Source organism: Anastrepha ludens, chromosome 6 (assembly GCF_028408465.1).
Source record: "Anastrepha ludens isolate Willacy chromosome 6, idAnaLude1.1, whole genome shotgun sequence".
NCBI lineage: Eukaryota > Metazoa > Arthropoda > Insecta > Diptera > Tephritidae > Anastrepha > Anastrepha ludens.
In genome coordinates, this window is record NC_071502.1 from 29,473,404 (window position 1) to 29,583,279 (window position 109,876).

Consider the following 109,876-nt stretch of genomic DNA (forward strand, 5'->3'; position numbering starts at 1 on the left):
TGACCAATATAAACACCAATCGGACACTGCATAAACTATCAAAATTGTACGATTTCATACTGGCGAACCCTCTGCGCCGCTATATTCCATCTGATAGGAAATACAACAATCAAACGTATGCGGATTATGAAGCCGAATTTTCCATGTATTACCGCATGGCAACCGTTGGTGCATCAATCAAATAATGTGCTTGTATTGTAATGTGATTTGTATTAAAAAAAAAAAAAGTGTTATTGTTTACTTGTAAGTTGAAACATTAAAAAAAATTGTAGAACCAAATTTTATGAAATCTTTTTTGATGGTAGCAACTACTTATTCGATAATAATATTTTTTATTTTTTTTTATAAAGGTTTACATAACAATAAAATTATTATACAAACTGAAAGTAGTGCAACGCTAGCATCGGAGGCTTTCGGCTGCCGATAATAATATGTTTTTACAGTTAGTTTGTTTTTTAGAGTTCAAGGGTAAACGTGTACATCTGCAGCTGAAACTAACGGGGTTTTCAATAAGAGGTGTTATCCCCGTAAAATATCAATGGTTTCGTTGCTTGTGTGGCACGTAGCGCAGTCTTGTTGAAAATAAACGTTTTCCAGATAAAAAATCGTTAATCATCTTTCGATAGCGGAATCCATTCACCGCAACTGTTGCTCCAGCTTCATTTTCGAAAAAGTAAGGTCCAATGACTTCGCCGGACCATAAACCGCACCAAACAATCACCCGTTGGGGATAAAGAGGCTTTTCAACAATAACTCTTGGATTTTCTGAGCCCCAGATCCGACAACTTTGCTTGTTGACGAAGCCTCTGAGGTGGAAAGGGGCCTTATCACTCAAGATGATTTTTCAATGGAATTCCGGATCATTTGCATGCATTTCGACGACTCAATCAGCAAAGACACGACGTTGTTGCTGATCGGCCGGCTTGAGTTCTTTTGTTAACTGGACTTTATAAGCCTTAAGACCCAAATCTTTGTGCAAAATACGGTGTAATGACGTTTGTGGAATGCCTAATTCCAAAGAACGACGAGGAGTGGACAAACCTGAATTTTCTTTCAGCTTTCACTTTCAGCTACAACAGCAATATTTTCGGCTGTTCGGCTGTTCTAGAGCGACGTGCACGGGTTTTATTCTTCACATCACTAACTTGTCCCAACAACTCGAATTTTTTCACCAATTTCTGTATTGCGGTCCGTCAAGGTGCTTCACGATGACCCAAAAATGTTCGAGTTTTACGAACCGTCTCTGCCAAATTTTCACAATTTTTATAGTGAATTTTAATAATTTCAATGCGTTGTTTAAGCGTGTATCGTTCCATTTTTGTTAATGACGTAGTTTCTACTTGTCAAATATCAAATATCAAATGACAGCTTCAAAAGTGACTGCTTCCAAAATAGCGGGCTATTCAAAATAACACCTGTTATTGGCAAAAACCTTTATATACAGCCCAGGGTTCCTACGACAATCGGTTCTACGTAACCGGAACGACCCGCATTTATATCTAGCCAAGGACTGTAATTTCTGTAACATTTCCCGTATTTGTATGGTGAATGTTTATGCCGCTACAGTAACAAGAACAACATACAGTCCGCGACAAACGAAAGCACATGGACATTTTGAGCAGTTTTGACAATTTTTAAAAATGTTAAAATTTTTTTTGGCAAGTTTAACAAAAAACATATATGTAAATTCAAGTTTCGAACATGGAAAATTGAGTTCGAATTTAGAAAATTGGCGGCCGCCGTAGCCGAATGGCTTGGTACGCGACTACCATCCTTGAGTGGTTGGGTTCGAACCCCCGCGCATGACACAGCAAAGTGATAGAAAGTTTTTCCTAATAACGGTTGCCCCTCGGTAGGCAATGGTAAGCCTCTGAGTGTAAGCCATGAAAAACTTCTCATGAATCCGGTCCAGGTAAAAGGAAAATTCTGAAGATTTCTGAGTTGTCAAAATGGAAAAACATTGTTCAACTGGTTTGCGGATCAAAGGGTCGAAAACTTACCAATTACAAGTGAGATGCTAAAAAAGAAAAGCCAAGTTGTTACATGCCAAAATTCAGGAAAAGCCTGGAGGCTTCCAGGCCAGCAAAGGTTGGGTTGTAAACTTCAAAAAGAGGCATGGAATACGATGGCTAGAAAATCAAATAAGAGTGACTCCTCCAACACATTTTTGGACAAATTTTACAAAACAATTACGGATTTAAGTTTGACAAAAAAGGAGATATACAATGCCGATGAGTCGATCTTATTTTGGAAGCTTTTACCCCACCAAACTTTTATGCGCTCTAAAGAAACATCGGCTCAAGGGCAAAAGATCTGTAAGGAGAGCATAACGTTCATGCTTGTACAAATGCTGCTGGAAATCATAAAGTAAAAGTAATGGTTACTGGGAAATCGGCGAATCCGCGTTCATTCTAATTTTTTACTGATATGCCTCTTCTCTACAAAGGAAGTAAAAGTGCTTAGATGGCCTTAGTTGAAGACTGGCTTCTCAGAACATTTTTTCCAGAGATATGTTTATTTTTTGCCAAAACAAAGAATCCTTTATCAATCAAAAATTGCCTAAATAAACAGGTAAAATAGTTCGCTTGGGAGCAAAATCTACCGTAAAAAGCACTTATTATTGATAATGCGCCATGCTATACCAAAGAAGGCGAGTTAAAGAGCTATGACGGCCAAATATCGGTAATGTATTTTCCTCCTTTAATGTAGCCCACGGACCAAAACGTTGTAAGACTTACTAAACTGAAGTAAAAAAGTCCCTCTTAAGTCGCATTATGGCTCGTGGAGAAACTATCGATAAATCACTGCGAAATATCGACCTGAAAAATGCAATATTCTTCTTAGCTACGGCATGGCATGCTCTTACTGCGACTTCAATCCAGCCATCGTTTCAGAAATTGTTTGGAAAAGCATCTGAATAGAATCTTTCGGAGTTACGATTACAGATAGCTGATGATGCATCCAATATTCAAATCATTGCAACTTTGCTTCGGGATGTAGATCCATTGCAGCAAGTCTCCCAATTTCGAATCGAGCAATGGATTGTTGAACCTCATTGAGAATCCACAGCTTAAAATGAAAAATACTATAATGCAGACAACGAAACAGTCGGTGAAGTAACTAACGACGTGATGCGAAATACGAATAAAATTACATCGGAGGAGCATTCAAAATATTCTTGAATTGGGCGGCGCAAAGCAATGCTATGACGCTGCAGAGGCTCAGAAGCACTGTGGTACTGAACAAGCGAGTGCGTAGAAAGCAAATCAAAATCGTAAATTTCTTAATTTCAAACTAAACTTATAGGTATGAAGAGTATTTAGTTAATATAATAATAACAAATAAACTTGGATTGCTATCGGTAAAAAAAAAAAGTATTTTTATTTGTATGGGAAAAAACCTCAGTACTTGCGACAACCTCGAAATTTGCACCGAGCCCGGGTTTCAATACGTGCACGAATCGAGTTTCTACTGTAAAAACTAATAAAATGATTTTGAGTGATGGAAGTTTTTATTTTGAGTTTTACGCGCTCCTTTGCTCATCTGTTTGTATACTGCAGCTGTTTCGTTCACCAGTGCCTACGATGGAGAGAATAATCTTTCTATCATTCTTGACCAGTGCCAAATATGATTGACGTGCGACGCCATTTACAGAAACTATAACTCATTGGCTGAAAAGTTCAGGTCCTAACAACGAAAACACGTTTTTTTGTTAGTGTAAAATTAGCTTTATTCATCAACGTAATTTCCATCAGGAACAACGCAGCGCCGTTACGCCGTTACTACAAAAGTTGTACGAGTATTTATCATTTGCCTAAAAATAGGCCTCAGTATCAGCGATGACCTCTTCATTCGGGCAAAATTTCTTACCGGCGACCATTTTTTTAGGTCTGCGAATTTGGTAGATGTGGGAGCAGTTCGAAGTTCAATTCATATAGTTTTTCCATTCTTTTGATTGATTTGTGATGCGGTGAGTTGTCTTGTTTTTGGTCAACAGTGAGCAAACGCGGCACCCACTTTGAACAAAGCTTTCTTACAGTCAAATTCTCATGCAATATAAAGCCAACACGCCTTTCGATATCTTTACGAGGTCAGCTAACTCACGCAACTTCACTTTTCGATTATTCAAAGCGATTTTGAGGATTTTGTTGATGTTTTTATGGTGTTGCCGCCTTATTTAAACGTCCACTGCGTTTTGCATCACCGGTGTCTCTACGACCACCTTCGAAGTTAGCAAACCATCGTTTTATTGTTGTTTCTGATGGAGCGGAGTCCTCATAACACTTTTCAAGCCATTGCTTTGCTTGAACGAAATTCCTTTTGATCCATTGTTTTGAGAATAACAAAAGTAGCGTCACCCTTAGCACAATAACTCACGAACTACTGAATAGAATATCATGAAATTTTAACAGCTGTCTTTATAAGATTGGTGCTAACTGAAAAAGAGCTGAATGCAATAAAAATAGTGCCATCGACGGTTAACGCTCGGGATTTTTCAGCCCATGTGTTATGTACAGGGTCCCGCACTCGGAGTGTAAGCAACTTCAGACCGCTCGCGCAGCTGATGACCGTGCAGTGCGTCCCGTGTAGTTGGCTAAATAACAGTCCAGAGCATTGTTTACAAGCGCGCGGAAGCATTTTGACGAGAATAAAGGCGAAAAAAGAAAATCAGTAATGGATTTCAAGCGTAATGGTGTGATTGCATTATATTTGGCTGGAAAATCACAACCAGCGATTGTTCGTCAGCTCGAGCACCTTAAAGTAAATAAAGTTTTTTTATCGTAACATTACTCGTTCCAATGAAACTGGTAGCATCGCGAAACGTCATGGAGGTGGTCATCAAAAGACTGCAATGTGACGTGAAATGTTTCAAAAAGTGAAAAAACGGCTTGAGCGAAATCCCCGAAAGAACGGAAAATATCTGATCGCAGCATCCGCCGCATAAAGAAAAATTATCTCAAAGTCAAGTCTTACAAGATCCAAAAGGCGCATGATCTCACACCAAAGCAACAACAAGTCTGGCTTGAAAGTTGAAAGAGCGAAGAAGTTGCTTCGCTTGGCCGAAAGCGGTCAATTCCGAACTCTGTGTTTTCTGACGAGAAAATTTTTCAAATTGAGCAATTCGTAAACTCCCAAAACGATTGGGTTTATTTGACTTACCGTTCATACGAGAATTTGAGTCATCGATTGGCCACCAGGAGGCAGCACCCGCCACAGGTAATGGTTTGAGCCAATGACACCGCAGATGAGCGATCTCTAATACTTTTCATCGAGCCCGGCGTCACGGTAAATGCGAAGCATTATCGGGAAAATATTTTCGAGGTTGTTTTGAAGCCGTGGGCATACAAACATTTTGGTGGCAGACCATGGACGTTTCAACAGCACTCGGCAACGTCTCACAAAGCTCGAGTGAACCACGAATGGCGAAAAAACCACTTTCCGAACTTCATGAAGTCCACAAAATTGCTCTCAAATTCACCAAACGCGAACACGATGGATTATTCTCTTTAGGTCATTTTGGAAAGCAAAGTCCGAACTAAAAGATTCACCGCTCTCGAGGACCACTACCTCTGAAAAAGGCCATTGTCCGCGAGTGGGCCAAAATACCTGAAAGTCACATTCGGGCAGCTTGCGATTCGTTTCTGATCATATCGAGCAAAAGCAAAATGATCCTTAATTTTGTATTATTTTCACACATTTTTCACTTCGAATTGAATAAAAGTAATTTTCTAAACTAAATGTATGGCCTTTTTAATTGGTCACACTTCGAGTGCCGGACCCGGTAAATCTTCACGTAGGGTGACGAATATTGCGCCACCTTGTCGAAACGCTGCCGTGGCAAATAAAGAAACGCTTGTAGTTTTAATTAATTCTGTTTTATTCTATTGGTTTGTCACACATTATTATTACATTTCTTTAACATTTATATTTGATGCTGATAATCGTATTAAAGTAAGTTCGTTACTTTTTATTTACACCCGATAAGAAGTGGGTTCGTAGTCACATAAATGTTACATTCACAAATGTAGTTATTATAAAAAATTATTCGTTTTACTTATAAAAAAACTTATGATTTACATACAGAGCGGTATACTGATATAGATTAGATTATACAAAAATGTATAGAATTTTCACTTAACATTTTCTTCGTTTATATTCGTATAAATACAAGTTGAAAAATTTTCTTCTATAGCGAATATTTGCTTGTTTTTTATTTTGTCTTTTATTCAATTTTTAATTTACGATAATGCTTTTGTCGAATAGAAAAATAGAAATTAAGTATTTCAAGGAAATTTATAACACAAATACAGATGAATGTATGTATGTATGTGTGTGTGTAATTGTTGTGATTTTATTACACAAAAGCAAATCATCGGCCCAAGTGTGATGCTAATTGGTAGTTGTGAGTGCCAAAGATTGTGGTGTGATGTTCGAGAGAGTTTCTAAATATTCGAGGCCCTTAAGGAATAATAACTGAAAACGTACATATGTATTTAATTACGGACGAGGTTAATTGATTGGAAAATATCCACAAGGTTCTACATGCATATGCAAAATACATCTATTCGACGTAAATATGTATAGACATCTGATGTGAGTAGACGCATATGCAGATTTAAGTGATTATATCCCTTTGACATTGATACCCGCACACATACCACCGCCAATGCTCGCAAGTCTAACAAGCAAGCAAGCATGTGTGAGTGTATGTATGTGCGAATGTGTGTATGCTTGGAAGGTGTTTGCGGTGCGCTTAACTAAAATGGACGTTTGTTTTTGCAACTTTACAACAAATAACTTACATATATCGACAAATAAAAAAACAAATTTTGCGACTTTAATTATGTATGTATGTATGTAGCTGTAATTGCCATGCAATGCGCTTTAATGACTGCTGGAATGCTTTATTTCTTGTTTGCATCTTCTTTTTTGCTTGCGTGTGTATGTGTGTGTTGTTTCGTTTTTATTTTGGTTTTAAATGCGCTTCTTTTACTTAATTTATCATATCGTCTATTCGAGTTGCTTTTTAACTTTTTAACTTGTATGTATGTATGTTTATATTCCGATAGTCAGTAAAATTTCATTCGTTTTATTTATCTCAAAAAACATCTAAGCTTCAGCATTGCCAGCTTGCATCTAATAACTTTCTTTTCTTATCGTTTTTTGTTTTTCTTTAACTTCTTTCAAACTTTCCCCATACATGCACATACATAGGTGTGTATGTATGTACGCATGTTGCATGTCTCAAACAGCTTCATTGTCCTTGCGCTTATCTTGCAAATACCGCCGCACCCATTATAGCCAATAACACAAAGGTGGTAGCTGTCAAGTGCTCGGCACCGCCATAATATGCCTGCCCGCAAGCAGGTGGGCACACCGGAATCACCGTCTCGAAGAGATTAACACGCGCTTCGGCTTGTCCCAGCTTGTTGACGGCCTTGCAAACATAGTCGCCGTATTGACGCTTCTCGATGGTGATTACGCGCAATGTGGAGTCGGAGTATTCATCGGCGGTGGCGAAGTGTGAGATGCTGTAGTGCTGGTTGTTCGAGAGTTGAATGTCGTCCTTTAGCCAGACAATCGCCGGCGGTGGATAAGCTTCGATGTGGCATTCCAGATCCATGTCGTATTGCAGAGCCTGTCCCAAGCGCGGGCGTGGTACAGTGATTACAGGCGCAAATTCGACTTCCACATTGATGTTGCGACGATCACCTTTGCTCACACCATTGTCGGCGACGCAATAGTAAGTGCCGCGATCCTCCTTCTTTACCGATTTGATTTTCAGAATGTTGCCAACATAGGTAGCGCTATCTGGAAATAGAAAGAGGAAAATGCCGAGAGGGAATTAGTATTTTTATATTGAGTCTATGCATAGATATGTAATTAATTACTTATATTTAATATAAATGGAAATAGTGTAGTAGAAGTAGGTGGGGGTAGGTTAGATGGCAAGAGTACTACAGGCACACTTCAAGTAGCACTTACGTGCCGTTTTGATACCATAAAGTGGACCACTACCTGCGAAAAATTTTAGGGAAGAGAAAACCAACTACAGCCATCCAGTGCTGTTGATGTAGTGGAGGAGAGAAAAGGGATCTAGGCAGGAGAATTTCTTCAAGGCATCCCCAAAGGGCACGCTAAGGAATCTCAAGCGCCTAGCCGCCAGAGCCGAACATTTGCAGAGAAAGTGCTCAACAATCTCCTTCTCTGTAGAATCCCCACAGCTTCTGCAGTAGGGGTTGTACGTAATTCCAAGCGTCTCCGCGATCACCCAGTGACCAGTGAACACCGCAATGAGTTTGGAAATTGATAGGCAGGGAGTTCCCATCACCTTAGTAGTAAAATTAAACTTTCTTAAAGAAATCAACAATACAGCAGTCGACTTGGGTATGCGTGATTAACCATTAAGTTGTATGCTGTTTGAAAAATCAGATAGAAATTTTTTGTCACCCAAAGTTTGTATATAAATAATTGGCGCGTACACCTTTTTTGGGTGTTTGGCCGAGCTCCTCCTCGTATTTGTGGTGTGCGTCTTGATGTTGTTCCTTAAATGGAGGGACCTACAGTTTCAAGCCGACTCCGAACGGCAGATATTTTTGTGAGGAGCTTTTTCATGGCAGAAATACACTCGGAGGTTTGCCATTGCCTGCCAAGGGATGACCGCTATTAGAAAAATGTTTTTCTTCATTTTAGTGTTTTCACCGAGTTTCGAACCGACGTTCTCTCTGTGAACTCCGAATGGTAGTCGCGCACCAACCCATTCGGCTACGGCGGCCGCCGATGATTTCTTTACCAATTGCTTTGGAAAAATTGCATTTCTCACTGAATTCCTTTATTCTTTTCTGTAGGCCATCGAATTCCCACCGGGCTCGCAAGAGCTTAGAAACATTGTAACTCCGTGAATTACTGTGCAAGTTGCTCCCAGAGAAAGATTGAATCGGTTAGCTAAATACATATTTGTAGCAGCATTCTTCATGGCCTGCAAACTACAGAAACACCAGCAAGCTTATCGGAAAATATTTTGCTATTTTTTAAGTTTTTATAATAAACCGAGGGAGAGAACTTTCGACTTAAACTTTCTAAAAAAAAAAAACAACAGAATTTTAAATTCGGAAACAGTGCAAAACTCTTTCTCACAATAAGTCAGTACTGTTTCTCTATATAATGTACTCGTATTACATAATTAACACGATTTTTTCGTGGAAAAATAGAGGTATGTATGTTGCTTGATTTTATTTTGTCCACAATAATTTGTTCCATTGGATTGTTCATTTGGATAAAGAGCATTCCATTTGAAATTATTCTTGAGGCAATCACAGCTTTCTTCATATTTTCCCTGTTTCCGTCTATGCATGTATGTATGTTAATAATCAAGAAGTACAAGCATAAAACACAAAATATACCTCCAATGTTTTCGATTTGTATTTCGGAAACTGACTCAATTCGCAAATTTGAATTCGTATTTATTTATACTTTACGTTCAGCTGTTTTTGTTACTCGCAAATTCTTACAAGTAAAAATCCATCCAGCAAAAACTAACAATTTGCCCTCAAGATGAATGTCATTTTGCTCTCTCACTCTCCCTTACCTTGCAAACTTCATCATTTGTAACAATTCTTAGATTCGTGGAAATTATGCTTAATAAATTCCATTTTCAAGTCTGGTAAGACGGGTAATAATGAGTTTTCATGCGTTTTCATGGGTTATCCAGCTCAGTAAATTAGCTGCGATAACTGCCAAAAACGTATAGAACAACACCAAAATATATGAAATGAGAAGAAAATGAACCATATCGCATTTTTTGTTTCCAATTCTTTTGCAATAATTGGCTTTATGAGACGTAACTCCAGAGACCTCAGACGAGCTGTGACATTGAAGCCACTCTATACATCTTTAGTAAGAAGGCAGCTCGAATATTGTATAATAATATTATATAAGTACGAGTATTATAATCTATGCTATGAGGTGCACTCACACAAATTTGAGAGAGCTCAAAAAATATTTACGAAAATCCGCGATGTACAGAATACAGAGATGTGATCAACATTAGACCGTTAACCGCCTCTCATCGATTTTGAAGGAATCAGTTGATTTGCTAATATCAGCTTGGGATGTGACGGCGGTTTGTTTAGGAGAAAACTGAGATTGTGTGGGTGATGTAAGAGAAAATTAACGCAATCTCCGTCTATGCTACTGCGTTCCTATCAGAACTAGGACTGATTGGGGGAGCGCACGATGCACAAAATGCAGAGGTGTGATCAACATCAGAGCGTTAACTGGCTCTCAGCGATTTTAAGCGAATCAGTTGATTTTTTAACATAACTGGAGTCATGATAGCGGTTCGTTTACGAAAAAACTGAGATTGTGTTGGCGATATATGAAAAAAATCGATGCAATCTACGCTAATGTTGTAGCCGATGACATGGCAGCCGAAGTTACTCTCAGAAATTCCGCTTTGGATGCCAGAGCCATGACCTTGATTTAAATCAAATGAGAGAGACGTGATAGAGCAAGGTTTCATAGTCTAGCAAAGATCTCATTCGGGTCACATTGGACAAAACTTAACATTCACATACTTTGCAAGAGTAGATCGAGTGGGGTATTTTAACCGTTACATGTAGTTATTGTGTTATCATTAAATATTTTCTATATATTTTTGGATTAATTTGCAAGAATTTTTTTTAATTTTCTCGAATTATGTGAGATCGCACGAGAAAATTTTTTTTATTTTCACCACTGTGTAAAAGGTGGTTAAGTTTCAAGGGCCGGTGTTGATTTTGAATAAAATACCATTTTTTTGGGAAATTATTGTCATTTCTCTTTATTATGATAATATTGGTATAGAACAATTACGTATGGAACAAAATATCGGCCAAAATTGACCATTAATGTGCCGAATTATCTCATCTTTTAGCTCTTGAATTGTTGCTGGCTTATCGACGTATACCTTTTCTTTCAAATTATCTCGAAGAAAGAAGTCCAACGGTGTCGTTGACGTTTAGGTGTGGTTCACATTCAACATCGACCCTTGAAATTTAACCACCCTTTATATGCTGCTGGCGCTATGCAACGTACATACGAGTACACTCATACATGAAGCTGACAAGAAGCTGCGAATTTTCACGGTCTAAATCCGTTTGCTTGTTGATAACACACAAAAATAGCAAAATGTTCTGATTAAGGTTATGGAGATAGATTTTTTATTTTTGGTGGGAGTGTCAGCTAGCGCTTAGGCTCAATATATGAATTGTGAACCTGATCAATTATTTATGTAAATACGTGAAAGTGTTAGAAAATAATAAATAAATATTAAGTTTTCATTAACTGTAATTTAAAGTTTACTGGATCATAAAACTCCTTTTAGATTGCCTAGCACATAAATAAATCTGTTTCTATTTGTACTTACAAAGCAAGGTATGCAAGGTTACTCAAGTAAAGGTAAGGCATTTTTATTGCAATGGTAAATCATAAATTCAAACTTTTATTTCTAAGCGATTCAAAAATGTACATACATTTGTACATTAGTTTGTATAGGATTTATATTTCTTAAGCAAATCCTGCTACCTGCGCGCATTTTACGAAAGGGTCAATGTCCAATGTCCAAAGTTCGACATTCACTTTGCTAGACGCTGATGCTAGAGTTCAGGTGTGTTACAAAGATTTCTATATGAATTGCGAGCTGCGGGATAGTACAGCACTTTTCTATTGTAAATGGGAGAAACCAGCCATGAAATTGATAGCCGTTTGAGTGAGGTCACCAAGAAAAGGGTCAATGTAAGGTGCAACGAACTGATTCCTACTGATTGCATAGCAGCAGAGAGGCGGGGAAGAATGCGTTGGTGTTGTGAAGGAAATAATATAAAATGATTGTACACAATGGCGAAGTGAAAACTTAGATTTTTCTTATAATGTGTTTCTCTTTTCTTCATCATTTTCTCGGCTTTATTTTGAAGAGATAGGAAAATTAAAAATTGGAAAGCGTTACAAATTTCATAAATTGCAGTGAAATGCTTTAATTGGATAGTCTACTTGTTAAGAACCAGTTAGAGCATATATTACACACATACATACATACAGTGGCGAGCATAAATCAGTGCGTGCTGATCTTTTTGTTTACTATTTACGATGTTTTTCGAGTTGGAATTTTTTCGTTTTTTTTTAATATTGTTTAGTCTTTCATTGTTCACTGCTAGAGATGAGTAGTGTCTAAGAGTATTCGAGCAAAAAGTGCTGAGGTATTTAGACCGCTACAACTGCAAGATGGTATTTAATGGATCCGCTATAATGAAGAATTGCTGCAGCTATGTAATGTGGCGAGGGCATTGCGAAATACGCAAATCCCAAAAACTGCGATGGTTGGGTCATATTACGCGCATGAGAGATGAGCGCCCCCAGAAAGCAATCGTCTCAAACAACTTTGTAGCGCCTAAAACACGAGGATGTCCAAGACTAACACGATTTGAAAAAATTCGAATGGACCTGAGGTCACTGGGTGCTAGAAACTGGAGAACTGTTGCCGAGGATAGAGATACATGGAAACGAATCGTTAACGAAGCTAAAACTCAAACCGAGCTGTAAAGCTGCCCGATGATGATGATGATTAATCATTCTTTAAATGAAACTTTCTTATGAATCAAACTTTTAAAAGTTGGACAAAATATTCATCGAAGTTTTGAACTTTTTAATCTGAATTTTCGGAAAATTTTGGGGCTCACGCAAGTTTAGTAAAATAATTGCAAATTTTAAACGGCTGAAAAATCGCTTAAATTTTAAATATATTTTTTTTCTGACGATGTTTTGCACTTTATTCCATATAAAAATAGTTTTTTTGTAAAGGAAAATGCGCAAGACCATTAGCAAAAAAAAAAAAAATTAAAAGAATCAGAATTCTTATTTGAAAAAAAAACTGTAAGGGCCGTAACTAATTTTTTTTTAGATAAGCGATTTTTTAGCCACTCATTCGCTTGACCCGAGACCGAGCAACGGGTATCTGCTAATATCCGTTGAGTAAGATAAGATACTGGGTAGCACGAGAACGTAGAGGCATTGCGATCTAAAAAATGTCTGGTAATCGAGCCCCTAGCACCCAAAACACTTTCAGACTCCCAATTAAAGTAAAAAAGGCCCCTGATAGCTGAACAGTAATAGGATCAGCTATACAAATCTTAAAGAAAAATTAGTCAAGATCCCATCTGGATTGAATGTGTGTTAAGATATATCGTGGGGTTCACCCAGTATGTGTTAAGATACATCGTCGACCTCTATACATAAGCTGCATTTTGTATTAGTAGTCAGATCCATCTGGTGCAAATGCGAACAGGGTTGATTATGGTGACGAACAAACTACCTTAAGTCGATCTTACCCGGTCGGGGTGAGGTCATTCGACTACATTAGGAAAATGTTCCACCATTCCACCTACTACAGATTTTTGTAACGCAGTTGGACTTCATTTTAGTAAACTCTTTACCCTTCAAAAGAAGACTGATGAAAATAGAATTAGTATATTTACTGATGAATCCAAGTTCGATGAACAGGTAGGAGTTTACTCTGAAAAGCTAAGCTTCAGTGCATCCTTTTGCTTGCCTAATCATTGTAGTGTCTTTCACGCAGAAGTTATCGCCATACAATGGGGCTTATTGCTCTTAAAGAAGATACTGATAACTACGAAGAAAGTATATACATAGGTATATCTACTCTGATAGTCAGGCAGCTCTGAAATTGTTAGAGCCAGTAAAACACTTCTCAAAAACGGTAGTTCAATGGCACAAATTACTACGCGAAGTACAGCAATATTTTAAAATAAAGCTGATCTGGGAGCCAAGCCATAGAAATATGCACCTTGTGATTATCACCTTTTCCGTGGACTTCAATCCCATATGAGTAACAAGAACTACTCCTCAAAAGAAGCTATAAAAAGGGATATCGAAGCGTATTTTGGCTCCAAGGACAAACAATTTTTTGAGCCGGGAATTAAAAATTTGCCTAAACGTTGGGAAGACATGGTAAATAATGAAGGAAAATATATTATTGATTAATAAATACTTTAAACATCTTTTTTATGAATTTTAAAACCACCTTTAAAAAACGCACTAACGAACGAAAAGGTACAACACTAAATATTCACCTAGATAATGTACTAATGCCGATTCCCTTAGTTACGTGCAAATTATTAATAGATAGACACTCTAGCAATGCTGCCAGAGTAGCTGGCCGTTGGAGGCAGGCATTCTTTTGCCAAATAAGCAAGCAAACTTGGCCACAATGGAACTGCGGCTGTACAAAATCGCTACTGAATCTTAGGAGAGAGGATATGAGAAATGCGATAGACTAGGTGAAAAGATTTTTAGGGGTGTATGTACTACCTAGCATTCGTTATTCGGCTCTAATCGAATTTGACAGATATGCCGACTTCATTGGTTTTGTGTTCCACTAAGCTAAAGCTAAATTTTGTGAATCCCAAAGTGAATGACGTAGAATCCAAAGTTCCCCACAACATTTTTTTTCACCATACCTAACAAGCAAACCTGGTATCTATCATCCATGCATGATTGAGGTGCTAACAGGATGACATGCAAATAGAATGGGAGTACCACATATTGACTTTCGTCGTAGCTGTCAAGATATTGAAGATGAGGAAACCGTGGAACACCTCCAGTGTACATGCATTGCTCTATACAGAAAAAGGCTTTCCACGCACAGATTCGCCATTCTTGACAGCATTAAAGAGGTCTCGCAAATAGGGTTGTCGAAATTAATAAAATTCGTTCAATCCACAGGCTGGTTCAGAGGAGACACAGGAGTGTAAAGGATGGGTTCCAGTGATATCCCAAAATAACTACCGAAATTAACAAAAAATCGTTAAATGCACAGGCTGGTTCAGAGAAAACTCAGGAGTGTAAAGGATGGGTTCCAGTGATATCCCAAATGGAACTACCGAAATTAACAAAATTCGTTAAATCCACGGGCTGGTTCAGAGAAGACACAGGAGTGTAAAGGATGAGATCCAGTGGTATCTCAATGGAACTATTCAGGCCAAAGTGTGTCGGATGACAGGCACTCCACCTGACCTAACTTAACCTACCCAAGCGGGTTACTTCCCATCAAAGAGGTTTTCAAAGCAATAGCCATTATAAAAATATATACTAACACCTTCGATCGCATAGTAAAGTTGTACTTTTTGTTTTCAAAGTATGCACGTAGTACCTATTTTTCAAATTAGCTCGACTTTCTGCAGAATTACAAAACTCAATGCCAGTCAAGTTTAAAGTAATAAATCTGTCCACCACCTTTTTGTTAGTGTTTGTGAGAGTATTATAATCCGCAGTTCGTGGCAATTATTCTTGTGTCAGCTATGTGTGAAATCAACTGGTCGTGTTTAATGGCTGATCACAAAGAGCAATATTTTGTTATTTTTGTTAACACACCAGAAACTTCGATTCCTCGCTAAAATAGAAATGCTCAAATAAATATATGCGACTGTATTGAGCAACACCGGAATTGGGTCAATGGCGTTGCCGGGTCTTTTGTCCACTGTACTGCTGATCGGTTAACTTAATGGAATTTTAATGCGTCCAGTTCCGCTAGCTGCCAATCACGGCTGAGCGGTATATGTAAAAGCACAGCATAGCGACTAATACCCAACAAATACTCGTACTAGCAAAGGGAAAAGATGAAATGGATCTGGAGTGAAGGCATAAAAGAGCATACACACACACATACACACGAGTATAAACAAACTTACAAACATATAAAAGAATAATTGAATTGTTGACTGTACGTAGGCTGCCATTGGATTGTTGATGCCATTTGAAGTTTCCAATTGAACGACTCTTCAAGGGAAATCATAATCGCCCAGAGAATTGGTGATGTAGTGCTGGCTCAGTGGCGCAGTCGCATGGCATTTCCTGGTGCTGTGCTAGAGTGGATAGCAGTATCATGCCAATTCCCACCCCCTTTCCCCAGTTTGTTGCCTGCTAAGTGATCCCTATTCTAGTTTTAATGAATTACAATACATTTTCGGTCACTTTTATTTGTTTTGTGTAGTGAAAACAAACTGGTAACTACGGCGTTAATGACCTTATGCCAAAGTGGTACCCGTGCATAATGCAACAATGCAAAAACAAAAACAAAATGGCACAAAAGGGATAGTATAACAAAGGGAAACATATGAAACAAAAAAAAACAACAGTTGAAACCAACCCAAGCAGATTTAATAAATAAAAACAGTAAACAGATTTTTGCAATTCCATTCACCCCCTCTCCACATACTCACTTACGTTGTTTCCGCAATATGCGAGCGTGCAGCTGCAGCTGCAAATTGGTTTGCAATTCTGAAGCCCAGCAACCCAAACAACAACAAAACACACCTTGTAATATGCAGAACAGTTGTGGCCAGTGTTGCCACTCAAATAGTTCAGCCCTACTAGAAGCCAAGCCCTACTAAGCCAAGAATCGCTTATTATACCTACTAATAGATTTTAGCATTTTTGAAACCCATAAAATAAAATCGCAGAATATACATATATAATGTAGATTTGCACAGATTTTTTTGTGTGTTAGAAGTTATTAGTGCCTAGAAGGTTTTTCATGACGAAAAAACGCGTCCATAGGCCAAAATGTGTTAAAAAATCATGCAATTAATTTTGAAAAATGATAATTACCATTTCGAGTACTGTTTTTTAGCTATAAAGTATTTGATATTTTTATTATGACTCTGTATTATTAAAATTTATTAATCACTTCCTATTACTACACAAATTTTGAAAAGAAAAGGAACATTAAGGGGTTAGGGGTAGTCAGAATTTTCGAAAAATTTGATTTTTTTGTTTTTGCATTTTCTTAAAGTATAATATCTTAAAAATATTGTGTGAAAATGTGAAGTGAATCCGACAAATACTTTTCGAGTTATTCAACAATGAACAAAGGGCGCTGAAAAATGGATGCTGCACGTATCAAACAGGCAGATAATTGCGCTAATGATAACACTCGAGCAAGCAGAATGCTACATAGGTAACAGCAAATCGATATTTTGGAAGTTGCTAGACGCCTGAAGAACTATGGCCCAGGAATAGATGACACAGTGTAAGTAATTAAATATCAGGTAAGTCCATAAGTTTGTGCGTATTTCATTTTATTTTTTAAATTCACTTTTGTACGATTTTTGCATACAAAAAATTATTCGCGGAATACAGCGGAACTATTTATATTTTCTTTGATATATTGTGCATTTAACAAGCGATTTTATCCGCACATAGAAGCACGTGTTGTTAGAAAATAAAATGGAATTTTCGAATGCGTTTAAGAGGCATTTTTTGTATTCTTTTTATAAAAGTGGTAAAAATGCAACAACTGCTGCTGCAGAAATAAACACTGTTCACGGAGAGGATACCGTGAATGTAATTACTGCGCAAAAGTGGTTTTCAAAATTTCGAAGGGATAACTGCGACGTGGAGGATGCCCCGTGCGCTGGTCGTCCTGAAGTCTTTAACTCCGACGTCTTGCTCGAACTCGTGGAAGCTGAGCCAAAATGTGACAGTCGATATGATAGGCACCTGGTTCAGTTGGGAAAGGTTTCAAAGCTGGTAAAATGGGTCCCGCGTAGACTTTCCGTCGCCAACTTTCAGGAGAGAGTGAATGTGTGCTCTCAGCTGCTGCAACGGCTTGAAAATGAAAGTTTTTTGAATCGTATCGTTATTGGTGATGAAAAATGGGTCCTTTACAAAAATCCTGTTCGCAAACGCCAATGGTTAGATAAAGATGAAACACCAGAACCGACCCCTAGAGATGGCCTTCAGCCCAAGAAGATTCTCCTGTCTACTTGGTGGGATATCAGACGATAACTGCTGATTATTATTCCCATCATCTATCAAACCTGAATGAGGCACTTAACAAAAATCGACCGTCTTTAGTGAATAGACGCAAAGTTTTATTTCACCACGACAACGCAAGACCTCATACCGCAAGGCAAACATTAAGCAAGCTGAACGAGCTCGGATGGGAGCTAATGTCGCATCCACCATACTCTCCGGATATTGCAACTTGTGATTATCACCTTTTCCGTGGACTTCAATGCCATATGAGTAACAGGAACTACTCCGCAAAAGAAGCTATAAAAAGGGATATCGAAGCGTATTTTGACTCCAAGAACAAACAATTTTTTGAGCAGGGAATTAAAAATTTGCCTAAACGTTGGGAAGACATTGTAAATAATGAAGGAAAATATATTATTAATTAATAAATACTTTAAACATCTTTTTGATTAATTTTAAAACCATCTTAAAAAACGCACGAACTTATAGACTGGCCTGATAATTCGTATAACTCTACATAAATCGATAGCAAAACTTTAAGTGTTTGAACGGGTGGTCACTGTAACTTAAAAACCGCTTGGTAGATTACAATAAAATTTATACTTCTTTTGAAAAACATAAGAAACTCGTACTCGTTCCTGATCGAAGGATTTCTTTTAAACAATTTCGATTTTTTTTAAACAATTAATTGTCGGTTTTTTTCTCGAAAATCTGGAAAATAGTTCCTGAGGCCGCCATATTGTTAATTTTGAAAAAAAATCTGCGACCAGGCACAAGATTAAAACTAATTTCACTTGTTCGATGGATTTTAGATGAATCTCCGTGATGATCACCGCAAGGGACTTTTGGAGAAACGGACTCCACACAAACAGCGAAAACTTTTACAATTATTAATTTTTTTTGTTGAAATTTTGCTAAATTCAAGTCGAAACATGATGAATAACTGCTATGTTTTTATTTTTGTAAAATAAAGCAACTGACTAGCAAATGATTGAAAATCATCTTTTTTTCGGGCCTCTGACTAGCCCTAACCCCTTAAATTAATTTTATGAATTGCAGTTTTAAGTATTATGCCTAAACATTCGTAATAATAAATAAATAAATAATCGATGAATTGCAACTACGAAATATCTCTTTAATTGGGACTAGCTTTGGGGTCAAGTTCAGTCAGGCTTATGTGACAAAGTCTCACAAAGAGGGACTTTCCGATTGCCTGCTGCCAAGCATAGCCGCATCAAACATTTGCAGGACGTAGTATTTCGCACTTAATGCCATAAAATAGCATTTTAAATACAAAAATTAAGTGAATATTTCAAACAAAACTTATTTTATTTATCTTAAAATCGTGAATTCTTATTAAATAACCTCTAACTCGCATATGTAAAAATGCATGGGTAGCAAAGAATTTGTTTAATTAAAGTCAAAATGTGAGAGTTTTTATTTATTAATACGAGTATTGCAAAAACCTATCGAAATTCTCTTTGAGCTGTCACCCAACCAAGAGGAAAAACTCTTACCAAAAAGCTAAAAATGGCAGCACTGGTCGTAGAAGGTAAAGTTCAAGGGGTAGGAGTGCAGATTACATACATTTGCCTACTGACATATGCACACATCAAGATGAGCTTGTATATGTATGTGTATGAATATATGAATGAAGTTTAGCGGAAAGGTGGAGTTTATGGTTATACACATTACAATTTGCTAATTTAGACAAGAACAACCACACACATGCTCATATTTACAAGCTCATAAACACATACACGTCCATATCCATATGCCTGTGGACTATATCAAAATTTGAATGTCCGTTTATGTGCTCGCCTTGATGAGTGCAACAATAATCGCATGAGAAGTGCCAGTAACTCCCCTGAGAAGCCGAGGCAGCACAACAAGTAAGGAAGTAAGAAACGATAGGGATGGGAAAGGGTGTGAACGTATGCATTATATGCGAGTACATACATAAGTGCATACATACATAAATACATACAAATTGGGCTACCCTGCAGGAAAACTGAACTAGTGAAACAAGAAATTGCTAACAATTAGATAATCTATATACTTTGGGTATCAACAACCTTTTACGATTTGTCAAAAGCTCAGGATGGTTCAATATGGAAAGGGAAATGTAGTCCAGCCCCTGCGGCTCGCAACAGACCCGGTTTCGTGGTTTAAGTGGCATCGCTGTCTCTATGTGCGATGCGGCTGCCAAACCTAACCTAACCTAACCTAACCTTGCCAGGAAGGGAACTGAATTGGTTTGAGAGACCTCCTACCTGGTCAACGGCGTCCCCCTGACTGTTGTTTAAGGAGAATTGCAAAATTTATTTCTCAGGAAAGCGCAGAAGAGATGGAGCTGCTTTTTTTAATGTGCTATTTCGAAAACCCTGTGACTCCAGCACACAACATACGCAGGACTCAGAAATCTTGGGGAGTCCACGCCATTCAATTTTCAAACTCGAAGCTGTGTGTACCGGTCATTGGACGATCGGCACACGCGCGTTCTCACGATTCAGTTGAGAATGTCGAGCTATCGACGCTACATCAGTAATACTATCAACAGAACGTCCAGTTTTCGGTCCGCCAGTTATTTTTCTATCCTCGAAAGAACTAGTTTCCTCAAATTTTTTCAACAACCTTTGATTTGTCGACTTATTCGGATGATTATTTCCACAAAAAAAAAAAATATATCACGAATTTTGCTTTATGTTGCGCTTAAAGGGCGACCATTTTCACAATAGGTTTCAATAATTTTAACGCGCTGTTCTTTCTTATAAGTATCCATGGGTAAAATCGTACATCTGTCAACTTGACAAATGTTAAAGATGACAAACAAAATGGCACCGTCTAGGATTTATTCATTACTGACATCTAGGCATCGTTTTTGAAAGGCCCTTTATAAGTTATTATGACGATTCTCTATGTCCTGAACTATCGAAAACGTGTATACTGGTGGAGAATTTACATTTGGTACGACATTGCCGTGTAAAATTCATCAGTGGGTTATATGCAAGGATAATAGATACCAGGTTTGCTCGTAAAGTATGGTGAAAAAAATGTTGAGGGGAACTTTGAATTCTACGTCATTCGTTTTGTGTTTCTCAAAATTTAGCTTTAGGGTAGTGAAACGTAAAACGAATGACTCGGCATATCTGCTAAATTCGCTCAGAGCCGAAAAACGTTCTGCTACGTAGTACACCTCTAAAAATCTTTTCACCATATATGCCAAAGAAGCGAATTTAATCGAAACGCAATCCCTACAGGGTGGGGTTGTATGCCCATGCTATGCATGTGCAGAAGAACATAACAATCTTCATATGTACATACATAAATGCATTGTAATGTTGCAAGTGCAACCAAGCGTAAGCGCAATGAACAGAGCCGGCAACTACAACATCGACAATAGGTGACAGTAGCAGCAGCAGCAGCAGCAGCAGTAGCGTTGGTGCAAAGGTAATGAACGCACTTTAATGCATCGGTTATGCACTCGAAGTTGAGAAGTTGACGTTACGCAGATTCGCCCTGGTTGGCTACTGCCATTGCACGGACCTGATAGTGGTTTTGTTAACGAGAAAAATGCAGTCAAATATGATGAGCTGGATATGGGTATGAACAAAATGAGATATGTGTAAATTGTTATAAAAAATATGTGATTGAATAGAATATGCGCTTTCATAAAAAAAATAATGAACATTCAAAAAAAAAGAAAAAAGTCAAAACTGAAATAATAAAAATTAAATGCAGTAAACTGAATTTTTGCATATTAAATTGTGAGTAATTCGAGACTTTGTTAAAACAATGTGGAAATGTGCGCTTCATACTTTATTTTACTTAAAATTAGGTTCTCCTGGGTGACGCCAAATTAAAAGAGTGTATTTTTTAAGGTTCATTTAAGAGCTCAGTTAAGAAAGTAGCCAATAAAGCAGAAAAAGAGTTTCGACTCTCATTTAAAGAGATGACTAAAATTTTTCACAGCAATAACCAGCATTCTAATTATTTTTAGATATTTCCCCATTTATACTGTACAACACAAAAATGATTACAAGGTTCTGGACAACGAATTCTGGTAGAAGAGAGTAGACAAAAAAATATACATATAACGGCAATTTGCAATGTGTGAATTCCAATTTAGAGAGTCACAAAGTTTTCACCTGATATATGATGTGTTTAGTAGTTCTATAAAGTATAAAAAATAATTGGGAATATTTTTGTTGAACATTTTAACCCTCCTCAAAATATGGGTAGTTTTTGGCTGTTTTACGAAAAAGAGGCAAAAATACTCACAAAGAAGGGATTTGGATGGTTAAAATGTACTAGAAAAGTATTTGCCATAAAATTCTACTGCCGCTGGATTCTACGTAGCATTAGTAGAATCCAGCGGGACAAAACTGCACTAGGAATGCATGCATCTCTGTTTCAAAGCGGAGGTGTATGCTGTTCAAGAAGCAATGAACTTTGAAAACAGATGGAGAGCCAGATCTATATGTACCTGCAGCGACAGCCAAGTTGCGCTCATGGCCTTAGACAGCCTCCCAACCACTTCAAGGGTAGACGAGTCCTGCAAATCCAGACTGAACTATGTCGGTAGACATAATAGCCTGATGCCAACATGGGTCCTGGGACACGTGGTTATCGCGGGAAACGATATCTCTGATTCTTTAGCCAGACTGGGCTCTGAGGCCAACTTTTCTGCGCCAGAGCCCGTTCTGCCACACCCTTCTGCAGCCATCAAAGCCACGGCTAGCAAACGGTTTAATCTAACCCACAAGCGAGCTTGGCAGGCTGAGAGAGGCTGCAGATGGACAAAACTGATGTAACCTGTCATGTCCGACCCAGTGTCGCAGTTCCTCCTGTCACTAAGCAGAGGGGACTCTAGGAGGCTGGTTGGACTTATGACGGGCAGTGCGCTTTGCCCAGCATGTGGAGAAGAGGATGAGACGGCGGACAACGTTCTGTGCGTGTGCCCCACCTTCGCTGGAATCAGGCTTGAGTTCTTTGGCACTGATGCGTTAAGAAGCGACCACCTTGGCTCCTTGGCACAAAGGGAACCCGAGTACAATGCAATGGATTTAATTGTGTCTGCGTGCTGCACCTGCTAGTCTGTTCCGAGATAAAAAAAAATAAGTCTCTTAGCTCAAAACTTAGCTTAAGCGTCAGAAGTTAGACAACGGAAATTATCCCTTAACCCTTTGGCATCAGTGAAAAAAATGTGCGACTTAAACAGATGGAAGACAAAAAGTTATTTTTATCGGCTAGTGGCATTGCGGCTGTGGTTCCCTGTACGTATTTGAATATAACTCAAAGAGTTATGGGAATCAAATTGTCAGAGATTACTGAGCAGAGTCTTAGTTATTAATGAAACAAATTGAGAAAAATAACAAGTTTTTTTAAAAAGTAAAAAAAAAAACTTCTCAAAATTGTTTAACAAAAAAAGGTTTATTTTTATAAAATTGTCCTAAGAAATTCGGCCACCGTAGCCGAATGGGTTGGTGCGTGACTACCATTCAGAGTTCACAGAGAGAACGTCGATTCGAGTCTTGGTGAAACACCAAAATTAACAAAAACATTTTTCTAATAGCGGTCGCCCCTCGGTAGGAAATGGCAAACCTCCGAGTGTATTTCTGCCATGAAAAAGCTCCTCATAAAAATATCTGCCGTTCGGAGTCGGCTTAAAGCTGTAGGTCCCTCCATTTGTGGAACAACATCAAGACGCACACCACAAATAGGAGGAGGAGCTCGGCCAAACACCTAAAAAGGGTGTAAGCGCCAATTATATATACATATATTGTATATATATTTAATTAGGGAAACAGATTGAAGTCTTTAATGACAGTCAGGCTGCACTAAATGCTCTGCAGAACGCAAAGCAAACGTCAAAGATTGATAAGAATATAAGAAAAAGCTGAACTCTGTTGCATGAGAGAATAAGCTCGTACTTATATGGGTTCCAGGACACTCCGGTGTTCATGGAAACGAAATTGCCGATGAAATGGCCAACTGTGGATCAGCGGTTACCCCACAAGGACGAGAGCCAATAATCGGAATCAATTTTGCAGGAATCACGAATTGGATCAGGGATTATGTATGTAAATTACATAAACAGCGATGGTCCGATCTAGAACGCTGCAGAACTTCAAAGTGTTTTGTGACAAGCCCGAAGAGAAAACTGTCGAACTTTCTTTTAAAACTTGGAAAAAAAACTGTGACTCGGTTCGGATGGTTGGTATTATTACAGGACTCTATCCATGGGGTCAGCATATGACCACGAGTGGACTCATTGAGGACCAGATTTGCCTGTATCGCTTAGAGAAGGCGGATAGCACTGAGCATTTTCGTTCACTCAAACTGGTGGATATTTTAAGATTTACCAAGGAATCTGGAAAATTCTCACAGGCCTAGCAGCTACCTCTATGGCGCTATTCTATCCTATCTTTTTTCTTCTGTTGATTCTCTCCTTTCCTCCTTGACTAGCTGCCTTTTCACTTTTCAGAGCTTTATATGTTTAAATATTTTACAATAGGCTTTTTACTCTGAGTGTTTCAGGAATTACCAAATCTCTCGCTGCTTCATGGCTCAACTTTTCAAATTTCATTGCATCCTAAGAATTGAGAAACAAATTATAAAAATGTTACAAAAACCAAAAATATTTCACTTTAAAAAACTATGCCAAAATTTTCAACATTGGATAAATTTCAAAATTATTCAATTTTTTTCAAATGTTTCAGTTTACTTCTTATTATATCAAGGCGAATCTATTAAAGGTGGTACTTGTAAATCAGCTGAGTTGTTTTTTCTTTCGCAGTGTCCATGTGGCTGTCAGCTCAGAATGAAACAAGGCGAATTCATTATTTTTTTCTAGTTTCTCAATTTGACAATCAAACGTACAGAACAGTGTTGTTGGTCTTGTGCCACCACCTGTAATGAATGCGCATTGACAATATCCAAAATACTTGGATCACTTGACATGGAATCACTCTGCAACAGTTTCTCCAAATTTAAAGTTTTATATCCGCAGTGGGTGTCGACGCATGCGGCTCCTGTCAGTACAAGTACGCATATCATGGAAGAGCACACACAGTTTGAGTGAATTTTTATTATTATTTTAAATTATATTAAATTATTAAATTTTTTATTAATTATTTTTATTTATTATTGCTTTATCTTTAAGAATATCCTTTTATATTGTATTTTTAAAAATAAATGAAAGTATGTATATCGAAAGGAAATCAGCTTTTATAAAAATGCAGGTTCACTTAGTGACAATGTGACGAATGAAGCGTAAAAATGTGTGCAATAAAATAAGTCAGTTCGACTACTTTAGTCCAGCAACAGAGCCTACACATATGCGCTTAAAAGTGTGTGCCATTCAAGATTTTTCCCTCTTATCGAGTAAATAAAACCACAGTGCACACAGTCAAGGAAACGTTCAATTCGAAGCCTTTCGCGTCAGCTGAGTTCTTCGAGTTCAAGTGCATTGCTGAACACCTAAGGTGCATACAAAGGGGAAGACGGGCGGTAAGGTAGTCGTCGGAGGTCGCTCATTTGGCTTGATTTGTGACTTTGCCCAAGTCGGAAGCGCGGCGTGGGAGCCACGATGTCAATGGCACCGACAACTCCAACGTCTGCGCTGGCGTCGATACCACAAATGCTTCCAACTACTGCTACTGTTGCTGCCTTTTTAGTTGCAGTTGTTGTTGTGCATGTACTTTGCATGCTGCAGCCGTCACCATTGAAGCGCGCAATTATAATTGAAGCAGAAACAATTGCAAAATACGCCGCTGAGATCGTTGACGTGCTGTGCACATACACACAAGCACAGAAACCTATAGAACGCCGTAGTAGCATAGCAAAAACAAAAAAAAAAAAAATTCAATGGAAATAATAAGAGCAGCTGCGGCTTAGTGCAGCATAGTGCATTCGGATCGCTCGCCCCCGCATTTGCAATGTATCGATTGTTAGAACATGGATGCGAGATTGCATGTGGCATGCATACAAACGTGTATACGTATGTATGTGCATTGCATACGCTGCTCCAGCAACTAAATTCCAATTCTGCACTTACAGCTGCATTTGAAATAGGCAGTCGGCATAACAGACAAGCAGATTTTACCATTCGAACTCCTAAATTAAATTGGAATTTGAAATTTCATGCACCCAAATTGCAGGAAACATATTTACAAACACTCACACACACATACATATGCATGTAAGTACGAGTGCATTGCACACGTGTGGAATGCAATCAGAAAAGAGTACACTTGCTGGATGTGTTGGTGGCATTCATTAAATGTTTATTGTAACTGCTCATATGCATTAGATGCTTTGTTGTTGCAGCAATGCGGCCAGCTTGTATTTGAAATTTGATTTCCGAACAACTGTACCCTTCCCGCGCGGATTTTACTGGATTATTGCTTGTTTGAATTATCAGCTTTCCCATTTTTCATTTTAATTTTCTCATTTTTAATTTGGGAAAATAATCGTAAATGGAAATAATTGTTGCAACTCGCTTGCGCTAACCCAAATATGCAACGCGCGGACTTGTTGATGATTTATGCCATATTTACTCGGTAACGTGGCGCGAGGCGGCAGCTGACATCAGACAAAAAGTAAATTAAGCATTGACACATTGAAGTTCCCCAACCAGCGCTCTTTCTCCCGTTCGTCCAGCTATGCAAATGTAAAAGGCCAACAACATTGGTAGGGGAACCTCTGTGTTTTGCTGCCTATTAGATGTTGCGCTACATTAGGCGGGCAGCCAGACCATACATACAGGCGCATTTGACATATTAAATGTGTTGTTGGCGCTCAAGTCCGAAAGCGATTTCAATACAAACACAATCACGTACGCAATTAATGGGAATTCATAAATTTTTTCTATGCTGATACCATCATAGTGCATAGTCCATATTAATATTGTTAGTGTTGTTGTAGTTGTTGCTGCTGTTTTCCAAAAGTGAGTCATGAAAGTGCATTGGAAATTGTAAACAAACAAGCATACATACACGTATGCTTCCTAACTTATACTATACATATGTATGTATGTATGTATGTCATGGAATACCCGCTGTAATTGAATATTCCAAACATGCGCGTCTCTGACTTTGCAGCCCCTCAATCATATGCATGCGTTTAATAAACGGAAAAACAATAAATTCAAAATATTTTCGATTAATTAGCCACCTTCATACACACACACACACACACACATATGTACATATATCGGAATTATCGACATAAATCTAAATATTTGGCTTAAAATACAGGTTTTAGGGTCTTTGGATGGAGAAAGAAGCAACAAAAAAAAGAAAAAAATTGATGCACCGAAAATTTTCCACGCGATGCATAAATAGTCAATGCAGCGATGCATCAATGTTTGTTGAAATCTGACATCTCTAGCACATTAAACAGCCATTTCGGTTTTTTAATTAGGCAAAAAAGAGAAGTGAGTCTGCCCGAAAAATTTAAGTAACATCAAACAAGACGTCTCTGTAGAAGGCAAGGCGCATTCATTAAAGGTGGTGGCACTAGACCAACAACACTGTTCTGTACGTTTGATTGTCAAAGCAAAGTATTGGCAAAGCAGAAAACAAATAATGAATTCGCCTTGTTTCATTCTGGGCTGACAGCTACATGGATACGGCAAAGAAAAAAAAAAACAATTCAGCTGATTTACTAATACCACCTTTTTAATAGATTCGCCTTGATAGAAGGTGCTACCAGTAGAACAGCTGATTAATTCGCCTTGGCTCCAAAAAATTGGGCCTACATTTGTTTTTTTAGAAACGCAGTGAAAACAACGCGAATTGTAATTTGCGCAAAAAAACTATAAAGAATGCCGAAAATACGTCAAACTTAATGGCACACAAAATAAATGTAGAAGTCTAAAAATAAAAAAAAAAAAATTGTGATTACGTAAAAATTTTAGTTTTCGTTTTTAATTCTATGATTTTACGAAAAAGTTTTTGAGCTAATTTACACAAAAGAAACGTAGAAACCTAAAAATTAAAAAAAAAAAATATTTGATTACTTAAAAATTTTATTTTTTTTTAATCTATGGCTTTACGAAAAAGTGTTTGACCTAGTAGTTCAGCGAAAAAAAATTGCATTTGTATCTTCTTTTTCTTAGCTTCACAGTCCGTAGTGGACCGTAGCTTTATAAACAATTTTCCTCCCCTTTATTAAATCCATGGCTTCATTTCTCCAATTGTATACGTTCATTTCCTTAAGATCTGAGTCAACGTCATCTAAGCATTCTTAATTTTATATTAGTTTTATTTATTCGGAGAACATTTGTACATTTTTTCATCATAGAAAAATTCAACAATTCTCAGTTTCTCCCATTTTTCGGTGTACACACAAAATTGGCGAATTCTGGGTAATTTCATGCTATTAAATGTGCTCTAATTTTGACAGCGGTTACCCGGCAGTCCTGCCAATACGACACACCAAAAAAACCACAACTGATAAGCCGCCGAAGTTAAATTAAAAAATTATTAAACTTTGAAATACAAATACATACAAAGTTAATTTACTTATTTTTCAGCATTCATTGGAAAATGTACAAGCACTAATGAACACTCCATCGATAACACAGTAAATGTTTTTAATCAGCCATAAAGTGCTCAAAATCAAAATTTAAAATCAATTATTTGCCAAGGCAGATCAGCAGCATTGAAAAGTCCTGTTAAAGCATGAAATTGCAATCACAGCTGATGAAAAGTTATAAAAAAATGTAAAACTACCCAAGCGACAGTGTAAAATTTTGGAAATGCAACAACATAAAGTTGTAGACATAAAGAATAGCAGAATACATAAACGAGAAAAAAATTAAAATAAGAAACTGCAAATAAACATTAGAACAAATAACACAGCAGCGATGATGATTCACAAGGTATGACAAAGTTAACAGAATTAAAAGTAAAGGAATGACAAACAACAGCACGGCCAGCACAAATACAAAAGTACTGTAAACGGCGGATATGGTGAACTATTTTTTTTTTTTACATTGTAATTAGCAGAGCAGTTAAGAAACTTAATTTCTGAAACCAGTACTTCAAGATACACGATTTTTATTGACCGCACATTCATTAGCAGTGAACTGATTTAAACCTAATTTGCAAAAGCATATCTTAATACACGTATATAAATACATATGTATGTATGTGTGTGTAAATATTTATGTAGTGTACTTTTGTAAGTTTTTTAATAACTTTCGAAGAGAAAATTCTGTGAGTTATATTTTTGGTTCAGATCCAATTTGAAATTGTTCCGCAAGGAGGCACTGCGGCCGGTGCATTGTATGCTTCTCATAAACTACCAATCAACTATAACACTACCGATTTTGATCAATATTAAAGACAATATGGGCGTGTAGAAGAGGTAGGAGAGAGATTTAATATCACGGGATTCAAGGTACTAATTAATATTTCTACAAATTGGTATATTTGTAAGCTTGAGAAAAAAAAACTTTCAAAAATAATTTGTAATTTGGAGATTTATTCAACGTTGAAAATCTTGTTATAGAATTTTCAATATTTAAAATTGTTTTTTAACTTTATAGAATAAAATATGCTTTATTATGTTTCTTTTTTAAATTTATAGAATAAAATATACTTTTTCAATTTCTAGTATAAAATCTACTCTTTTGTCTTTTTTTAAAATCTACCCACCTTACATATTTTTATACTTTTTTCATTAATAGTTGTGACTATTCTCAGCATTCTGTGAAAGTTTCCGAGAGTTATATCTATACCTTGGAGTAATTTTGGATAGTAAACTATTATGGAAGTACAACACATATATTAGAGAGGAAGAAAAAGGCCAGCAACGAACTATACGCACGTAAAAAGATGCTGGGAGTTACATGGGGTCTATCTCCTGCTATAATGTATTGGTGCTACTCAGCTATAGTAAACCCGATTTTACTATACGGTGCTCTGGTGTAGTGGACTGCGCTAAGAAAACCGACATATAAAAAGCCTATGGAAAATATTCTACGTCTTGGTGCACACTGCACAACAGGTGCATTGAAAACTACTCCAACGACAGCGCTTGAAAGAATACTCAACTTGTCACCGATTGATATTGCGGCGGAATGCCGAGCAGCTAAATCCGCCGTTAGACTCAGCGCGGCAGGCGAATTAACCTGTAAAACATTCGGACATAGCTCAATAGGCATTAGTTATATGGTCCAAACGGACTATATGACTGGCAATTGGGTGAAGAAATTCCGAAGAACAATAGAAGAAGAGGGGTGGAAAAAAGGAATGAAACATAACCCAAATACTCTTAATATATTTACTGATAGCTCGAAAATGTTAGACGGACTAGGTGCAGCGATTTATTGCGCAGAGCTAGGCATCAGGCAGCCATTTAAGCTTTCTGACCACTGTAGTATCTTTCAAGCAGAAGTCTTTGCTGTAGGTAAGGCTGCGGAAATAGCATTCGCAAAGACATCAAGCAACTCCAAAATAAATATTATATATACATTGACAGCCAAGCTGCGATAAAAGCAATAAACTCATATGAAATTTCATCTAAAAATGTTCTGAAAAGCAGGGAGGCCATAGAGAGATTAGCCGCAGACAGACGGTTGCATATCTATTGGGTACCCGGACAAAAGCGCTGTTTATAGACAATTCGTACAAGAAACGACATACCTACTGAATCCTTTAAATACGATATACAAAGACCTCGCTGCGGACACGAAAATACGGATAGATAGGAGGTGGAATAATCTAATCATGTGTACACAGAGTGCAGATAAATACGTCCGATTCGTACTAGCTCTGTCTAGAAAAGAAAGCAGAACTACCGTAGGTATACTGACAGGCCACAATTTGCTAGCGGCGTACGCATACAAGATAGGAATTACAAACAACGATAGCTGCAGATTTTGCAATGAACTAGAAGAGAGGGAAACGCTAGAACACCTTCAATGTTCCTGTCCTGCATTAGCTAGAACCAGATTAAAATGCTTAGCAGCTTTACAATATGAGAAGTTTGAATACCTCTCGGGGATAGAGCTCCAAAGCTTACTTAGATTCGCAGAAGACGTAGACGTAGATGTCTACTACAAAGAAACGTAAGGGTCTAGCTCCATCTGGTAACACTAAGGACCAATAAGTCTATGTTATGGCTTTCAGCCAGCCAGGTCAACCTAACCTAATCTACATATATCTAGGCGAGCCAGTGAAAAATCAGCGAAAAATACTGCTTTAACGAATCGGTATCATACGTATGCTGAATTAACTGTAAAAAATCATTTTGCTTCTTTCGTAAAGCAAAACAAATTCTGGACATTGCAGAAGAAATTCAACAAAATATTAATATTCCTCAAGTCCTTCCCCGTGAACTTCTTTAGATAACACATCATTGCGTTTGCAGGCAAAACTCTGGCAAACATTTCCCAAGAAAAATTCCTCGTACACAAAGTAAAAAAAGCATCAACGCAGATGTCAGGCATGCACGAAATAGAATAGACGCAGTGAAACTGTATGGGAATGTAAGAAAAGTCTTGTTGCACTGTACATTCCTTATTATTTTAAAATATATCACACTGTACAAAATTATAATAAAATTCTTTGCAGTATAGCATTATTAATTTTATGCATTTGTTAAACACACTCGACTAAAAGTTTTCATAGAAATTATTCTAAGCAAGAGCTCGTTATAAATTTCTTTAGTCGACACAGTCAACGGCTTTGGAAATGAATTTCTAGCGCAAGAGGTCAAAATAAAAAATATAAAAGTTGTTTTTCCAAGAATGCTGAAAAAAATAAACAATTTTTCCAAAAAATAATGTTAAAAAGTAATGTTATAAGAAACCCTATACCAGCAACATTGATTAAATATTTACATGTTCAAAATACTTGGACTGGAATCACTCAGGTTGAGCGCTTAAGGAGGTGTGGCACTTATGTTATAGTACTGCCCCCAGTTGTACCTTTTTTAAATGAATTTTAGCACTCAAATCAAAGGGAACAATTTTATTAGATTTTGATGAGCGCTAAAGTACGATTTCAATTCAAGGCAATCCTAGAAGTTTTCTAGCGGTGAGAAATTTTTTCGCCAGCTATGCCTCTTATTAGGAATTCACTGTAGTTTAGGAAATGAGATGTAAGAAAGAGTTGAAAATAAGTCAGCGTGAAATTAAACTGAGCTTTAGAACCAAGGCTGGGCTTGAAATGGGGCTGAGCTGTGAAATGACTAATGACGGTGCTGAAATACATAATTGGACGAACAGTTAAAAATAACAAAAAAACACGGAGAGTGATGAATGACGCATTAATTTACCGTTACTTAGGTAATAACTAAAAAAAGTCAATTGTATATATGGATAGAAGTGTAAGTCTGTTTCTTATTAGTAAATTTAATAATAAAAAAAACTTGCTAGTAAATAGACTATGACCAACTAACAAAACTATGTAACAAAAACAAAAGCTAATCTTGGTAGAATGAAAAGCAAAAGCCACAACTGCAGAAGGCATCTTGACTGTGAATATATTTATGAATGTATGTATGTGTGTATGAATGTATGTATGTATGAATGTGTGTATGTATGTACGTATGTATGTATGTACGTATGTATGTATGTATGTACGTATGTATGCAAAGAAATAGAACAACCAGCCACTGTGTCGGCTTGAAAACAAATGACAGCCAAACAAGTTGCCGCGAAACAGTGAGAAAACGAAGTAAAATGAATAGTAAAATTAACAAACAGGAAAAGAGTTTAAAAATAAGGGCAAACAACTACCATTACAGCCGTCAAATACCCTCAACGTGGTGTTAGAAAGGCATCTGAACTTTAAAGTACTGAAGCGTGACTTTGGATGTTATCAGAAGAGGTGCCATGTATGGGAAGTTTTTGTGTGGGCTTGTTTATACGAGTCTAAGCCATAAACAAAATAATGCATTTGAATCGTGGTGGAAATTGCTTTTATTGCTTGTTGGGCAACGAGTTGTTTGCGAGTGGTGTAACATTACGAAGCCCGCAATTTTAGCAACAACAAAGTGCTGAGAAAATGTTAAGAAGTTACTGCAACAGCAGCGGCGGCACTGGGTACGAAGTGTAGGCGAAAATAAAGGAGTGAACTATCAATTGCAGATCAAACTCAGCATAAACTTATCAAAGTTGTACTTGGGTGTCAGTTTGCCCAAAATCCAAGCATTTAGTATTCGCTGGTATAAAAAGTTGCATATGCTGAGATAATTTTTATTTTCACGCATTATTCGTGCTAGATAAGGCGCTCACTGAACTTAGGGGTAATTTGTTATTGTATGATGATAATTTTTTACTCTGCATGCTAAAGATGACTTCAGATTCGCTAGAAGTCAGAGCAGTCATTAGGTCAGTTCGGTTATCTTATAAATTATAATAAATGAGTAATTCCCGAGAATTATCAGGAGATTAAGGAGAGCTGAAAGATTTGCGAACCAGAAAAACAACAGATTATAATTTGTGAAACATTGTGAAAAATTGTGAAGTGTGGAATAATAAAAATAAGCAAATAAATGATGTAGGAAGTAAGTAAATATCGCCACCGCCCTGGAAAAAGCTGCTAACTCCTTTTAGTAAAATTTCACAAATTTTATGAAATTTCATTTCATAGAGCGTAAATAATAATTACGAGCAATTTTCAAAATTTAAAAAAAACTTTTTGTAATCCTTTGTATTCTAAATTTTTTGACGTCCAACGTCTTCAAAACAAAATTCTGCCGAGCATAGCACGCGCCATACTATATAGAGAATAGCGATCTTCATCGTGATCTTGGCATACCAACTGTGACTGAAGTAACAAAACAGTTTGACATAGCTCCTAACAGCGACTGAAAAATCATGTCAACGAGGCAGTATCCAGCTTACTTCGACTAAATTCTTCTCGAAGAAGTTTAAAGGGGTATTCTAGTCTAGAAATTTGAAAAAAATCGAAAAATTTTTTTTTCAAAATTTGATAGTTTAACTATTCAAAAATATCTCCCTAAAAGGATTTTTCAAAATTCGAATTATTTTCGAAGCTACAACTGTTCTAGTGACGTGGCAGCTAGACTGGTTTGAGCGGACAGCAAACTTTAATCGTGTTTTTCTCGAAACTACTTCTTTCGATACGGTCGGCACGATATCTCAAGTTCTAATCAACCGATTTGCTTGAAATTTGTCATGAATATTCCTTAAATATATCTCTATCGTATGAAGCTCGTAAAACTGGAAATTTCAATTTTTTAATATGTGTAAACAATTCGAGAAAGCTTAAAAACAAGAGAAAAATCGACCTCACTTTTTTTAGTAGCCGCCATTTTTTGGAAAATTTTTTTTTTTTCTTTTTTTTCTGGTTCATACGATAATGACATTCATATTAATTAAGAATTTGTATTTTTTTTTTTTCAGATGACCACAAGGGTAGAAATCGTGACGACGGGGACACTGCCTTTTTTCCCCCCTTCCACTTCAAGGACGCATAACTCCATGAAAATTCATTTTTTTGTTTTTTCAAATTTATTTTGTGTGCTCCTAATATATGAATAAATAAATGATAAAAAAAATGTATCGTAAAAATATCAATAGCTTTTTTTTTATTCATCGTCAAAAATGCTCGAAATTCGGGCCTCTAGAGTAGAATACCCCCTTAAAACGCACAATGGCAGCAGAGCTTATGTAGAGGGAGTAGCGTTAACCCTTTACCATACTGCGTGAATTAATAAAGCAGTGCAAAAAACAAAAATTGTTGCACACTAGAAAGGAAAATGAATGAAAAGGTTTTTATACATTTTTGTGTTTTACGGAACCATATATAAAACCTAGTTGTAAAATATAGAAAACAGCTGAAAAGCGGAAAAATTATTATGCGAGGAGAAAGATGAGTATATCGACTCCATGAAAATATGTTTTTTCTTTGTCACAAACAGTTGAAATGCGGAAAATTTATTATCCGAGGAATGATGGGTATATCGACTCCATACAAATATTTTTTCCCCCCCAAAAAATATTTTTTTTTGTTTTGTCAAAAAGTGAAATGAAAATGAAATTTTTTTGTTTTTTAAGAGTTGTAATACAGAAAATTTATTATCCCTCGATAAGGATGCGTACTCGTATGTCGACTCCATGAAAATATTTTTTTTTCCCCGAAAAATATTTTTTTGTTTTGTCAAACAGTTAATTAATTTTTTTTTTAAACAGTTGAAATGCAGAAAAATTATTATCCGTCGTCGATAAAGATGCGTATATAGACTCCATGAAAATATTTTTTTTTTGCCAAAAAGACTGTTATCGTTTTTTGAAAATGAATCACTCGCACTTCAATTCTGCTTTTTCACCTCCTTGCCAAAAAGTGAGGTTATTTCGATACTGATGGACTTAATTTGGAAATAAAATTGAATCAAAACAGCAGTACCATATATGGGCTCATATGCGGTTCAGGGTTAATGAAAAATAAAAAATTATGGCTGTCATAAAAATATGTTTCTTTTTCTTTTAAGTTATAATATATGTAGATTAAAAAAAACAGTAAGTTTGTTATTTTGACCGTAAATGAGAGTTAGCGGCAAACTGACGATATATATTTTTGTAAACATTTTTTCGAAAAGTTTTTGCACACCTTGCATTTGTCTCTTGTTTTATGGTATTGCATTGCGGCCGCCGTAGCCGAATGGGTTGGTGCGTGACTACCATTCGCAATTCACAGAGAGAACGTCGGTGCGAATCTCGGTGAAACACCAAAATTAAGAAACAAAAAAACATTTTTCTAATAGCGGTGGCCTCTCGGCAGGCAATGACAAACCTCCGAGTGTATTTCTGCCACGGAAAAGCTCCTCATAAAAATATCTGCCGTTCGGAGTCGGCTTGAAACTGTAGGTCCCTCCATTTGTGGAACAATATCAAGGCACACGCCACAAATCGGAGGAGGAGCTCGGCCAAACACCCAAAAAGGGTGTACGCGCCAATTATATACTTATATATATAATGCAGTTTGTTTTATTTAAATTTTTTCTTTTTTATTTTTTTTTGTATTTACGTTTTTTGCTTGGTTTATTATATTAAATTTAATTTAATTGTTTACTTTTTTATTTCATTTTATTTTATTTTACTTTCCATTTGATGTTGTCTATTTTTGTTTTATTTTTTACATTTATTTTATATTAATTAAATGAAGTTTTTGACTTTTTCATTTTATTTTTATTTCTATTTTACTTGATATAATAAATTTAATTAAATTGTTTTACGTTTTATTTTATTTTATTCATTTAATTTGATTTGATTAAATTTAATCTAATTTGAATAATTTTAATATTATTTATTTATTTTTATATATTTATGTAAATTTAATCTGTAAATTTTTCGTTCTTTCTTACGTTTTTTATTTTTTTTTATAATAATTTGTACAATGGATATTTATAAACAATATGTAATTAAAAATTATTTAATTTAATTAAACTTATTTAACTTAATTTTTATTTTTATTTTATTTATTATATTTAAGTTTTTACGCTTTTATTTTATTTTACTTTACTTTCCGTTTGAACTAATTTTATTTTGTATATTTTTGTTTTATTTTTTTAGTCATTTCCTATCATAATTTAATTTAAAAAAATTGTCCTTCTCTTATTCTATTTTATTTTTATATTGTTTATTATATCAAATTGTCTTTTATTGATTTTATTTTGTATCCTTTTGTTTTATTTATTACATTTCCCATAGTTCCTAGATGAAACATAGGGCCTCAAAATTTATTATATTTAATTCAGTTCAGTTAAGTTGATTAAATTTTATTTATTTTTTTTTATACATTTATGTAAACTTAATTTTGTAAGAATAGTTTTATGTTTTTTTATATTTTTTATACAAATTTATAAAGAAAAAACATTTATAAAAAAATGTGTGGATAAAAACGCAGGCACTTCTTCAGCCGTATTTACATTTTTTTAATTTTATTTATTATTGCGCCAACCTAAATCCCATCAATCTTCTCCATTACATCACCAGCTCTGGCTGGCTGTAGATATGTATCTGCCTGTTGGAGGTCTCATAATGGTATCAAAATGGCGCTTCAGTGCTAGTTGAAGAGTGCCAGACTGGCACTTCAGCCATTCCACCTACCTACCATTTATTATTGTCTATATAATTTTTTACTTTATTTCACTTTACTTTCCATTTTCCATTGAATTTATTTCAATTTATCTAATATTTAACATTTTTTTATTTCTAATTTTTAATTAAAATGCAATAATTTTTACTTATTTTATTTTATTCATTCAATTTATTCTGATTTATTGAATAGAATTTATTTTTATTTTACTTTTCAGTTTATTGTATTTTGTCTATTTCTTTTTATTTTTATTTTTGTCTATTATTGGTGACAACTTTAAATTGAATATTTTATTTTTAAAGATGTAAATTTGAATATGTACATATGTATGTATGTACATACATACATGTATGTGTGTACCACCTTATTTTTTAGTAGCATTATAATGCTTCCTGAGTCAAGCAGTTCTTAATTACACGGCTAATTAAACCATCAACTCACAAAAAAATTGATCGCTTATTGCAAAGGGATTATTGTACAAGATTTATTTGCATGAAATATGTGACTCCAAAATTGTGCTTATGATATGCACGTATGTAGGTATTTGCTGGATATTGACATTTTTTCAGCTGTTTGATAAATAAATGCATGTATGAATGTGTGTATGTGTATACATAGTCAAATTATAGAACGTGCATTAATTGCTAATTGATCGATTGCAACGTATTTCATAGCAATCTAACTAACACACATACATACATATGGTACACTCACGAGCATGTACGTGCACAAATGCTTATTTTATTTGACTATTTAACAATGCATTGTATTTGCCAATCATGAGACATAACAGTGAGTAAGGGAGCGCCAGCACTCTCATCGTTTTCCTTCTTCTTGGTTGGTGCTCCCATAAATATGCTTATATTTGTGTATATCTGCATACGTAGCTAAGCGAGTGTATTATACATATGTATGTACATGCGTGTATTCAGCTTAGGCGAAGAGAGTAGAAATGAATATGCTTGACTGTTGCAAGTAACATAAGTACTACTACACTGTGGCACAATTAGGTTGGGCTCATGCAAAGAAAAGTTAAATAACGATTAATTAAGCATTCAATGCACAGTGCCACCAGCGCCAGCACCATCTCAGCTTTTGCTTCAAAGCACTTATAAACATATCTAACTGTGTGTATATGTATGTATGCATGTATGTAGCCCGACATGAGTCGCTTTGAAAAGTCGATTCTTCATAAATGCTAATGAAAAGCTACTCTTAAGGATTGGTGGCACCACTTTCCAATTCTAGTAATACACAAACTAATGTTTACATGCAAATGTGTGTGTGTGTGTGTGTGTGTATGTATGCATGCTTAAGAGACATATGAGCGTATGAGCATAAGTCAGCTTGCAAATACGAAAATAAGGTTGGGCCTACTGGGCACTTGTTTACAAATTATGGCTGCCTCTAAAGACAAAAGTACGAATGTACGTATGTATGTATGTATGTACGACGGTCAAGCAGACTTATGACGATAGTAATAAGAAGGAAGAAACTATGCAGGCGTTATGTATGCACGATTTGGCAATAAAGAGAAATAAAATGTAATAAAAGTGGCATCAAGTGTGACTTTTGGGTTCAAATTTATTAAGAAGGCAAATGAAATTTTTAATATATCTTTGTAGGTCAAGTATGGTCAATGATGTACATATGGAGCCTATATTTGGAGTTATTAATGCGAATTAAAAAATATGAATAATGTTATGACGCGTTTTTCTCTACTAATTTTTCATGACACAATTTTACTTAAATGCCAATGATAACTTTATGATTACCTACATTTTTAATGATGTATTTATTATAATAAAAAGACGATGAAGGACAGCTTTATTTATATATTTTCATAAAATAATTCATCGGAATAAACACAAATTATTGGCTTATTTGCGCTCAAAATGGGAGTGCGGTCAAAGTTGTAGTTATATAAGCAGAGGCTGAGGCGTGCGCGCTACCAAGGAGGGGGGTTTGGGCTTCGAGTGCAAGTTTAGCTTTGCTTTCCACCTAAACTAAACTTGATTTTCTAAATTTTCTAAACTAATTTTGCCGGTTGAAACTCAGTTTGAAAAATTCACCACAGCTAAACTAGCACTGCTAAGGTGGACCTAGGAGCCATTCGCTTAAACAATAGAGAAATTTGATTATGGAATATTTAGCGAATACAAGCTTTGCCAGTTTAATTTAAGTTAAAAAACGGATGAAGGCACGTAAAACAAAATTATCATATTTTAATAATTTTATTTTTCTATGCACGTGATGTTATGCAAGAGACAAAGAAGCTACAACATGTGATTTAAAATACTTTTAATAAGCATTTTCTTGAATCACACGTATCAAAATATTTACAATACAAACAAAGTGTATACATGCCCTTATTACTCAGCTAATTCAAAGGAATTAATTTAAATTAATCGCATACCATAAATGAGTTTCCTTTTATTTAATGAGCTATCAAGAAATAATTGTGCTTAATGTCAAACTGACTCATGCCCTTTTCTCTAATTATGAGTACTTAGAAATGCATACAAATATATGTAAGTGTACATGCACCTAAATGTATATATGTAGTATATGCACCAAGAAAATAAATCTGTAGGACGATGATGCGCAATAAATCGGTATTTAATAAATTTTTTAGCTTATGTTATAATTTTAGTCCATTTCCCACATGAAATGCGTTTAGGTGCACACTTCATCAATAACGCGCTAATGATCTACCCAAAGAAAAGTGGAAAAAGTGAAAGAGTAACTTCCGGTAATAGCTAAAAAGCAACTAAATGCCAAATATGGATACTCATACGAGTACTCGTACTCATTACAGCAACTCTACAGCGAAATCTGCTAGTACTGAAATTACTTATTAATAGTTGGCTTTACAGCGCAACTAATTCCCTATTGATTACTGCCGATCTGTTCCGTCTGAATCCTCGTTGCTCTTCTGCAATGCCAGTTTCCGCAATATAGTCAGATAATATTTTAGTAAAAAATTTTAGCACGGAGCTAAGCAAGGTAGAGCCCCTGTAGTTGTCTAACAGTTTCTTATCGCCTTCTTTGAAAATAGGAATCGTATACCTATGCCTGGAAGGCCAAAGGGATTGTGCGATTTTGCACAATGAGGTTAAAAAAAAACAGCAAGACCCAAAAAGAGACTTCCTCCACCGTACTTTAGCATTTGGTTTGTAATTTGATTAAGAGATCAACATCTGATTGTTTGAAATCCAATGAAAACCAATTAGCGGGCCGAAAATACGCGAACTTCCATACTTTCTCAACAACTCCTTAAACATTTCTGCGGACTTTTGGCAAAACAACTTTTTTTTTGTCGGGACAACTAGCAAGTGCAGCACTCAGACATTAATTAATTCCATTGTACTACACTTGGATACCCTTTTAATTTTCTTAAAAATCTACCCGATCTCCGATCTGAGTAGATCTTGTGGTGCCAAGGAGCCAAGATGGTCGCTTCTTAACACATCAGTGCCAAAGACCTCAAACCTGATTCGAGCGAAAGCGGGGCAGACGCACAGGAAGTGGTACGTCGTCTCATCCTCCTCTTCACAAGCTGGGCAGAGTACACTGTCTGAGATGCCCAACCTTTCCATGTGCTTCGCTCACAAAAAGTGGCCCGTCATCAGTCCAACCAGCCGTCTGCACTCCCTTCTGCTTAATGACAAGAGGGTTTGCGACAGTCGATCGGACATAACAGGTAACATCAGTTTAGTCCATCTACAGCCTGTCTCAGCCTGCCAAGCTCGCTTGTGGGCTGGAGTTACCCATTTGCTAACCGTGGCTTTGATGACCGCAGAAGGGAGTGGCAAAACGGGCTCTGGGCCAAAGAAGGTGGTCTCAGAGCCCATCTTAGCTAAGGAGTCAGAGGTCTCGATACCCACGATATCTACGTGTCCCGGGGCCCATGTTAGCATCAGGTTATTATGTCTACCGACATACTTCAGCCTTGATTTACAGCACTCGTGGTTGGGGGGCTGTCTAAGGCCATGAGTGCAGCTTGACTGTCGCTGCAGACACATATAGATCTGCCTCTCCATCGGTTTTCCACAACAACTTACGTGACTGTAACAGGTTTGGCTTTAAGTTCAATAAATTTTGATATATCATAGAGGAATTTAGAATTTTACTAAAATTGCATTAAAGTGGTTCAATATTTGTAGAAAAGCAAGTAATTTAGTGCCTTACAAAAAGGTGCTTAGTTTTTCAAAGACGCATAGAACTGTTCATATATTCGTTAAATTCTCACTGCGTGCATACCCAACGTCAGAAGCATTCATTTTTAATAAAAGAATACAACTTTAATTGGCCATTTACAACAGGCGAAATTCCAGTCACTGTCGAAATAGCACCAGTCGGTTTGTTGGTTGCCTAGTTTGGCTTTCCACTGCAGGGAAAGTCCGGTGCAACTTCCACGTACTTGGGCACTGATGCAACGGCAGGTATGGCATCAAGTTTGCAGTCGATAAAGCAAATGTCATGCTAAGTGTGGAAGCGAATTAATAATATTCGAAAAACATGCAGCAACGGCATTTCCATTACTATGCATTATTGCTTGTAATGAAAAGAATAAGGCACACCTTGCGCCGAGAGCTCATCGCTCGTTAGAAGAATAAGAAAATGGAAATTAAAAAAAAAGAAACATATGCATGTGTGTACGAGTGCATGTTTATAAGGGAGAATTACTATTGCACATATGAAAATGATTTAGCAAAAATCACTTGTAGAAGCCAAACAGTTGATCAATGAGTCCGTATATTGAATCCGATAGAGTGAAAAATGTGAGGGCACCAACAACAGGTGAAGCGGCAATTTTTCCAGCACAAGTGCTGCTCCTACTCAAGATAGCGCAGGTAAGCGTTGGTAAGCAGTTTGAAAAATATAAGCGGTTTGCTGGCTAGAGTGATGTTTTTTCTTCTTCTGCAGTTTGGTGCTGATGCGTCTTCAAATTTTTTCCAAACCATGTTTTATTGTTGTTGGTACAATGCAGACGTAACTTTCTTGGTGCAGTCAATGACGTTACGTTGCATCTTCTTATGCAGCTGAATGTCTGCCGCCTGCCTGATGTCTTTCAAATTCGTTTTTTGTATTTTTGTTGTTTTGTGTTTTTGTTGTGCGAAGAAAGCAGATAAACATGCATTGTCTATGGCTGAGAAGCAGAGTGCGGTGCGCACCCGAAGAGGTGCCAGTAAGCAGCAAGTAAAAATAACTTTGCTATCTGTATGCTTAAGCATTGAAAACTGAACAAACAACAAGCCATAGACAACGCCGTATGTGTGCGTACGCTTGTCTACCTGACAGTGCCGGTTAACCTGCCACATGCCACAATCCTGCATTCACTGTGCATCTTCGGCCGCCACTTTACCTGACGCGTTGATGAACATTTGCTTAATGATAAAAGGATGGGCAAAGGATGTGGAGCTGTTCGTTACCCTTAGAGCCGCCAGAGCCTTAGAGGCGCAGGGAAACGAGCATAAAAACTGTTGAGAAATAAAGAACGATTTTTTTTGTATTTTTGTGTTTATCATCATCTCCTTTTGCTGTGAGTAAAAATAAAATCTGGAATTGAAATGAGAAAAAAATGCATGAAAAATTGAGGTGAGGTAAGAAAAGTCGGCATAAGGTATGCTGAGAAAATGCATTCGTTTTGAAATCAGCGCTTTATCGTTGCTTGAGGGGGTATGCAGGGTGGCAGGGTGCCTACGAAAATGCGCATACAGATGAACATGTAGACGTAAATACCTGCATATGTATGTGTGTAGGTGTGTAAAGTCCAGTAGGCATGCAGCGCCAAAAGAAGTTGCATGCCTGTATGTGTGCATGTATGTATGTATGTATGTATGTATGTGGGTATACGATTGGATACTCGTATTTCTTTTCTGTGGCCGTTGATTCTTTTTTGATGGGCACACGATGGCTTGAATGCTTGACTGAATTTCAGTTATAAGGCGTTGAAATGTTGTTGGTTCTCCGTTTTCGCTACGTTTTTTGTTTTTGTTTTCGGGTGGGGTTAACGAATAATAAATGAGTTTACAATGCCGCACCGCCTGCAGCATCGTTGCTGTGCTTCGTTTTTTTTTTATTTTTATTTTTTTATTTTGTTTTTTGTTTTTTTTTTGCAGTTGTTGTTGACGCTTGCATTCACAACACCATCACATCGTCGCACAGTAGCAGGTTGGCTTAAATTTTCAATTTTAGTGTAACACCAACATTTCGATAGCTACGCCACTTAACTGGCTAACGCATCCCTAAAGAGCATTGGCATCGCCCAGTCGCTAAGTACGTTTTTATGTGCATTTCTTTAAAGGTGATAAATGAAGTGGCATTTTTCATTGATTTAATTTCTAACATTTCCTGAAATGCCTTTTGGTTGCCTTCGCTGGATTAAATATCACTGAAGTTTGGTGACACTTTTTAGTTGGTGACAGCGCATTTTTCCATGAACATTTTTCAGTTTGTTATAAAAGTATTAATGGACTTTCAGGTGACACTTGGTATGTTGACAAGACAGTTAACACGCATAGCATACACATGCAGGTATGCATTTGCGCTGTTATTGTAGTTGCCTCGCACCGTTGAAATGTTGGATTTTGAAGTGAGTGGAGGGAACGATTAGGTTATTTAAACCGGTTGGCCCTTTATAATAAAAAATAAAACATCAAACAATTTTTTTCATTTTAAAATAAGTGTGAAGAAAGTTTTAGCCTTATTCTTTGTTGTGACATATTTCCATTTGTTAGGTTAGGTTAGTATAGCTGGCTGTGCCAGAAAAGAGATACCCGTTGAGCGAGAGAGAGAGAGAGACAGAGAGAGTCTGTTGTGGAAGCAAAGCTAAAGACATTGTGAACGTAAAATACACTGGGTACCTACAAAGGATGATAAACTACCAGGTTTGCTATTTAGCTAAGGTGAAAAAGGAAATTGTGAGGGGAACTTCGGCTGCTACGTTACTTGGTGATTCGGCAGCCGAATTCTGCACTATTATTTCACATGTATTATCATACACTTGTTCAATCAGTCTGTGTTAAGATGGTAATGAAGTGTCACTGGCTGATTTTTTTTCGTCATCACCAACACAATCTCAGTTATTTTGTAAATACACCCCAAGTGACGTCATCCATCAGCTGATTCTGTCAAATTCGCTCAGAGTCGAATACCGATCTGTTAGCTCACCTTTAAAATCATTTCACCAAGGGTATCTACTATATTAAACTAATAGTTCTTAATTTTTTAGTAGTGTGGAAAAGGTCAATCATTTCGATTTTCCCTGGATAACTTTACTCACCCAATTTTGCTCTGGTTTTACTCAAACTTTTGGCTTGGGATAGTAAATTTTCCAGTCTTTCCAGTCAATTTTGCTCTGTTTTTGCTCAAACTTTTGGTACGAAATAGTAAATTTTCCCCTGTTTCTAAAAATTGTAACTAACTTAAGAAAATAATTTTTTTTTTGAGATGCACAGGGTTTCGACTACATGAATTAAGGAGCAAAAATGTCTAAATCATTTTGCGTTTCCTCTAATAGCGAATTTCTGTTAAAAAATGTTCCGTACGGATATGGCATATAAATTGGCGGATCTGGTTCCTCTCTATATTTCGAGATGTTTACTGATAAACTTAAAATCGTTATATAGAGGGAGAGCAATTCTTTCACACACATTCAAGTTTGATATCAAAAGGGGTTCGATTGATTCTCCTTATTTACTTCAGCGTATTCATTTCAAAATCCCTTTTAGGAGCCTTCGGAATCACGATATTTTTTCCTGGAGCGAGTAAAAACAACTGACGCTTCTAAGTTTGCCATTTTAAGAGCTTTGAAAGAATTTGTGAATGCGGACCTGCCCTTCAGCTGCGATGGAGGTGATGCTCCAGCTGACACCGCTTCATAAAGTTATTCAGCAATCAGCCAAGCGTATAAAAAATAAATAAATAATTAGGCGCTCGCCCTTTATTGGGTATTTGGCCGAGCTCCTTCTCCTATTTATGGTGTGTGTCCTGATATTGTTCCACAAACGGAGGGACCTACAGTTTCAAGCCGATTCCAAACAGCAGATATTTTTTATAAGGAGCTTTTTCATGGCAGAAATACACTCGGGGGTTCGCCATTGCCTGCCGAGGGGCGACCGCTATCAGCAAAAAACTTGTTCTATTATTTGCTACAAGGAGGCATAGGAATACGTGGCCCCATCTGCCATTATCCGGAATGAGCGAATTGCCATTCTGAGCGTCAGTTAGGCTTTGTCATTCTGTGAGATTAAGTTCTCTCTGGTTCTTGGCTGTATTGTGAAACTGAATCGGACAATCACATCCGGCTAATTTGGTTCCCAGGACACAGGAGTATAACTGGGAACGAAGTAGCGGACGCATTGGCGAGATAGGCTTCGGTCTCGCCATTAATAGGACCCGAGCCGTTCTTTGCTATGTTACAACACAACAGGATAAGCTTCGGAGGGAAGAGTGAGGTAAGTGAGGTTAGCTGCCACTTAGAATACTTTCGAAACAGCCAAACGTTCAGTCTTTTCTTATTTCTGCTCCTTCGCAATTTACACAATAGCAACTGCTTTCTTCCGATAAAGCGACGCTTGGAGTGTTTGAGAGAAAGATTATGCGCAAGATTTTTGGACCTTTGCACGTTGGCGACGGCGAGTATCGCAGGCGATGGAACGATGAGCTGTATGAGCTTTACGACGGCATAGACATAGCGCAGCGAATGAAGATCCAGTGGCTACGCTGGCTGGGTCATGTCGTCCGAATGGAAACAAATGCTCCGGCTCTGAAAGTATTCAAGGCGATACCAGCTGGTGGTAGCAGAGGAAGACCTCCTCTGCGTTGGAAAGATCAGGTGGAGAAGGACTTGGCTTCACTTGGTGTGTCCAACTGGCGCCGGTTAGCACGAGAAAGAAACGACTGGCGCGCTTTGTTAAATTCGGACAAAATCGCGTAAGCGCTTATCGCGCCAATTAAGAAGAAGAAGAGCTGCCTTTGAAATGCTGTAAAAAATGTTTATTTATTTTTTCTTCAACCATTATTAAAAAATCGCGGTTGTTGTAAGGCAATTTTTGTATTTTGCTTAGACTTCTTTGATCTTTTCAATATTTTCCATTTTTTCACATTTGCAATTCAGCTTTCATTGCGGAACGAGAACTGGCCGTCCTGTCTCATGACAACCCGCAGCTTAAGAGCCCTTAACTAGAAAATTCCGTAGGTGATTAATAGTAATCGTGAAGAGAATCTCAGGTGGATTAAGGAAGTGATCGCCGAGAATTTTAAGCCTTTGCCTTGTTGACTTATCTGATTATCAACTAACTTTCAAGGTTGTCATTAATCTATTTTGGCCACCTTTACAGCATTGGCAAACTGGTTGCGATAGTCGCTTATATAGCTGTATTTATGTAATATAGAATACATTTTTAACTGCCTGCCAAAGCGTCGTGCACATACTCGTATTTGGGTGGCAAAGTAAATAAATACTAAAAAATTCAATGGCCACCAGATGTCAAGGGAAAATTTGCAGCTTTTAAAATGCCTGCCACATAAAGTTTCCCCAAAAAACTGGCAATAATTTGCCGCTCAGTCTCTAACAACTGCACACCTCCATGACAACGACCAGCGACCGACCCCACAATGTAGTCAACTTAGTCCATTGGTTTAAAATCTACGTTTAGTTGTAACTGTATCAATGCAACCCTCGACTAAGTTATCGACTTTGACAGCGCCAATGTCAATGTCGTAGCTCTGGTACTATTGCCGGCGTGGCAGTACCAAACGTAACAGCTGCAACTGGACGGAGAGAAGAGAGACTTTTTGAATTTTATTAAAGCGCCATTTTGCGTGAAATGCAAGAAAGCGGAAAAGCCCTATGCTCGTCTTGTTGACATGAACAACGCCAGCAAACAATAACAACAACGTCAACAAATTCCACCAATCAAAGCTGAGCGGAAGACCGTCACAATTTGTTTCGTCCTCACTCGAGCCTGATTGTCTAAGCAGCAGGGAAACATACATACACACACACACACACATGCATACCTAAAAAGGTAGTGGAAAAGCATGTGAGAAGAGGGGTTTGCGTGCGAGTGCGTGTGTGAAGAAGGCAAAAAACGTTGTCGGCTGAAGTTATAATTTTGATGTTTCCGTGCTTGTTTCCTGTTTGCCTGGCGGCCATGTTTTGCTTTCTTTTCAATTTCCTGCAATTTTGCACGCTTCTTTACCTTGCAAATCAAGTCAAATGCCAGCAGAAAATTTATGTATAGCAAGAACAAAATACAACATTTGAAAACACGCTGTATAAAATGCGGAGCATATTAAAATAATAAGTACGCGGGTGCTAGGCAAGATGTACACTGTCTTCGAAAAGTAACCGGATTGAATGATTTGTAAGACGTGCAGATACGAGTACTAAAAATAGTGTTGTTAATACACATACACGAAATTAACCCTACACATTTGCCGTTTAGACTTATTTCTGTATTTTTTTTTTTTTTTTTTTTGGGAAAAATCTTTTTAAGGTAATGTAAACAAGCGAGATTTTCGATAAAGTTATGTTTGTAAGTGCAAAAATGAAAATAAACTTAGGCAATCACATCAGCTCTGATTCTGATCTGATATAAATAGTTGGGAATATTTTTAATAATTATAATAATAATAATAATAATTATAATAATACAATAGCAATATTTTATAATTCTATATCAAATAACAAAAACACTAAACACAAAAGTGTCAATGCGACTTGCAATTGGAAGCTGCCGCCGTGCTTGGTGAAAATGGACCCCGCCTCGCACGGTATGCGGGGGGGACAGTGGCGTGGGAGTAATAATAATAACATTTGATCCTGTCAAATTCACTGAGAGTTGAGAAGCATATGTATATGTCATTCTGCTGGTGATGGCAGCGAAAAGTTATGTCATACCGGCATTGGAAAGGCTAAGGATTGTTATTAACTCGCTCGATGCTACTGACTAAAATTTTCATTAGAGTAGATCAAACAAACAATTTTGGATCAGCCTAATATAAATATGGTATCAAGAAAAAATACTCCTAATATTTTGTTCCCATAAAGCAAAAAATATGTATATAGGGAGCCTAAGAACCACGTAAAATAAAAAAAAGAAATTTAAAAATTGGAAAAAAAAAATGTATTTAAATTCTTTGACGTACACTACTTTTTTTTGTATCATTTTTCGTACATGCAATACAAAAAAAAAAAAAAATTGAAAAGCCCCAAAAAATTTATTTAAGTTCTTTTTTTTTTTGGTATCAGTTTTTGTACATTTGCAATACAAACCGAAAAAACACAAAAAATATTGAAAAACACAAAAAATTGTATTTAGTGTTTTTTAGTACCATTTTTTGTACATTTGCGTAGAGAAATTAACAGAGGAGATTAAATAATATCAGAAAAAAAATGAAATTAAATTTTTTGACGTAAATTAATTTTTTTTTCTATAATGTTTTGTACATTTCCAGTACAAAAAAAAAACACAAAACAAAAACAAAAACAAACAAAAAATTAAAAATACAAAAATTTTTATTTAGTGTTTGTTTTATTCTTTGGTACCATTTTTTATAAAATCGATTTGTAAATATTTTATACCAAATGTTCCCCATGGGAGTTCAATGTTAATTCAAAGCCTTGACGGCTCAGTTAAATATGTATGTATTAAATAAAAAAAAAAATTAAGAAATAGGTGTTTCATTTTCTAGGGATTAGAACAAATTTGGGGGGTAGTATCAAGAAAATATTTTTTTTTATTTGGGTAATTCTAATTTATTATTCTATTTATTTGAATTGAGGTATTCACAAGGGTGTCATAAGTGTCGTATTGCTGTATGACGTAAACTTTAAGCGGGCCAAAATATATTTAGGAGGTTCGCAGGTTACGATTAAAGTCTCATGATGAATTATCACACATTTCAAAAATAGTTGGTTGTGGTTTCAAGTCTTCTAAATATTTATTCAACCGTTAAGAACTTTACGACATACGACAATACGATACTTAGCGAGTCCTGTGAACCGTCTAAGTATATGCCTCGGTAAATGCCTGTAGTGATCGACATCTCGTAAAGTCTCGATCAAACAATTTAAAGTTTATGCTCGTTGTCAAGGTGATAACTCACACTATAAAAATTCGTTAGTTGTTTCTTTTTTATTTCACTCAGCTGTGAGTTACAGGGTTTTAACAATGGAAGTCAACAAAGAGAAAATGCGGTATATTTTAGAGTTTTTCTTTGATAAAGGCGAAAATGCAAGAGAGGCTGCTGAAATTATGAATGGAGTTTATGATGCCGAACGTGCAATTTTGGTTTCGTCGATTCCGTTCAGGCATTTTTGATATTGAAAATGCACCTCGCACAGGCAGGCCCGTCATCGAAAATGTCGATAAAATAACAGAAATAATTGAAGTTGACCGACATGTTAGTAGTCGTAGCATCGCCCAGGAGCTACAGAGATGAGAATCGAAGAACTTAACAGATCATACGCGTCACTAACGAAACTCTTCAAATCGAAATTACTAAACAGACAATGCAAATGGATTCTGTACAAAATCATCATTGGACTAGTCTTATGCCATGTAACTGAATCGTGGACGCTAATTGAGGCAGATAAAGCAAAATTGCATACTTTTGAACGAAAAATATTCAGAGAATCTGTTGACAATTATGATAAAGATCGACCATTATAACAGTTTTAGCTCATTCGCTCAAAAATTTTACGCAAAAAAAATGTATTTTCTAATATTTCCTGACAAATTTTGAACACTTTTAAGGAGTTTTTCTAATTGAATAATAAGAACCTAAAAAAAAACCCACCAACTACAGTACTTTCCAGAAGGTGTGGAGTATATGGAAATGGTTAGGTATACATTTTTTTGTTTTGCAAATAAAATCGCATTCAATTTTTATGAAAAACTTTGGGCATAATAACCTCGGCAGTTTCTGCTTATTTACATATATTTAAACATATCCATTGATCCAGAAAGAAGCCTCATTGCCAACGATTATTTCGCGCAAAAAAATCGGTTCAATTATGTTTCCCTTAAATCTGCTATGCAGTAAACGGGCAAATGACGAGTTCTCGACAACAACAAGTTCGGATGATTGGTCAAAGTTACGAAGCGACGATGACATTTTCGGTACGCAGTTGAATTTAAACTTGGTTTGGATGAATATTAAATAAAACAGTGAATGTAGACATGGTTTTAGCCATCCTATTAAATGAACATAACCTCAACGCGCACCATCAGGCAAGCGAAGTGCGCCGTAAGTTTTTCGAACATACATAACTTCGATTTTGGAAATAAATTAGCATGGCAATTTACCAGCGTAAATCGAATAGAAATATCAGAAACATCTGTTTATTTGTACAGCTGCTCTGACGGTGATTATTGGAATCGGATGTTCTCTACTTCTTTAAATACACCTATTATACTTATATATGTGTATATTCCTACTTATTATTGTATTAGTGTGAACAGGCGTACTCATAAGTACGCATACACTGATTAAAATTAAATGTTTGCCTACATTTCCAGTCGCATATGCATACATACATACACACTTGAGCTCACATAATTAAGCTACTTTATCTTTTTACTATATTTGCAAATATTTCATGGATATTTTTTTTCGTTAATTCTTTATAAAAATATAATTCAAAGTAAAACAAAAACCTTGTAAATCAAATATTTAAACTTTTTACAATACAAAATTTACAAAAATTTACCAAATTTCAAAAAAATATAATATCATTAATTTTTTTTACTTTTTAAACAGAGTTTTTATATAATAAAACATCTGGGTATGCAGTTTGATAGCCTATTCAAGTTTAGTATATTAAGGGGTTATACGCAGTTGTGACTTTCAAAAAAATCGATTTTTTTTTATTGCATTTTTGTAATGTACATATTGTATATTCAAAAGTATACACACGAAATTTGAAGTAGATCTAAGCAATACTTTCGGAGTTATACCTAAATATGTAGAGATGCCTCGGCACCTTTTAAGGTAGGTATTGAAACTTTAAACGTGTTTTTTTCAAAACGGCATTTTTCAAGTCGGTGTACACGATATCTCGAAAACGGCTTGTTTGATCGGTCAACCGTTTTAACTCAATCTTTAAAGATACATTTTCTAGTAATTAATCGTTCCTTTTGTAAATCTGATACTTATTTTCCATTTTATAATCAATTTACCGCCAAATTTTTACGTAAAAATCGAAATCATTTCTTTTAAAAGCTGCCATTTTGTGAAAATTCACTATTTTGATTAGCCGAACGATTAATTACTAGATAATCTAATATATTAACAAAATTTGTTTGGTTTTTTTGATTTCAGAAAATCCAATCCTGAGTTACGATGTACACCGTAAATCGTCTTTTTTTAAAGGAGGTTCCAGAAATCGTCTGCAGCGCGCTCTATAATCAACATTTTCATAAATAAAAAATTTTGTTACGTTCTTGAAGGATGCTTTTATAACCGTCAAAAATTTTCAAATTAAAATATTCTGAAGTTTCTTCAGGATAAATCCTTGACAACCCGTCTTTTATTTGCTTCATAACTGCGTATAACCCCTTAAAGTGATAGTTCGAGGTCACCCGAAAATCTCGTTGATTTTTGAAAATTTCTTTTGCATTCGATGCTGAGATTTTCTTCCTTATAGATCACAAAAATTGCCAAAAATCAACGAAATTTTAGAGCGACTTCAAACTTACTCATTATTATAGGTACTAAAGTTAAATGAACTGTAAAACTGCATACCGAAAAGTCTTCTAAAAATTCTTATTAAAAAGTTAAAATAAAAGTTAAAAATTTGGAAAAGAATTTTTCGAGTTTTGTTAAATTTTTGTGAATTTCGTTTATAAAGTTTTTGTTATACACTAAAATATGTTTTTATTACGGAACGATACGGCCTGGGGAGATAATTCTATCACCTTCAAACCTGGCTCCCAGATATGGCTTACTGAAGACACGAAATTAGAAGCTGGTAAAACAGATGCGTGAATCAATGGACCTAAATTCAAAAAAAATGAGTCGAATAGGTTTTTACGCAACCATCTTCCAAGCAGAAATACATACCATTGAGAGTATGTGTCTCCGTAGGCGAATGAGAGTAACCCACATTTACGTATTTTTAGACAGTCAGATAGTCAGGCGGCTTTGAAAGCCCTGCACTCAACTGTAATCACCTGAAAAATGGTAAGTAACTGCATGAACCTTCTTAAAACGTGATTGAACTTCAGCACAGTATTCTTAGGTTAGGTTGATGGACATGAGAGATGTGAGGGAAATTAAATGGCTGATAATCTATGTAGCTAAAAAAGAAGCAAACATACAGCTAATTGGGCCTGAGCCTTTCTGTGGACTTACAAAAGGCCGCATTCACGAATTTCTCAGAAAGTGCTAGGAGCCGAAATTCGTTGAACACTGGCGAAATTTTATGGGTCAGCGACAAGCAAAACAATTGGTTTAATTGGTTACTTTACAGGCCACTGTAGCCTGAGATATTTTCTTCTACTTCTTGATTGGCGCGATAACCACTTAAGCGATTTTGGCCGAATCTAATAAAATGCGTTAATGATTTCATTCTCGTGCTCTCTGGATACACCAAGTGAAGCTAAGTCCTTCCCCAGCTGATCTTTATACCGCAGACGAGGCCTTCCTCTTCCTCTGTTATCACCAGCTAGTACCACATCGAATACTTTTACAGCCAGAGCGTTTGTATCCATTCGTACGACATAATCCAGCCAACGAAGTCGCTAGATCTTTATTCGCTGCGCTATGTCTAAGTCATCGTAAAGCTCACACAGCTCATTGTTCCATCGCCTGCGATATTCGCCGTCGCCGACGTGCAAAGGTCCAAAAATCTTCCGCAGAATCTTTCTCCAAAACACTTCAAGGGACGCCTCATCGGATGTTGTCATCGTCCAAGCTTCTGCGCCATATAATAGGACGGGACTGATGAGAGCTTTGTAGAGTGTTAGTTTTCTTAACCGATAGAGGACTTTACTACTGAATCGCCTACTTAGTCCAAAGTAACACTTGTTGGGAAGAGAGATTATCGGTTGGATTTCAAGGATGACATTATTATCGGTGTTAATGCTGGTTCCTGGATAAACAAAGTCTCCCACAACCTAGAAACCATAATTTTCAACTGCGACATAGGTGCGCCAACTGTTTGTTTGATGACAGGAAGTATTTCGTTTGGTTCTCATTCACCACTAGCCTGAGATATCATTTATTGGTATCAAAATTGGTTTCTCTGAGAACCGTTAAAGCCTTAAAATATAGAGTACCTCAGCAGACTTTGCTTTACTTTGGCCGCAGTACGCAGTAGCCTAATAATAATAATATTGTTTTTATAAAAAAATAGCGAATAAATTTAGATTATCCTCTTATTTGTGGTGTGCGTCTCGATGTTGTTCCACAAATGGAGGGACCTGCAGTTTAAAGCCGACTCCGAACGGCAAATGGTTTTTTATGAGGAGCTTTTTCATGGCAGGTTTCACTTCACTCGGAGGTTTGCCATTGCCTGCGGAGGAGCGACGGCTATTAGAAAAAACTTCATTTCATTCAAAAATTATTTGGTATTTCACACCCGGAGCTTCGAGTCTGTGCACTTTCTAATTCTAGTTACGCACCAAACCCAAACGACTGCGGCGGCCGTATTGCGAATGTTGTAAAAAGATGAAGTGACTTTATTATGTAAGCACGAGTGTGCATACGTACGTAAAGGAGTGTATGTAAGTATATATTAACTTGTCAGTTTCCATGCACTGTGCCGTCTTTTGGCGAAAGCACGAGTGGGGAGTAATGAAGCGCTCTTTTGCAGAGCGGATAGCGGTTGTTAATGATGATTGCGCTGCGTTGCGTTGCGTTGCGTTTCAGTGTTGTCGCACGTTGCAAGTCACTCACCACAGCTAGCTGCAAGTGTCAAACAACTAGAGGCAAAGGCAATGGGGAGCTTGGTACGGGCCTTGTAACTGAGTGGGTTGATGGCAACGCCAACGTATGACTCATCATATTTGCAACTTGCGTGCGTACATACACACATGCACACATACATAGAACTTACATAAGTGTGTGTGTATATGCAAATATGCGCCAAGCTGTTCAGGCATGCATGTTGTGGCCGCCGTTAACTGCCGTTGCGGCACGTTACTCCCGTCATTTCGTTGCTGTTGCTATTGCCGGCGCTGTTGTTCAGGCAGTTGGTTGTTCCGCCTAATGATGCTCTGTTGTTCTGGGCGGGCAACACCCCCAAGCCAAGCCAAGCCAAGCCTTCAAAATAAGAACTTGTTCTTGCATGCGCGCGCGCGCTCTCGGCCAGGAAAGGGGGGAAATTCGAGTGTACCTGTGGGCCACGACAAGCCTACGGTTGCCTTGCGCGCTTCGTGATGTCGAAGGAAGTGTGTGCGACATAATTTTTTATTTTTATTTTTGCCTTGTGTCTTCCACATTTGCAAATCCAATTAAAAATTCTCGCAATTCCGCATTTGGTCTGGAAGATGGTTGGGCGTTGATTGTGTTGGTTGCCTCTTGGCAGTTAGCGGTTGCCGGTTGCACTTAACGTGATTTTCGACCTGAAAGAATTTTCACTTTTTAGCCTTGTATCCCTTAACGCTACCGCCTGCGTATGTGTAACACTTGGCATTGCTTTGCACACGTTTTCCGTTTGAGGAAAGATGCATTTGCGGTTAGACGCCATATGCACAGTGGGCGCTTTTTCATACTTTCACGCATTTAAATTGATTTTTTCACTTTTGCTGCTTAAGTTGCGCTTCGCTTGCCCAATTCATAGCTGGCATGACGGAAAAATAAATGAATGCACAAGCATACATACATACATACATACATACATACATACGTACATACATACACACATACGTACAACATTTAGCACTACAAAGCTAGCACCTATGCATGTATGTATGTGTGTGTTTAAGAGCAAGCATCAGTATCAATTGTGGGGTAAACCTTGGTCTTATTCTGCATTCGCGCACATTTGCATTTCGCTTAAGTGCAGCAGCATTTTTTTGTTGTGTGGCTTTGTGAAATGCATGCTCATGCACATTTTTGTCGCCGTAACCGCCAACACTGCCTCTGCCTCGCCTCGGTTGTTATCGTTATTATTATTGCTGTTGTTGTTGCAGTTGATGTGTTGGTTCTTGTTGCTGCCGCCGCATATCGAGCATATAACAAGCACTTGAGACATGTGAATGCACCCACTTTGATTTTGTTTTCCTCCCAAGTGGCAGCGGCGCGACGGTGGTGTTGGCACATCAAGCTGCCCATTTGCCCACTTGCGATCCCCACAATGCGCCCACCCACTCGAAGCAATATGTCGCGCCGGCACATAATGACGCATTGCTTTCACAACATTTCTATACACTCTCCTTGGCTTTGGCAGTGGCACTGGCACCGGCACTGGCAATGACACTCTCGCTCAATTGCAATTCGTATTTGTAATTGTTCGTCTGTACTCGTAGATATAACAAATTGTTTTCCTATTTTTAGTGAAGCAACGTTTCCTTCGTTTTTTTTTCACAAATGTTCACTTAATACTCGTAAATTGCTCCAAATGCCATTGTAAATTAATTAAGCTGTTTTTGCTCTTATTCGCTATCTCGATCAGTTTAGCAGTCACGGCCTGACAGTTATTGTCATTGGTATTATTTATTTAAGATTTTTTAAGGCATTCACAGAATCACTTTGAGGTTGTTTCTATTATTATAAATATGTAGGTGGAAATACATATATGTGCGTATGTGTATGTGTGTGGCGCTGTATGTCAGTGTGTGAGTATAGATATTCCTAACCGAGTAGCCAAGTGAAGTCCAACATAAATTTCATGCGTATGAAAAATCGCCACTGCCTTAGTGACAAATGCTATATAAAGGGTGTGTCATTGACTAGTTTCTTATAGAATTACATATTGGCTTAACACTGATAGCAATTTAGCGCTGCTTATAAACTACTTGTCAGATGCAGCGCATTTCAATTCGGCATTTCGCATTTAGGCGGTAACGAAATGGTCATTTTTGGGCGTAGAAAACATACGTAAAGTTGTCGAGTGCTATTGAGATATGATTAGGAATGTTTTTTTTGCAGCATATTGACATCTGGTTTCGGTAATATGACGTTATATATATATATAATTGACGCGGTGTTTAGTCGAGCACCTCCTCCTATTTGTGGTGTGCGTCTTGATGTTGTTCCACAAATAGAGGGACCTACAGTTTCAAGCCGACTACGAACGGCAGATATTTTTATGAGGAGCTTTTTCATGACAGAAATACACTCGGAGGTTTGCTATTGCCTGCCGAGGTGCGACCGCTATTAGAAAAATCTTTTTTTCTTAATTTTTGCTGTTTCACCGAGACTCGAACCTACGTTCTCTCTGTGAATTCCGCATGGTAGTCACGCACCAACTCATTCGGCTACGGCGGCCAAACGTCGTTACGTGCCATCAAAGTCGAGCAACAAATGGTTTTTTGTGTACTAAGTTCCAGTGCATTGGTTGCTTACTTCGGTAATTACCGTTAAGGAAGTAAATATTTACGCCGGGCTCGTTGTTTGTGCGTTCGAGATTGGTCGGCGAATGTCTGGCTTCTTTCTCGATTGCGTCCGAATACTTCAAACTCATTTGGGTTCCCAGTCACAGCGGCAGAGGGAAACTGCTGGGCTGATGAGCTGGCTAGACAGGGAACTTTGGATACGGTCTCGTCGCGAAATGAGAGGGTTGGGGTTTCCTTAAGAACCTGTGGTCTGCTCCTGGAAAGATGGACCTCGAGTCAATTCAGCGAGCGCTGGGCTAGTGCGCAAACGTCCAAGGTCGCGAGACTTTTTCGCCAAGCCTGCGGATATAGCGGGTTTAAATATCATACATCAGGTGAAGTTTATCAGTAGCTTATTGCGGCTAATTACAAACGTAAAACAGCCACCGAAGGCGTCGTCGTAAGTGCATGGTCCTCATCCTCTAATCTCAAAGCTCCTTCTTCCTTCCCTTCTCCTTTCTTCTGTATGGCATCACAACGGACGAATTTTGAAAATTTGTGAAAGTGGGTCCCAAGCTAAGGCAGCCATTTAACCTAACCATAAGCAAAGCGGTGATGAACGAAGACAAAACGAAGTGTCACCTGTCATCAAAGAAGTAGTCCGCGCGCCCGCGTTTCGGCACCCACGTCACTGTTGCCAAATTTAATTTCAATTTTCGTTGAATGGAAGTTTACAAGCATCACATCTTTTTTTAAAAGCGGTTAAAACGGTGATGTTCGTATTTATAGGCCGATTTCCAAGCTCTCAAGCATCCCTAAAATGTTTGAATGCATTGTTAAGGACAAAATATATTTTGAGTTTAAGTCTTTAATTGTCATTATTTTCCAAAGGACTCCAAGTTGATTGCATTTACACTGACTTCTCTAAGCCATTTGACAAAGTCTCGCACGAGATTCTAGTAAACAAGGCAGTTTGCTTGGGTTTTCACCACCTTTCGGCGGATAGACGGTCCATGGTGAAAATCGATGGAGTTTTGCGAACCAGTGAGCAGCAGTGGCTCTCTGCGAATGAACCGCCAGGCATTCCCACGACAGTTAGTTCTACGTTACCGGAATGGCGCGGATTTATATCCAGCGAAGGGCCTGCCACTCCAGCATCATTCCCTGTACATATATGGAGAATTTTTATGCTGCTACAACAACAACAACAATTGCTAAGCTAGGTTTACAACCGAAAAAGGCGCATTTGTGTGTTTAGTGGGGTATTCGTGGAATCGTACATTTTGAAGTGCTGAATTCTGGAGAAAATAGGTCGAGTAAGTCAATCATTAATTAGATCTTCTTTAAGTTATTTTAGTAGTTATTTTCACTTCATTATTATTTCACTTACTATTAAAAAAATAAGAAGAAACCATAAACCATACTGCTCCCTGAAAATCAATTTAATCTAACGGCTAAAAATTGACGGTTACGCTTATCGATCACCGCGCGTGTTATTTATCGTTTTTTGAACGAAAGTAGCACAATTTGCATATGCACGGAGTCCCTTTTGATGATAATAAAAACGCGCCGAAGCTGAATGTTTATCTTCAATACAATCGTCGTTGTGCTACCCCTAAAGCTGTTTGCTCACAGTTTTAGCATAGAAAGTGCGCCGTGTAACTGGCCAAGCGGAGTTGGCCAACTGCCTATTACAACAGCAATTAGGCTTAGTGAAACATCAAATTGCCAGACAGTATCGTAATAAAGATTAAATAACATCCTAAATAAATATTAGCAAAAGCCCCGGCGTAAACATGCACGAATACTCGCAGTGCAGCGCAAAGAATAACATAAAACCGGTTTCGAACGAAAGGTGCGTCACGAAAAACATAAATTGACGTGTAGCCAAGATATAAAAATTTGCCAGGCGCGATAATTTATTAGGGACTGAGTGTGTCGAAAAACCAGAACAGGAAGTGGGAAAATGCGCGTAAGGTATGTGAAAGTAAACAGGCTGTAGAAAATCACAGGCATGCGGGTAAAAAGGGAATATCACATAGAAAAAAAAATTAAATAAATAAGAAATGTTCGAGTTCGAACAAATAACTAATATCAGCGGCATTTTAAAATTCTCAAAGAGGGAGCCGCTTGCCGCCATATACGTATAACCATATACGTATGCATATTAGGGTGGAGTGAATTATTTGTTTTAATCGCTTTTGGCAGACCTGCAGGAAGTAAGGATGGAAAAAATTATGCAAGTAAATCTTCCGATAGGGTGATTAGTTTTGCGCCTCTTATGAAGTGTTTTCCAATAACAGATGTTAGGTGTTAAACAAGAGAGATGATTAACGATTTTTATGGCCGGAATTGGATGGTATTGATCTGGACAACGTTTATTTTCAACAGGACGGCGCTACGTGCCACATAAGCAACAAAACCATTGATCTTTTACGTAAAAAGTTTCCGGACCGTGTTATCTCTCGAAGAGGTGATCACAATTGGCCACCGAGATCTTGTGATTTAACACCTTCTGACTGTTTTATTTGGGGCCACGTGAAAGAGAGGGTCTACGCCAACAGCCCAGGGTCGATTCAAGATCTCAAAGATGGAATTCGTGAGGCTATCGAGGACATAGGGCGACCACTTTGCCATTCGGTTATGGAAAATTTCATGAGAAGCATATTGTCCTGTAAGCGTGGTCGTAGTGGTCATTTGCCTGATGTTATTTTCCACTATTAACGGCATACCTTCCTCTTTATAATGAAATAAACATCCGATCATTTATATTAAAAAGTAGCATTTTTCTTTGAATATCAAAATAACACCTCTTATTGGAAAACCCTTTAGATACATTTCTTATTATTACAGTCAATCGAGCATTATGAGTTCCTTTCTGCCAAGATAAGCTAAAAATTTTTAAATTCCATACAATATCGCTCCGCCTTAATGCACAGATTTGCTTTGTTTGGTTCAATTTTCACAAACTATCTCTCCGCCCTAATGTACATATTTTTTGTGCATGGCTCCAAAAAATAAATTTAATTCCATATAAGGGTGGTTCAATTTCAAGGGCCGATGTTGAATGTAAACCACACCTAAACGTCAACGACCCCGTTGGAGTTCTTTCTTTGGGGTTATTTGAAAGAAAAGGTGTACGTCGATAAGCCAACAACAATTCAAGAGCTAACGAATGAGATAATTCGGCACATTAACGGCATAGGGCCTCAATTATGCCTCAGCTTCATCGAAAATTTGGACTATCGGATGGAGGTGCGCCGCCGATTTTATTCCATACGTAATTAAACCATCCCCAATATTATCATAATAAAGAGAAATTACAATAATTGCCTAAAAAAATTGTATTTTATTTAAAATCAATACCGGCCCTTGAAACTTAACCACCCTATATAAGTAAATATATATAAAGTGATTGCATATTTTTTTTTTTTTTCAAATTACCACGCTATAAATTGATTATGCACTAGTGTTTTTTTTATAAAAAATGGAAAAATAAAAACTTTAAGTGCGATGAGTAAATTGTTAATTGTAAGTTGGTGAATACGATTGATACTTTAAATACTTTGTTTAATTTTATTGCCTCCATATGACCCTGTGCCTTGTTTACTTCTATTCGTGTTCAAAAAGTAACTGTTATTTGAAAAATTTTGCATTTATTCGGGTTCGATGTCCTCTCTGGACATAAAACATCAAAAGGTTGATTCTTTAAGTGGTCGCCACTCGGTAGGCAAGCCGCCGAGTGAATTTTCTGCTCCTCATAAAAACCTACTACCCCTCATAAAAACCTACTACTATTCGTCAGCGAATTTCAGTGCTCTTCATTTGTAAAGCAACACCAACAACGCACACAACAGCAATTGGAGGAGAAGCACCTACACCAAACACCTAATAAAGGATACACAAATATGCGCAAATTGTGTGAATGTAAATACTTATACGTCTATTTATATACATATGTACGAGTATATCTGCGTGCAAGCTTTCTTCAAGTCGCACCAAGGCTTTACTTTTTTTTTCTTTTCAATAGAAATTTCCTCAATCCACAGTGGACTGTGAACTCCAATGTAAGCCAAAGGCTGATACAATAACACACGGCATAAGACACTAAATATGTAGGGGTTAAAGAAAACATAAGAAGCGCTTAAGATGTATCCAACACTATTTAACAATTTTTTTTTTTTTGTTTTTTTAAATTTTTTTTTTTTATTAATAGGTACAAGAAACAGGCAAATAAAAATATCTAAGCACGTTTGAGGGATCAGAGAAATGTTGAACAACATTGACAACCATTGGCGTTTGCTGGACTAGGCCGGCTGGCTGGGTTGTCTAGCCAGTTAAGTAGTTACATGTAAATATGAGTATACGCGTACTTACATACATACGTACATATCTACAAACGCATCACATATATTTAGTTAACTAGCTGACTGGTTGTTTTTCTGGTTTATCAAGCTTTCGTTTACATACATACATACTATATATTCCTGCTACATATCCACTACATATGTATGTATGTGTAGTTCTAGTCAACTCCTGCTACACTACCGCTGCATTGGGCTCTAATTATAATCTGCGCATCCGTACCCACAACTTGCTCAATACTACTTACTTGCCCAGTTTTCTGGATTCGACTAAGCGGCCACTACGGTACAGTAGGGCAAGTTAAGAGACAAATTACAACAAAAGCTTGCGTTAGTGGTGCTCATCGTCAAGTACTTTTAAGGTTTAACTAGTGCGGATGCGAAGACGGCTTGAATGCGCGATCTGAGTAGTTAGTGGTCGCTTGCACTGCTCAAAGTATTTACCTATGTGCATATGTGCTTATGCGTGTGTGTGTGTATGTGGGTATGTAAAAGTAATGATGGCGGAAGTGGTTCTAGTTATTATACTTACGAGAATGCGCTGCTATACAAGCGGAGAACAAAAGGTGCAGCCAAACGTTAGAAACATTATTTTTACAGCGATATTAAAGTAACTATTGTGCAAAACAATGTAAAAGTGTATTTTCAGCGCAATTTAAAACAGTTTTCGTATTTGCTTTTTTTTTTTGTTTTTGGTTGTTCTTTAATGTAAGTACCTACAAACAAACAAAAGTTATATGTAGAGGCACTTATGGGAGAAGTTTTTGGAACCATGCACAAATATGCACATTAAGGCGGAGCGATAGTACATGGAATTTTTTCATTTAATTTATTTTAACCTTGCAAAACAAATATGTACATTAAGGTGGGGATTGTGGGGATGTGCGCATGGGATTCAAAATTGTTTTTGAACCTTGTCAAACAAATATGCACATTAAGGTGGAGCGAGAATATAAGGCATTTTTTCACTGAATTTTTTTCAACCTTACAAAGCAAATATGCACATTAAGATGGAGCGATAGTATAAGGAACTCAAAAAATTGTTTTTAACCTTGCAAAGCAAATATGCACATTAAGATGGAGCGGTAGTATATGGAGCTGAAAAAAGTGTTTTTTAACTTTGCAAAACAAATATGCACATTAAGGTGGAGCGTTGGTATAACGAATTTTTTCATTTAATTTTTTTTTTTTTTACTTTTCAAAGCAAATATGCACATTAAGCTAAAAAACATATATGTGAATACAACTTTCAAACTTGATACAATGCAAAAAGTAGAAAAGTTTTCAATTACAATAATTTTTTATAATTTTTTTTCCTGACGGTGAGGAAAATACGCAACAGCCTCAAAAATCAACGAGAATTTTGAGCCTCTTCAAGCTTGCAGTTTATTATACTACAATAGAATTAAACACGCGAAACTGCACACCCCTTATTCGTTTTTGATTAAAGAGTTTCAAATTTTGACGAGCATTTTTCGAAGTTTTATAAATTTTATGCAAAGCTTATAACTGGGACTAATGTGGCCTTTAATATGGAATGAATAGTGTTTTAGGAAAAAGAAATGTTATCAAAAAATAAATAAATATATAGTCAACACTTAACGAAATGTTAAGGGAATATAGTTTTTTAGATCACCCAATACAAAAGCTATCAAGCTTATTCCTAGTTACCCTAAATTTTTTCTATGATCCATATGAAAAATTATTGAATTCCATATGAAAAATTTTTGGAAAAAAAATTTTAATTTTGAGATTTATTCAATGTCGAAAATTTTGGTGTAGAGTTTTATAAAGAGAAAAATCTACAGTTCTTTTTAAAATTTACAATTTTTTTCTCGTTTTTTAGGATAAAATATACTAAAAAAATTTATTTGGGAAAAAATTATTTTTGTTTCGTTAAAAAATGTTCGGAAAAATTATTTTGTCACTCAATTAATTTTAATTTTAGTGAAATAAAAAAAAAACGAAATATATATCTTTTTAAGATTTACAGCTTTTCTTGTTTTTTAGAATATACTTAAAAAAAATTTTTTTTAATAGCACTTTTGTTCCGTTAAAAATTTTTGGGAAACATTTTTTTCGTCACACAATTAATTTTAATTTTTAGTAAAATATAAAAACGAAATATATATCTTTTTAAGATTTTAACTTTTTTTCGTTTTTTAGAATAAAATACACTTAAAAAAAATTTTTTTTTTTGTAAAAATATTATATATTGTATCTTTTTAAGATTTAAAATTTTTTCTCGTTTCTTAGAATAAAATTTACTTAAACACTTTTTTTTTTTAATAATACTTTTGTTCCATTAAAAATTTTTGGGAAACATTTTTTTTGTCACTCAATTAATTTTAGTTTTAGTAAAATAAAAAATCGAAATATATATCTTTTTAAGATTTAAAAGTTTTTCTCGTTTTTTAGAATTAAATATACTTAAAATTTTTTTTTAAATAATACTTTTGTTCCGTTAAAAATTTTTGGAAACAATTTTTTTTGTCACTTAATTAGCTTTAATTTTAGTAAAATAAAAAAAAAACGAAACATATATTTTTAAATATTTTATATATTTTATAATATTATTTAAATATTTTTTTTAATAAATTTCAATATTTTTTTAAGACATTTGTTAAGGAAAATTAAAAGAGGAGATCAAATAATATCGATCTGTAAATATTTCATACTAAATATGCGAAAAGTGTATTTTTTCCATGACAATTCGTTGCAAACTTTCAAAGGCTTGGCGGCACGGGCAAATATTAATATTAAATAAGCAAAAAAAAAAAATTTTTTAAAAAATTAAAAAAAAAATTAAAAAAAAAATTTAAAACAAAAAATTTAAAAAAAATATAAAAAAATATGTGTCGCATTTTTTTTCTCCATTGAATAAATTTACGGGGAATTTTTGAAGAAAAACAATTTTTTTGCCATCCTTATGTGCAAGTTCATACATGCATATATAATACATAAGTACTAGTAGTACTTGCGGAACTTAGTACCGTCAAAAATTTATGTGATTGTAGCTATTTATAAACGATTATGAACTCCAATCAATTTTCCAGCTTCAACTCATTGAGATCGGCTATAAAGCTGAAGAAAAATATGACATCAATGCGGAAGCTAATATTTCAAACTTAAATTACGACATTGACCGCCAATCAAAAATTAAAATTGTAAATCTATTAGGTTTCATAAATTCTCGCTGGAATCTTTGAACACAATTGTACGGTGTGAGTAATCGAAACAAAAATTCGTATTTAATGCTGCATGACGTAGTTGTCAAACGATAGGTGCGTCACCTACACGTATTAAAAGTAATCCGTAGAGGCTAATATTAGTTTGTGGAAAATTAAATCCGTTATTTTTTCGTAAAATTTTTGCAAACATTGTTTAAAACTGTTTTATGCTCGATCTTTAGCTCCTGTGCGAGGCTACGAGTACTAACAGGCCGATCAACTTCGATATTTCTGTGATTTTATCGACATTTTCGACATTCTCTTTAGCATCAAAAATGCCAAATTTGTACGTAATTAACTATTACAGTATCGACACCATAAACATCATTAACAATTTCAGCGGCTTGCATTTTCGCCTTTATCAAAGAAAAACTGTAACACGTACCGAATTTTCTCTTTGTTGACTTCCATTGTTAACACCCTGTAACTCACAACTGAAGAGAATAAACTAAAAAGAAGAAACGAGTTGTTAGTGTGAAATGTCACCTTGGCAAGGAGCGTAAACTTTAAATTTTTCGACTGAAACTTTTCGATATGTCGATCACTACAGTCATTTAAAGAGAAAATAAGAACAAATGAATGCCTGTTGTCGAAATACCATCACAATTCTCATTGTCAAGTGAAATCCCATACAATTTCGATTTTCAGCTTTTTTCTTGGTTTCTCGAATTTTTTTTTTTTCTAAAAATCAAAAAAATCTTTCAAATCAGTCAAGCTGTCTCGAGAGCAATTCATTTCCATCTATATTTATAACGAAATTCGCGCAGTACTGATACCTGAACGCTTTGCCGATCAAAGAAAGTTAACTACCGATAATGAGATGTTATGTAATAGGGTTCAGGTTTCCGAAAGCATTTAGTACTCTACCTAGACTTCAAATTACTTTATTTTGAAGCTAACTGCGCTCACACATCCACATTCTTAATAGTCGTAGTTTCATAAGTTTTATTGATTTTCACTAAAAACTCCACTCCCACACTACTGCGCTCCAACTAAATACAATACAATAAATTGGTGAGCCAGTGTGGCTTATTGATTTGTTCTTTTTACATACACACGCACACATACATATGTATGTACTAGTAAACTGCAATGTGCTAAGTGAGTTTTGTGCCCGCCTCGCATATTCGCTGCCGTCTGGGTTAGGTGCATCGGCCGTGCATTCGCTGCATAAAGCACAAACTCGAAAGTTAACAAGCAGACTAAAGCGGACACGAAAGAGTTGATTTTCTTCTTGCACACTTCTCATTCTTCGGCAATGCTTGCTGTGACTTTTTTATCGTTTGTTTGTACCATTGCGTACCTCTTCTTTTAGGCGCTCGCCATTGTCTAGAAGTGTGCAGTTAAAGCTCCTTTAGACTCTTCATTTTATGAACTTGCATGGGTTTGCTTGCATATACAGCTGTGTGCACAATAATAGCTGAGGGCGCCACATATTGCAAAGTTTTTTGCAATTTCTTTATTTTTTATTTAATTTTTCGTTTGTTTTTTTGAAAAATATAGTTTATACAACAACAACAACAAAGTAGCAAACTTTGTGTAAACTTTAAAAATTTTAAAATTTTACTTTTCCATTGTTTTCATAAAAAATATAGTTTGCACAACAACAAAAACCATATAATTCGAAGGAATAAAATCTTTGAAAAATTTACAAATTTTATTTTTCCATTGTTTTACAAAAAATATGATTTATACAACATCAAAAACCATATACCTCAAAGCAGCGAAGTTTGGGTAAAATCTAAAAATTTTATTTTCCTTTTGTTTCTATCAAAATAAAAAAAATACAAATTTTATTTTTCCATTGTTTTTATAAAAAATATGGGTTATACAGCAACAAAACCCATATAACTTAAAGTAGCGAACTTTGTGCAAAATTAAAAAAAAAATTAAAAAAATTGTATAAACATTTTAAACTTTTTAGTCGGAGTTTTTAGGAAGATAGCTGTTTTGTAGCACATTTCATTTTGGCGCAATAAAGTGCAGGTGCAGGCAAAGTTCGCGTTGATTTTTGATAATTTTTTTGTTGGTGGGGTGTTATTTTTTTTTATTCCACATAACAAATGCTCGAAATTTCATTTTTACATGGAGAAAATGCACAAGACCCCCAGCGAAAATAAATTGTCAAAAATCTACGCGATTTTTGAGCTACTTTAAACTTGAATTTTCATACACCAAAATTCAATATGCTACAAAACTGCATGGCCGAAATTTCTTTTAAAAATTCCGTTTAAAAAGTTTGAAATTTTTATAAAAAAAAAAGAAATAGTCAAAACTTTGCAATCGCGCTGCTATTATCATGCACACAAGTGTTTGTATGTATGTACCTTAGTAAATATGTCCGTCAGTTGGATGTCTGCATCTTCGCTTTGTTGCCTTTGCAATCGGTTTGTTGCTTAAACGCTTTGCCGTCATGTTGCCATCGCAACATGTCAACAAACAAGTTTCAGTTTTCTTCGGACGTGCATTTACTTGCGATTTTCTTTTTTCGTTTTTCTTTTTTGCAAGCAATGCGGATTTTCGCCCGTTTTTTTTTTGTTTTTTTTTTTTGTGTGCTATTTTCTACGCTGAGTTGCAATATATCCACGTGTATGAGAATGGTAATACCGGCTTTCCACTTTTTTTTTTGGTATTTTTCTTTTTTCTTTATACAGAAAATGAGTTTCTTGTTAATAAAATGCCACCTCGATATTTAACTTTTGCTTTTTGGCGTACGCCTTGAAAGTCGCTACGAAAAAGTCGAAAGGTGAGTATGACCAGTATACGTACGTGCCTATTCATATATATATATATATATGTGTGTGCCACAAATGTTTTGACAATTCTGCCGGGCCTAAGAGGGTTTAAAAATATGCTCAGAAATCCAGTTTATTTTCAATAATAGTCTTTTCTGCTGTTATTTTTAGCCACTGGCGCTATTATGCATGCACACACACACACACTTACACACTTACAATTTGAATGCAGCCTATTCGTAATAAGCAATCAAGTGTAATCTAATTTGCCTCGCAGTTTACGCAAATAGTACTCAAAAAAAAAACAACAAAAAACTGTTATTTAACTTCTAAGCTCAAGTGACTAATTTCGTATGCATGATTGAGTTTTCGAGTCTTTTGCACAAAATTGTAAATTAACATTTTTGAATGAACTCATGAGTAGATAAATAAATGAATGCATATGTATGTATGTATGTACGGTGCATGCAATATGCGAATGCGACATATCACAAGCAAGCAAATAAGTGGCTGGCTAGTTAACCCTTAGAGGGGTAATGTTTTCATTACAGTTATTACAGCGAATGATGTCATTTGACCGTTCATGTATTAGAATTTTATTCCCCGTTGCTTTGAGTACGCAAACAATTGAATTTTTGACAACTCCTTCAACTAATTAAGTTACATACACACATACATATATGGAAATTTTAATGAGATAGCTACTTGCGTACTTTACAGAGTTGAGAATATTTCTTTGCTATTAGATATGAAAATTGTTAACTCTTAGAAATAATTGTTCCAATATCTGGAAGGGGATGAAAGAGGTTTTGCATTAAATTCTGTTGAAGTAAATAATTAATGGAAATGCTGGGTCCTAAATTATATATATGTATGTATAAATACATATGTACGTATGTATGTATATATACACATATGTAGAATATTAATTACTTAAAACCCAGTAAAATCAGTTTTTGTGCTTTAGAAAGTGCAGAAAGTGTATCTACAAGCTGGCGCAAAATTAATCATCCAATTTTGTTTTTGAATAAAGTTTTTTTAATTTGTATAACAAATAAAAAAAAAATATTTTGAGTGAGAAAAATCTTTATTTTCACCTTTGCGCGCTCCATTCCTTGTCTATTCATCTAGTGTCACAACGTCATTTCCAAAAATTTTACATCTTCCGAAAGTGTGATTAATTTTGCGCCACCTTGTACAAATGAGTGGCAGTCTTGGAATAAGCAATTCGCTACTTATACGAGTATATGTATATATTGTATAATACAGATAATTAGCGCTTACACCTTTTCTGGGTGTTCGGCCGAGCTGCTTCTCCTATTTGTGGCGTGCGTCTTGTTCCACAACACTACAACACTTGATTAAAAAAGAAATCAAATATGGAATCAATTATTTTTATTGTGCTGAATTTCGAAGGAAGTCTAACGGCATTAAATCACATTTCCGAGATGGTCAATTAACATTGCCGAGACGGCAGATAACTCGATTATCGGAATTAAAGCTCAAAAAATCGATTGTGGCATTGCTGAAACCACCTTTGTAGCACTCACCCTTGACTCAAATGGCATTAATAAATAAATAAATAAATAATTGGCGCATACACTTCTGTTAGGTGTTTGGCCGAGCTCCTCCTCCTATTTGTGGTGTGCGTCTTGATGTTGGAGGGACGTCAAATGGAGGGACCTACAGTTTCAAGCCGACTCCGAACGGCAGATATTTTTATGAGGAGCTTTTTCATGGCAGAAATACACTCGGAGGTTTGCCATTGCCTGCCGAGGGGCGACCGCTATTAGAAAAATGTTTTTTTTATTAATTTTTCTTTCACCGAGATTCGAACCAACGACCTCTCTGTGAATTCCGAATGGTAATCGCGCACCAAATGGCATTACCAACAGTATTTTCAAAGTAAAATGGGTAAATCATGCCACGGCTGCAAAATCCACAACAAACTGTCACCCTTTGTGGGTACAGTGGCTTCTCGACGATCACGTGCAAGGTTTCACATTGTAAGATTGCTCAAATTTGCTTATTAACATAGCCGCCGAGATGAAAATGCGCTGCGTCAGAAAAGACGATTTTTCGAGCAAAGTCGGAGCCCATTACAAGCGACCAAGACCCAAGCTGGGAAGCGATAACGAAGCCGATGGTCGTGTGCCTTCAATTGCTGCATCAACCCTGGACCCTGCAAGCGCGCTTTGTGCAAAATTTGCATCAGGCTGGTGCGTAAAATGTTGAGTTGTTAAGATCGATGGCGATACGATAGTCCAGCACTGAGTCGCACATTCTCGTCAGTGCGCATATAAAAGCAAGAAGGCACCAAATTGGATTTTTATTGGAGAAATAAGCCAGGTGAACTAAGGTTTTAATAACTTTACCTTATATGAATTCCCCTTGGATTGAGTTACTTTAAAATTTCACCACAGTCAAGATTAGATTGGTCCTTCCTACTAAGTTTTAGGAAAAAGGTCGTTAATTTCCTGTTTGATTTTTTCACTTGGCTACTTTGCATGAGCCCAACTTAGACCAATGTCTTATATAGGCAGACCTCATGAAGTCGTCAATCCTGAAATCTCGTTAAAATGTTATCTGGATTTAACCATTGATCTCTATCTGGGATCAAAACATATCCACAGTTCCTTTCGAAGCACCCGATTGTCCGCTGGCATCGAGAACAGTCAGCACCGCTCCCGCACCGCATTTCTGAGAGTGGCTGGTGCTTTATTCGTGTCCCCAGCACGTCGCTTTCATCGCTTCCTTTCGAATTGGAAGATATAGAGAGTCAAACTGGCTGCAAAGTATATATAAAGGAAAGAAGCTGCAAGCAAGGGTCGACAAAACTAACGTAGAAAATTTCATCATTGATTGTTTCCAAATTGTTTTTTCCTGTGTTGAAATTTCTAATCAAGTTTTTTAGAAATGCGAACCGAGATTGCAGCTTCCAAAGGCTGCTGGCACTGAAGACAGGCCTTGAAAGCGCATATTTCTGATACTTGATTAAAATTACTCAAATTGCTGCCAATATTCGGTTTTTTCTAGTTCGACTTTTTTTACCAAAAATTAACCCCTCTCCCTCATTAATTTGTCTTTTCAAGCGTGCGTACTCGTATTCGTAAAGCCTAACAATTTAATTATTTTTGCGCTGCTATTCAATGGGCATCAAGAGCAGCCACAAAAATAGTCGCATGTCGCGTTCTCACAATCCTTCAAAAAAAAAAAAAAAAAAAACAGTGAAATACAAAGATCTCATTTGTGATAAATAGTGAACCAAAGTTTCATTAAAACTACCCCAATATGCGGGTATAGCAGCCGGAAAAATCTACTTACATACGAATTATACATTTACACATATGCACATACATACATAAACCGATTTGAAATATGCACATAAATGTTCATATGTATATATGTAAGCGCAAACTCAAGAAGTGTAGACAAGTCCATAATGAGATTATCTGTGATCGAAAATGTCGCAAGCTGCTCTATACAGTATTACGTTTGCAGAAAATTACACTCATTTGACTTTGTAATAAAATCATACAGACAAAAAATTTGATTATTCAACAAGGAGACTTCAAAAGAACATAATATATATGGTTGTGTGTATGCATATATGTATGTGTATATGTGCATAGAGTATGGGTATGCTAGTAGTCAAGGGCTATGCACTTCAAATTTCAAGTTGTGATTTCAAAACTATTGAATTGAACGTCGTATGGTATTTTCATTACAATCGCATTTACTCATTTTTCATTTTTATCCTGCATTGTACTTGTTTTTTAATACTATTTGTTTGCAAGCAGCGAGAAGCCAAAACATGCAATTTACTTGCGATATAAACAACAACAGTGCTGACGATAAGGACGAAAAACGACGAGAATACAAAAGCCTCTATCGCAGCGCCCGTTGACATTGACACTATGGGAGGCCAAAAACACAAGCGAGTGTCAGCAGTCAGAATCACCTCTATTTCACACTACAATATCTACGCACATACATATGTACATACTTGCTATGACTACCTATTACGCTATTGAGAATTGTTCGCTCTTCGGTTGGGAGGGGAAATGGATAGCAAACAACTACTCCCGTTCGTACGAATGCACACGCATATGCATGTATGTATGTATGAATGCAAACGCATATTGTACCTTGTAATATGAAACCCTTGAGCATTGAGCGTGCGATTGAAATTGCAACTGCCCGAGGTATCGTTTGCACCACACACAAACACTCGAACACTGGCAAATAAACAATTGTAGCAACATCACCCTATCAACAGAAGTGTCAAAATAATTTTCTACTGTTTCGCGTTTTTCCCCCCTCCTTCAATGTGTTGTTTAGTGTTTTTAGTGTCCATTGAGATTTGATTTGCGATTTTGGAATTTGTGATTGTCACATGGGAATATCCATACACGTACGTGTGCGAGTGCGACAGCAGTTAGCACACATGCATGTACATACGCACGTTTTTGTTAAATGGTGTATGTTTTTCCAAAATAAAGTGCTTAGTAATATTTTTGGTGTGTGTCTACTTGCCGATTCACCGATTTGTTGTATGCTGTGAAAGTTCCCCTTTAATGCCTTGTAATGGACTTTTTTACGTAGTTATAAATAAATGAAAAATTTAACGGTTCATATGCCACGTGAAGTACCACCGTGCAAATCGTATGAAAACAAACTTCATATACATACACACACATTCATGCAAAGAAAACAAGCAACACAATCATCGCATTTGAGAAAATGGGTTGCAACGGGCTGCAATGGGTTATCGTACGCCAGCTGCAGCATTCATGCCTTGGTAGTTAGTTGCCCACTACTTGTACATTTTGGCATTTCGGCATTTACATATTTTTCCTCGTTTTGTTTCTGGTTTTTGTTCGGTTACAGAATGCGCCAATTACCTTGATGACTTTACAGTTTTTATAGAGTAAAATAAAAATGAAACAAAAAGTTGTAGGCAAGCAAACAAAAAGGGTTGCATAAAACAGTATAAAATACAGGAATTATTTATGAAAACAAAATGAAATGCTGTAAACATTTCAGCAATTCATTTCCGCATAAATGCAGCTATAAATAAAAGCGAATCGATTTGCATGCACCTTTGAGCATTGCCTGTTTATTTTTGCTGCTCTCCTCAGCGTAATGGCCAACTACTGTTTTACCATTCGGCTTTTGCATATATGCATGTATGTATGTATGTACGTACGTATATAAAATCATGCATATTTACTCACTCTGAATGCACCAATGCTATCTTCCCGATTCCAATATACTCCTATGTATGTATGTATGTGTGTACAACATGTACGCAAATATGCTTAAGGGCCTGGACTGAAGCAACACACGGTTCGATGATGCACAGTGCAACTTGCCAGAGAAGCACTAATTTGCATGGAATTTGCTTAAATACATTTATACCATAAATTATTATGGAATACGTGCCGTTTATTTAACCCCATTCCATATATGTAACTGTTTCGTCATATCACTATTTGCACTCAATAACTGAGTCTCATATGAAGATCGCCTTGCAATTCTGAAGCAAAAAGCTTAAAGCGAATGCAATAAGTGCTGAGGAAATCCAAAATGCCTTCTATATTAAAATATATATTTGCTTTGGAAATGGCATGGCTGCTGCCTTACATTACATTTACGTAGGTTGCTGGGTACAAATAGTAGGAGGAGCTCGGACAAACACCCAAAAAAGGTTACAGCGCCGATTAAATCAAAATCGAATGCCACAAGTACGATCTGGAGTAATGTTTTTGGAGTAGGTATCAACCTTTGGCCGCCGTAGCCGGCCATTCCATTCGGAATTCACAGAGAGAACGTCGGTTCGAATCTCGGTGAAAACACCAAAATTAAGATTAATAATTAATTAGCGGTCGCCCCCCGGCAGTCAATGGCAAACCTCCGAGTGTATTTCTGCCATGAAAAAGCTCCTCATAAAAATATCTGCCGTTCGGAGTCGGCTTGAAACTGTAGGCCCCTCCATTTGTGGAACAACATCAAGGCGCACACCACAAATACGAGGAGGAGCTCGGCCAAACACCCAAAAAGGGTGTACGCGCCAATTATATATATATATGTACATATATATCAACCTTTGCAACATTTCCAAATCTTTCGCGCTCAAACTCTTCATTTGAGGTGGTTTTTTGAAAAACAAACAACATATTTTTAAAAACTAATTTTTTTTAAAAAAAAACTCGATTTTTAGTGGTCTTTTTAAATCGCTTTAAAGCACGTAAATTTTAATATTTTTTCAAAGTATTTTGGCGGAAGTTTTAAAACATAATACATTTTATAATTTCGTTGGAAAAAAGTATCGATTTTTTTGTACGGAGAATGATGCACCCTAATGTACATCAAAGCTTGAACATAGTAAATTGAAGTGATTGAAATGCTCTTATTTTTATGCAATTTATTGGCATTTACAGGATGGGCCATATAGCGTTTGCTTTTTGAACCACCTATTTTTTGAGAATGGTAACACAAATGACATGTCAAATGTGTTCATAATTTACTTAAAGGTTTGACAGTTACGAAATGGGACGCTATACGCTTGAATAAAATTGGGACATATTGAAAACCAATTTCCAAAGTGGTGAGTCTTCTTCTTCTTTTCTGATTTTCACATCGGTGGCTACGTCAATAAGCAAAATTGTCGGATTTGGGGCTCAGAAAATCCACGCGTTACTGTAGAGAAGCAAACGCAACCACAACGAGTCACTGTTTGGTGCGGTTTTTGGTCTGGCGGCATCATCTGGCCATTTTTTTTCGAAAATGAGCGAGGAGCCGCGATTACAGTAAATAGCGAGCGTTACCGTGACATGCTCAACGAGTTGTTTGCAAAACTTCAAGTGGATGACATGGACGACATTTGGTTTCAACAGGACGGTGCAACTTGTCATACTGCCAACGTTACACTCGAACTTTTGGCTACCGTTTTTGAAAACCGAATAATCAGCCGAAATTCCGATATCAATTGGCCGCCTCGGAGCTGTGATTTAAACCCGTTGGACTATTTTTTGTGGGGAGACGTTAAGGACAAATGCTATGCGAACCATTCAGAGACGATTGATGCTTTAAAACACGAAATCAAAGTTGCCATTAATGAAATTGGAGCCCAAACAATCGAAAATGTGCTTAAAAATTGGGTTGATCGATTGGCCTACTGTAAAGCCAGTCGTGGCAGTCATTTGAACGATATTATTTTTCATTCATAAATGACAATGTTCAATCTTCAAAATAAAAAAAAAAAGTTTGAAAAAATATTGATTAGTTTTTTTTATAGCCGATTCAAAAAGCAAATTTTACATGGCCCACCCTATAGTTGCTAAAGCTCAGTTAGTCTAGACTCAATTTACGTAGCTTTACGTTAAGACTTAAAACTTAACTTTACTTAAAAACTTAATTTACATAATTTAACATAAAGCAATTTATTGGTAATTTTTAAGCTCTGTTAGTCTAGACTTTATTTACATAACTTAACGTTGAGACTTAACTTTACTTTAAAACTTAATTTACGTAACTTAACGTAATGCAATATATTGGCAATTCTTAGAGCTCAGATAGTCTAGACTTAATTTACGTAACTTAACGTTAAGCCTTAACTTGACTTAAAAACTTAAGAAGTTGCAGATTTTAGATTCTTATAGTGCAGTTACTGTAGACTTCAACGTGACTTAACAACCTGCGAAATGGGAATGATGTTTATTTTATTTGTATGTGATACTAATTTTTCGTATAAAAATATTTTATGTGCCATTTTTGAAAACTACGTATGCAGTAAATTGAAAAGTTACTAGACCCTGACTGATTATCAACGATACGTTTACCATAAATGTGTATATTTTAAAAGTATTATTTAGCTGAGGGAGAGCAGGGCACCAAGTTTAGCATTAGACCGAGTTACAGGGGGTAGGGACTACTTTTTCAATGGGACTGAGAAGGAAAACATATGAAGAAGTTGCATGCTCTTTTTTACTAGGCACAAAACTGTAAGTTCTTGCGTAACTTGGGTTAAGTTTAGGTCTTAGGTAAATTGAGAGCGGCGAGAGAATCAAGCTTGCCATTCTTAAAAATAAATTTCATTGTTTTCATAAGTTTCATTGAAGTCTTTTATTTACTTTATAAGTCCAGTAAAACACGATGATGTTATTTTTTTTTTTTAATAAATTTAATTTAATTGAAGTCTTTTTTTGCTTTAAAAGTCCAGTAAAACACGAAATTCTTTATTTTTTAAGCGTCCAAATATCTATACTTCAACAACAAAATTTAAAAACTAAGTCCAAATATTTATTTATTATAGAACTAAAATACAGTGTGAAGCAAGACTGACAGCAAATAATAGGATACAGCAAGAAAGGTCCATTCGATCGGTAAATGTATGTAGAAATTATTGTTGAAAAGAATTTCTTCGATGTGGCATTACAGGCGACGAACTGTTAAACAGATGCAATAGAAGATGAAAAAAAGCATTGGCTTGCGGAGTAATCGCTGTGACTTTCTTAAGTTAAATTTAATTAAATCAAGTTAATTTAAGTATAGGTTAACTGAGCATTCACGAATCTCCGGTATTGGCGTTGCGAATCGAATAAATAAATATGAAAAAATTCGCACTATCAAAAACTGGAGCAGCTTTTAGCTGAATAAAATCGTTCTTTATTTTTTGTCTGGCATAAAATTTTTTTTCGGCTTAAAACCAAGAGCCACCCGAATTCAGCCACTTAATGTAAAATGTCTAAAAACATGCACATCCCGCGACAAAACGCCAGCACCTCAACATTTTAACCAGCTTGACGATTTCATTTTTTTTTTGTTTCTGAAGGTTCATCATTTTTTTATAAAAAAAAGAGCTGATTATCTACAAAAAACATATAAAGCCAAGTTTTAAACTTTCTAAAAAAAAAAATTAAAAAAGTTCCAAAAGATTTTCATCCCGATTCCACGGTTTTTAAACCTACGATTATATTTCTAGAAAAATTTCTGGAATGCAGCCTTATAGTTTATTAAATTCTGGTGTGATAAAGTGCAAGTTCCAAGTGGCTCAAAAATCGCATTCATTTTTGACAATTCTTCTTTGGTGACGATGTTGGGGATTTTCTTCCAAACAAAATAAAATTTCGTACGTTCGTTATATGGAGAAAATGCGCAACACCGCCAGGGAAAAAAAAATATAAAATTTTTTTAGTAATTTCAAACTTGCACTTTTTTGTACTAAAATTTAATAAACTACAAAACTATATACCAAAAATGTTCCTGAATATTCTGGGTAAAAAACCGCGGACTTGTGGAATTTTTATATTACGTTCGAAACTTGGATTCATATGGTTTCCGTTAGACAATAAGCTATACTCTTATTTAAAAAAAAATAGTAAATATTCACAGAACAAAAAAATGAAAAGTTATCAAAACTTACCAAAATATTGAGGCGCTGTCTGTCGTTTGCCGCATACTGTATGAAAATATATGACTAAAATTGCAGGATGCCTCGAGTGTAGGAAATAATCAAGATACACGCAAGGAATTGGTTGGCAAGCTCTGTCTAACCCTGCCAACAGCTTTCGAACACCACAGCGCAATTTCACAAGTACTCAGTCATTATTGGCGACCTTTGACCTAGCAATAACAGCAACATCAACAGCAGCGGCAACTGCAGTACCAGCGGCATAGCTACGGCGAAGCAACACTCAGTATTTTATACACAAAAATGTACCATCTCATTTGACGTATAGTAGATGTAAAAAGAAAATCGCGCGCGGTTTTGAGACTTTATATCCGCCGGCCACTTTCGCATTTTTGTACCAATGCTGATAGCCATGCATGTGTGTATGTGTATGTTTGTTTGTGTATGTGTGTATGTATATGGGCACATGCTTGCAATGTCACAGCTTTGTGCCTGTCGATTTTTCGCTTCCTACTCTCCAGGTTTGCATTGTGGCGTGCAGCAAGTTACCTTTTTTGTACCTAATAATTTATATTTTTATTTTGTTTTTTTTTTTTTTATATCAGTGCCTCAATTACTATTCTCTGCTTTTGTGTTTCCTGTATTACTTTTCCTGCTAAAAATTATGAACCGAGCCCGGCTGTGGCAAACCGACCGACATCTTTGTTATAAATTCGTTGCGCCTTTTTGTCGTGTCGTCGCCGGAGTCGCCGCGTCGGTTGTCATGCATGGTTTTGTTGCTTCTCACCACTGCCTGTATTGCCGGTATTGCTGTTCGTTGTTTGTTTGCATTTGTTTACATTAGTTGCAAACTGTGTTTTTGTTCACTCCACTTTTTTGTGTTATTACTTTTTTATGCTTTTTTTGGTATTGTAGCAAAAGGCTTTCAAATATTTACCTATGCGCATACATAAATACATATATGTAATTATGTGTATTAGGGTGGCTTACAATTTTTTTTTTTAATTCTCACCTTAAAATTTGTTCTATGCCAAAAATCTTTGTCACCTATTTTTTCACAACATTTTTTATTTTTATTTTTTTACACTTACAGTCTGTTACATAAGCGCGTGCTCACTGTTACACGTAGATAAAAAATCAGAGCATCTTGTTTCTTTTTCTATGACATAGAGGGCACCTCAGTCCTTCATACTTTTTGTAAAAAGTCATCTGTCTGTCAAATTTAGTCTTCAATTGAGTGGTTTTCTCTCCTCTCGCCTTGAGGCATTTTTCTATGTTTGCATCAAGGTGGATTTATTAAGGTGACAGCATTCAGCCAGCTGAATTTTTCACCGTAGGTATGGACCAAACGCAACAACAAATACATGTAGGGTTTTACTTATATGTGTTTGCTGTCACCTGTAATAAATTCGCCTTGGTTTGCATGAAACAGGGCCCAAATTAACGCAGACTGCTGCTGCGAAATATGTATATGGGAAAGTCGAAGCAGTTCGTTAGCAAGTGGATAAGACAAAAAAAAAGATTCTCGTATTGTTCTCGAAAGATCCAACTTTCACTTTACGTGGAGCTGCTGTGAAATTGAAAGCAAAAGGTGTTGACATATCTTACGGAACGATTCGCAGGCACTTGCTTGCCAATAAACTGAAATATCGCAGTACTTTGGAAAAATCACTCAACATTGGCAAAACACGTTGAAAAGCGTGTGGAATGGGCGAAGGAAATCTGGGACCGCGATTGGAGCAACGCAATTTTTTCTGATGAATCCTCCTTCTGGGCATTTCCGAGCATCAAACACGCCCGGACAACCTCCACTAGTAGGATGCTTCAACGGACTGTTAAACAACCCGTCAAGGTCCATGTTTCGGGGTGCTTCTCAAACAAAGGTTTCGGTACTTTATTCTTATTTCCCGAGAATTTAATATAAATGCCGAAAAAATGAATAAAATATATCAAAAGGCTTTGTTACCATCTGCTAAGTAATGGTATATCAAGAAAAATGAAAGCTGGATCCTTCAAGTGGACAACGATCCGAAACATCGGAGTTGAGCGTGTAGCGAGTGGAAGGCGCAAAACGGAGTTGTCACTTTAGATTGGCCATCTCAGTCACCGGATGCAAATCCCATGGAAAATGTGTGGGCTCTGATGAAAATACAGCTTCGCAAACGCAAGCCATGTAATTTAGATCAACTTTCTCGACAAATTCAGAAAATTTTGAGGTCTTTTCCGGTAGAATATGCAGAAAAACTAGTGAAAGTATGGCCCGACGGTGCCAGGCCATAATTGACAATGCAGGAGTTTGGACTTGCTACTGAGGTATTTTCATTGAGTTTTGACGACCAAATTATCAATAAATTTGCGAATTTTCGAAAAATCAATTGTTGTTATTATTTAACAGTGACCACGCTCTTATGTAACAGACTGTATCACCAACGCTGTGAACATTACCATTGAATTGGCATAGGAAAATTGGGTTTTTCTAAAAATTTGGTACACAATTTTTACACATCGATATTATAAATCGTTTTTTTACCTTAATGTTAAAAATTAAAAAAAAATTAAAATATTAATTTTTATTTTTTTAATAATTTTTTTATCTTTATTTTTGTATAATCTTTTAGGCATTTGGAATGAGAAACTATAAGAGGAGTCTATGGAATATCGACATGTAAGCATTTTTTACCACATTTACGGAATAAAAATGTGTGTGTCTAATTTTTTGGTCTTAAAACAAATTTTTGAATTGAAAAAAAAAAAACTGTTTTTTGTGCCCTCCTAATGTGTATGCATATACATACATCCATACCTTTTTATGCTTTTGTAATAGTTGTTGGATGCATTGTGTAAATTCGAGTGTGTATTCGTGAGTTTCTCCACCCATTCCGCCCATATGCGCATGAGAACATTTTCAAGTTGCGGAAGCAATTGCGCGTGCTGAAGTTGTCGAATATTCCTTGCCAGGCACGACTCAACTCAACTCAAAGCAAATATTGCAAAGTAACGCACATTTGCTGAAGCCGACTCTATTCGACCCGAGCCAACCAACAAGCGTTGACAATCGCCACATCAACGTCAACGTTTCTTGTGGGTGACAAAGCATAATGCAAGGCGCAAAGGGTTGCCATTTTACATACACGTGTACCTACACATGCACATACATACATACATACATACACGCATATGGAACAGTTCGTACGCTGTCATTTGCGCCAGCGCTAATACATCAGCTACCCATTCATACGTACACTCACACACTCACATACACATACTATATATGCATACAGCTAGCGCCTTCTCCAACGCCACCTCACTACGAGATTTATCACTCACATTGCGCGCATTTCAAAGGAGACTTTGTCAAAGGACTTAAAAAGTGTGAAACGGCTTTGCGCAACCAGTCGTCGTGCGAGATAAAGTAAAGCAAACTTCAATGGAATCAACAACGACAACAGTAACAACAGTAGCCGCACACAGCACCAACAGCATCAACAACATCAACAACAGCATCAACAGCAGCACGAAGCCACAGTCGAGTTTGTTGGCCGCACTTTTAATGGATTTTTTGTTTCTTTTATTTTCGTTTTTGCGTGTATGTGTTTGTATTTTCACAAAATATGTATGCCCCACACGTCACTATAAATTCTCACTTTTAATCCCTATTTAAACACGCCTTAGCGTTCAGTAAATTCAAAAAACGTGTCAAAGCCATTTAGTCGTTGTTTCAAGTGGCCTTTTCTCTTTTTCAATTTACAATATTTACTACCTAACTGTAGCTGCACGAGCATTGTACATCGAAGAGTTAAAATGGCATTCAATTTGAATACTCGTAGACTCATTGTATACTAGTATAGCACTCCCCTTGCGCTTAAGCTTTTATGTAAATAAATGGATATGTAAGCGAGTATACGAAAAGTCAGCTGCATGAAGGTTAATCTATGCGAATCTATGCGTATAGGTTTGCAATGAATCTGATTCTTTTGTCTTGCGAAAAAAGATATACGAGTACTATTTGAATGTCTCTTTGTGCAAATATGTTTAGTTTTATACATTTAAATACGGCGAATTGGGTAGGTATTAACAGCGCGGGAGGGGTGGCAAGATGCAATTTTATTAATATGCGCTCAAATTACAAACAACAAAAACAATGTCTAGTTTATATAAGCACTTGATTCAAAGAGATTAATAATTTTAGTTGTTTAAAACTCAATCATTTTATAAGAATTTTTCAATAGAGGTTTCCTATCTCTGTGTTCAGAATGGAGGCAGTGGAAGTGTTGTCTGAGTGGCACAGCTCAGGCCCAATTAGCACAAAAGATGCCATAATTGATACATAACTTGTAGAACCACTGCTTGGTATTAGCCGAACCAGCTTGATTTGACTATGAATCTGCCCATGTCGTCTACTATTTTCTTTTCTGCAATTTTTTTCAAGTTTTCATTGGGGAGGATTTTAGAGTGGCGGGTCCCAAACCCAGCGCACAGCCAGCTATCCTGGCATGCTTCGTCTTCTCACATTGGCTCACTCCCGGACGGGTGTTCGGAAACTATCCAGAGGATACTTGGGCTAATCCAGGAAGTTGTGAACTGCTTGAACCATATGTAGAAGAATCATCCTGGCCATTACCAAGTGAACGGCGATCAGTAACTTTCTCCACGACGACGTCGACATAGCGCAGCGAATAGAGATCCAGCGGCTACGCTGGCTGGGTCATGTCGTCCGAATGGATACAAACGCTCCGACTTTGAAAGTATTCGATGCGGTATCAGATGGTGGTATCAGAGTAAGAGGAAGGCCTCGTCTGCGTTGGAAAGATCAGGTGGAGAAGGACTTGGCTTCACTTGGTGTATCTAACTGGTGCCGGTTAGCACGAGAAAGAATTGACTGGCGCGATTTGTTAAAATCGCGTAAGCGCTTATCGCGCCAATTAAGAAGAGAATTTCTTTCAAGTTAACCAGCGAGAATTTCCCCTGCATTTTATGTCGTAGTGCACCCAGACAGTTAGTGAAAGACTGTTACATTAGATTTTTCTTGATTGCAGCTTCTGCATCTATCGTTGCACGTCCCCCCCATCTTCCTGACACGGTCTCCCAAATGCCAGTGGCCGTATATTGTTGACGTAATTCTGAATATGTCTGCTCGTGGCTTTCTTATAACTCGTCAGTTTTGGATTTGTGGAAATTGGGCCACGTAGTGCAACTGTCAACTGCCTGCTTCTGGAATAGCAAGAAGATCCCCCATTTGCGAACTCCTTGGGGACAGCCTATTTATACCGCTTCAGATTCTTTATGAGATGACCACTGTCTTACCAGTTCATCAGCTTTCTCCAAATTCCTAGCAAATTTACAATTGGTTAAGCTAAGGTCTCTGCCTTTCGCCGTTCTCAACCTGTGCTCCTCTAATTCTTTTTGGAATTATACGTAAGGGCTTAAGTACATGACTTGTTTGATTCCCTGCACGTTTTGCTTCCTTATATTCATGGTCATTTTTGGATGATAGACAGTACGATTTAATCGCTTTTATAGCGGCTTAGCTATTCATGTAGAAGTTCATTGCGTACCCCTAATGCATACGAACAAACATTCTAAAAAACACTGGTTAAAATCTGGTATTTTAGCTCAAAGCTCTACGGATTGAGTTTCAATTTTGCTGCAACGTCAAGTGAAATGGCGCAAAAAGTGAAGAAGCGACTTGAGCGAAATCCCCGACGAAGTGCCAATCAAATGCGAAAGAACTGAAAATATCTGACCGTAGTATCCGCCGCATACTGAAAAATAATCACAAAGTCAAGTCTTACAAGATCCAAAAGGCGCATTATCTCACACCAAAGCAGCAACAAATCAGACTTGAGAGAGCGAAGGAGTTGCTTCGCTTGGCCGGAAGCGGAACACTTCTGGCGAGAAAATGTTTCAAATTGAAAAATTCGTAAACTCCCAAAACGATGGGGTTTATTTGACCGACCATTCATACGAGAATTTGAGTCATCGATTGGCCATCACAAGGCAGGACCGGCCACAGGTAATGCTTTGGGCCGCTGAAACCACAAATGGGCGCTCTCCAATCATTTTCATTAGAGCCTGGCGTCAAGGTATGTGCGAAATATTATCGGGAAAGTATTCTGGAGGTTGCTTTGAAGACGTGGGCAGACAAACATTTCAGTGGTAGACCATGGACGTTTCAACAGGACTCGGCACCGTCTCTCAAAGCTCGAGTGAACCACGAATGGCGAAAAAACAACGTTCCGAATTTCATAACGTTCACACGATGACTCTGAAGTTCACCAGACGCGAATCCGATAGATTATTCTGGGCCATTTTGGAGAGCAAAGTTCGAACTAAAAGTTCCACCAGTCCCGAGGCGCTGAAAAAAGCCTTTGTCCGCGAGTGGGCCAAAATATCTGCAATCAAACTCGGGACTGTGTCAAGGCCATAGTCAAGGCAGAAGTTGGTCATATCGAACAAAAGTAAATTGATTCTAAATTTTATATTATTTTCACACATTTTTTACTTTGAATTGAAGAAAAGTAATTTTCAAAACTAAATTTATGACCTTTTTAATTGGTTACACGTCGAAAGCCGGACCCTGTATTGCAAAATTATTCGATTATGTGCTCAAAACTATTGTAAATTGTTCGATCATGTCCAGTCACTCATATCCACGCAACAACATGATTTTGTTCTACTAAGATCAACTAGCATAAATTTAGCTTTAATTACTAATAAAATAATAAGCGCATTTGGAAATCAAGCTCAATTGGATGTCAACTACATGGACTTCTTCAAAGCGTTAGATAAAGTGGATCGTGCTATTCCTCTGGAAAAAACTACGTGCCTTCGGTATAAAGGGTACTCTGGTAGAATTTTTTTCATGCTTCCTAGCCGATAGAAAATTTGTTGTCCAAATAGATGCATTAAAATCGCAAACATAAAGAAATGCTTGGTTAGGCATACCACAAGCAACGCATGTAGGCCCACTTCTCTTTTTATTATTTTCGAATGATCTGCCGAAGGCGGCCGCCGTAGCCGAATGGGTTGGTGCGTGATTACCATTCGGAATTCACAGAGAGATCGTTGGTTCGAATCTCGGTGAAAGCAAAATTAATAAAAACATTTTTCTAATAGCGGTCGCCCCTCGGCAGGCAATGGCAAACCTCCGAGAGTATTTCTGCCATGAAAAAGCTCCTCATAAAAATATCTGCCGTTCGGAGTCGGCTTGAAACTGTAGGTCCCTCCATTTGTGGAACAACATCAAGACGCACACCACAAATAGGAGGAGGAGCTCGGCCAAACACCTAACAGAAGTGTACGCGCCAATTATTTATTTTTATTTATTTTAATGATCTGCCGAAGGAATTTAGAACCGCAGATTGCCCTATGTATGCAGGTGATGTGGAGCTATTTTTCGAGATTCACAATACTTCATGCATTGTATCGGTTTTCTTTTCTTTTTGGCATGAATAAAAAATGCATGCAACTACAAGGTGAAGTCCAAAATAAAACAACTTCGAGTTTATTTGTTCAAAATAGTCCCATCGTAAAAACAAATGAGCATCGACTTGATTTTTAACTTGTCTTAGCGATGTTTTAGGTGGAGGCTCATCTGGGGCCTTCCATATAAGCACTTTCAGGCTTAATTTCAGATTTATGTTGGAAACACCACGTTTCATCACCCGTTACAATGTTGTAAAGAAAGTTCTCGTCTTTTCTCGCCTCTTTAATGAGGTCTTTCGATTGTTGAATTCTGATCAATTTTTGGTCCTCAGTTAACTTGTGCGGTCCTCAACATGAAACGATCAGTTTAAATACCATAAATCGATGTTTTGGAGATATTCAACTCCGATTCCACGAGTTCCAACGATGATTTCGGTTAATTTTTGATATATTTACGAACAATTTCGATAGAGTTTTCGGTTATTACTGATTTTGGGTGGCCTGTAGTTCATTGTTATTTACGCATAAACTCTGGCACGAGATAGACAATCATCGCCATAAACTTTTTTCATCAATTCAAATGTTTCGATAAACGTTTTACCGATTTTAAAATAAAATTTGATTTGATTTGATTCGTTCGAAACTCATTTTTGTACCGATGACACAAACATAATGACACTTCAGGCGCAATAACTTCGCTTTCACTGTGTCAAATATGATTGGCGCCATTTGGAAAAACTATAAATCTTCGAATTAGGGTGTATTTAAATTTTTTGTATTTATTTTGCAATAAATAAGAAATGATTTTTGGGTGTTGGAAATGGTAGCATGAAAGCTGAGTAGCAGAAAAATTACTGCTTAATTATTCGGCAGTTAATATGGCGCGCGAAAAGTGACAATTAAACTACTTTTTTGTAATATATTTCCAAGCAAATTTTGTTAGAATATAGAATAGATAGGCAATGGAGAGCGTGAAGCTCAAAATAAGGATTTCCATGAAGCAAAATTTATTTTAATTTTCACACAAGAAAACATCAAAAAAATCCACAAAATCGTTTTGAATGGTTGAAAAGTGAAGTTGCGTGAGTTAGCTGACACTGTTAGGATATCAAAAGACGTGTTGGATTTATATTGCATGAGCATTTGACTACCAAAGTGGGTGCCGTGTTTACTCACTTTCAAGACAACACACCTTATCACAAGTCAATCAAAACAATGGAAAAACTATTTTAAATAAAAATTGAACTTCAAATTGCTCCCACATCCACTGTATTCTCCAGATTTGGCTCCCAGCGACTACTGGATGTTCGCAGACCTAAAAAAAATGCTCGCCAGTGCGGAATTTCGCTCGAATGAAGAGGTCAGTGCCGAAACTGAGGCCTTTTTCGAGACAAAAGTTAAATCGTTCAACAAAAGTGATATTGAAATGTTAGAGCGGCGCTGGAGTGATTGCGTTGTTCTTAATGGAAATTACGTTGATGATAAAAGCAAATTTTGAACAAAAAAAATACGTTTTTCATCATCGTTAGACTCGGGACTTTTCAGCCCTTGTGTTACTACACAGATTCATTTTTGATTACATGCCATATAAATGTCGATATTTTGTTTACTTATTAACATCTAAAGCTTTTTAATAAATACAATTATCAAAACAGGTATTTTATTCATTTTCCCATCGCTGTACACCGCTATTCTTCAAAGTTTCTTCTAAGCGCTTGAGAATAACGTAAAAAAATGCGATTTTTGTTATGCAAATTTTTTCCTTGTATTAAATTCCAAATGTCGTAAAAAAAATCTCGCTTCTCGAAAAATTCCATTATGACAAAACAAGTATATTTTTTTGTTATAAAGAAATTTTTTTACATTTCTCCAGATTTAACTAATTTTATAACAAATTTTATTAACTAATTTTATTAGTTACAACTAATATTTAAATCTGAAGAAATGTAAAAAATCTTCTTTAGAATAAAAAAATATACTTGTATACACAGTCTGGGTCAGAAGAAAAGCACCTGTTTCTTTCTTGTAACTTCAAGATATACTTATTTTGTTCTGCTCTTTACTGCGTAATAGTCCCCCCCAAGGGCTACGACGACAGTGCTAACTCAGGTTAGTGTCGTTCGAAAGTTTCCCGTAAACGCAACCAAACAAAAATGAGTGAGAAGTACACGAAGCGTTTCGAGGCGGGCCGAATGGATCGAAATTATCTTACGCCGTGGCTGCAAAAGTAATTAAAAAATCAAAAAAGTTCGTTGTGATGTGGAAATAGTGGTATAAGGTGTACAAAAATGTTGTTAACTTTTCCGAGCGCGGGTTGAAGCGCGTGACAACAAAAAGCAGGATAAAGTGATCGTCCAACTTTTTAAGCGGGACCCTTCTTTGTGACTACGCCAAGCACGCACAATTCTTGCTAAAAAGGGAAAAGATGTGAGTACCAACACCATCGAACGTCGATTAAAGGTGGCGTACATATCCTAGCATCCCACATCACTGCCCTCAGAAAAACACTTTGAGAAACAACAAAACAAGTAGATGGCGTCACAGTAATGGTCTGACCTTCCCAGTCCCCAGACGCCAACGCCATTGAAAACGTTTAGAAAACTATGAAAACGCATCTTGCTGGAAGGCCAGTCCATGATTTAAAGCAACTCGTGCGTCAAGTTAGCAAAACCTGGTCCTCTTTGTCGACGAGCTACACAGAAAAGCTGGTTCAAAGCATGCTGAGAAGATGCCAGGATATACTCCAACGATGGAGACTACACGACTTATTGAGTAATTCCGATTCGTAGTTGTACAAAACTACTACTTTCATGTAAAAAAATTTTAAATAAATATTTTTTATATTGTACTTCACGAATAGTCGCGTTTCCTTTTTTCTGACACAGACTGTAAAATAAATAAAAAATAATAGTAAGGAATCTAGCGTCTTTTTTGTATCGTACCTGCGCTCTTATGCATGCAAACTCATAAAATTAAAACAAAATCAAAATATTACCACTATTATTTAGTGCTGTTGCGCATTCTTCGCTTTACAATCGCAACAACGGCATTATTCCGAAATTTTCCTACAATACTTGTTAACGTCCCTTGAAGTATCCATTTTAATTTCGTTATGAATACAAACATTTAACTGCATGGCAAAAGTGCTAGAGTCCATGTACAATAGGCACACACACTAAACTTTGCCTTTCCGGCTTCTATTCACCTGCACCACACACCTGCTGCGTAAAATTGCAATTTCATATATTTAAAGTACAATTAGAGTAGCTAAGCCCGTGCAAAATTGGTAAGGTAAGGAAAGGTACGAGAGAAAGGTGAGTGTATGCAGCTAATTTGAAGAGAAGAACGACCGGTGAATATTTGCTTGCTTTCATTGTACATTGTTGAATTCTGAAAAAGGTAGTATGAATTTATAAAGCATGAAAAATTGCATACCCAATCCCCACGGAGTCATTTAAAGATTTTCATAGCAAATAAAAATAACAAAAAAACCGGCTACAACAAAAAAAAAAGATGACACTTGTTTTGGGTAGCGAGTATTTGCCGAAAATTTAGTTGAAATTTATTAGACGAAGGCAAAAAGTAATTTGTGCAAAGGCCAGAAAGGTAGAATGCTAATGGGGAAAATAAACACCTGAAACTGAAAGCCAAGTAAGCAACAAGCAAACGGTTGAGCGCACACTTGCGAGTGCTGAGTAGAGGAGTAGTGTGCATTTGCAGGAGTGCGCAGCGGCGAGCCAGTGAGAGAACCTGTTTGCGCACCTACAACTGAGAACAGTCAGACTCACTCCAATACCTCTAAAGTAATTGAATGCTAACGCCGTTAGTGCTTGCTAAGTAACAGATCTTTGTTGCTTGGGAATGGTTTTGAGTGTATAAACAAGGTGTGCATGTGAACATAAGTACTTACGAGTATGTATGTATGTTTGTATGTATGTATGTGCGTGCTTATAATAAGTTTGTACGTATGTATGGCTAAAATATGTACGATATGTATGAGAAAAAGTTATTTTTGTGTAAATTAAGTTATATACAATACAATTCTAATACCTCATCGCAATTCATTATATAAATGTGCACTCAGTTTTAGTGAAATAGGCTTGGTTGGGCAATTACTAAATTAGAAGTTAAGTCGCAATTAAATTTCACCTCATGTGACACCACGTCTGCAGCAGCACACCCTAAGCGAAAGTTGCTTAAACGTGCTGAAAAAGTCTGCAGTTTCAATAAATTCCACTACTGTTTTTCTTTTTAATGACCATAAACACGCGAGCGGGCACAAAGTAGGACAGTCCCACTGCATGACATTTATCCAGCTCAAAAGGACATTGACCAAATCGCTTTTGCAAATCAAAATTTACGCACACATGCATGCATATACATACATACATGCACAATTATATGTAGACATTTGTAGGCCTACAATTAACTTAATCATCGTTTTATTTGCACTACACGCAAAATGCAAATGGTAAATGTGACGCCCTAAACTTTAATTAACGCTGCTGGTTGACCTCCATTTGTCTCGTCATCTAAGCTCATTCTCATTGAATTCTTACGAAAGTGAGTCAGACCCCATAACGCGCTTGTTGTTCAAATTCATTTACCGCAAGCCCCGCTTAAGTCGACACCCCCACCCCCTCACCACCACCTCTACGTAACTCCAATGAATCAGTTATTTTCTATTTGCGCGCCTATTCTTGCTTACTATACATTCAAAATAAACACGCTTACATTAGAAAAGAAAGCAAAAATTCACCTATTTGATATTTGTAAATTATATATTTTGAAACGACTTACCTGTTGGCAAGATGGCGTTGTTCTCACGGCGCCAAGTAATTGTTGGCGTCGGATAGCCGCTGGCATAGCATTCCATCTGCACTTCACTGCCTTCGCTCGCCACCACCGATTGTGTTGAATTGTCGGAGATGACGGGCGGACGACGTACCGAAAGCTTCACGTTGGCGCTCACTTTGTGTACAACGGAAATAACCACCTGACAGGTATAGGTACCTGCATCAGTCTCCTGAATGTCCTTAATTTGCAGCTTATATGTGGAAGAATTGGGATCATAGCGTAGTGAGAAACGTGAATCTTTAATAACTAACGTTGAGCCGGTGGATAGGAAGACGGGATCCGTATCAGTCTTTGACCACAGTACCTGGTAATCACTAGCGTACTGTACCGAACAATCGAATTCGACTGTGCCACCAATGTCCTTAATTTGTTCTTGTGTGATGTACGATATTGTTGGAGTACGTTGCGCTTGCGCACTGCCCGCCAACAGCGCCCACAAGCAGATAACAATGGCGACGATGGAGGTGGTAGAGGAAGAGGACATTGTGTTGGCCATGAAGTTGGCTGTTGATCTTTTTTGTGACAATAAGCACATCGTAAATTTATGCACAAACTGGTTAATTTCGAATGAAGATTTTCACGAATATTTCTTATACAAAATTACTAAACTTTTTCTAGTAAAAATTTATGTACCACACCCTAAATATGTAGCTAAGTGCGTATATTGCAATGGAGCAGCTTATTGTATGGAAAATAAATTTTCAAAAATTGCTCGCTGGCTGATTGGCTTACTTGCTGCTTCTTTCTGCCCGTTTATACTTTAACTGTTTGCTGGTTTGTCTGTGAGAATTCTGGGTCTGGCTTGGGTGATCACTTTGCATCCATTCGAATTACACACGAAGAACGAGCACACGTAGAGCGTAATACATATGTATGTATGTATGTATGTATGAATAATACTGAGCACAATCGTCGATCGACTTACTTATGCACATACACTTTATTGTTGCTTTGGTTGGTGTCTCTCTTTGCTTTCTGTATTATACGAGTATGTACTTCACGTTTGGATGCTGATGATTTTCACCTTAACTTCAAACCACAGCTTTATTGGGGCTACAACAAAATAATACACTAGAAATTTTTCTTTAGCCTCTGGTTTATTGCTCTTTTTTCTTTATGTGGCTTGCTTCGTTTTTCGCTTTTGGAACTACAAAACATATGAAGATATGTATGTACGCACACACTCACACTTTTATGTTCGCGTTTTGCTTTAAGCCCAGTTTAGTTCTTGGCAATTGTATCTTCGTAACGTACTCTTCTAAAATACCGTTCACTTCACGTACTCGTACGTCCACAATCGTTGACTGTTGCACAGCGAATGAGCGCCTTAAACAAGATACAACACAGTCGTAGGTACATTATTTGGCGCTCGACCGCTTGCGGTGGTGTGCTCGTTCTTTTGTTCGTTAACTTTTCAAATATTACACCAATAAAGATGGCGCAGAGCATAAGAGACGTCACTTAGTTGGTGAGTTTCCAGTTCGCTGATGAGTGCCGGTACATATACATACATGTGTGTGTGTGTGTGTGTGTGTGTGTGACTACGATTACGTACGCGAGAAAAGTAATCGTGACTTGCTGCGAACAAATTGTTGATTTAAGCCACAAAGCACAGGTAACCAAAATCGGGGTGACCAGGAAAAATGTTTGCCATAAGAGAACGACGTATAAATAGAAATCAAATTGGAATCAATTGTGTGCTAAACAAAATTTGTTACTTTTTCAGCTGAAAGGCAGGGTAAAGCTTTCACTCAATAACTGACCCAAAGCAGGTACAGTCCGCCCTTGGGTGGACACTCATCGTCAGCCAACTTTTGTTGACACCCAAGAGAGGTGTCTGTTCAAGGGGAGGGTAGTTTATTTTAGAACTTTTGAATTTATTAATTAATTGAATACTATTTCTCATAATATATGTGTATTGATATTACATCATTCAAACAAAAATGTGTATGTATTATATTTTTTCAAAAGTGCATATTTCATAGGCAATAAAGAAAATCAATAAAAATATTACATTTCAGTCAATAAACAACGTAAAACTAGTTATATAAGATTAGCTTTGGCATTCCATCTTTTTTAACAATTCGAAAGCAGTAAATTCATCGTTGCAAAATCGCTTTAAGTTTGAAACTGCATTCAAGGCCGTTTCCTTGGAGAAAAGTTCATGAAATTCCCCAAGAGCTTTTGATAATTCAAGTATCGAAGCCAGCGTTGCTAACGGTACATCGTCGCATTTATATTTTAATCAAATCCTGTTTTTTGGACACAGTTTTTTATGGTTTGCGTTGGAATCTTTGCCCAGGCTTCTTTTATGATAATTTGCCTCCACGGTATACCTCATTTTTTAAAACTAAATTTTTTTTTGGCAAGGCTCTGAAGATAAGGTCTGTTGTCAGCACTATACTACAGTACATAATGACATTATACCAAGTGTACTGAATTAAATATTATTTATCTAGAAAAACTATGTTTGCAAGATTTAATTGGTAAAACTCACCTACTGGCTAATCCTCGGACAATTCATTAATAATTTCAATTTCCTCCTTCACACTAAGCTTTGAACTATTTGTGCCAAAGGGTATTATAATTTTGTTTCAATAACGGTTATATGTAACATCTTAAAGGAATCGAAAGTCATATGGCTTCTCTTATAGACAATTGAGTCTAAAGATCGACAAAGTTCGATTACTAACTACTATCAACTTTTTTTTTAATTGCGGTCGCCCCTCGCCAGGCAATGGAAAATGTCCGAACGTATTTGCACCAGGAAAAAATCTCCAAGTTCCAAGTCGGCTTAAAATTTTAGATCCCTCCATTTGTGGAACGATATCAAGACGTACCCCACAAATACATTCGGACAAAAAAGTAAGGGGAGTTGTTCAATTAAACGCAAAATAATTGTTTAACCATGAAAATTTATTTTGTCGCCTTCAAAATCGGCTCCATTCGAAGCAATACATGCCAACGATTAGTCCAGTCATTTTAAGCACCTTTTAAAGGCGTTTGAAGAGATCCTCAAAGCGGCGTCCGTGGAGTGGCAATTTAAATCTTGAGAAAAGGAAAAAGTCACAGGGTGCTAAATCCGGTAAATACGGTGGTTGTTCGATGATATTTGTCGGGTTTTTGGTCAAAAATGTGTTTACAATATTAGCCTTGTGAGACGGTGCGTTATCATGGTGCAAGATCCATGAGTTTTCTTCTCACAAATTGGGCCATTCCCTAAACGTCGCATAACTTCCGAGTGCATGACACCATGATAATCAAAGACTTTCACTTTTGACCGACTTTGACGTGGGTTTTTGGGTTTTGGATGTAGATAGCGCCATTCAGCCGCCCGTTGACCGGCTTTTTAAATGAACAATTCCCGATATTTTTTTGACATGGATGTAGTTCACTCACACAGCTTATCCAGAATTTCTCCCAAAGCGCTTCCATGTCAAATGGTCCAAGTATTTTGTTCATTGCCATCATGTCATGTAACCAAGTTAATTAAAAACTACTTAAATAATAATTCCTTAACATATCCGGAACGATTTTCCTCGATTTTCTGCTGCAAATTTGTGCCGATCGTACAATGGCCGGGTAAACACAGCTACCAGTTTGGAGAATGAATGGCGTGGAGTCCCTATGACTACCTGCGTACTGCGTCTACTATACTGGGATTATTTTCATACCCAAGAGATTTAGATCTCCTCCTTACAGCAGGATCTGCACCAAGGCATCGTCAGAGCCTTGATCGCGGCTTGACTAACGGAAAACTGTTAATATCTCCCTCGCTCCCACGTTCTCTAAGCATTTTGCGTGCTTGCAGTATAGCAAAGACTAGCAGTATGTGGCAGTTTTAAGGAGATAGATAAATTGGCTGATTTGGAGAAAACCCTTGCACCAACTCCCCATTCCATCTTGGAAGACAGAGGTCAGTGAAGACAAGGGTAACAACCTCGGTACAGATTTTCCCCTCGTTCCAATCCTACCTACTTGGTATGATTGCCTTGGTATGACCCTTAAACCTCAGTTTGCGGATAGAGAGATCTGTACGAAGTTCAGAGAAATACGGTGTTGACTGCCCAAAAATGCTACCACGTCCCTTAAGAGATTGCCTCCAGAGGCCAAGATCCTCTAACCTGATTGCACTTTGAGCAGCGATGGAAATAACGTGAAAGTCGTTGGGGAAACGAGGTGGAAAACGACATTAAGGGCAGCACTGGGATAAGTTCTACATGCTTCGTTGAAGCCAATACAAGCAGTCCTCTGCGCCCTTCCCAGTTTAGTGATATTATTAGAGCTTTCGAAGAGCTTCCCACCAAAGCAGGCGTTATAATTGGCAGAACCACTGCGTTGTACATCCAAAGAACGACCCCATTTTTCCCCGAACATAGATTTGCAGGATTAGAAAGATTAAAATATAAAAATAAAATGAATACTTGCAAAGAATTTTTCATAAACTTTTTTCGAAAACTGCTATTATTTTGACCGCTTCTATACATATTCTATAATAAAATATATATTTAAGATCTTTCGAAAATATTAACTCACTCCTTTCAACATTGAACATTTCGTATTACATTTAGTTTGCGGGTTCTTCACTTACACCCCTTTCTTTACGTTTACGTTCAACAAATGCAAAACAGGCAACTGCAGCTATTAGGAGCCCAATCAGTATTCCCATTTGTATGTATAAACTGGCATGTCTTGAATATAGGTAAGCCAAAGCGCACGCAAGACACTGGATTTGTGAAGTATAAAATGCTGTTGTAAATGCCAATACATACATACATACACACCAGGTGGCGCAAAATTAATCATCATTCATTTGGTTTTTGAATAACTTTTTTACAAATTTTAATAATAATTTTGTATCTGCAGTGTGCCAAATGGCCTTCGACCTAAAATATCTTTTGTGTCCAACTTTTTTACTAAATAAAAAAAGAGTTTGAGTGTTTTCAAGTGTCAAATACGTTTGACTTAAGACACCATTTGCAAAAATTAGAAATCTTCCGATAGGGTGATTAATTTGGCGCCACCTTGTATCGGGTGTTTTTTTAGCTTCATGCGAACTATCGATATCGATAACTATGGTTTGACAGCTGAGAATAGCAAACTGTGTTGATATTTCTATTCAGTAAGCTTTGGCAAGTCATCATGAATCGTTTAACGTCAGTACAAAAACAACGCTTCCAAATTGTGGACATTTATATTACTTTAGCAAAAATAAATCTGTTCGCGAAGTTCATAGAGCGAAGTGTTCGCGAAGGCGCTGAAATGTCGATTCATCGTCGTTCTCAACTTGTTGGCCTTTGTCCTTCATCCATGTGGAAATTTCTACGTAAGGATCTTGGTTTATGCGCCTCTAAAATACAGCTCGTGCAAGAACTGAAGCCAAATGAGCGATGGGCGCATTTTTGCTGTTTGGGCTTAGATTTAGATTTATTGGATAAATGAGTTAAAAATTAATCGTAGCCGCGGCGGACATATCCAGAATCATCATCATCGTCAGAGTACCTTACAGCTCGGAGTGAGCTTTAGTTTAATCAAGTAGCCTTCTCCACGTCACACGATTCAAGGCAGCAGACCACGAGTTAAGTATTTTCAGTCTCTTGATATCATCGATGACGTCGTCGAACCAGCATTTCTTAAGCCTTCCTCTGCATCTGGTGGCCAGCGCGTTGTAATTTAAGAAGGATTTTTAGAGACGTCCCTTACTCATGCAGATGACATGACCAAACAATCAGAGTCATTGCGATTTAACGAACTTGACCGCATATTCCCCTTTGCAAATCCGCAGCAGCTTCTTGTTGTATCTGATTCTATAGCAACCATTCTCGAGCCGGATTGGAGTATACCCTTTTCGTAAAACTCTTCTTTCCTAAGTTCGGAGATTTTGTTCATCCTTGATTGACATTCCCCATGATTCACAGCCATACGTCAAAACTAGTCGTATTATTGTTTTGTAAATACTGTATTTCCAGCTGCGCGAGAGTAGTCTGGATTTGAGCAGTTTCAGGTTAGTGTAGAAAGCAATAACAAGTCGATCTTGGATTCAGTCATGAACACTGTTGCCATTTTTTAGTAGTACCCCCAGGTACTTAAAACTCTCTACTCTTTCAAAAACGTACTGTCCCGATTGATATTTTTTCATCACCTTTCAACATCGCGTGACGTTTTCATGTATTTGGACTTATCGGCGTTGACATAGAGCTCCACAGCCTTTGCTTTTGTTTCGATGTTATAGAAAATTTCATTCGTGTACCTTCGATTTCGAGCGAGGACGATTATGGCATCAGCATAAGCGAGGATTATTCGGCTGAATAGATGACTGGATTTCACAGCGTCCCTAATTCCGTAGTGCAAAAGCAAATTGAACACAATTGTTGATAAGGTATCGCCCTGTTTGACACCCCTTTCGATGGCAAAGTGTTCCGAGGTTGAGTGTTACATAATGTAATTTCTCATACTTTTGTTTGTTTTGATCATTCCTTTTGTATTGCGAAGGAAGCTGACGTCAGACTTGTCAAAATCGCGAAAAATAAAGTAACTGGCGCCACCTTAGATACGCAATTCGCCTTGTCTGCATGCTCCTCTATTGCATTAGGGGTAAACAGTACATGAAAATATTTTCGTCAACGCTGTATTATGAAGGATGATAGATACCAGGTTTGCTCGTTATGCATGGTAAAAAAATGGGGGGGAACTTTGGTTTCTACATCATTCGTTTTGTGTTTCGCTAAGCTAAAGCAAATACCCATTTATTTAAAGTCGTGGCACTAGACCAACAACAATGTTTTTCTGAAGGCCGCTCTTGGATCCACTTTCATCCATTGTCATTTCGACCATCTCTGATGCCTTCATCTGTTTTTTGCTCGGTGGTTTGTTTTCTGTTTTGGGTATTCATTTTCAATTCTTTTGAGTCCCGACTTCAGGCGGATATTCTTACACGAAAGTGCAGTTTCCCTATGTGTCCCCATGGCTATCTATGCGAACAGGGAGGCCATGCGAGGGTTGACTCTACGCTTCATGAGCAATAGAGTTCAGAGCCAGGAACTAGTCAGGATTTCTCAACTGAGCCTGCACCAAAAACTTAATGGTGACGTATAAGGAACGTACCCGAAGGCTTGCCAGAGTTTTAACAGGACGGAGGCGATCGTAGCATTAGCCTATCAGCCATGTCAGAGAGGTGTCACCCTCATGTACTGAGGTGATAGAATACTACCTTCACCACTACTAATCTAATAATATTTTCCAGTATACCATAATCAGGATCTTACTGGTCTCGATCCTGATGAACTTTACAGCCCTGCCGCTGGAGGTACTCGCTGTATATGAGGCCTTGCGAGCCGAGCCCCTTCCTCTCCTGTCGGATTTTAATCGCCTCTTACGACAGGCATGTCTTACCACGGATGTATTCTTTCCCCCGACCCGCTGACGGCAAGCTATTGGTGAAGAAGAAAACAAAAAATTAATTCGCCTTGTTTTATTCTGTACTGACAGCTACATGGACGCTGCGAAAGAAAAAAGAACAAATCAGCTAGTTTACCAACACCACCTTTAAGGGTACCCGGTGGTATAGAATTTTCAAAAAATCAATTTTTTGTTTTTTCGATATTTCGAAAGTATAGTATCTTAAGAATATACTATGAAGCTTTGATGTGGAAATTCCCAATATTATAGCATCTACAGCCCATTAACTAGGTAGAGAGCGGTCCGCGCGCTCCTGTACCTCAAACTTTTAACCCATTTATTTCGAAACGACTTTTTTCGGCACGGCGGGGTTGAACACAAAAAAACTATTCAATTGAATCACTTGAAATTTGGATATGTTGTTCACAACATGTATCGCTATCGTCGGAACTAGAATCATAATTTTATTTAACTAATTTCCTATTTTTTTTAACTGAAAAACTAGTGAAAAAACCCGATTTTACGAACTTTTTTCAAAAGTGCGCCATTTTGTCAATTTTTTTATTTTTTCGATTTGTTCTAGTTTCGACCATAACCGCACTTCTGATTAAGAATCTTCTTGAATTTTGTGTTTCAGATGAGTAGAAGTCTCGAAATCATCTACGCCGTCCGGGTTCGATTTTTCGAGAGGGTCATCTTCAGCGGCATTTTTATAATAATAAATATTGTTTCAAAAGTAAAAAAAAAAATTGTTTGTATGCTCAATAAACGTACTAATAAGGCCGAAAGTTGAAACATCGTTTTTTAAATTTTTAATGGCAAAAAAAAAATCGTCAAAATAGGTGAAATTTTCGTGCTCTAGACCACCGGGTACCCTTAACAGATTCACCTTGGCTAAAGCTAAATTTTATGAAACACAAAGCGAATGACGTAGAATCCAAAGTTCCCTCAACAATTTTTTTTTCACTAAGCTAAAGCTAAATTTTGTGAAACACGAACGAATGGCAACGGTATATCTGTCAAATTCGCTCAGAGCCGAATAACGGTCTGCTAGGTAGTACACCTCTCAAAATCTTTTTACCATACTGTATTAAGTGAAGGTCCTTCGTTATCACCTCATCAACTTAATTTCTACAAAAATTTACCTTGTGTTTGCTGTTTTAGCTTCCTTCTAGAATATTTTGCTGTTGTTATTGCTGTGCTCGGGATTTAACTATTTCAATACGGCTTTAAACGAGTCTCTCTTCATTTGACACCAGAGTTTGGTGGTACAACGTATGCCATATTCAAAACATATATATATATTAAGTTCTCAAGCGCTTATAAAACACCCGATACATAGATCTTAAGTAGCTTCGATAATTTACCTGAAAGAATTTATATATCGCAAATCCAGGAGTTGACCCCGCCACAAAAGCACATGCTAGCATGCTGTATATGTGAACGGTGTAAAAAGAAGCGCCCAAGCCATAGAGGAAGGTGCAAGTTATAGCCAAATATAAGTTTGGCGGTTTTATTACTGAACTTGCATGGGTTGCGGCAAACGTGGAGGCGTCCGGTATATCAAGATAGATTAGTATAAAGGCGGCTAGATGGAATGCGCCAGCAAGATAAATGAATAAATCGCGGCCCCAACGCACACTTGCATTGCCCAAAATAGCAAAGAACAATGCGCCCAAAAGACCGCCACAAGCTTTGCAAATGGCACCCATAAAATATGCTTCACCTGATTCCGCATTCAATTCTTTTGTAAACACCATTGCAGGACCATAAGTGCCACTGTAGAACGACTGCACTACTCCTGCAGAGGAAAACCTTCAACGTATTATTTGCATACATGGAAATTATCTGATACGAATTTTGCATTATAAGTACCCGAATATATGAAGATGACTGTTAACAGTAACATATCTCTTTCCAGCAGCAGCAAAATATTAAGCTTGATTGCAATGAATACAGATGCGCAGCTATTTTTACTCCGCTCTATCGACTGGTTGTTTGGAGGTGAGCGTAAAAAAATCACCATCATAAGGCCAATTAGGCAAATAACTGCTAATACAGATATGATTATGTAATGGTCTGTGTCTTCAAACGTCTCAACATTGGCATATTCAAAAAATATTAAGATGGCGGAAATGAGGTTGCTCCCTTGTTGGCAAGTAATAAATATGCCTGAATTCCTGGTTGCGGTAAGCGCATCACTATTTCTAGCAATATAATTGCCCTGCGCAATGTAAGTAATAGCAGAACCAACGCCAAGAGTTACATTTAGCGCATACAATAGCCATTCGAAGGGTTGGACGTAATGTACGATGAATATTCTGGAAAATATTTTGGTGTTGGAAAAGTTCAAAAGTTAAAGGTGCGTAAAGTCTGGTTGCTTACAGATATGTAAAGGTGCCAAATATCAGTGCCCATCGCGGGCCCACTACAGCTACTAGGTGTGGTACAAACCAGCAGGTTGCTGCAAAAACGCAATAAAAAATGGCCAGACTTATAATGCCACTGTTTTTGAAGGTGTGCTCCTTAGTATTTGCGGCCTGCAGAATTTTTTTCTATAATTACAAATTGTTAGCTGAGCATAATTTGGCAATACACACACACACACATACATATACTCATAATGTACCTGAAGACTGGTAGCTGAGCGAAATGCGAAGAAAATTGTGAAAAACGCGAAGCTCAACAACAAAATGTTTACTAATTTTGAATCCATCTTCCGTTTTTTCTTTATTTTACTAAGCTCAAATGAGTTAAAAAAAAAAAAAATAACAAAACAAAAAAAATCCGGGAAACAATTCAAACTGCGTTATTCAGAATTCTCTTTGACAGTGAAATCATTTGGATTATAATTCAAGAGTTTTGATTGAATAAATATGAAATAAAGGGTGAGCAGATTGGAGGTACTTTCCCTAATGCGGTTTTTTTGACAGATCACGCGCGACTACTGTCAAACTAAATAAAAGGTTTTCCAATAAGAGGTTTTATTTTGATATTCAAAGAAAAATGTTATTTTTTAATATAAATGAACGGATGTTTATTTCAGTATAAAGAGGAAGGTATGCCGTTAATAGTGGAAAATAACATCAGGCAAATGACCACACTTACAGGACAATATCCTTTTCATGAAACTTTCCATAACCGAGTTGCAAAGTGGCTGCTCTATGTGCTCGACAGCCTCACGAATTCCATCTTTGAGGTCTTGAATCGACCCTGGGCTGTTGGCGTAGATCTTCTCTTTCACGTGGCCCCAAAGAAAAAAGTCACAAGGTGTTAAATCACAAGATCTCGGTGGCCAATTGTGATCACCGCTTAGAGAGATAACACGGTCCGGAAACGATCATTGGTTTCGTTGCTTGTGTGGCACGTAGCACCGACTTGTTGAAAATAAACGTTGTCCAGATCAATACCATCCAATTCCGACCATAAAAAATCGTTAATCATCTCTCGATAGCGCAATCCAATTCAAAATAACTCCTGTTATTGGAAAACATTTTATATATTATTATTATTTATAAGGGACATATTCACTATAACCCTAACTTAATTAGCACACTGGCTACTAGGGCCTTCAGTGCAAAATATATATATTTTTTCAATATTCATTGATATTTCATCATGATATTTCAATGTATATACATTCGAGCGAAAATCGACGCTCTGTGAAAAGTGTTTACCGCGCGCTCAGGCCAACTTAGGGTGTTCAACGATGGGGCCCATTTTTGGCTTAATGGCTACGTCAATAAGCAAAATTGCCATATTTGAGCGGACGAACAACCCGAAGTCATTACAGCCATTGAAAACAACCGCTTGGTGCGGCCTATGGGCTGGAGGATTCACCGGCTCATATTTCTTCAAAGGCGAATGGTAGAGTTCGCCCCAAGAGAAACGACTTTTTGATGCCGAAAATTGAAGCCCGTGATCTCCACTACATTTGGTTGCAACAAAACGGCGCTATTGGCCATTGTCATACAGCCAAACAATGGATTTACGGCGTCGTCGCTTCAGTGAGCAATTTACAATAGCTCCCGTCTCAGACCAGTGGATTGGCCACCAAGATCGTGTCATATCATACCTTTGGATTTTTATTTATGGAGATATTTGTCGGCCGCCGTAGCCGAATGGCTTGGTGCGTTACTATCACTCGGGATCAAGAGAAAAGGTAGGTTCGAATTTTGGTGAAACACCAAAATGAAGAAAACGTTTTTTCTAATAGCGGTCAGCCCTCGGCAGGCAATGGCAAACCTACGAGTGTATTTCTGCCATGAAAAAGCTCCTCATAAAAAATATCTGCAGTTCGGAGTCGGCTTGAAACTGTAGGTCCCTCCATTTGTGGAACAACATCAACACGCACGCCACAAATAGGAGGAGGAGCTCGCCCAAACATACAAAAAGGGTGTACGCGCCAATTATACAGTCTGTGACAGAAGAAAATAACCGCTTTTTTCTTGTAACTTTAAGATATATTTCGTTCTGCTTTTTGCTGCGTAATAGTACCACTCAAGTGCTACGACGCCAGTGCTAACTCAGGTTAGTGTCGTTCGAAACTTTCCCGTAAACGCAACCAAACAAAAATGAGTGAGAAAGGCACGAAGCGTTTCGAGGCGGTATTTTTATGTACGCATTCGAAAGGGCCGAAATTATCTTCCCCGCGGTTGGAAAAGTAATTAAAAAATCAAAAAAGTTTGTTGTGATTTGTAATCAGCGGTATAAGGTGTACAAAAATTTTGATGACTTTTCCGAGCGCGGCTTGAAGCGAGTGGGGACAAAAAAGCAGGATAAAGTGATTGTCCAACTTTTTAAGCGGGACCCTTCTTTGCGATTACGCCAAGCACGATCAGTTCTTGCTAAAAAGGGAATAGATGTGAGTATCAACACCATCGAACGTAGACTGAAGGAGGCGAACATATCCTACCGTCCCACATCGTCAAAACCACTGCTCTCAGAAAAACACATTAAGGAACAACAAAACAAGAAAATGGCGTCACAGTATTGGACTGGCCTTCCCAGTCCCCAGACGCCAACCCCATTGTAAATGTGTGGGTAATTATGAAAAGATGGGTCGAAAATATAGTCCAGACAGTCTTCTGGTCTCCAGCGAAAAAAAAATCGATTTTTTTTTTTTTGCATAATTTTGTTGTATGTGTATGCGAGAATACGCCACAGAAAGGATTTTTTGAAAATCGCATTTTTTCACATTTTTCTGGGCACCGAAGTGTACCCTCCTCCGGCCGTTTTCATCATAAACTTTATCTTTAAACGCGTTTCCCCGAAAATCGTGTTTTTTAAGCATTTTGGTCACACTTTTCATAGTAGTTATACTCCGATTTCAATGGTTTTGGTCTTAAAAGGTTCGGAAAACTTACCGCTAAGTTTCCCTGTGTACGATTTTTGAAATTTTTTTTCATTCCATTTTTATAACCTTTTAAAGTTCAAAAAATGAGCAAAAAAAAATTTTTTTTGCAAATTGTTGCATAACTTTTGAAAAAAAATTAAAAAAAAAAAATCTGTCACGGGAAAACTTAACCAGGGCAACTCTGAAGACAACGCATATCTAATTTTTGCTTTCTGATTACCCAGGTGGAAAAACCGTGACCAAAATGGAGACCTGTTTCGTTTGGAGGTGGACGTCTTCAGCGCCATTTCAAGGTCGCGGGTGTTAATTTTTTTCAAAGTCAAAACCATTTTTTAAAAGCCAAGACATGTACCTTTAAAATAAAAAAAATTTTTTTTTAAATATTCACAGGATTTGTCACAATCAATCCCCAAAAAAACCCTTCATTTCAGGGCCTCGAGACCAGAAGACCCCCTTAAAGCAACTCGTGCGTCAAGTTCGCAAAATCTGATCCTCTTTGTCGACGCAGAAAAGCTGGTTCAAAGTATGAAGAAGATGTCAGGCTATACTCGACAACGATGGAGACTATACAGCATTGAAAGAGGACCGAAGTCCTCAAGCGAATCATTCAAAATTGGTGTTTACGGATGGCCGAATAACGGCTCAGTTGCAGCTAATATTTAAAAGTCATATAAAGAATACTTTATTAAAAAAATAATAGAAAAAAACGAGTATTCAGTGCGTTGTTGCATACTTTTTACCAATACCTTGGTTTCATTAGCATTTTCTCCCACTCAACACTTAAAACCGCCTTTAATGACGCTTTTGATGTTATTTTGTGCTTTCTGATTCTCCTTTCTAAGAGCTCAATTGGGTTCAGATCCGGTGATTGAGGCAGAGTTTTAAGCTGAAATTTAAATATAAATTTGAAAAGGTCGAGCCAAGGAGCTCCAGGAGATTTGGTGGCTCCTAAAACACTCAGGCTAAACAGCCCATTGTATTTAGAGCTTTGGAAAGAGGGTAGATAGTCAAGGAGGGAAGGAGAAAAGTATCAGAGAAAGTGATAGGAAAGAATAGAGACAGAGATAAAGATAAAGATAGTTAGTCCTGTGAGAATTTTCCAGATTCTTTGGCAAATCTGTAGATATCCTCCAATTTTAGAGAACGAATATCACTCATTCTCATGACATCGGAACCCAAAACTCGTAGCCGTGCTCTAGCATAGGCAGGACACTCACAGAGAAAGTGCTCAGGGCTATCCGCCTCCTCCAAGCATGACAGGCACACTGGGTCCTCAATAATTCCAATGGTGGTCATATGCTGACCTAATGGGTAAAGTCCTGTAATAATACTGGCCATCAACTGAATGTCTTTCCTTCCAAGTTTTAGTAGAAAGTTTGACAGTTTTCTGTTCGGACTTGTCACAAAACACTTTGCAGATCTGCAGCGTTCTAGACCGAACCATCGCTCTTTATGTAGATTGCATACATAATCGCTGATCCAATTCATGATTCCTGCGGAACTGATTCCAATTATTAGCTCTGGCACCTGTGGGGGCACCGCTGATCCACGGTTGGCCAATTCGTCGGCGATTTCGTTTCTTTGAACACCGGAGTGCCCCGGAACCCATATAAGTACAAGCCTGTTCTGTCTTGCGACAGAATTGAGCTTCTTCTTACAATCTTGAATAATCTTTGAGGTTTGCTTCGCGTTCGCCAGGGCCTTCAGTGCAGCCTGACTGTCACTGAAAACTCCAAGTTGTTTCCCGCTCCATCTCCTCTCGATTATCCATTCGGCTACTACGAAGGGTTAAGCTGCTTACAGTGGTAAATATGCCATTCTTGCACGAGAGAAGATGAATGTTTTAGGTCATTGTCTTGTTAAAACAAGAATCCTTTAGCATATAGTCCAAGTTTAACGGCACTATCATTCAAATTATTCTTCGAAATGTTTAAATATAGATGCTTCTCCATTTTATCAGCAATAATAACCATTTTTCCTACTCCAGACGCAACTATGCAGCCCCAAGCCACTGCATTTCCTCCTCCATGCTAGACGGTAGGAATAAGATTTTTTCATTCAGCTCTGTATTTTCTTTTCGCCAAACTTTTGAAAGGACATCTGATCCGGAAACCGTAAATTTCGGCTTCTCGTTAAATATGACGTTTTCCTAAAAAGAATCTCCCTCATTTATATCCAATCACTTCTTTCTGTTAATATCTGAAATGCAGGGCTTGCGGCATGCTACTTTACTATGATAACCATAGTTTTGCAGACATTTACCGACTGTTTATGGGCTTACTTTTTTATGCAAAGACCCTTGAATTTTTCGGCATAGTATCGTGGAGGTTATTTTTGGATTTTGCGCGACTGATGCTACTATGTTGCGTACCGCACGTAAAGTCAATATCTTTCGCCTTCCAGCTTGGGGGTGATTAGCTTCCAATTTACCAGTATTATCGTAATTAGCAATAACACTTTGCGATTTGCCAATTTGAAATCCAGACTTCGTCCCATTTTGCCACTTTCAATCGGCTCTAAAAACAAAGAAAAAACCATCTTATTTCGTTTTCGGCAATGTGTAAAATTTCGCTTGTCGCGAGGCGAGTGAAAAAAATCATACTTAGTTTTAGCAAAAATATCATACTTAGTTTTAGCAGTATTTACCAGCGACATCTCGCTTGTTTGATTAAGTAAGCAAGTGATTCAAGCAGAAACAGAAGAGGTAAGAAAACAGACCTAATAAATGTAAAGCAATAGCAACCCTGAAACAAACGTCTACTCTTCTTTGTTGTGCTCCTGTCCTAATATTGCAATCCTTGTTAACCAATTAAAAGTATTTTAATTAAGCAAAATAAAAATATTATATATATTTTTTTTATTTATTGTTGTAAAAGATGTCTGCGGTGGAACGTTTCGATATTGAAAAAGTAGCAAAAATATTCCAGGATTGTTTGCACGAGTGTGATGATGTGCTATTAGAATCGTATTTGGAGGCTTACGAAGAAATCAATAAGTATTAAATCTACATATATTAGAGTGTGTCAAATTTTTAATAGAAATTTAATTCAGATTTTTTCATTTGATGGGCACTGTATTCGGATTTGTAAGCAGTGACGTGCGCAGTAAAATCGATATACTCTATGAATATAGACGAAAGGAGTTAATTGGAGAGCGCTTCCTGACCATCAAAACAATGATAATCTACGAAAAAGCAGAGGACCTTCTTAAGGATGGCTCATATGTCTCTGGCGCTCGTACGCTTTTACGGTTACATAGAGGATTGGGTGAGTTGACGCTACTACAATTCATAGATTATGCCATACACGTAAGCAAAATGTTTGAATTCCGGAACAATTAAATTTATATTACCACTGATGTTATCTTAGTTCGAGATATGCATATAGGTAGAAAAGGAGAGTTTATATCTGAGTACACAATTTTCGCCTCGCGTTGTATCACATGTTGTTGTTGTTGTGTCGTATCTTATCAATGATCTATTTGCTTTATGAGTACGGTTGCACTTGATTAATATTTTGTTCTCTATTTTTCAACACTTCCAGAGTTTATATACGAGTTCCTAAGAAGACTGTCCGAACTAAATGAATGTGATAAAACGCACGCCTGTTGCAAAAGCGCATACAATGATACGCTAGCGAAACATCATCCGTGGGTGGTGCGCAAAGGAGCTGTGGTCGCTATGTATGCTCTGCCCACGCAGGGTGAATTGCTCAAACGCGTGTGCGTAAATGCATCACATGCAGTTGAGGTGCTCCCCGAAATGCTCAAACACACGAAATCCGTGTATGATCGTGTTGAAATCCTTTATAGTGCTCATGACCTCCACGGTTTGCCTTAAAATCTCCATATTTTATTTTAACTGGGTCATTCCAAATGTGATGTCAAAGTAATTATTATCAGACAGTAAATGAATGTTATGTTTAGTTATTTTTACAATAATTTTGCGCAAATAATTTCTTTTTGTTACATGTAATGCTAATCTCTTCTTACTGTAATTTATTTGCGTGAATTTCTGGTATAACAATTAGTGTCTTTTTTTCGATATTTGAACTAGATGAAACAAAAAAGAAAAACAGAAAGTATACTTTATTATTTTTAGTTATTATAATTATTGGAAACAACAATTAATAAAATGATAAAGCTAGCAAGTTTTTCTATTTAATATGGCGTTTGCTTTTTGGACTTTTTGTGTTTATGTTTCAATGCACTTGAGCTACTGGCTAATGATTCTCCGTCAATGGCGGCATTCTGGGCGGTCCAAAGAGTCACAAAACCACTTTCTCCGCCGGTCACTAGCACACCACTCTATAAATGTGATGTATTGTATAATAAGAAATGTGAACATAAGCAACGAATTTAAAAATTACCTTTTGATCGAATATACTCGTGCGTACAACTTGCTTATTTCCAACAAAATCTGCCATTGGTAGCAAATGTTTACCCGAACGTAGCGCACGCATTACTTCGCTGTAACAAAATACATATATGGGACAAAAATAAATCTTCTTCTACTTAAAGAGGAGTCCTTTATTAACAATTTAGCACTAAAACGTAAAGCGAATACATCTCGTGAAGAATATAAATCCATGTTTTCTGAAATCGCAGCGAGTTACAGAGCCATGGGCTGGAAGCTGATCTATACTGACGGGTCTAAGACAGAACAGACTTCATATGCTGTCGTAAAAGAGCAAAACGAAATAATAACTTATGGGCTCTTATTCCCATTCTGCTCTATCTTTACAGCAGAAACAGTTGCAATTTTTAACGCTTTTTTGTATGCAATTCAAAACAAGGGCAAATTCATAGTGTGCACTGATAGCTTATCGTGCTTTTCGGCCATCCAGAACTACAACAATTCTAACTACATAATTGATTTTATAAGAGAGACACTAACTACCAAGCCACAAAAAATCAAAATTATGTGGATTCCTGGCCACGCAGATATTAATGGTAATACACATGCTGACCAAATTGCAAAACAAATGAGAATCACTCCTACCATTACAACCAATATCATCTTTAAACATGACGTCTACAGTCTCATAAAACACCAAAGGCAAAGTGACCTACTACGCGAGTGGAGTAATTATAACCATCCCTACTCCTTAGTTAATCCTAAGCGTGTAAAACAAGGTTTTAGTGAGTCAATCCCAACAAATATGGTCACACCATACATACGCCTTCGACTAGGCCACACAATAATTACACACGCCCATATACTTCAAGGCATTCCACCCAATCTATGCCCGTTTTGCAACTCCACCCTGAGTATAAATCACATTCTGTCTTCATGCCCTAACCTTGCATTGACTAAACATCATTACTTTCGCAACATTGACCCTCTTGAAATATTAAAAAATCCAACCGAAGACAACATATCTATATTATATAACTATCTCAAAGATACTGATCTACTTCGTCGGATTTAATCGAGCCATAATCAACATGCCAGCCGAAAGCCTCCGATGCTAGCGCTGAACTACTTTTAGTTTGTATAATAATTTTATTGTTATGTAAACCTTTATAAAATAAAATAAAAAATAAAAAAATCTTCTTAATCGGCGTATCCATTCTGGATGTTCGCGATTATAAAATAAATATATAGAGTATTTTGCAAAACAAAATTTGTATAAGCCAGATATTTATAAGCTACTTGGCACCAAACGTACGGAAATAAACGAAAAATACCAAATGACTTCAATGCTATGGACAAGTCGTGTTGTACAAATCAATTGTTGTATAGTAGCGACTTCGATTTCCATTAGTGGAACAACATTAAGACGCACACCACAAATAGGAGGAGGAGCTCGGCCAAGCACCCAAAAAGGGTGTACGAGCCAATTATACCTATATATATAATCGATTTCGGGAAATATGAAATCCTTCTTTTTTAGCACATACAAAGGTATTTTTTTTCATTTTTTTTTTTGGGATATATTATTCTTATTAATTACTTACCCTCTGTTTTCGTTTATACCAGTTAGTAGAAATACGTCACCGTTATCCAAGCTATGAGCATCTATCACATTACAATTAGCCTCTTTTGTTCTTTTTGCCGCGTCTGTAATTTGGCTGCGGTCGAACTTTGCTACTTCGTCACCTTCTTCGGCGATGTACACATGAAAATCATTGGTATAAGTGATGCAAGAAATAAGATCTTTTTCATATACATTTTTATGCCTAGAAGAAATGAATATATAATTAATTTAAAATATGATTTTAATCAAGTTAAGGTACCAACACACCAATTCAACTTCTGCACACTACTTTCAGTGTTAATAGTTGTTAATAGCGCATCAAACTCCGTTGATTCTTTGATGTCGTATAAATTAATTAGGCCGTCCGTAGAACCGGAGCACAGAAGATCTGGATTCTCTGCGTGAAAACGCAATGCCGTAATATCATCTTCATGGCTTTCAAAGTAAGCACCCAATTGTTTACATTGTCGTATATCATAGAATAATAGAAATACATTGCCATGTCTTTGTTCTGTGCCAGTGCAAAGTATGCGACCATTTCTATTGGTATCGAAGCAATTTATCACTTTCCGCTTATTCATGCCCTTTGTTCCACCGAAATTAGAAATCCCTTGTGTGCACTGGATATCCTCTTCGAAACGTGCTTGTTCTCTTTGTGCACGCAAATCAAAAAGACTAACGAAGCCAAGACTACTGCCAACTAACAGACAATTGGGTGTTTCATCTAAAAACCGTACGCCGGATATAGTCTGTGGTACATTGCTTATTGGTGCCGGTATATCAGTTAAGGTAGAGAGTTGCAAAGTACGTTCTGCGTTAATATCGAAGATGTGTACAGCAGCGCTCGATAAGCCGGCCACAACACGTGTAAAGCCACTGAATAATATTAATATTAGAAGCATTGAGAACAAATCTTGCAAGATATCTCATTCAAAGATAGCTCACCTGTCGGCTGCTAAATTAAGAACATAGTCTTTTTTCAAAGACACCGCAGATTCATCGGCGATTTTGTATTTGATTTGAAACATAGTATCCAGCTCTTGTGCGCTGCACGTGTCCTCATCCCCAAGTAGGGACTCACTAGCATTAGAATCTTCATCAGAACTGTTAGGCATTGTATTGAATTCTTCACACACGCACGCAGTAAGTCAGCAATTATGAGAAAAATATCAAAATTTGTATAAATATTTACAACTGGAAATTAGTTTGCCGCTCAGTTGTTAAGATAACAAAAAAAAACAATAAGAAGATGAGCTGAAACAAAAATAATAGAAGATATTCGCCTTGAAACTGAACAAACATTATGCGGCGAACGTTTTTATTTTTACCTGCGTCACTTTTAATATGGGTATTCAACGACAACCATAAATGTCTCGTAAGCCACGGTAACCCGTAAACTTATGAACTTGTAAAATAGCTCTCAAATTTTGTATGAAAAATGGTTTATATAAATGGTGCAAGTTAAACTTACGACTTCACTGCAGACAAAGAGCATTCCCATGGCAGCCGGTTCTACGTTACCGGAATGACTCGGGTTTTTATTCCCGACCAAGGGCTGCCGCCCCAGTACACTAGCCCTGTCTAGTGCACCGTATTTTACCCTAAACCTTTCGTCACAGGAGCAACTCATTGCAGCCAGTTTGCTCCAAATACTTCTCTTCCGGGCTGGCGTCGAACCCAACCCCGGACCTGAAGTATTTTACTGCTGCATTTGCCACAAGCGGCTCCACCCGAACTCCACCTCGGTTAGGTGTAACCAGTGCAACGGGTGGTGCCATCTTAAGACCTGTTCAGGCCTTAAGACTCACAGGGAGTGGTCCACAAGGTATGTGGCCACGTGTTGCTCCCGCCCACAGGCGGTCACCGCCTCTACGGCGACACTGCCCTCAGTGCCGGCACATCACACTGCCGCCACTAACAACACCTCAACGGCCAGGAGCCCCCAAGAGCAACACGACTCCCTCTCCAACCCACAACCCTCCTGCTCCTACCCCAGTGCGGGGACAAACCAGCAGCTCTTGGTCCCCCGCACAGTCTGCTCCGTGTGCCAGACCGTAGTACCTCGAAACCTGACAACTGTCCAATGCAGTTCTTGCAGTGGCTGGTGTCACTTTCGGAGGTGCTCCGGCCTGCACACCACCCGTGAGTGGACACGCGACTACGTTGCCCCCTGCTGCAGAGCTCTGCACCCGCAACCGCCCACCGTGGCGCGGCCACCCGACAACATCAGGCCACTCCCCATTTTGCGGAACGCACAGCAGGACCAACGCAGACAACATCACGCATCCCTCACCCCCCGAATTACGACGACCCTCCCGCGAAGCTTCAAGCTTTTGCAACTGAACTGCAACGGACTAACGAGTAAGATTGACGAGATAGTCGACTTCATGAGTCGGCTCGGAATTAAGATAGCTGCGGTCCAAGAGACAAAACTGCACGCTAGCTCCCCCCTGATTACCAGGGACGGCTATAACGTGCACCGAAAGGACCGCGAGCGAGACAACGGTGGTGGCCTAGCGTTCATAGTACACCATTCAGTGCAGTATCGTCTTATTGATGAAGGCATCGACCGCAGGGACAGCACCTTAGAACGTCAAGGTATAGCTGTCCGGTCAGGCGATGCCGACCTCGAAATTTACAATATTTATATACCCCCTGTCACCTGCTGCCCGGCAGGATATCTCCCCGATATTGGTGCGCTCATCAGGGGAGAAAACCGATTGGTAGTA

At 37.2% G+C, this 109,876-nt stretch overlaps 5 protein-coding genes across 5 annotated transcripts in view; 2 read left to right on the forward strand and 3 right to left on the reverse strand.

The window, feature by feature from the left end:
- LOC128868157 (augmin complex subunit dgt5) overlaps positions 1-268 on the forward strand; it is an 8,732-nt gene extending 8,464 nt beyond the window's left edge. The window contains exon 8 of the mRNA XM_054109926.1: positions 1-268. This exon is cut by the window's left edge and continues 75 nt beyond it. Coding sequence (XP_053965901.1) covers positions 1-185 — 185 coding nt within the window. The 3' untranslated portion in view covers positions 186-268.
- A 5,592-nt stretch (positions 269-5,860) lies between these two features.
- Positions 5,861-89,742, reverse strand: LOC128868158 (lachesin). The gene is made up of 2 exons (XM_054109927.1): positions 88,359-89,742; positions 5,861-7,812 (listed from the first exon to the last, which is right to left on the reverse strand). The coding sequence occupies exons 1-2, from the start codon at positions 88,948-88,950 to the stop codon at positions 7,271-7,273; spliced, it is 1,134 nt and encodes a 377-aa protein (XP_053965902.1). The 5' UTR covers positions 88,951-89,742; the 3' UTR covers positions 5,861-7,270.
- A 3,137-nt stretch (positions 89,743-92,879) lies between these two features.
- Positions 92,880-98,594, reverse strand: LOC128866980 (UNC93-like protein MFSD11). The gene is made up of 5 exons (XM_054108062.1): positions 98,443-98,594; positions 98,199-98,368; positions 97,689-98,134; positions 97,181-97,614; positions 92,880-93,141 (listed from the first exon to the last, which is right to left on the reverse strand). Exons 1-5 carry the CDS (start codon positions 98,527-98,529, stop codon positions 92,983-92,985), a joined length of 1,296 nt encoding a protein of 431 aa, XP_053964037.1. The 5' UTR covers positions 98,530-98,594; the 3' UTR covers positions 92,880-92,982.
- A 5,319-nt stretch (positions 98,595-103,913) lies between these two features.
- On the forward strand, positions 103,914-105,331 carry LOC128867380 (ceramide-1-phosphate transfer protein). Its single transcript, XM_054108535.1, has 3 exons — positions 103,914-104,164; positions 104,221-104,435; positions 104,712-105,331. The coding sequence occupies exons 1-3, from the start codon at positions 104,046-104,048 to the stop codon at positions 105,005-105,007; spliced, it is 630 nt and encodes a 209-aa protein (XP_053964510.1). The 5' UTR covers positions 103,914-104,045; the 3' UTR covers positions 105,008-105,331.
- LOC128867379 (WD repeat-containing protein 89) lies at positions 105,239-108,410 on the reverse strand. The gene is made up of 5 exons (XM_054108534.1): positions 108,093-108,410; positions 107,415-108,023; positions 107,128-107,349; positions 105,537-105,636; positions 105,239-105,474 (listed from the first exon to the last, which is right to left on the reverse strand). The coding sequence occupies exons 1-5, from the start codon at positions 108,260-108,262 to the stop codon at positions 105,328-105,330; spliced, it is 1,248 nt and encodes a 415-aa protein (XP_053964509.1). The 5' UTR covers positions 108,263-108,410; the 3' UTR covers positions 105,239-105,327.
- Positions 108,411-109,876: the final 1,466 nt, after the last annotated feature.

Bases quoted from the DNA above. Each gene is read 5' to 3' on its own strand.
- LOC128868158 (XM_054109927.1), bottom strand. From the start codon at position 88,950: ATGTGCTTATTGTCACAAAAAAGATCAACAGCCAACTTCATGGCCAAC. The intron at 7,813-88,358 runs GTAAGTCGTTTC...TTCTATTTCCAG, and splicing joins CAACGCCATCTTGCCAACAG to ATAGCGCTACCTATGTTGGC.
- LOC128866980 (XM_054108062.1), bottom strand. From the start codon at position 98,529: ATGGATTCAAAATTAGTAAACATTTTGTTGTTGAGCTTCGCGTTTTTC. The intron at 98,369-98,442 runs GTACATTATGAG...TTGTAATTATAG, and splicing joins GCTCAGCTACCAGTCTTCAG to AAAAAAATTCTGCAGGCCGC. The intron at 97,615-97,688 runs GTACTTATAATG...TTTCCTCTGCAG, and splicing joins AGTCATCTTCATATATTCGG to GAGTAGTGCAGTCGTTCTAC.
- LOC128867380 (XM_054108535.1), top strand. From the start codon at position 104,046: ATGTCTGCGGTGGAACGTTTCGATATTGAAAAAGTAGCAAAAATATTC. The intron at 104,165-104,220 runs GTATTAAATCTA...AATTTAATTCAG, and splicing joins GCTTACGAAGAAATCAATAA to ATTTTTTCATTTGATGGGCA. The intron at 104,436-104,711 runs GTGAGTTGACGC...CAACACTTCCAG, and splicing joins ACGGTTACATAGAGGATTGG to AGTTTATATACGAGTTCCTA.
- LOC128867379 (XM_054108534.1), bottom strand. From the start codon at position 108,262: ATGCCTAACAGTTCTGATGAAGATTCTAATGCTAGTGAGTCCCTACTT. The intron at 108,024-108,092 runs GTGAGCTATCTT...AATATTATTCAG, and splicing joins CTTAATTTAGCAGCCGACAG to TGGCTTTACACGTGTTGTGG. The intron at 105,475-105,536 runs GTAATTTTTAAA...TCACATTTATAG, and splicing joins CGAGTATATTCGATCAAAAG to AGTGGTGTGCTAGTGACCGG.